Genomic DNA, 119,616 nt, shown 5'->3' on the forward strand with positions numbered 1-119,616 from the left:
TGCTTTCCACTAGTCTGCCCAGCAACTCTTGCTGAATCATCCTCTGCTGGTTACTTATCCCCAATCCAAAGGAAGTTGTTGTAGTTAATGAGTAAATTCAGTGTAGCCAAAAACCAGTGTAAAAACACAGCTCTGTAAAAACACTAGTGACACCTTGTCCTTCCAGTTTCCTTCACAACACCCTCCTCCCATAGTTCATTCACACTGAGTACTGACTTTTCTTGACTGTAAGCTGCCTTCAAGATACTGAAGGTTCCCAGTATTTATGCTGAGCAGGGCCTCAGGTGGAGAGAACTAAGGTCACCCTCAGGGAATTTCTTGCTGAATTAGGTTCCATTAAGCTTTGAAATCAAAATGCTTCTGGTAGGTAAATGGAGTACAGATGGGAAATCAAACCAGTGTGTGACTGGGCATGATTTAGAGCAACTGTTATTGATATGACAGATCCTAGCAGGCAACCTCATGAGAGCCTGGATTTTCATTGTAATGCAAGCAGGTGAAATGAATAATTGCATTTCTGACTTTTGAATTTCCTGCACCTTGCCAGTGGTTATTACAGCCATAATCTGGGCCATGTATATTCTGAGGGGGCTTTTGATTTAAGAACCTAGATTTTTTGAGAGGCATGCAATATTCAATGTATCTCTATGCATAAGATTTTATGTTGCAAAATTTCTACATTATATGAAATATAAGTTTTTTAACTTTGGAGGAATAACAATAGTTTATTTCTAACATACATTATCTTGGTCAAACATTGAAATTCTTGATTAATGTTTAACTATAAGAAGTATACTCATTCAAGTAAAGGATCAGTTTCAGGGTTCAGGCTGAAGTGTCTTGATGACTAGAATTCAGGTTCCAAGGAGAAGCCCACAAGGCTAAGGGTATTGGATATAGCGGAAAGTGGAAGCTATACCTGACTTCCAGAGAATGTGGACCGGATATAAGATCTTAATCTTCTCTTGTCTTACTACAGAAATCTGGATGGAGAAGCAGTATTTATCTCAAAGAGATGTGGACCTAGAGGCTTATTTCACTAGGAATCACACCGTTTTGCAAGGTACTCGATTCAAAAGAGCCATTTTCCAAGGGCAATACTGTAGAAATTTTGGCTGTTGTGAAGACAGAGATGATGGCTGTGTCACTGAGTTCTATGCGGCGAATGCGTTGTGCTACTGTGATAAATTCTGTGACAGAGAAAATTCTGATTGCTGTCCTGACTACAAGTCCTTTTGCCGTGAAGAGAAAGAATGGCCTCCTCACACACAGCCTTGGTATCCAGAAGGTAGGCTTTGGGAATGTGTTTCAACATTATCCTCATTTGTAACAACAAGATCTGACAAACGTTCTCTCTTTTTCTTCTTTCTTTTTTTCCTTCTTTCAGTGAAATGAAAATGATTATTGCAATTGAGAAAATACATTTCTTTGGATTGTTAAAGTGCTTTGGTTTGGATGTGGGGTTCCTGTGTAATACAAGCACCTTCAGGAAAGTTCTGATCTGACAGTCCTGCGTGCTGATCGGAATCCTGATCAGTGAGTTTTGAACACTCACTCAACTTATACAAGGATTACTTAAAACTCTTTCTACTCTTCTCTCTCTCTCTTCTTTGTATTGACAGCAGGTTTCTTAAGCCTTTTTGTGTGTAACCTCGTAGAGAGTCTCAAGAAAGTCACAAGATTTACTATCCATAGATTTTAGTTGTTATTTCAAAGGGCTAATGGATGCACTAGTATTAGAAACTGTGGTATTAGTAATGCTATTAAAACCAGGACAAAAAAAGATAAAGTCAGTCACCCGCTCTGCCTAAGTAATACCAAATATATTCTTCACGTATATTTTTGTTTTGCTTCATTTGTTTTTCCAGTCTGGGACTTTTACAATTATTAAAAAGAAAGGAAGGCTTCATATAGAGTGGTTGAAAAAGTCTAAGGTTAAGTGGATAAATACAATATAAAGAGGATGATGGTATTTATTGTATTTATCTAATTGGAGGAGAATGACTATGGATTTTGAGCATAGATGAGGCTTTTTCTGTCTCTCATTGTATTAAATCTCCTCAGCAGAACTTCAAGGTTAATCAGACTTCTCTGTCACACTACCATAAATGGGTGATGGTGACTAGAAATCCCAGTTAGAAGATATTTTAGGGTAAACTAGGGGCTTGGAATCCTTATTTCAAAATCCAGATGTCATTTAAAGAGTCAGAGCAAGACTCTGTGTCAAAAAAAAAAAAAAATCCAGATGCCATAGCCGTCATTCTCAATAATGTCATCTTGTTTGTAAAATTGAGGAAATGTCTCTTTATGTGTTTACATATATATTATTTTAAATTTTCCATATAATTGTTATTTATCCTCAGTCTTTACATTTTACCAATAAACAGCTTTCCCTTCTTCCCTCCCTTCACACCTCCATCCTTCTCTCCCTTTCTTTTTTCCTTCCTTTTTTTCCGTGTGTGTGTGTGTGTGTGTGTGTGTGTGTGTGTGTAAGAGTCTTGCTCTGTCACCCAGACTGGAGTACAGTGGCAGGATCATGGCTCACTGCAGCCTCTAACTCCTGAGCTCAAACAATCCTCCTCCCTCAGCCTCCTGAGTAGCTAGGACTACAGGTGTGTGCCTCCACACCCAGCTAATTTCTTTTATTTTATTTTGTGTAAATATGAGGTCTTGCTATGTTGCCTAGGCTCGTCTTAAAACTCCTGGCCTCAAGCTATCCTCCCACCTCGACCTCCCAAAGTGCTAGAATTACAGGAATGAACCACTGCTCCTAGACTTTCCTTCCTTTCTTCCTTCCTCTCTCTGTTTTCTTTCTTTCTGTTTCTTTCTTTCTTTCTCGTTCATTCATTTGTGCGTTCTTTCTTTCTTCTTTCTTTCTTTCGTTTCTCTCTTTCTCTCTCCCCTTCCTTCCTCCCTCCCTCCCTCTTTCTCTTTCTTTCTTTTCTTCTTTCTTTCTTTTGTTTCTCTCTTTCTCTCTCCCCTTCCTTCCTCCCTCCCTCCCTCTCTCTTCCTTTCTTTTCTTTCTTCTTTCTTTCTTTTCTTTCTCTCTCTCTGTCTCTCTCCCCTTCCTTCCTCCCTCCCTCCCTCTCTTTCTTTTTCTTTTCTGTCTTTCTTTTTCTCTCTTTCTCTCTTACTTTCTCTCCCTCTTTCTTTTTCTTTTTTTCTCTCTCTCTCCCTCTTTCTTTTCTCTCTCTCTCTCTCTCCCTCTTTCTGTTCTCTCTCTCTGTCTCTCCCTCTTTCTTTCTCTTTTTTCTCTCTCTCTCTTTCCCTCTTTCTTTCTTTTTTTCTCTCTCTTTCTCTCCCTCTTTCTTTTTTCTCTCTCTTTCTCTCCTTCTTTCTTTCTCTTTCTTTTTCTCTCTCTCTTTCCCTCCTTCTTTTTTTCTCTCTCTTTCTCTCCCTCTTTCTTTCTATTTTTCTCTCTTTCTCTCCCTTTCTTTCTCTTTCTTTTTTCTCTCTTTCTCTCCCTCTTTCTCTTTCTTTTTTCTCTCTCCCTCTTTCTCTCTCTCTTTCTTTCTCTTTCTTTTTTTCTCTCTCTCTTTCTCTTTCTTTCCTTTCTCTCCCTCTCCTTCTCCCTCTCTCTTTCTTTTCTATTCCTTTCCTTTCCTTTCATTTTTATGAGCCATTCCCATCTTTCTCCAATGGTAACCTCCTTTTAAAACATTTTTATGTAACCTTTAACAGCATGTAGTCTTGTTTTGTGTGCTTGAATTACTAATTTATATAGACCATATTATGCTACAGACCTCATTCTCTTTCTTGATTTTCTCAGACAGCAACATGTTTTAAGACTCTCTCCATGTCTCCATGGACTAGTATGACTAGTCTGTGGCTTCTGACTGATGCTTCATTCTCTGTGATGTCCCTTCATCTCATCTAACTCCCTGTTCCCTCCATGGTGGGTGGACACCTAAGTTGTCTACAGCTCTTTGCTATCATAAAGAAGTCCATGATGGACAGCCTCATGCATGCCTTCTTACCAACTTGCATGATACGACAAGGCTTGAATTGCTGGGTCCCAGGTATGCATTTAATCTAAGTCTTGCCAGATGGCTCTCAGAAGTAGCTGCATTAGTTTGTGGTCCCCTAGTACTATACGGGGACACATCTCTAACAATTAGTATTATCCAGAGATAATATATATAATCAGTAAAACATTGTCATTTTAATTTGAATTTCTCTAATTTCTAGTGGGTTTAAGCTTCTCTTCATATGCTCATTAATGCTTGGCTTTCTTCTTCCTGTGACTTACTTTTTCCTATCCACAGCCTTGTAATACAACTTAACATCTGGTACAGCAAGTCAGCTTATTTACCCCCCTTTTTTGAAGATGACTTAGGTCATGTAGACATTAATCTTCCATAAACAGTTTTTGAATAAGTTTTTTTAGTTCCTCAAAAAACTTCAGCTAGAATTTTGAATAGAATTGCATAAAATTTATAGACTTATTTGAAGATAGCTGAACTCTATAATGTGATGACATCTCATCAAAGAGTATAGGATATTTCTCCACTTACTCTGATTTTTAAAAATATCCTTAAATAGATTTAACACTTTAATCCATAGTGGCCTTATAATACTCTTTGTTTATTCCTGGATATTTATTTTGTATTGCATTTTTTTTTTTTTTTTTTTTTTTTTAATGACAGGGTCTTGCTCTGTCACCCAGGCTGAAGTACAGTGGCGCCATCATGGCTCACTGCAGCCTCGACCTTCCCCAGGCTCACCCACTTTAAACTTCCAAGTAGTTTAAAGTGATCCACCCACTTTAAACTTCCAAGTAGCTGGGACTACAGGCGCCTACCACCATGCCTGGCTATATTTTTGCATTTTTAGTAGAGATGGGGTTTTTCCTTGTTTCCCAGGCTGTTTCAAACTTCAGAGCTCAAGCACTGTATTGCATATTTTTAAAATATATTTTATAGTTGGTTGGCTGTTGTTATGAATAAATGCTATTTATTCATGAGAACTCATATTCTATTGGCAATTTTTCTCAATTCTGTTATTAGAAACAAAAATGTATTTATTTATCACAGTAAATATGTCTACACCAAAACTCCAAAGTAAACATCATACATAATGGAGAAATGTAGATATGTTCCCTTTAAGACTAGTAATAAAACATGGATTTTTACTGTTTTTGCTACATTTAACAGGGAGATATTTGTTATGCTTTAAGAGAAGAAATGAAGTAAAACAATCTGAAGAGAATAAAGTAAAACTCTTATTATTTGTAGATAATGTGATAATCTACATAGAAAAAATAAAGCCAACAGAAAATAGCACTAGTATGAATTAGAAATATTTAAAAACCAGGATTTTTTATTTAAAAATCCAGATGTTTAGCTACTCTTGAAAAATTGAAAAATCTGACAATTCTGGGTCCAGGGTCTTGCATGAGGTTTTCATTAGTTAGAGAGATGAGTGGTGGATGCCACCTTTTGGTAACGTGTATTTTCCATTTTCCTACATCCCTTACCCCTTGCTATTTTCTCTCTGACCCACTTCTCTCATTTCTGCCAGGGGTCAATATGTCTGTAGTTTCTGTAAGTGGAACTCCTCATTTTTGCTCCATATACAACTTGCACAGCTGTACATGGACCCTTGGGCCATTACTATTGCAGGTATTTTGGGATTGAAAGAAGGAAATTTCTTTGAAAATGGAAGGTGTATTTTCATCGAAAAATAGAAAATACATGTTTAAAAATAGAAAATACATGTTTAATAGAAAATACACGTTTAAAATTAGCATCTTAAACATGTATTTTTTGAACTTTTCTATTTTGTCATGTTGATATGATCCTTAAAATAATAGGTGAAATTAATATATATTAGTAACATGATGAGAATACATAAGGCATCATAAGGAGCCCTGTGCCCAGGATTAGTTAGGGATCATATTCCTGTTATTTAAATGTAGTTTCTAATAGTGACAAGATTGGGCAGGCAAGGGAAATTCACCCCTCATAGAACCTGCACATAGTTCGTATTTAATTAACAGACCTTTCTGTAACATACCCTGAGTAGCATGTTTTCTCTTGTCTTACTGAACATACTCTTCCTCCTCCTTACAAGCTAAGATTTATTGAATACTTACTATGGAGCCAACAACTGTTCTAAGCACTTTTCAGGTATCAACTCATTCATTATTTAATTCTATGTTGTTTAATAGAATATTACTTTATTTTAATTATACAGCAGCTTCTTGAGAGTAAACACGGTGATTTACTTATTGCATACTAATTATGGTGCCCTGAAGTGGGAGGCCTAGTAAATATTGGTTGAATTTGGATTAATTGATATTTAGAGGATTTTAATTTTATTTCATATTTTGTATTTGTTTAATTAAATAATAATTTACTCATATGACTTAAAAGAATAAAATATTTTCATAAGCATACTTTTTCATACATAGTTTTAAAACATATTTAGAAAGTATCAAAGTATTGTTTATAGTTTAAATGTGCAATTTCTATATTATTTTGGATGTTGGAATATTAACAGGAGTAATTGATAGTATTTAAAACTTTTTATATATCCATGATTGTGGTAAGCATTGAGGGTCATAAGAAAAGAGTATTATAAAGTCCCAGGCCTCGAGAAACTTAGGATCTACATGGGTAAGGAGACTTAGGTATGCAAAACAATTAAGAAGCATTGTGTGACTTGTATGCGACATGTAGACAGGAATATCACCCAGGAAAGTTGAGTATATTAAAATGGTTAAATGTTTATTTGATAAAAACTATGTACCACATAAGAACATGTCAGATTGGTGACAACCCTAACTAAAATACATATTTTTAACACATAAGATATTTTGCCTGGATTCACTTTGTCATTAGCCACAAGGCTCCATGCAGCCTTCTGCTTCACCATTGCTAGAAAATGGCCCGTGTAGTCATGAGCTACTTTGGCTCTTCGTGCTCCAAAAGTAATATTTGAGTCCCATTTAAAAAAAAATGGAAAAGAAAGTTAGAGTTTCCACATTTTGAGAAGACATTCTAAAGCACAGATGAGCACCTCTGTTTTACCTCTTTGGCCAGAATATAGTCACATGGACATACCAACCATCAAAGAGAGGTTTTGCTTAGCTGTGTGGTAATGTGCCTAGCTATGCATGGGGTTCTGTTACAAAAAAAAAAGAGTAGAGAATGATATTGGGAATAACCAGCAGTCTCTGCCAAAAATTAAGGATGCAGAATCACCTAAAAACACAGTGACTATTTGGATGTCTGCCTTTTGATTCGTTATTATATCAATTTAATATTTTTTCAAGTCTCAGTTTAAAAGTATGAGTTGTAATTTTTTAATGTGCTGAAGTGTACTTGAGATTTTCTTATTTGAGGCATACAGCTCATACAAAAAAGTAGTTGCTACTTCTTCAATATCCATTTTTGCTTGAGAGCTAGAATTTTGCTAAGACTTTAATTTAGGGTAATAGTTTATGTAGATTTTATGTTCCAGGTATAGTTTTTACTCCATTCACTATGAAAGGAAGGAATTAATCATTTTATTTTGTAGCAAAAAGTTCACATTAGACTATAAATGCTCCCATACAGATAATTTTTTCTTTTGTTTTATCTTGCTTTTGAAAGTAGCTACTTGAAAATAGTACTACACAATATTGAAAAAATGTGCAAAATTAGTTAAGATAAAAATACAATGTATATTATTTATACTATTGTTTGCATGCATAAAGCAACTTTCCTCTGAGATTCTATGATCACTCACTGATCTATTAAATATATTTTTCAGAGATTTAGTTACATGGGTATTGTTCAGTTCCTCTTATTGTGCCTGTTCTAAGAGCTCTTTAAATCAAGGATTTAAAACTATGTACATTATCTTCAGGATTAAAAAAGTAAATATATCCATTTTGTACAAACTGGAAGTAAAGCATTTTGGTAAATATCTTCTTCCTGTGTTTTCTTTGCCATATCTGATGGTAACTTCCAGTAAAGGATTTCAAATGTCAGGCTGGGTGTGGTGGCTCACACCTGTAATCCCAGTACTTGTCAGGTGGGAGGATCTCTTGAGGCCAAGAGTTTAAGACCAGCCTAGCAGTACAATAAGACCTCATCTCCACCAACAACAATAAAAAAAATAAAAATTAGCCAGTCATGGTGGCATGCACTGTAGTCCCATCTACATGGGAGGCTGAGGCAGGAGGATCCCTTAAGCCCAGGAGTTTAAGGCTGCTGTGAGCTATCATTCCACCAATGCACTCTAGCCTGGATGACAGAATAAGACCCTGTCAAAGTAAAAAAATAAGTAAAAAAATTCAAATGTCAGATATGGAGAACCAGTGACAGAGTGGAAAACAGAGCTCGAGTGGATTTTCTAGACATAACCTTTTGGTATAGCGGATTTTAAGGAGAAAGTCTAGTAGACCATCTGCTGTGAACAGACCTAAGTTAATTTGATTATGCACAATATGTTCACATTGGTAAAAAATGTATGTGAGTCACTGACATGTTTGAATTCGAAGAGGGTTATTTACTTCTTCACAGCCTCCTTAACTATATTACAATGAAGGTAAATCACAGTCCATACTTTGCCACGTATACTGACAGTTACAAAAACATGACACAAACCAATTCATACAACATCTATAAGCTTCATGAAATCTCCAGTTCCTGTCCTTTTATGTGTTCCCACATCTACGTTGCATGAAAGGTTTATTGGAGGCACATGTGATAATATACAGAGGTAGGACTCTGTTACCTATACAGTTGCTATCAGAGAATGACAATTCCTCCTTTCTACTTGGCTGGACACAGTACACAGGACAAATATCAGTCCTAGAGAGCCAAGTCTAAGAGTACAGGTACTTTTGAGTTTAAGAGATACATCTAATCTATGGGATACAAGGGTGGGATGTGACTTTGAAATATTTTAGGTAATCCTCATAAGTAAAAAAATTATAATTTAACCAATGGGAGCCAATTATTTATCACAATTATGCTGATTAACAAGTCATGAATTTTAACAATAAAATCCATTTCTGACATTTATTATACTAATACTCTAGAGTTGATCAAAATATGGATAATGGAAGCACTTGTAGTAGTTTCTCCAAAGTCTGGTCTTTCAGAATGAATGCCACTGAACAACCCTGGGGGGTGGATTCCTGATTAGAGCAAGCAACTGCCTTTACTATAGTGAAGTTTAGACCAGCACAGATATTTATAATACACTGTGGTGAACTATTTTAAAATAAATTATAGAGAACATATCATTATCTTTTTGCAATTCAAGAAGTGAAGTTTCGACCAGCATACTTATAATACACTGTGATGAACTATTTTAAAATAAATTATAGACAACATATCATTATCTTTTTGCAGTTCAAGAAGTGAAGTTTAGACCACCACAGACACTTATAATACACTATGATGAACTATTTTAAAATAAATTATAGACAATGTATTATTATCTTTTCTCAATTCAAGAAGATAAACTATTTCATTCTCCAAATATATTATTTGCCTAATATTGCTTTAAATGCTGTTAAAGTCGCAAAACTGCCTTAATTTCAACAGTCATTAGTTTTGGCTTTGTTTTGTTTTGTTTTATTGGTCAAGATGCCATGTGTAACCAACTAATTAACTCACTCTGAGGAGCTCCAGACATATTTTACTGAGAAAGTAAAGCTACCAGACAGGAATTCTTTCATATCTCCGCAATCATAGTTTTCAACCTACCTCCATCTGGGTTACTGCTTACCTTGAATTGATTTCCCCTCTTGAGTTCTGAATCCCATCTTCTCTTGTCTTTTCAATACCTCCATCTCTACCATTCTCTTTTGCTTTCTTGCTGTTTCTTTCTTCTCAAGCATCATTTTTTTCTTTTCTTTTCTCCTGGTGATATGGTTTGGCTGTGTCACCACCCAAATCTCATCTTGGATTGTAGCTCCCATAATTCTCACCTGTCATGGGAGGGACCCAGTGAGACGGAATTGAATCATGGGGGCAGGTTTTTCCCATGCTGTTCTTGTAGTAGTGAATAAGTCTCATGAAATCTGATGGTTTTATAAATGGGAGTTGCCCTGTACAAGCTCTCTCTTGCCTGCCACCACATAAAATGTCTCTTTGCTCTTCCTTCATCTTTTGCAATGACTGTGAGGCCTCCCCAGCCATGTGGAACTGTGAGTCCATTAAACTTCTTTCCTTTATAAATTACTCAGTCTTGGGTATGTCTTTATTAGCAGTGTGAGAACAGGCTAATACATGTGGATTAACCATTAATTTCCAAAATGTGTTTTTGCCTTTCCCAACTTTAAAAATGCTCTCCCTTAACCTCATGTCTTTAACCAGCTACCATCTCATTCCCTTCTTTCCTTTAATGGCAAAATATCTGAAAGAAAAATTTACTTTCTTATTCCAAGTCTCTCATCAACCCATTCCTACAGGATGTCAACTCCCTGCTACTTCACTGAAATCTCTCTTGGCAGGGTTATTGGCAATTCCTGCATTACCAAATGCATATTCAGATGTCTGTTTTCGTGTTCTTGGCCTCTCGACAGTACTGTATGCAGCTGACCACCTAGAGCATATGAAACACTCTATTAACCCTGTTTTTCATGACACCACCCTCTCCTCAATTCTCTGCTCCCTCACAGGCCACTCCTTCGCAGTTTCCTCTTCTGAATGTCTGTCAGATGCAGTGTTTTTAGCTTAGTCCTGGACCACTTTCTCTTACCTATATACACTCTCTCCGAAAGACTCTTATTTAGTCTTGGGTTTGAAAAAGTAGATATGGATGTTGGTGTCTCCCAAATTCATGCTCCAGCCTGGGCTTAACTCTTGTCTTTTATAAACTGCTGTCTACTTGATATCTCTGTTAGGATGTCTAGCCTAGGTTTTATATAAATCTAAAATATACACAGTAGCAGTCTTGATTTCTTGGCACAAGCCTGTTTCTTATTTTAGTGATAGCTGTACCATTTCTTTATTACTCAAGCCAAAGTCCTAATGAGGTATCTTTGATTCCTCTTTTCCCTCATTCACCAGATTCAATCACCAGATTCCCTTTGAGTTACCTCCAAATTATATCCACCTACTTCTCTCTATCCTCACTACTATTTATGCTAATCCTTCATGCTTCTGGGAACCTCCACCCCAGTCAGCTCAACAGGAGTGATAAGTGCAGAGATTAGGGTGGAGACATTTTGGATAAGGCCTTATAGGTTACAGTAAGAAGTTTGGTCTTATTCTAAATTTGATGGGAAACGACTTGAAGATTTTTAAGTAGGAAGCGACATGATGTATATTTTTGATGATCTCTGTAAATGCTGTGTGGGAAATGAGGGATCCGTTGGAGTTGGGAAGGATTGTAGCAAAGGAGTGAGTGGACTGCATCTGGATATTGTATAGACACTGATGCTTTACCTTGTCAACACCTTGACCGGGGTCCGAAGTAACTGATTATGGCTTTTGTTCAAGAGATTAATTCTCATGTGAGATTAAAGTGAACGCAATGTCTCATAGTTATCTCTTACATGAAATTAAGGAAGGATGACCAAGAAATGGAGTTTTTGTTAGCATTAAATTTAGTGTTGATGATTTGGGGTGGCTTGGTAATGGCGGTCCCCTGACTTCAAAATTATTAGCTGAGTATAAGTCAGAGAAGGGACGGTCTTTTTCCTTAAGGACCCTTGAGATGTCTGTTCCATTTATCCATGGAATTCATATGTTGAACACTCAAGATTCATGAGGTATGATTAAAAATCAGCTTTCTTTTTATCCCACACTCTCAGTTTTTAAGAATGATCAGGGAAGTGCTTCTCTTGGCTTTGAATGAAAACTTGGATTGTTGCATGGATTTTCTGTTGTTTCTAGGTGATAAAAAATTTTGGAATCTCTTTAAATTAGAAACGTACTGTGGATTCAGTTATGAAAGGAGTCTAATCTTATGTAGCAATTAAAACCACGAATTTGATGTTAAGTTCAATCTTCCTACATCTCGGGTTTGCTGCATTAGGAAAACTGTGGTCAAGAGAAGGCTGGTTTCCTTTTCTTACCCCATGATTGTGACGTACCAAAATTCCATATGAAAGGGATGCATAGACGCAAATACATAAATAATTAGATTCATTAAGTAGAATATTGGACGGTGAAACATCCAGGGGAGGGGCAGTTATGAAATATTTTTTATTAAAATATTTTTTGGAAAATCAAACAATGGCTAATTCCCTAAGGCTTTGTAACATTGTGGCTAGAAGTTAAACAAGGTCCCTTAGAATGCTTTCTAGACCTATAGTTTGCCCTATGATTTTAGGAATAAAAGGTTAAAATTCATTTTGTTTAATTAGAGGCCATTGGCATAAAATACCAATTACATGTTTCTATCAAAAACAGTCTCACTAGACAAAGTTGAGTCCCTTTTGCTAATTCAATGTTAATTTTGAATTTGAGCAGATTATATTTTCAAAAGGAATTTAAATTTTTAACCAGAGCACTATTTTTACAATATGTTACTAGTGGTTTTTATATGATAATGATTCACTATCCATCTCTTTTGAGTAGTTCATGTAATCTCATAAAGCAGTTAATAACTAGTTTCAGTTAATAGTTAAGAAACACTTGGATTTGGAAGGCAAATGGCTACAATCTTATTGATTTCATGAATTTTTTCCCTTATTCAGATCCTAAAGAAAAAAATAGAATTTGTCTTTGTAAGGTAAATTCAATGAAATGACCTGGTATTTCGAGTCCAAAGCTACTTGCTCCAGTCATATCAAATTAATTATAAGCACTTATGAGACTTGATTAATTGTTTTTTTAAATGAGAAATGCCATAAATCAATTCAAGTGCTATTATATTGTTTACTTACTTAAAAGCATTAATTATTTTTTAAGCATAGTGATTAATACCTTGGTAATCTTGTTTTCATGTTTTGCAAATCCTCCCTGTTGGAACATAATATGCAGTTTAAAGATAAAAGCATTGAAACAAGCACAGAAGAATTCGATATACAAACCTTGACACAAATGAGACATGGATTTCTATCAGCTTTTTTGGCACCAAACATGTCTGCATATTTGAAAAGCTAACTATGATTTTTGATTACATTTTATGTTAATGCACTTTATTACTTAGTTTAGGATTTTCATTTCTTTACATGTTACTTTGACAGGTTGCTTCAAAGATGGTCAACATTACGAAGAGGGATCAGTAATTAAAGAAAACTGCAACTCCTGGTAATAAATTTAAGTGGCACAGAACTGAGTTCTACTGTGTGTGTATGTTTTCTTCAAATAACAGAAATACTTGTGAACCAAAGTATACATTTATGTACATATAGGCAGAATCATATGTCGTAAGACATCATATACCTGTAACTTTGTATAAGCATATTTAATTTTAAGGGATTTTGAAAATTTAATCATGAATATCTTTTAATGTTTGAGGTTGATGTTCTTGACAATGGGTCTTCATCATACAACAGGTCTGCATTAAATGTACTTCTTAATTATAATATTCTGATACCCTACAGGCAAATTGTGTTTTTTGAGCACAGTAACTATATAAAAACACGCTGCTTTAAAAGGACTAGCCTGCAGAAAGTTTCCAAATACAAGTACATTGAATCTACTGTCCAATTTGGCTTATGTTTTCAAACTTCAACGGATGTGTGATCATATCATTTGTTAATTGCCTGGAGTAAAGCATATTGAGTGGTAGCTAACGTATGTTTTACAATTTATTTTTGCCAAGAATCAAATAACCATATGGCTAACATTAATCAAGAAATTATGTTTTATGCCTTAACAATGTATAACTCTTTTTACTAATTGAAATATACTTCATAAAGACCAAGCCACTTTTGTAATTGTCATATCTTTGCAGCACATGCTCAGGACAGCAATGGAAGTGTTCCCAGCACGTATGCCTTGTTCGTCCAGAATTAATTGAACAGGTCAATAAAGGAGACTATGGGTGAGAGAAATCTTGCTTTATATGTTTCTTGACATTGCCATTTACTATGCAGGTTTCAATGTATTGCTTGGTTTCTATAAATGGTCATTGTTTAAAAAGAAAGAGTGGGAGAGAAATAGGAAGGGAGATAGAAAGCATTTAAAACTGGAATGCAAAGGTAAACATTAAATAATTAAAATGATCAAATAATAAATCTAGACCGTAGCTGTAAATTATCTAGGAAAGAGCAAAGTCATGGTGTAGGTAAAGGAAGTGGAGGGAAAGCTACTTTGGATAAGTATTTATGCAAAATCAGGGAGTCAGCAAAATTCACGTATTCATACTAACCATTTCTCCCTCTGCTGCTGCCCTCACCAAGCCAATCACATGCTTAGCTATCATGGGTAGAATCTGACCTTACAAGGATGATATTCAAATAACAAACCAATCTAAATAATTTCACTGAAATGATGGGTATCTAACCAATGTCACTTACAGTTGAATCAAAAGACAGATTGAGCTACTTTACTTTGCTAGTACACAAAAGGTAGGGATGATTGACACTAAAACATTGGAAATAACTGATGCTCTCATACAGATTGAAAAATTAGGTGGCGTCTCCATTTACATAGAGGAAATTAAGATGTAGGCACTGGCCTGGCGAGGTGGCTTATGCCTGTAATCCCTGCACTTTGGGAGGCCAAGGTGGGTGGGTGGATCACTTGAGGCCAGGAGTTCAAGACCAGCTTGGACAACATAGTGAGACCCCATCTCTACTAAAAATACAGAAAAAATTAGCTGGGCATGGTGGTGCATGCCGGTAATCCCAGTTACTCGGGAGGCTGAAGCACAACAATCACTGAAGCCTGGGAGGCGGAGGTTGCAGTGAGCCGAGATTGCGCCACTGCACTCCAGCGTGGGCATCGGGGGGTGAAATCCTGTCAACAAAACAAAACAAAACAAAAAAACAAAAACAAAACAAACAAAACAAACAAACAAACAAAAACAAGAAACATAAAAAGATACAGGCGCCAACACTGGCTTTTATTATAGAACTAAAAGGAAGAGGAACAAGCCAGCTGGTATCTGCTTCAGGATTTCTCCACTGCCATTGATCAAATCTCGATATACCCTTGATAACATCTTCTACATTTCTGGAAAAGATTTCACATAAAAAGATCTATTGTCAAGCAATTAGAAAAGTGAAATAATCTGGAGATGTATTTTTATAAAATGGAAGTATAATCTCCTTCCACATATAACATGTTGTTTCCCAGCATAATGGGGACACTAAATTTCAATGTATTCAAAGTTTTTTCTTGGAACATACAAAACATAGAAAGTCACATTTGTTGATATTAATATCCTTAAACCATTCTCAGTTCCTCTGTGTGTGTGTGTGCGTGTGTGTGTTTGTGTTAAACCAATATTTTAGAAGATAACTTGATGACATTTTCAGTATTTCCAGGGAAAACCAATTATAATTTTCTGTGGCAAATCATATTTAAATTATTCAAAGAAGATGAGAGTATATGTCATCTGAGAAATTGAATCAGATTCCTAAAAGGGTTCAAATGCTAGGCCTAATTAACATACATTTCCAAGAAACCAAAATAGAGCAGCCTAGCTTTCCACTGTTAACAAGTACATGAGAAACCACAGTCTAAACCAATATGGTACACCTAAGAATACACACTTAGGAGCACAGAGGTTGTTGGGAATGCTATTAGGTTGGTGCAAAAGTCCACTGTTACTTTTGCACCAACCTAATATCTTCCTTGGAAGGAGGAAATTTCTTTCCATGATTTATTTATTTTGAGCATGCCCTAGGGCTGCTTAAGAGGCGTGGGCTTTGCATTTTAGTAGCAAATATTAAAACATCACATAACTTTAAAAGAGTAGAAAGTGAAGTATAATTGGAGCAAAAGGAAACATACAAAAACCAAAGGAAAAAAGTTAAGTAAAAGGAGCAAGCTATAAAGACAAGAAATAAAACTAAAATTATTTACCAGGGCAAAAAAGGGGAGAAGTCTTTAAATTTAAAAGAAAGTTCTAATTCTCAGCTATTCTCTCTTCACGATGCTCACATTGTTTTTATGTGTAAAAATATAACCATATTATATCATTCAATATTTATTAAGTGCTTTTTAAAATAGCCTACATCAAATATGCAATCTTTGCTTTAAAATATTTCTTTCCCACATCTTGACAGTATTTTAGATCCAAGTCTTTATTCATTCTAGGTAATGTACTTCAGTGCTTATTTATTCTCTGTATTATTTTTTAATGTAATCAGTTGATATTAATAAAACATATGTTCCACTGGTGGCATGGCTGAGGATACAAATAAATAATCTTGGCCTGGCGAAGTGGCTTATGCCTGTAATCCCAGCACTTTGGGAGGCCGAGGCAAGCAGATCACTTGAGGTCAGGAGTTTGAGACAAGCCTGGCCAACATGGTGAAACCCCATCTCTACCAAAAATACAAAAATTATCCAGGTGTGCTGGCACAGGCCTGTAGTCCCAGCTACTCGTTAGGTGGTTGCACTAGAATTGCTTGAACCCCGGCGGTGAAGGTTGCAGTGAGCTGAGATCACACCACTGCACTCCAGCCTGGGCCACAGAGTGAGATTCTGTCTTAAACAAAACAAAAAAAACAAATAATTTTTATGTTAAGGGAATTTACCATCTAGTTGAGGAGCCAACACTATCATACCTTTATAAAAGGATTTCTAATAATAGGGGAGAATAGAAGCTCTAAATTAGTGGCACAAGTAATAATCAGCAAGTTAGTGGAATAAAGGGAGATATATAAGTGTTTCAATTAACTGCTGCTGTATAACAAACCATTCCAGGATTCAGCATTTTAAAACCATAAGCTTTTCATCTTTTCACATCAGCAATTTGGAATAGGTTCAACTGAGGCTCTTTTGCTGCTCTCTTCTGGAATTACTCCTGTGTCAACAGAGCCTCAACTGAGGCTGAATTGTCTGTGATGGCCTTAAGCTATGTCTTGTGGTTGGTGCAGGTTGTTAATTGGGCCATGTTTCTCCAGCAGGCTAGCTTTGGCTGCTTCTCATAATTATTATTCTAATGGGGCATACGTGGAAGTTGCCCCAGTCCTCCCTTAAAGCTTATGCTTGAAAGTTTCACGGTATCAATTCTACCGCTTTCTATTGAGTAAAGCAAGTTACTAGGCCAGCCTACATTCAAAGGCTAGAGAAATAGATTCTTCCTTATGAACTTAAAATTTGGTCTACTGGATAAGTGGCTTTCATTTTTCACTGTTTTCTCAAAACCAGCTCACCCCAAACTGCAGTGATTAACTTCTACCTATTCTTAGTTACTGGCATCTTGCTCTATCTGCTCCACTTGAAAATTTGAAGTTAGTTTGGTTCTTCCTTCCTTTTACTCTCAGTCAGTAGGTATTGCTAACTCCCACACAAAAAGTTTCTCTTAGATATTTACTTCTTCCATTCTAGACTACATTCTAATGCATTTCTTTATCAAGCCTAGTTTGAAATTATCTGACTTCTCTCTGTTTCCAGAAATTCTCAATGGTACTCCATTGCTTGTGAAACATAAGTATTGTCCTTAGCGTAAATAACATGTTGGTTCAAAAGCTTTTTTACTACCTTATCTTTTATACTGTTTTCAGCCCCTGTGTCCCTATCCTCTCTCCTAGTTTAAGCATTTAACTTATCTGTCATTCCCTAAACATGCCACCCAACTTCAAACCTGCATGCTTTGCTCAAGAGTTACCTTTACTTTAAACAAATGTTCTCTTCTTTCATATCTGGTCACCAAAGTAATTCTCATCCTTCCAGATAGAGAACTAAATTTGCTTTATGTAAAAAATTTGCCAACTCCTTCCGTTATGTTTGAAGCTTTTGATCATATTTTGATATACTGCTAACAAATGGCACATGCCAAAGTCATTTCTATCTTTGCAGTGTTTCTTAAGGTATGAGCTTCTTAAATGTACAGAAGTTTATTCATATCTATGTTCTCTGTGTTTATCAGAGAATATGATAGATCAATTAAGAAAGTTCAATAAATGCTAAAGTGCATTAAAATGAAACTTATGAGTCTAGGTCAAGAAGGATGTTACAGGTTAATCATATCTTTCACACTTTTTGAGCATATCTCACAGTAGAACATACATTTTACTTTGTGATCTAGCACACACACACGTGCACAAGCATCAACACACACATACAGACACAGAGAGTTTATTACCTCAGTATTTGTAATAAACTCTACTATTTCCTACTATTTCTCCTATCTTCTATTTTATTTTCTTAAACTATCACCCTGCTCACCAAATTGAGTGCTCAATTAAATACCCTATGAATGTCTCTGACCTGATGTTTGAAAACTACTAACATAGGGCAACAAAAACATACTTACTGATGTCACAATTTTGCCCAATTTTGCCCTGTTAGCCTTTTGAATTATACTACAATATCTCTTATATTCAGAGGTTCCCTTACTGAGATTGCACTTTAAATTGTAGCCAAGTTTCTAAAGATTTTATGAACTAACAGATCTTATACAAATTAAAAGCATTAACTTGTGAGGTATATTATTAAAAATTAAGTTGTGTTTTCAATGATTCATAAGAGCCTATCACATTATAAACGATTTTGGTGATAAACATAGCAGGACAGGGTTTAAATTTGACATGAGTACTGAAAATATATTGACCTCAAGTGGTAGATAATTCAGCATAGGCAATGATTAAATTACTTGCATCTTTCTAATTTTTTATCCACTATCACCTAGTAAAAAATTTTGTTTGTCTTCAAATTTCAATATTAAATTTTGAAGAGAAAGTTTTTTTCTAATTAAGGGCACAAAATATGTCTCTACAAAAATATGCACTTTCACATCAACTGATTTTTTATTATTATTAATAACTAAGATGATTGAGCACTTAACACAAATCAACTCATTTAATATATAATAGAATATTTCAATATCTGATTAATTAGCACTGATGTCATTTTAAAAAATTATAACTATTTTGTCCTTCATTTTTCATGCATACTTTTTTACCTTGTCAATTTCTTTTCAAATCTAAATTTTAAAGAAAATGTATTAACCTATTTAATGTATAAGTACATTTCTGTATATTTAAGCTTCTTTCTAAGATGCACTTAATGGCATTTAAAGGAAACTGCATATGTTGGACTTATTAACACTTAATCCCTTCGTGGGATTATGTTCTTCATATGAATCATTAAAATACTTGAAATGGACCTTATTTAGGAAGAGTATCTCATACCCTTGATTATAAAATAATCAATAATGCGTCATTATATAAAGAATATCTAGCCTGTGATAATTCTCATATTGTGAGATTTGCTGCTATTGAATTTCAGAAATATAAAGGAACGTGTATTTATAAAAGTGATGTCACATAACCTGTATATATTTTTCTATATTTTTCTCTTTCATTTGTAAGGCAGATGGACAGCACAGAATTACAGCCAATTTTGGGGCATGACTTTAGAAGATGGTTTTAAATTTCGCCTTGGCACTTTGCCACCTAGTCCCATGCTCCTGAGCATGAATGAAATGACAGTAAGTGTTCCTTCTGATTCATGTATGTGCATGCATTTGTAAAAGTGTGTTCATGTGTGCATTAAAAGCAATTATAAATCACTAAAATAATTAGTTTTGAGCTTCAGTCATAATTTTGTCACATAAATAAAAAACCCTTTCCCTAAATGGTTGTTAAACCCCTCAAAAGTTTCAAATGGGTTTTGCAAGTTTACTGTTACCAATTAGACATAGTCTCCTTTAGGAATGATTGAATGGGCTGGCAAGATGGCCAAATAACAGCTCTGGTTGGCAGCTCCCAGCGAGACCAACGTAGAAGGTGGATGATTTCCGCATTACCAAATGAGGTACATGGTTCATCTCATTGGGACTGGTTAGACAGTGGGTGCAGCCCATGGAGGGTGAGCAGAAGCAGGGTAAGATGTCACCTCACCCAGGAAGAGCAAGGAGTCTGGAAACTCCCTCCCTTAGTCAAGGGAAGCCATGAGGGACTGTGCTGTGAGGGATGGTGCATTCTGGCCCAGATACTACGCTTTTCCCATGGTCTTTGCAATCCGCAAACCAGGAGATTCCCTCAGGTGCCTATACTACCAGGACCCTGGGTTTCAAGCACAAAACTGGGTGGCCATTTGGGCAGACACTGAGCTAGCTGCAGGAGTTTTTTTTTCATACCCCAGTAGTGTCTGGAATGCCAGTGAGACAGAACTATTCACTTTCCTGGAAAGGGGGCTGATGCCAGGGAGCCGAGTGGTCTGGCTCAGCATATACCACCCCCACAGAGCCCAGAAAACTAAGATCCACTGGCTTGACATTCTCGCTGCCAGCACAGCAGTCTGAAGTTGACCTGGGACACTCGAGTTGGGTGGGGGGAGGGGCGTCGGCCATTACTGAGGCTTGAGTAGGCGGTTTTCCCCTTATAAACCGCCACCCCTTATAAACAAAGCCACCTGGAAGTTCAGACTGGGTGGAGCTCACCACAGCACAGCAAAGCCGCTGTAGCCAGACTGCCTCTCTAGATTCCTCCTCTCTGGGCAGGGCATCTTTGAAAGAAAGGCAGCAGCTCCAGTCAGTGGCTTATAGATAAAATTCCCATCTCCCTGAGACAGAGCACCTAGGGGAAGGGGCAGCTGTGGGAGCAGCTTCAGCAGACTTAAATGTTCCTGCCTGCCAGATCTGAAGAGAGCAGTGGATATCCTAGCATGGTGCTTGAGCTCTGTTAAGGGACAGACTGCTTCCTCAAGTGGGTTCCTGACTCCCTCTGCCTCTTGACTGGGAGACACCTCCCAGCAGGGTTCAACAGACACCTCATACAGGAGAGCTCTGGCTGGCATCTGGTGGGTACTGCTTTGGGATGAAGCTTCCAGAGGAAGGAGCAGGCAGCAATCTTTGCTGTTCTGAAGCCCCTGCTGGTGATACCCAGGCAAAAAAGATCTGGAGTGGACCTCTAGCAAACTCCAGCAGACCTGCAGAAGAGGGGCGTGACTGGGCAGAAGGAAAACTAACAAACAGAAAGCAATAGCATCAACATCAAAAAAAGGACGCCCACGCAAAAACCCCATCTGAAGGTCACCAGCATCAAAGGCCAAAAGTAGATAAATCCACAAAGATGAGGAAAAACCAGCACAAAAAAAGCTGAAAATTCCAAAAACCAGAATGCCTGTTCTTCTCCAAAGGATCACAACTCCTTGCAAGCAAGTGAACAAAATTGGACGGAGAATGAGTTTGACGAATTGGCAGAAGTGGGCTTCAGAAGGTGGATAATAACAAACTCCTCCGAGCTAAGGGAGCATGTTCTAACTGAATGTAAGGAAGCTAAGAAGCTTGATAAAAGGTTACGGGAACTACTAACCAGAATAACCAGTTGAGAGAAGAACATAAATGACCTGATGGAGCTGAAAAAACACAACACAAGAACTTCATGAAGCATACACAAGTATCAATAGCCGATTCAATCGAGCAGAAGAAAGGATATCAGAGATTGAAGATCAACTTAATGAAATAAAGCATGAAGACAAGATTAGGGAAAAATGAATGAAAAGGAACAAACAAAGCCTCCAAGGAATATGGGACTATGTGAAAAGACCAAACCTACCTTTGGTCGGTGTACCTGAAAGTGACAGGGCGAATAGAACCAAGTTGGAAAACACACTTCAGGATATTATCCAGGAAAACTTCCCCAACCTACCAAGACAGGCCAACATTCGAATTCAGGAAATACAAAGAACACCACAAAGATACTCCTCGAGAAGAGCAAGCCCGAGACACATAATCACTAGATTCACCAAGGTTAAAATGAAGGAAAAAATGTTAAGAACAGCCAGATAGAAAGATCAGATTATCCACAAAGGGAAGCCCATCAGACTAACAGTGGATGTCTCTGCAGAAACCCTAAAAGCCAGAAGAGAGTGGGGGCCAATATTCAACATTCTTAAAGAAAAGAATTTTCAGCTCAGAATTTCATATCCAGACAAACTAACTTTCGTAAGTGAAGGAGAAATAAAATCCTTTACAGACAATCAAATGCTCGGGGATTTAGTCACCACCAGGCTTGCCTTACAAGAGCTCCTGAAGAAAGCACTAAATATAGAAAGGAAAAACTGGTACCAGACACTGCAAAAACATACCAAAATTTAAAGACATTGACACTATGAAGAAACTGCATCAACTAATGGGAAAAATAACCAACTAGCATAATAATGTGAGGATCAAATTCACACACAACAATATTAACTTTAAATGTAAATGGGCTAAATTCCCCCAATTAAAAGACACAGACTGGCAAATTGGATAAAGAGTCAAGACCCATCACTGTGCTGTATTCAGGAGACCCATCTCACATGCAAAGATACACATAGGCTCAAAATAAAGTGAGGGAGGAATATTTACCAAGTAAATGGAAAGAAAAAAAAGCAGGGGTTGCAATCCTGATCTCTGATAAAGCAGAATTTAAACAAAGAAAGATCAAAAAAGACCAAGAAGGGCATTACATAATGGTAAGGGGATCAAGGCAACAAGAAGAACTAACTAACATGAATATGTATTCACCCAATACAGGAGCACCCAGATTCATAAAGCAAGTTCTTAAAGACCTACAAAGAGACTTAGACTGTCAAATAATAGTAGTTGAAGATTTTAACACCCCACTGTCAATATTAGACAAACCAATAAGACAAAAAATTAACAAGGAGATTCAGGACTTGAATTCAGTTCTGGACCAGGCGGACTTAATAGACATCTACAGAACTCTCCACCCCAAATCAACAGAATATACAATCTTCTCAGCACCACATAGTATTTATTCTAAAATTGAACACATAATTGGAAGTAAAACACTCCTTTGGCATATGCAAAAGAATGGAAATCATAACAAACAGTCTATCAGATTAGAACTCAGGAATAAGAAACTCACTCCAAACTGCACAACTACATGGAAACTGAACAACCGATTCCTGAATGACTACTGGGTAAATAACAAAATTAAGTCAGAAATAAATAAGTTATTTGAAATGAATGAGAACAAAGACACAACATACCAGAATCTCTGGGACACAGCTAAAGCAGTGTTTAGAGGGAAATTTATAGCATGGAATGCCCACTGGATAAAATGAGAAAGATCTAAAACAGACACCCTAACATCACAGTTAAAAGAACTAGAGAAGCAAAAGCAAACAAATTCAAAAGCTAGCAGAAGACGAGAAATAACTAAGATCAGAGCAGAACTGAAGGAGACAGAGACATGAAAAACCCTTCAAAACATCAATGAATCCAGGAGCTGGTTTTTTGAAAAGATTAACAAAATAGATAGACCACTAGCCAGGTTAATAAAGAAGAAAAGAGAGAAGAACCAAATAGACACAATACAAAATGGTAAAGGGGCTAACACCACTGATACCACAGAAATACAAACTACCATCAGAGAATACTATAAACACCTCTATGCAAATAAACTAGAAAATCTAGAAGAAATGGATGAATTCCTGGACACATACACCCTCCCAGGACTAAACCAGGAAGAAGTTGAATCCCTGCGCAAAGACCAATAACAAGTTCTGAAATTGAGGCAGTAGTGAATAGCCTACCAACAAAAAAAGTCTAGGACCAGACGAATTCATAGCCAAATTATTCCAGAGGTACAAAGAGGAGCTGGTACCATTTCTTCTGAAACTATTCTAAACAATAGAAAAAGAGTGACTCCTCCCTAACTCATTTCATGAGGCCAGCATCATCTTGATATCAAAACCTGGCAGAGACACGACAAAAAATGAAAATTTCAGGGCAATATCCCTGATGAACATCGATGTGAAAATCCTCAATAAAATACTGGCAAACTGAATCCAGCAGCACATTAAAAAGCTGATGAAGTCAGCTTCATCCCTGGGATGCAAGGCTGCTTCAACATATCCAAATCTATAAATGTAATCCATCACATAAACAGAACCAATGACAAAAACCACATGATTATCTCAATAGATGCAGAAAAGACCTTTGATAAAACTCTACACACCTTCATGCTAAAAACACTCAATAAACTAGGTATTGATGAAACATATCTCAAAATAATAAGAACTGTTTATGACAAACCCACAGCCAATATCATACTGAATGGGCAAAAGCTGGAAGCATTCCCTTTGAAAACTGGCCCAAGACAAGGATGCCCTCTCTCACCACTTTTATTCAACATAGTATTGGAAGGTCTGGCCAGGACAATCAGGCAAGAGAACGAAATAAAGTGTATTCATACAGGAAGAAAGGAAGTCAAATTGTCTCTGCTTGCAGATGACATGATTGCGTATTTAGAAAACCGCATTGTTTCAGCCCCAAATCTCCTTAAGCTGATAAGCAACTTCAGCAAAGTCTTAGGATATAAAATCAATGTGAAAAAAATCACAAGCATTCCTATACACCAATAATAGACAAACAGAGAGCCAAATCATGAGTGAACTCTCATTCACAATTTGCTACAAAGAGAATAAGATACCTCGGAATACAGCCTACAAGGGATGTGAAGGATCTCTTCGAGGAGAACTACAAACCACTGCTCAAGAAAATAAGAGAAGACATCAACAAATGCAAAAACATTCCATGCTCATATGCTCATGGATAGGAAGAATCAATATTGTGAAAATGACCATACTGCCTAAAGTAATTTATAGATTCCATGCTATTCCTATCAAGCTACCATGGACTTTCTTCACAGAATTAGAAAATACTACTTTAAATTTATATGGAATGAAAAGAGAGCCCATATAGCCAAGACAATCCTAAGCAAAAAGAACAAAGATGGAGGCATCATGCTACCTGACTTCAAACTATACTACAAGGCTACTGTAACTAAAACAGCATGGTACTTGTACTAAAACAGATATATAGATCAATGGAACAGAACAGAGGCCTCAGAAATAGCACCACACATTTACAACCATCTGATCTTTGACAAACCTGACAAAAACAAGCAATAGGGAAAGGATTCCCTATTTAATAAATGGTGCTGGGAAAACTGGCTAGCCATATGCAGAAACTGAAACTGGACCCCTTAACTTACACCTTATACAAAAATTAACTCAAGATGAATTAAAGAGTTGAACATAAGACCTAAAACCATAAAAACCCTAGAAGAAAACCTAGGCAATACCATTCAGGACATAGGCACGGGCAAAGACTTCATGAATAAAACACCAAAAGCAATGGCAACAAAAGCCAAAATACACAAATGGGATCTAATTAAACTAAGGAGCTTCTGCACAGCAAAAGAAACTATCATCAGAGTGAACAGGCAACCTACAGAATGGGAGAAAATTTTTGCAGTCTATCCATCTGACAAAGGACTAATATCCAGAATCTACTAGGAACTTAAACAAATTTATAAGAAAAACAAACAACCCCATCAAAAAGCGGGCAAAGGATATGAACAGACACTTCTCAAAAGAAGACATTTATGCAGTCAACAAACATATGAGGAAAAGCTCATCATCACTGGTCATTAGAGAAATGCAAATCAAAGCCACAGTGAGATACCATCTCATGCCAGTTAGAATGGCAATCATTAAAAAGTCAGGAAACAACAGATGCTGGAGAGGATGTGGAGCAATAGGAATGTTTTTTACTGGTGATGGGAGTGTAAATTAGCTCAACCATTGTGGGAGGCAGTGGGGCAGTTCCTCAAAGATCTAGAACTAGAAATACCATTTGATCCAGCAATCTCATTACTGGGTATATACCTAAAGGGTTATAAATCATTCTACTATAAAGACACATGTACACATATGTTTATTGCAGCACCATTCACAATAGCAAAGACTTGGAACCAACCCAAATGCCCATCAATAATGGACTGGATAAAGAAAATGTGGTACATATATACCATGGAATACTATGCAGCCATAAAAAGATGAGTTCATGTCTTTTGCAGGGACATGGATGAAGCTGGAAACCATCATTCTCAGCAAACTAAGACAGTAACAGAAAACCAAACACTGCATGTTCTCACTCATAAGTGAGAGTTGAACAAAAAGAACATACGGGCACGGGGAGGGGAATATCATGCACTGGGGCCTGTCGGGGGATTGGGGGCTAGGAGAGGGATAGCATTAGGAGAAATATCTAATGTAGATGATGGGTTGATGGGTGCAGAAAACCACCATGGCACATGTATACCTATGTAACAAATCTGCACATTCTACACATGTATCCCAGAACTTGAAGTATAATAATAAAAATAAAATAAAATTGATAATCCAGAAAAAGAATAATTGAGTGTTTATTTACATTGCTAATGACTTCACACAAATACGAATTTCGGATTACTGGTTATTCAGTGTGCCAGTACTTCAGCAAGTCATTGTTCCAATTTTTCTTTTCTACCTAAACACAGTTATTTTGTCCTGTCTATAGGAATATTCATTATCATGTTAGAATAAAATAAATGTTAGTATCTTCAGACATATATGCCTTGATGATTAGTAAAAGTTGATCCTCAAAAATCCTCAAGATTTCTGTTAAAAGAATATCTTCAAATTTTCCCCGATGACCTGTCAAACTCCTTTGTAAAATTACCTCGTTTTCTAACATTCTTATGCTTTGAACTATCATATTGGTTTTTCCCTTTCATTTTTAAGAGGTGTTATCATCTGCTAATAGGTATCTTGCACAAAGAAGTTTCTATCTCTCGTTATTACAAACCTGTTACTCACAAATCTGCCGTGTTACCACCCAGTGTGTGGTGTTCTCCAGGCACATAGACTTTCCAGTTGAGATGGTGATTTTATTCAAGGTCTGTTATGAATGCCCAGGGCAGAGTGGTGCTTCCAGGCTGCTGGAGTGTAACCTCTCCACTCTCCAATGAAGACATTCAGTCTCAGCTGCCTAGAAGCTCTCAGCATCTTTAGCAAGCAAGATTGTTGTTTGCTGTTGGATGAGTTGTAAATGCACGGGTTTCTCTTCAAATGTTTAAGGTACTTTGCTTTTGAGTGATGTAATCACCTGAGTTATTGTTCCAATTCAAATTCCAGGAGCAGGGCCCTCTAAATTATAACTAGTATGAGAGAAGATAATAACAAATGTTTATGAAGTAGTTGTGTGTTAAAGCACTTACAGTTTCGTACGTGATCTCATTTAATTTTCCCAGCAGCATGATGTAGTGGATACTATCATTACTCACATTTTAAAGACAGGCAAATTGAGGTCGAGAAGTTAAGTCAAGCCAAGATTGAGAGAGGTTAAAAGCCACCATAGAATTATTTATATTCATAGACATGCCATCTAAAAAATCGTTTCCCCTTGGTAGAGTTCCTGAATTGGCCAACGCTAATTGGAACTCTACTAACTCTACTTACTCCAGTTAGTAGACTTCCAATATAGGGTTGGCCAATTCAGGTTCAAAGTAGTAAAAAGACTTTTAATCTCTTAACCAAAGCTAACTTTCTGAAGTGTTCAGCTTTGATATACTTTTGTGTCTCCCCTACAATCATAAGATTTAAATCTTTAGAGATGTGGCTCTGATTTATGGTTTTGAGTGACCTAACTGTATGATCAACAGAAAAAGAGTTTTTTTTCTGTTTTATTTTTCATTTTTGTTCCTACCCAGTGAGAAAAAATAGTAGGCAGCATTATTTAAGAAAAGAGGACAGACCTTTATAAGGTTTGCTCTTTCACTTGCTTTTATTGAGGGCCACGGTGGGCCACACACTCACTTATGTGTCTCTATATATTTCCTGAAAATTATTTCTAACATATCCTTTATAAACAAATTTCTGCAGCTTGGAATATTTTATGTTCCAGAGAAAATGATTTACATTTATTTCCCAAGTTTCCACTTACCATAGCAAAGAAAAGGAAATTTAATTCAAAATCATTTACTGGCTCGTGGGGATTTGTTTGCATAAAAGTCATTCTGGTGATATTTAAATTAAAACTCTTAATGATGAGTTGGGAAGAATTTAAATTACCTAGTGCTTTGAATTATTGTAATAAGTTACAACACCTGGAATTGCCAAGTAATTCCAGGAAAGCAATAAGAAAAATTCAGCTGAACCAGTAAGAGTTCTATTACACTTATGATGTAAGTCAAGGAAATGCATCTTATTTCTAGGGCATAATAGTTAGGACTAAATTTCTGAGTGTTAGAGAGGTTTTAATATGTGGCCAGGTAGAATAGAATCAGAAATAACAGCAAGTGTTTCTAGGAAGAACATGAAGTAAGTATGAACTGAGTTGAACTGGAAGCTTTGGAAAGCTATAGCTACCAGTTAGTTTTATAGCTAGTTCTTAGTCTGTTGACTACATAGAAAAACCCAATATGTGATATCAAACTGCCTCCAACTACAGTGACAATGAATTTCTTTTTGTGGGAATTCTTCTCGATTACTGGTGCACTCCCCTCACCACCCCACACACACTTTTCTCCAACTTTTAAAAAATCATTTTCAACGTATGATAGACTATACATACAGCCAGGGTGGGCAGTAGCCAACAGTGGTACGATTTCAAGCATGCTGAAAATTTCCATGCACCTCCTTCCATAAACATCTCCTTGGCCATATTGCTTGGGTAAGAGTTTAGATCCGGGAAATTATTTTCCCTGGATGGGAAAGATAAGCCATGAGTCATCCTGAATTCCTGGGAAAGCTCTTTCCTTCCCTGTCTGGTTTCCTGGCTTCATTCCTTAGCTTAAGTCATTATTCCCGTAACGTGTCTACTGGCTCCTTCACTTATTACCTCAGTCTTCTTCTGCACAAAATGACAATGGTGGTAGTATCTAGCTCATAGGGTTGCATAAGTCCCATGAAATACTGGATGAGAAATGCTTAGCACAGTACTTAGAATATAGTAAAGTTTAAATAAATGTTATTATGTAATATATAAAGGTGTTCCTTCTCCCTTGTACTGACTGTGGGAGAATAGCAGGGTTTTGAGGCAAGTTAATGTTGTAAGGACTAAGTTATTAAAACCTTCATTATTTGGAGCATTTATAAAGAAAGGTGTAGGCCTGGATTTATTGACTCTGATAGAGTTTATATATTTCTGGTGAACTGAGAGTTCTATGATGCTCTTATATCAAATCAAATCAACTTTGTACTTGATTGTTTTTCCAGACATAATGTTCAAGTGCTTGTGAATTTGGGAGATAGAACCAAGAAGCTTCACTGTGTTATATCTTATTATAAATATTAAAAATATTTTGAAAAAATACTATTTTCACATAGAAATGTGAAAATTAAGAGTTCATTTGTATGCTTGGCTCCATTAAAATTTGTTTCTTTAGCAATTTTGAAATTATTTTTATTTATTTCCCAAGGAGACTAATTAGGTTGCTAAAGCTATTACAGGTAAGTATTGTGTCTAAGGTGGAACTATTTGGAAACAATTAAAATATTAAGAAGGCTAGTATGGCACTTAAAACCTGTTGGTGTACTATATTATATAATATCAGATTGCTGTAAGTAAAATAATCTAAAATTGTTTGAGTCAATCTCATAGCTAACCAGAACAGCATCCTTTCTCGGTCACCCAATATATATTAATGTATTGGCATTAACTAACAAAGAAAAAAATGTTATACTTTCTAGTATGTTGGAAGTTGAAGTAAAATAATACTTTATTTATTTTATATAAAAAATCTTTTGAAGCCAATGATTTTTGAAGTGAGAAATGGAAAAATTTTTTAATCACCTGGATACTTTATTATTCTCTAGATAACACGTAATAATATGAGGATTTTTTTCCTTTCAGAAATATATTTCAATGACAGCCAAGTACTGAGGCATAAGAAATATCTTTGAAAATCTTAAAGTAATTTTCCAAGTTTAGTTTCTACTGTTCATGCGATTTGATTTTTTTTTTTTTTTTTTGAGACAGAGTCTTGCTCTGTTGCCCACACTGGAGTGCAGTGCTGCTATCTCTGCTTCCTGCAACCTCTTCCTCCTGAGTTCAACCAATTATCCCTGCCTCAGCCTCCTGAGTAGCTGGGATTACAGGCACCTGCCACCAAGCCTGGCTAATCTTTGTATTTTTAGTAGAGACAGGGTTTTGCCATGTTGGCCAGGCTGGTCTCAAACTCCTGCCCTCAGGTGATCCGCCTGCTTCGGCCTCCCAAAATGCTGGGATTACAGGTGTGAGCCACCGTGCCAGGCTGAGATTTGAAATTTTTGACTTGACTAGGAATAACCCTGTCTGAACAAACATCTCCTACTTGATTGCAATACCATATGTCACCCTTATAAACAGAAGCCTCTGTAGAAACCAAAACGTTGAGTAAAAAAGGGAAAAACACAGTTATATACTTTTTATAATATTGAGCAATAACAACCATTTTCTCCGTAAAATTCATGTTTAGCTCCCACACACATGAACGTAAGGCAAATGGCATCAGACTTCTGGAATACAGGAAGGGCTGATGGTGCCGTAGAAGAGGGGAAGAGAAGCAGGGCCAGATGTTACGGTGGAGACTGTGTTTGTATATGTTTCCTTCAGCTCATCTCAGAACTTTTTCATCCATGTAGGGAAAAGCAGACGACAGAGTAGGATGATAGTTGTTCTTGCTGTCACTGAATTAAGAATTTTAAAATTCAAAGAGTGTCAAACTTGTGTTTCTTTCTTCTTACTATTTCTGTCTCTCTCAGAATGGAATCTAACACCATTCAGTAAACTTTAGAAAATATACACCTGGCCTCACTCCTTATTCACCTGCACTTGTAGCAGAATGAATGTCTTATCTCTCAAATCAATTTTCAGATTTCAATGTGATATTTCTTCACTAGTCACAGTCTGATGTATAACACTGTGGTAAAATTGACTACGGCTTGAACAACACAGTGGAACCTGATTGATAACTGCAGGACAAATCTTCAAAAATAAATGTAAAAATTTATTATTTTCTTCTCTATGAATAAATATTTTAGGCTGTTAAAAAGTAGATTTCTAAAGTCATTTTGTGTGTTCATAGTAAAGGCACCTACTCTCTGGCCTCTCTATGTCTGGGTCTGTCTTGACCTAAAGCATGTCCCATAAAACACTAGTTTGGCCAGGAGGAGTGGCTCACACCTGTAATTTCAGCACTTTGGGAGGCCGAGGTAGGCGGATCACAAGGTCAGGAGATCAAGACCATCCTAGCTAACACGGTGAAACCCCGTCTCTACTAAAAATATGAAGAAAAATTATCTGGGTGTGGTGGCACGCACCTGTAGTCCCAGCTACTCGGGAGGCTGAGGCAGGAGAATCGTTTGAAACTGGGAGGCGGAGGTTGCAGTGAGCCTAGATCCCGCCACTGCACTCCCAGGCAACAGAGAAAGACTCTGTCTCAAAAAAAAAAAAAAAAGACTAGTTCATTGATCTGCTTCACAATAAAAATGATATGATGTAAAAGAAATAAAATAAAATATTTTGCACTGGACCAAATCCTGAACATTTAACACCATGAACATTATTACCATGTTTTAGAGCTCACATACATTAGCAGTTTGTAAAAAATCCTGCAGTGAAGACAAAAATCTAATTTTCAAAACCGGTGTTTCTCAGAAATATTTTATTAACTCCTTTTGTAATTATCTATTAAAATTCCTCAGAACTAGTATTCTAAGGAACTAATTTAAGGAAATATCACAGTTCATCCATTTTCAGATGTATATTTTTTTCACCTGTTAACACCTCTGAAATTGAGATGCTTTCTTACATTTGTTGATGCCTTGGGTTCAATGAAATATGACATTGCCCTAGCAACTTTAATGGCAATTATGTGTGCTGTTTCAGTTATGATTAGGCTCAGCTGAGAGTGACAAAAATTTAAAATGATGGTTGCTTAAATAAGATAGAAACTGATTTCTCACCAGTAAATCTGGAAGTGGGTAGCCCTGTGCTGGAATTGTACTCTGTGGTGTTGGATACCCACACTTCATTCTTCTTGTTGCTCCATTGCCCAGCACCTTTATTTCCAAGGTCATATAATGGTTCAACAGGACTCCTCTATGTCTGTCTGTAATGCCTACGTTTCTGCCAACAGAAAAATATGAAAGATCAAGACAAAGGAGTAAAAGTCAAGTGCCAGCTGTCTCTTAAGGAAAGATCTCAGAAGCTACCTTACATTCCATAGGGTACAACTTAGTGATAGCAGCCTGGGTAGGCGGGTTGAGGGGGGTGCGTGGAGGGGCTGGGAAGTGGGCAATTACATTACATATTGATCTTTTTAAGAAGTCATTAAAAGATTACTCTATCATAAAAAACTAGAGACTTATCAAAGGATACCTCTTTTAAAGGTAAAGCACAAAGACAAATATTGTTGAAGATGAGACATTCATTTAGCCATTAGTAACTAGAAAATCAGCCTTTTCATCCCCAGTATCAAATAGTTCCAAAATTTCTTGGTATTCGCGGCCACTGACCTTAGATTGTAAAGGTCATAACAGAATTTCATTCTCTGTTGCTTCGTTTGGTTCTCAGGTCACTATAAGCATCCAAGCTTAAATGGGTGGTGGGAAATACAACTAAAAATATAGGGCTGATGCACATAGAGGATATTGTGTAGATACAGACTCAATTGTAAGAATGTTTAGAATTTATTCTGAGGTTCCTGAGAAAATTGATCAATTTATCTCAAGCTATGCTATGATTACATTTCCACCACTCTTTTAGAGATTTTAATTTAATTAAATGCAAATGTTATACAATTCTCCAGTGTTTGTTGTTGTATTTAATTCCCATATTTGCCCACAATATCTTTAATTTCTAATTTTTAAATAAAAATACTGAAGCAGGGAGACTGTTCACATTGAACATCAAATTTGGCTAATACTGATTTGGAAATATGGTTAGATCCTGATTAAAATATTTTTCAACATTACAATGAAAAGAATTAAGCATATCTATATGAAATCCTGTAAGCCTTTGTTAAAAATGAATTTCTATCTACTTAAGCCAGTGTCATTTTGGAATTTCTGTCACTATCAGCTGATCTTCTTGATTCTTTTGCTTTATTAAGAAAAAAAAAATTAAAAACAAATGTATCATTCATTAGAGCCAAACTTCTATTACCAATTCCTAACAGCCATTATTCTGTGATGCTTGCCTTTATTTATAAACTCTAAACAATTTACTTTACAGAGGAATACAGTAATTATGAAATAATGAAATATAAAATTTTCTGTGGTTTTATAATATCAGATTAGCTGATATCATGAGGCAGATAAAAAATATGTGCCTGCTGCTCCTCAAATCCTAGGAGCTCATTTTTAGTAAAAGCAGTAATAAATAAATGGTAAAAATCTTGAAAATCCAACAGATGATCTTCATAAATTGATCTGGCTTAGTGGATTGGTAAATAAGTTTTTAATAAAAATGTCATTTTGCTTGTTGTTTCACTATTGCCTTGTCTTATTGAGACAGATTCACCATTTATATTTTTTCATTTTTAAAGAATGAATAATAAAAGCGACAAATGCATGCTGGTATTATGATTTAACTTAAAGTGCCTATGGAGGAAAACATACTTTTACTTGATAGATACGTATTTCATTATTATTATTAAATATTTATTGAGTATCTCCCATATGCAAAGCACTCTGGTAGGCTTTCAAATGTGGAGGTCAATTTCTAAATAACCCAACCCTGCTGAATTGTGTTTAAAGTAATAGTTATATGTTTATTGTATCAGTAGAGTAGAAGGAACATATCCTAGCTTTGTCATTAAGTTGAAATTTTAAAGTGATAAAATAACAATTGACACTCCACTATTTTTCTGAAAACATGAGGCAACTTAGTATTATAAATGCTTAAAGGCACACTGACAAACCAATAATACAAAATTGAAGGGTATGAGTTTTAATATACGTATATTTCTGCCTCAGCTAGGAAGGCACCTTTCAAAAGTGAGTCTGTATCTCTCAAATTATCTACCCAGAGCAATAAATGTATTCTGCCTCAACCCTAAGATTCTGCAATGCAGTCCATCTAATGTCATCAAAACCCCCAAATCACTTAGCTTTCTATGATACCATCCTTGAAGTTATCATGCAAGCACTTCACAATGATCTGCTTGATGTTTTTGGCACTTTCTTCCATCATCAAAATAGCAGTAATGGACCTCAGGATATAATAACTTTCTTATCGGGTGGTAATAGTTTTCTAAGTCAAAACTGAACTCCCCTATTAAAATACAAATTTATAGATTATTTTGGATGAAAACCTTTTCAAGCAGACTTGTAAATTCTAAACATTCCTTGTTTTAATCTTGGAAGCTATTATGTACTTATCAGAAGTAATTTTTTTTTGCAAGATACCAACCAGATCAGTAATATGACTAGTTCAAGGCACAATCATAAAACTTTTAAACTGGTAAAAATTTTTAACACTTTATGTCTGCTGCAAATTAGCCATATATTTCTGATAAAGCAGGGAAACAATAGAAACGAAGCAGTTAAGAATTTAGAAGCCTGAGTGTAGTCCTAGGAGCATTTCTCATTTAGCTGAGGGACTCAACATGTCTTTTAACTGTTAAAAGTTAGTTTTCTCATTCATAAAAAAGAGCTAATAATATTTGTCCCTGAGTATATCACATAGGAATATTGAGAAGACAAAATAAAATAATGAGTATTAAGACATTAAAACACTTTCAAAACTTTAAAGAACGCTCAGAAATGATTGGGGTGCATGTGTGTGTGTGTGTGAGAACGTATATACACAACTGATGAAAAACTAATAAACAAATCGTTATTTGGTTTAAGCCTGATTATTTTTGGAAGTGAAAGTCATCTCTTTAGAAAAGTTTGGGAAATAACAGGTTATTGTGTTCTAGATTTTCTTTGAATGAAATGAACAGAACAAGTTTACAATTTAATTGGCTTCTTGGAAAGATGGCAGCCAAAACAGACTTTGTCACAGCTTTAACCTGGGCTCTTAAGACATAATTTTGCACAGTTGCTCTTACACACTTCCTGAAGTCTTTTTTTTTTTTTTTTTTTTTGTGATGTAGTCTTGCACTGTCGCCCAGGCTGGAGTGCAGTAGCGTGATCTTGGCTCACTGCAACCTCTTGCAATTTCCGCCTCCCAGGTTCAAGTGATTCTCCCACCTGAGCCTCCTGAGTAGCTGGGATTACAGGTGCCCGCCACCACGCCCGGCTAACTTTTTGTATTTTTAGTAAAGACGGGTTTTCACCACGTTGGCCAAGCTGGTCTGGAACTCCTGACCTTGTGATCCACCCGCCTCGGCCTCCCAAAGTGCTGGGATTACAGGCGTGAGCCACCGTGCCCAGCCCTGAAGTCCTTTTTAGTCTTCAAGTATTTTATAAATATCAACCAGTTCATCGCAGTTGTATTTCCTAATAGCTGGTGTAAAATTGATGTGTTCCTTGGGGCTCTATACACATATAATACATAATTGTCATAAATGCATCCTTTCAAAATTAATTTCATCTCAGAATCACATACACTCTTTAAAATAGGAGAGACAGAGAAGTAAATGTTCTTTATGAGGACAAATTTGAATAACACCACGTGGTCTTCCTATGGATGCGCAAAACTCTGATTCAAGGTGATAGAAACATTGGCTGATATTACTGCACTGTGCAGTAACCCAGTAAAACCATTCTATGTATTTTTCTCATGACTTTGTATTAGGTTATGAGTCCCCATATTGAATTGTCATTTTTAACCATAGAGTGAAATATAAATCCCACATAGCTATAGTTCATCTGGAAACTTGGATGTATAAAATAATTTTTAAAAAATTATAACTTTATAAAAGGGCATGACATTTTCCTATTGAGACATATTTGAGAAAATCTCATACATGTACCTCTTCTTCTTCTTTAGGCTTCTTTACCTGCAACAACTGATCTTCCAGAGTTTTTTGTTGCTTCTTATAAATGGCCTGGATGGACTCATGGCCCATTGGATCAAAAAAATTGTGCTGCATCCTGGGCATTTTCCACTGCAAGTAATAAAGTCATTTTAATTCCTTCCTTATAAACTACTCCTTTTGGCTCTAGAGACTGAGAGAATAATTGAACAATTTTAACAATTAGAATATTTAAATATTAGCATATGATCAAATAAAATCTCATTATGACTGAAGAAAGTAACCTGAAGATTATATAAAAAAATCCATTTTTAGTCTAAAAGTTGTTTTTTATTTTTAGGGTGCAATTTTAAATAGAGAGTGAATCAAAAGAGTGACAAAATAAATTCACTAAAATGTGTTTGTCTATTCAGAGTTAAGGCCAGATAATAAAAAAGGATTAAGGTTCTTCTTCATTCATATATTATTTACAATTCTAATATACACATAGACACGCCCACATAATCCTCATATCTTTACTCTTTATATGATTTGCAAAAATAGTTGTTAATCTAATTTGATGTGAAGTAAGACTTTAAACCTAAATAATAATGGATCAAATGGATTTTATTTCATTTTAAATAAATATGAGCAAATATATAGTTTCTCACTCAAAAGTAATGTAACTGATCTTTTAATAAGAATAGCTTCCAAATTAAGTCCACTGTTACTCAAAAAGTATACGCAATGACTCTTTTATAGTTACTTTCATGTAAATTCACAAATCCAATAAATTAGTTACAGGCTAACCCTCAAATTAGGTCTCCAAAATTATCCTCAAAGGAGTGTTGAATATATTTCAGCAATTAAATGAAACCTAACATGATGTTGATTGGCTCTCATTCAATTATCTTCATAAAACCATGCTCTAGGGTTTGCAGGTAATTTCAACAGTGTTCAAAGACAGTTTAAAGCCATTGAAGGATTGTGAACAAGTACATAGGCTGTTCAAGAAGCCAGCTCTGAAAGGCAGCATATCCTGGGACAGAGAAATGCTGACATCTTTGTCTAAATATCATTCCTCCATGGTATCCATCAGACAACTCCAGAAATGCCTTTGTTAGAATCATAATGGTAGCCAAGCTCACCCCAAGTGGCTACATTTGTTAATTCACTGCTGCCCACACCCCCTCTCTGGCTATCTTATGCTGTCCTTGATGTGTCAGGGACCCACATGGAGACCTTTCTGAGCTAAAATTTGTTTGTCTATTGATGGATAAGACCAGATAATATAAAGAAGATTAAGGTTGTTTCAGATGGGTGGAGAGAGGTTTAATATAATAAACCGTTTGCCATTTTATATTCATGTGGTTAACGTGTTACACCTAGATCTATAAGAATTTTGCCTAAAATTTATATTATGCCAGTATTTCTGAAGATATCTGAAGAAAAACATTCATGGTGAAATACTGAAAGCAACTTGCTAGGGTGGAGGATATATTTTGGTGTTCCCAGGTCTCAACCCCACAGATAGCCTCTGCACTGCGCCAAGTCAGGATTGTTCCCCTACCTAATTCACGGAACACCAGAGAGAGGTTTCCTTTTGTGATTCCAAAGGACATAGTTTTGTATCCTGTGAATTCGGTATGAAAAATTAGGGCAATTCTTTTTTGTGTTAAATAAAGAAAAAAATAAACTAAATTATCATAAAGATCTAAAAAATTGTGTCGAGAAGTATTAGTTACAAAAAAAAATTATCTCTCAGAGAAACTAAAAGCTATAAAATTGAATAAATAAGACTCTTAAAAATATGCACATATATTTTCAAAAGTTATGTAATCAAATGAAATTCAAGCTATTTTTCAGAAGCTGAAGAGATAAAGGTGTTTGGAGTAGTGGGAGTGATATGTTTCACATACATTTGAAGACAGAATAAAATAAGCAAGGGAAAGAATAGAGTGTGTCTCAGAGGTACTGTCCAGTGAGAGTTTTTAAGAAGAGAGTGGAAAACAATTGGTTGAACTGAGTCATTCTTAAATATTCTGACCTTTTCTAAATATTTCAAGTCAATTTTAGCTAAACCATCATTGAGATTCAGAAATGTCGGTATAAGAGCAACATATTGCATAACATTAGGATTTAAAACATTTATCCTTTAGTTGAAATCTACAGATTTGTGAGGCTGGAAGAGATTTTAAAGGTCACCTTATTGAAGCCTCTAGTATTATAAACGAGGCCCAAATAGGTAAAGTGGCTTATCTGAAGCCAAAAGATGAGAAATATCAGAAATAATCCTGGAGACCAGGCTTCCAACTTCTGGATTACTGTTTTCTCTACACTATAAAAGTATTTTCTGAATGAAAACACAGTTACACCATTTTTTAAAATTTCGATTTCATTCTAAACCCCTGTGCTGAATGTCAAAGCTTCAAAGAATTTCTCCTTTCTTTGATGAAATGGAGAATTATTTTCTTGAGACTATCAGAAGTCGTGTAATGCCATTTGCTCCTATGAAATATATCCTAGTGCAATAGTAGATGGGAATTTAGTAGGGAGTTGGAGGTTATAGATTTAACACATATTGAGCATCTAAAGAATGCCAGCAATTGCCCTAAAGCATTGTAATATGCTGTAGTTACATTAAAACTATGTGTATACAAAGATATATATGTAAATGAATTAAATGAATTACTTTAGAAAAATTTTTAATTAGCAACTTGAGGGGTTTCAGGACACTAACAATTTTGATGAGAAAAAAACTAAAACTTTCACTAAGAAAAGTGAATGAATAGAAGAAAGGTTATTATTTCGTTGCCTTTAATTAAAAGGGAGTAAGAAACTCACTTAGAACAAGACTGAACAAGACTGTACCAGATATTCAACAAGACTGTTCCAGATACTCAACAAAAAAGTCTGTACTAAAATGGTACCCACCCCAATTTTTTCACAATCTCATCACTCACATTAGTTTATTTTGGTACCGTGATCAAAATGATGACATCTGTAGGGTTTTGCTACTGGTTGATTAGTTTCCCTGGTCTATTATTCTAAGAGGGCAGAACTATGTCTCCCTTGTTTCTTGTTCATCATTGTAATTTCCAGTGCTACAATGCCTGTCAGTTATTAGGTGTTTAATAAATGTGTTGAGGAAAGGAATGAACTAATAACAATGACAATTCTAGGAAATCATATAACAAAAGAATAGAAGTTTTAATAATAAAAAGTTTGTGTGTGTGTGTGTATATATATAATAATATTAGTTAACAATATGATAGTCATAACTATATCAGTTGTATATAGCATTACATATAATCAGTTACATATATAGCTATTAGATTGTATATATAATTACATGTATAGCTATATGTAATGAACTATATTATATGTAACTAATAGTATTAGTTAACAGTAGTTACAACAGTAACAGTAGTAACAGTAATTGTAACTAAATAAATATATTCACTTTGTTTTATATATATATGTATAAACAAGCTGAATTCCATGTCTACTAAAACAAGATTAAGATAATAATTTTCATTTATATTATGAGCACAAAAGTGTGCTATGTAGCCTTTAGATACATAGTTGAGACTATAAGATAGATTCATATTAGTCTGGATTAGCTTAAGTATGGTCTCCTGGGTAGTTAAATTAGATTAAACCAGTTTAAAAACAAAGAATTCAGTTTTACTCCAATATATCAGATGACTGTGGATGAATTTCCAATGAATATTTCTATGGTTAGTTTTCTTGATTACCCTGGTTTAGTTAAATTCATTTAGAAAATATGTATTTTCCCATGACTATATGCAAGATACGGTTCTAGGTACAGGAAATAGAAATATAAGGAACATATGGCTCTTGCCCTCCAAGAGTTTCACTTGACAGATTCCTTAATGAGGAGTTCAGGAGTATACAGAACATCAAAGGAACAAGAAACTAGAAAAATCTTTGACGTCAATAGGACAATTGAGTAATATCAAAATAGGACAAAAATTATAACTGAAAGTATGACACAGTTCAACTGGCTGGAATACATAAATATATTAATGCTCTTTGGCTTTAATTATAAATTATACACAGTTTTAAAGACTACGTTAGGGTTCAAACAAAAAGGGTTATGTACCTTATTAGAAATACCGTGTATCATTTGAATATTAATTGATATTCTATTTGAAACAGGTGTGGCTGCTGACCGAATAGCAATTCAGTCTAAGGGTCGATACACGGCCAATCTATCCCCTCAGAATTTGATCTCTTGCTGTGCCAAGAACCGTCATGGATGCAATAGTGGAAGCATCGATAGGGCTTGGTGGTACCTGAGAAAACGTGGGTAAATAGCTGCTCAACATGTGTTTCTAGGATTTTTATGAATGGTGCATTGTGTTAGAACAAGGAAAATAATTAATCCCAAGATTTTTACAAAAAAGTACTTAAAAATATATATACTACATCTACATGAATATAAATATTATGCTACATTTAAATATATACTATATTTCTTATCTATTGAGATTAGAAGCTATTAGAAACACCTCCTGAAGAATGTATACATTTCTAGCTAAATTAATATGAATTTTACTTTTGAAAACTCAAGTAAATATTTTCTTTTTGTTGCTCTGAGCCAAGGGAGTCCCCAAAGACAGAATAAAGTAATCAGGGTTGCTGATCTCTCTGCTGTGCTTTTCAGTTACCCAGATTGATGAACAGATAATGTCAGGTAAAATTAAGCTAAACATAAGAATAATAATATAAAGAAATAATTTACAGTTGTTTCAACTCATCAGTATTGTTCATTAATTGTCTCCACTCCATTTGATGAAAAATGGGGGGCCGCATTTCCTTACTTTCATGTAGGCTGATACCCATATAACATCCTTGTGTCTTCTATAAGAGCTGATCTGCTAAAAAGCTGAGTTATTCAGCTAAACAAGCTGCAGCTGATAAAGAGTGTTGTATATATGTACTGCTCACTTGCTCTTCATCATCCACTCAGTGCTCTGGGTCTGCTATAGGACTAGTCAGATGCTATAGAAAACAATGGATGTCAGATTTTGATGGGTTGCAATAAATTGCTTTAAATTTTTTCATATGTTTTGCCTAAAATGTGGTACTTTGAATGGGCAACTTGGGCTGATACTTTCCTTGTATACTAGTGCTTGGTTGGCTTGCATTTTGTATTATGATAAAAAATAACAGCCCTTTAAGAACTTAAAAATTATTATTGAGACCTGACTAAATCTCATTGTATTGGATTGCTTGGGGTGCTGTAACAAAATTCTGTAGACTGAGTGTCTTCAACAGCAAACACTGATGTTGTGGAGGCTGCAAAATCCAGGACGAGGCTGATTTGGTTCTTGTTGAGGGCTCTCTTTCTGGCTTTCAGATGGACACCTTCTCACAGTGTCCTTACATGATGAAAGACAGCTCTGGTTTCTTCCTTTTCTTATAAGGGCACTAATCGTATCTATTATGGCCCTACCCTTATGACATCCTTTAAAGTTAATTATCTCCCAAAGGCCTACCTCCAAATATAATTACATTGGGTATAAGTGCTTCAACATATGAATTTTAAAGTGACACCATTCAGTCCACAGCACTCATCATTTAATACAAGTGTAATGCATTTAATGCAATATATTTTAGGTTGCTTGAGTGTTTTCAATGGTTTTGCTTTTGTCATGTTCTTTCCTCAGATTCTCCTACTGTGTTGGAAACTATTACATTTTCTTTTTTTTTATTTTTATTTTTATTTATTTATTTATTTTTTATTTTATTATTATTATTATTATTATACTTTAGGTTTTATGGTACATGTGCGCAATGTGCACGTTTACATGTGCGCAATGTGCACGTTAGTTACATATGTATACATGTGCCATGCTGGTGCGCTGCACCCACTAACTCGTCATCTAGCATTAGGTATATCTCCCAATGCTATCCCTCCCCCCTCCCCCCACCCCACAACAGTCCCCGAAGTGTGATGTTCCCCTTCCTGTGTCCATGTGTTCTCATTGTTCAATTCCCACCTATGAGTGAGAATATGCGGTGTTTGGGTTTTGTTCTTGCGATAGTTTACTGAGAATGATGATTTCCAATTTCATCCATGTCCCTACAAAGGACATGAACTCATCATTTTTTATGGCTGCATAGTATTCCACGATGTATATGTGCCACATTTTCTTAATCCAGTCTATCGTTGTTGGACATTTGGGTTGGTTCCAAGTCTTTGCTATTGTGAATAATGCTGCAATAAACATACGTGTGCATGTGTCTTTATAGCAGCATGATTTATAGTCCTTTGGGTATATACCCAGTAATGGGATGGCTGGGTCAAATGGAATTTCTAGTTCTAGATCCCCGAGGAATCGCCACACTGACTTCCACAAGGGTTGAACTAGTTTACAGTCCCACCAACAGTGTAAAAGTGTTCCTATTTCTCCACATCCTCTCCAGCACCTGTTGTTTCCTGACTTTTTAATGATTGCCATTCTAACTGGTGTGAGATGGTATCTCACTGTGGTTTTGATTTGCATTTCTCTGATGGCCAGTGATGGTGAGCATTTTTTCATGTGTTTTATGGCTGCATAAATGTCTTTTTTTGAGAAGTGTCTGTTCATGTCCTTCGCCCACTTTTTGATGGGGTTGTTTGTTTTTTTTTTTGTAAATTTGTTGGAGTTCATTGTGGATTCTGGATATTAGCCCTTTGTCAGATGAGTAGGTTGCGAAAATTTTCTCCCATTTTGTAGGTTGCCTGTTCACTCTGATGGTAGTTTCCTTTGCTGTGCAGAAGCTCTTTAGTTTAATTAGATCCCATTTGTCAATTTTGGCTTTTGTTGCCATTGCTTTTGGTGTTTTAGACATGAAGTCCTTGCCCATGCCTATGTCCTGAATGGTAATGCCTAGGTTTTCTTCCAGGGTTTTTATGGTTTTAGGTCTAACATTTAAGTCTTTAATCCATCTTGAATTGATTTTTGTATAACGTGTAAGGAAGGGAACCAGTTTCAGCTTTCTACATATGGCTAGCCAGTTTTCCCAGCACCATTTATTAAATAGGGAATCCTTTCCCCATTTCTTGTTTTTCTCAGGTTTGTCAAAGATCAGATAGTTGTAGATATGTGGCATTATTTCTGAGGGCTCTGTTCTGTTCCATTGATCTATATCTCTGTTTTGGTACCAGTACCATGCTGTTTTGGTTACTGTAGCCTTGTAGTATAGTTTGAAGTCAGGTAGTGTGATGCCTCCAGCTTTGTTCTTTTGGCTTAGGATTGACTTGGCGATGCGGGCTCTTTTTTGGTGCCATATGAACTTTAAAGTAGTTTTTTCCAATTCTGTGAAGAAAGTCATTGGTAGCTTGATGGGGATGGCATTGAATCTGTAAATTACCTTGGGAAGGATGGCCATTTTCATGATATTGATTCTTCCTACCCATGAGCATGGAATGTTCTTCCATTTGTTTGTATCCTCTTTTATTTCCTTGAGCAGTGGTTTGTAGTTCTCCTTGAAGAGGTCCTTCACATCCCTTGTAAGTTGGATTCCTAGGTATTTTATTCTCTTTGAAGCAATTGTGAATGGGAGTTCACTCATGATTTGGCTGTCTGTTTGTCTGTTACTGATGTATAAGAATGCTTGTGATTTTTGTACATTGATTTTGTATCCTGAGACTTTGCTGAAGTTGCTTATCAGCTTAAGGAGATTTTGGGCTGAGATGGTGGGGTTTTCTAGATATACAATCATGTCATCTGCAAACAGGGACAATTTGACTTCCTCTTTTCATAATTGAATACCGTTTATTTCCTTCTCCTGCCTAATTGCCCTGGCCAGAACTTCCAACACTATGTTGAATAGAAGTGGTGAGAGAGGGCATCCCTGTCTTGTGCCAGTTTTCAAAGGGAATGCTTCCAGTTTTTGCCCATTCAGTATGATATTGGCTGTGGGTTTGTCATAGATAGCCCTTATTATTTTGAGATACGTCCCATCAATACCTAATTTATTGAGAGTTTTTAGCATGAAGGGTTGTTGAATTTTGTCAAAGGCCTTTTCTGCATCTATTGAGATAATCATGTGGTTTTTGTCTTTGGTTCTGTTTATATGCTGGATTACAGTTATTGATTTGTGTATATTGAACCACACTTGCATCCCAGGGATGAAGCCCACTTGATCATGGTGGATAAGCTTTTTGATGTGCTGCTGGATTCTGTTTGCCAGTATTTTATTGAGGATTTTTGCATCAATGTTCATCAAGGATATTGGTCTAAAATTCTCTTTTTTAGCTGTGTCTCTGCCCGGCTTTGGTATCAGGATGATGCTGGCCTCATAAAATGAGTTAGGGAGGATTCCCTCTTTTTCTATTGATTGGAATAGTTTCAGAAGGAATGGTACCAGCTCCTCCTTGTACCTCTGGTAGAATTCGGCTGTGAACCCATCTGGTCCTGGACTTTTTTTGGTTGGTAAGCTATTGATTATTGCCACAATTTCAGCTCCTGTTATTGGTCTATTCAGAGATTCAACTTCTTCCTGGTTTAGTCTTGGGAGGGTGTATGTGTCGAGGAATTTATCCATTTCTTCTAGATTTTCTAGTTTATTTGCGTAGAGGTGTTTGTAATATTCTCTGATGGTAGTTTGTATTTCTGTGGGATTGGTGGTGATATCCCCTTTATCATCTTTTATTGCATCTATTTGATTCTTCTCTCTTTTTTTCTTTATTAATCTTGCTAGCAGTCTATCAATTTTGTTGATCCTTTCAAAAAACCAGCTCCTGGATTCATTAATTTTTTGAAGGGTTTTTTGTGTCTCTATTTCCTTCAGTTCTGCTCTGATTTTAGTTATTTCTTGCCTTCTGCTAGCTTTTGAATGTGTTTGCTCTTGCTTTTCTAGTTCTTTGAATTGTGATGTTAGGGTGTCAATTTCGGATCTTTCCTGCTTTCTCTTGTGGGCATTTAGTGCTATAAATTTCCCTCTACACGCTGCTTTGAATGCATCCCAGAGATTCTAATATGTTGTGCCTTGGTTCTCGTTGGTTTCAAAGAACATCTTTATTTCTGCCTTAATTTTGTTATGTACCCAGTAGTCATTCAGGAGCAGGTTGTTCAGTTTCCATGTAGTTGAGCGGTTTTGAGTGAGATTCTTAATCCTGAGTTCTAGCTTGATTGCACTGTGATCTGAGAGACAGTTTCTTATAATTTCTGTTGTTTTACATTTGTTGAGGAGAGCTTTACTTCCAAGTATGTGGTCAATTTTGGAATAGGTGTGGTGTGGTGCTGAAAAAAATGTATATTCTGTTGATTTGGGGTGGAGAGTTCCGTAGATGTCTATTAGGTCTGCTTGGTGCAGAGCTGAGTTCAATTCCTGGGTATCCTTGTTGACTTTCTGTCTCGTTGATCTGTCTAATGTTGACAGTGAGGTGTTAAAGTCTCCCATTATTAATGTGTGGGAGTCTAAGTCTCTTTGTAGGTCACTCAGGACTTGCTTTATGAATCTGGGTGCTCCTGTATTGGGTGCATATATATTTAGGATAGTTAGCTCTTCTTGTTGAATTAATCCCTTTACCATTATGTAATGGCCTTCTTTGTCTCTTTTGATCTTTGTTGGTTTAAAGTCTGTTTTATCAGAGACTAGGATTGCAACCCCTGACTTTTTTTGTTTTCCATTTGCTTGGTAGATCTTCCTCCATCCTTTTATTTTGAGCCTATGTGTGTCTCTGCACGTGAGATGGGTTTCCTGAATACAGCACACTGATGGGTCTTGACTCTTTATCCAATTTGCCAGTCTGTGTCTTTTAATTGGAGCATTTAGTCCATTTACATTTAAAGTTAATATTGTTATGTGTGAATTTGATCCTGTCATTATGATGTTAGCTGGTTATTTTCCTCGTTAGTTGATGCAGTCTCTTCCTAGTCTTGATGGTCTTTACATTTTGGCATGATTTTGCAGTGGCTGGTACCGGTTGTGCCTTTCCATGTTTAGTGCTTCCTTCAGGAGCTCTTTTAGGGCAGGCCTGGTGGTGACAAAATCTCTCAGCATTTGCTTGTCTGTAAAGTATTTTATTTCTTCTTCACTTATGAAGCTTAGTTTGGCTGGATATGAAATTCTGGGTTGAAAATTCTTTTCTTTAAGAATGTTGAATATTGGCCCCCACTCTCTTCTGGCTTGTAGGGTTTCTGCCGAGAGATCCGCTGTTAGTCTGGTGGGCTTCCCTTTGATGGTAACCCGACCTTTCTCTCTGGCTGCCCTTAACATTTTTTCCTTCATTTCAACTTTGGTGAATCTGACAATTATGTGTCTTGGAGTTGCTCTTCTCGAGGAGTATCTTTGTGGCATTCTCTGTATTTCCTGAATCTGGATGTTGGCCTGCCTTGCTAGATTGGGGAAGTTCTCCTGGATAATATCCTGCAGAGTGTTTTCCAACTTGTTTCCATTCTCCCCGTCACTTTCAGGTACACCAATCAGACGTAGATTTGGTCTTTTCACATAGTCCCACATTTCTTGGAGGCTTTGCTCGTTTCTTTTTATTCTTTTTTCTCTAAGCTTCCCTTTTTGCTTGTTTTCATTCATTTCATCTTCCAGGGCTGATACTCTTTCTTCCATTTGATCGCATCGGCTCCTGAGGCTTCTGCATTCTTCACGTAGTTCTCGAGCCTTGGTTTTCAGCTCCATCAGCTCCTTTAGGCACTTCTCTGTATTGGTTATTCTAGTTATACATTCTTCTAAATTTTTTTCAAAGTTTTCAACTTCTTTGCCTTTGGTTTGGATATCCTCCCATAGCTCGGAGTAATTTGTTCATCTGAAGCCTTCTTCTCTCAGCTCGTCAAAGTCATTCTCCGTCCAGCTTTGTTCCGTTGCTGTTGAGGAACTACGTTCCTTTGGAGGAGGAGAGGTACTCTGCTTTTTAGAATTTCCAGTTTTTCTGCTCTGTTTTTTCCCCATCTTTGTGGTTTTATCTACTTTTGGTCTTTGATGATGGTGATGTACAGATGGGTTTTTGGTGTGGATGTCCTTTCTGTTAGTTTTCCTTCTAACAGACAGGACCCTCAGCTGCAGGTCTGTTGGAGTACCTGGCCGGTCATGTGAGGTATCAGTCTGCCCCTGCTGGGGGGTGCCTCCCAGTTAGGCTGCACGGGGGTCAGGGGTCAGGGACCCACTTGAGGAGGCAGTCAGCCCGTTCTCAGATCTCCAGCTGTGTGCTGGGAAAACCACTGCTGTCCTCAAAGCTGTCAGACAGGGACATTTAAGTCTGCAGAGGTTACTGCTGTCTTTTTGTTTGTCTGTGCCCTGCCCCCAGAGGTGGAGCCTACAGAGGCAGGCAGGCCTCCTTGAGCTGTGGTGGGCTCCACCCAGTTCAAGCTTCCCGGCTGCTTTGTTTACCGAAGCGAGCCTGGACAATGGCGGTCGCCCCTCCCCCAGCCTCGCTGCCGATTTGCTGTTTGATCTCAGACTGCTGTGCTAGCAATCAGCGAGACTCCGTGGGCGTAGGACCCTCTGAGCCAGGTGCGGGCTATACTCTCCTGGGGCACCGTTTCCTAAGCCCGTCGGAAAAGCACAGTATTCGGGTGGGAGTGTCCCGATTTTCCAGGTGCCGTCTGTCATCCCTGGAAAGGGAACTCCCTGACCCCTTGCGCTTCCCGAGTGAGGCAATGCCTCGCCCCTGCTTCGGCTGGCGCACGGTGCACTCACCCACTGACCTGCGCCCACTGTCTGGCACTCCCTAGTGAGATGAACACGGTACCTCAGATGGAAGTGCAGAAATCACCCGTCTTCTGCGTCGCTCACGCTAGGAGCTGTAGACCGGAGCTGTTCCTATTCGGCCATCTTGGCTCCTCCCCCCTCGAAACTATCACATTTTCATGAACCAATCCTAGTGGATACTTCTATGGCCATTTCAGCATAGAGTATCTACAATACCATTACCATGATTTTATTTCCCTTACAATTTACCTTTTTATTCAATATTATTATGTTTGAATTGGTGCCAAATAATTTGTACTTTGCTATGTTTACTTTCAAAATCAGAAATCAAAATCATTTTCTCTATCTTTTAGATAATACACATGTCTGATAGTTTTCTACTTTATTAACATTTAATATTATATTAATATTATACTATTTCCCTCAAAGTATCATGAACTACAGATATATAATTGTTTGTATTATGTGAACATATCTATAACTTAATAAAAATATACAAACACAAAAACAAAACAAAATAAAAACTTTAAAGCTACAACTTACATAATTTTAATATCCCATCTGGAAATAGATTCATTGTCTTGTTTATATTAAATTTAGCTTTTCCAAATTATAATTATATAAACAGGTTGAAGGGTCCTTCCCTGATTAATATTACCACAGACTTAATATTGACAGCCATTTTTTATCTTCAGGAAATTCTGTACTACAGATAGAATTATTTATAAAAAATTGATCAAAGCAAGATTTTTTAAATTATAATGAAAAAATAGGAGGGTAGGGAAGAGTGTAATGTCATTGAGCTTCTGTGTTGGAGTCAGTCACTATTTTGAAAATTATGCATGTAAGTAACCAGAATAATTTATGAATGTTTAATTCAGTAAGATTAAATATACAAAGGATATTATGACATTCTCCTAAATATTACCTTTGCTTCTTTGCTTATTCCTCATAGACTGGTATCCCACGCATGCTATCCACTTTCCAAAGACCAAAATGCTACCAACAATGGGTGTGCCATGGCAAGCAGGTCTGATGGGCGCGGAAAACGGCATGCCACGAAGCCATGTCCCAACAACGTAGAAAAATCTAACAGGATCTATCAATGTTCTCCTCCATACAGAGTCTCTTCCAACGTAAGTATAAATGGCAAGAATCAAGAATAGTTGGCTTTCTCAAACGTATATAGCTCTACTGTAACTAAAACAATTTAAAAACTATTGAAAACTATTATATTCTAAAATAAATGTTATATTTTCATGTATAATTTTTAATATTTTTAAGGACTTTCAGTTTCGGTATGATGTCTTATCTTTGTAACATTAGCAGTGTAAAGGATTGACTTAAATTTAAAAATGTCCAAGGAAGTAGGGTTTTAAAATTATGTTTCATAATATGTGTATATACATATATTTGAACTTGACAATTAAAAGTTAAGTTAAACACTTTTTCACTGACTTTTTTGTGGTATTAGCTCATTTTATCAATCCTTTGCCTCACTCAACAAAATAATTTAAGAGGACCTGGGTCTAATAGAAAAAAGACTCCCTTGGATTCTAGTTTGTCTGTTAAAAGCCTAGGCAAATTTACCTCATCATATCAGTGTTCTCCAAGCCTTCTTGTTTTCAGAATTTGTGAACCTCCAGTGCCTTCTAATTATCTCCAGAATACAATTCGGTGTTCTAACCATAGCACATTTGCCTTTCATGAGTTGGTTTTGACGTACTACTTTTATACACTCATGTCCTGCCAGCATGCCACTCTACTCAGCCATAATGCTCCTAATACATAGAACTAGTCTCTGTTCCCCAGGTACACCATACTCTGTTATACTTTTCCACTTAGCTAGGTGATAATTCCTCTGATGCAAATGGTTATCAAACCTTTCCATCTAGAATGCCAAGCAAATGTCAAGGCCCAGGTAAAAACTTCATGTTCTCTGTGACGTTTTCCTTGATTTCCAAGCAGAATTAATTTCCCTTTTTTGTTTGCAAACATAACACTTTGTGCTTGTCTCTACAATGGATCTTATTACATAATAATAGTAGTGTCATTCAACCAAAATGTAAATACCTTGAGTATAGGTGCAGGGTCAATATTTGTTCCTGTCACAGTTTCTGGCAGGTACTTTGTGCTCAATATGCACAGAAAAATGGATGAATGAGTGCCCTGCCTCCCTACAGAGTGCTTCATTATACATTAGGAGACATCATAGAAATATTTGTGCTAAAGCTACTGAGACATCTAACTAAACAATCATTTGGGATAGCTCTTGTGAGAAAAAAATTAGAGGTACTATTAATCTCCACTAATTAAATATTGTTTTAACTTACCTTGTTTATTTTTTTCTTTATAACCATAAAAGGCTATTGTATTTTCTCTCCACTCCAAATTTACTATTTAGTGATAAATGTCATTAAAACAAATGGGTGCATCTTGTCTTTAACAATTTCATTAATGTAGCATAATATACGTGAGTTTTTCAAAGTACAATTGAGAGTAAATTGCAAACACTTAACATTGTACAACAATCAATAGGTTTAGTATGCTCTGATAACAATGATATTGCTTATTCATATTTTTCCATCCAGGAAACTGAGATAATGAAAGAAATCATGCAAAATGGACCAGTTCAAGGTCAGCTTGAATGAAATACGGTTTTTTCTTATTCATTCCTTTAATAAACAACATTACATTGAGCTCATGTAATAGGAGTTTAATAAAAGAAAGAAAATTTTTACTTTAAGAGTATCCAAAAGGCTTCAACAGTTCTAAAATGAGTGCAATTATGAGAAATATGCTTACCTATATCTTAATTAGCTGCCATTTTATTTTCAGAACATAGACTCATTTATAAATTGAACTCTTAAATATTAATGACACATTTGATGAATAACTCCGAAGTCTTTCCAAAGTGATCATGGACCAACAGAAAGCCCAACATGAAATGCCAACTGACTAATTTGTAATGAAGCTTACTTTATTTATTCAGTCATATTTAAGAATTATACAGACAGTTTTCTTATCTTCAGTTTAAATAGATTAGGTAGTGGATTGAAAAAATTGAGGATTAATATTTTCCTTCTATTAGCTCAAAATAAAGCGAGTAAACTAGTGTAATTTTGCATTTTACAAAAGGTTTTCAATTTTGATCAATTTTGTAAATGTTTTATTTAGAGTAACAGTAAATAATGAAATCATACAGTTACTTGTTATATATTGCCTTTGATTTATATCATCTCTTATGATAATTTATTCTGCTTACCTGTTGAATTTTATTTTGCATCAATGACCTGAATAAGGGTAAACTCACAGAATGTATTCCCTGTATAAACATTGGCTTGAAGTGCATGGAAGAACAAATCCAATGAGGTCTAAAATGAAAATTTAGGTTGTGAATACTGAAGGGCCCGGAATATATTATCAATGCAGTGGAATAACAAATAGGCCAAAATTAAATGTAAAACATTTGGTACACACTTAAGGAACTGTTGCCAATTTTAATTTTTCTGAATACTGATCTAATTAGTATCGGTTAAATATATATAGGCAGGAATCATGGATTTTATAATTGTGTTGGATGAACTTTTATTGATCATTATCACCACTTAGCATTTATTGAGAAACCACAGCCTACATAAACATGTCCTGAATTTAATTTTTAAAAATTATGGGACATTACCCAAAACCTGAAACAAATGAAGAGAAATTTTCTGTTCCCCCTTACAGCTGTGTCATTTGTTGGTTATTTGAAGAGTGAGGGAATTAATCTCTAATTTCAATGCATGCTTCATTAAGTGGTGCTTGTGTGACAAATTTAAAAGATCACAGGCATTTGGGCTCAAGGTTACACTAAAATATCCCAACTTTGGCATTTGCTATTTAAATAACTTTGGGCAATTTACTTAACCTTTCAGAATCTTCAAGTTGTTGTATTATGGTTTCAAGTGTTTTTTTTTTTCTTTTTCCCTCTCTCTCTCCCTCCTTTTTAATCAAACAATTTTGAATTGTAATTATTTAAAATTGAGAAAATTTAAATACCTTAGATTTATTTTATGGCCATATACTGAAATGCTCATAAATGTCACAGAATGAATCAAAAATAAAGACATAACATTTCAAAGCAATAAAACAAAAATGCAAGTTATTCAACATTCATTTAACAAAGATTTCTTGAGAAACTGCTTCCCACCAGCCTAAGCCAGGAGCAAAAGATGAGCAACAACCAAGCCTCTCATCCGTGTTATAATTCTGTATCATGAGTTTGGTGCAGTTTTCCAAAAGTAAAATTGCATGATTGTAACTTATATAGTTATATATTCGTGAATTTATCAAGTCTGTTTGGTATCAGAAACTGCAGAAAGAAGCCATCTTTCAGGTAATTATGGTGGCTTCTCATCCTTTTTCTTTAGTTGGCAGTGTTTTTCAGGAATAATGAATACATTTTATTTATGATGCTTAGAGGAAAGTTGAATCATAAGACCTAAAAGAGTCAATGGTTCTACAGAAAAGAAAAGCCACTAGCAATATCTTCACATTTTTATAAATGGATAGAATGCTGGTTGACTCTTCTTGCTATAAATGTTACAGGATTGCCTGCTTGTTATTGCCTGGCCCGGCGTACAGCATTTCCCCTGTCTCAGTACGAAAGAGTGTAAAAGCCAATAGAACCCTGAATGAATAACTTTGTGTACATTCTTCTAAAATCTGTAGGATTAAAAATAATTATAGGTGATGGATAGAGAACGAAAGCGGAGATCTGCATAGAGTACAGTTACATGAATTCTTAAAATCCTCTAGGAATGCATTTTAGAGTAGATAAAGAAGTTTTAACCTCTTTTGTGACTATTTACACAGCATCAGAAAAGGCATGGAACATTAAAAAATGAAACAAAAACTGGAACATTGAAAAGTTATATTTAACTTTGGAGTATAAGCTTTTTTAAAGGATCTGTCAAACACTAGTTACCTTACTTCCTATTTTATTTAAAATTTAAAATTTAAGTAGTTACCTTACTTCCTATTTTATTCAAAATTAAAATGCTTGTCGAATTATCAGTTATCAAGCTATACATATCTAATCCCAATTAAACATTTTCAAATTCATATCTTCTAGAAGAGAAGTTTAAAATCTTCACCCTGAATTGCCAAAGCCCTTCAACAAAGCAGCACACAATAGAGAGATGAAGTAATCTAGGTGAGGGAATGAAGGAGAGCTTTCTAAAGTATAAGCTCTACTTTTTAAAGTGTACAACATTGCTTATCTCTCCAGAGCTGGGAGGATGAAATCCTGTCAAAGTTTTATTTTGCCAGGAGTTTGCTTTTTTATTCCAACTCACAAAAGAAAGGTTTATGTTCACTTATGAGGATTAACGACAATTGCTTTAAGCCCAGTTTGCTAGGCTCTGCTAGCTTAATTGGGGTTTTAAGAGGCTTGTGGTAAAGCACAAGGTTAGTGGAGAAATAGCAATCACTGACCAAGTATACTGTACTTTTGTTGCAAGGGCTTAATTTTTGTTAGTAGCACCTCTGTTGATTAAGACTAGATGGTGTTTTAAAAGCATAATGTGTGCTTAATATTCTAAATAGCTAAAAGTTGTTTTTATAAGATAACAAAAAATATTGCAACTAATTAAATTAAGTAGGAAAGAAAATTAGGCTGAATTGCACAGCCCCTTCTTAGATTCAGCTCCTTGCAATTTACCCATTGGTTGTTCCGTGAAATTTTCTGGTGGTTTTTAAAGATGATATTTTAATACCGTGCCGTTTGTTCTGTTGGATTTTATTTTAGCCATAATGCAAGTCCTTGAGGATTTCTTCCATTATAAGACTGGGATATACAGACATGTTACCAGCACAAACAAAGAATCAGAAAAATATCGAAAGCTTCAGACACATGCAGTCAAACTCACTGGGTAAGGCAATTAAAAAAATTCATTTAATTCTTTGGAAAATGAAACTGAAAATAAGAATATGCAGTGTTTTAAATGCTAGAATCCCTTTGTAGGAGAGATTGTGATACAAATGAAAAATGATCTAAACCTTGCCACTGTTTAGTCATTATTTTAAAGTCCAGTAAAAGGCTAACTCAGCATTCTGGGAAAAATGATCATTTCCTATCTCTCACTTCTTGTGACTATGTCCTTAAGAATCTGTTCTAAGGGCAAGGAACATATATTATTGAAATAAATTCTACATATGGCATAATCAAGAGAAGAGAGCAAATCCAAGGCGTATTATGGTTTGGGGAGATGGTTTTGAATAGAATTGCAAATAGCAAAGATTAAGCAGGAAGCGAAGTAAGGTCACCTATAATTCAATGTAAGTTTACTTTATATTTATGTGAGAATTGTAGAAATTAGATTGATCAATTTTTTAAGTAAAATATATTAATCTATGCAAGGGCAAGAAAGAAGTTCAAAATTTGGTGGTGGCATTTCAAGAGTGAGTAATTTTACAAATAGGCTGTACTCTGAAAGACAGTGTGGTTATGAGACCACTTTCCCAGCGCCTTCTCAATTTTATTCTGACTAAAATATCTCATAATGTGTCACTCTAGTTCAAATGAAATGCTACAAGTTTTATTTTCCATTTAAAAATCTCACTCTTCTCATATTGCATATTATGGTAAATAACTTCATTCCCATTGAACATGTCTTTAATCACTTAATTTTATTGAGCCTACACAAAACAACCTCACCTACAATCAAATTGTTATCTTCTCCTTACTGATCTTTGAAACACCTTTAAGTCAGTTCTAAGCTATGTAGACAAGCTGTCCTGTGTGATGCTTCCTTAATCTTTGTCCCTCCTTTATTTTAAATACTCTAATATTTCAATTACAAAATTATCACATTTCTTTGAATCTAAGATAATACTAATTTTATGACTGTGCTGATTTCATGAATATGAAAATACATGTATCTTAGGATTGACGAATGTGATTTTCATGTTAATGTAGGCTGCTGAATCTATAAATTGGAAAAAAATGTAACGTGTGTGTGTGTGTGTGTGTGTGTATTTATAAATGTTTTCACCATTCCTAGATAATAACCTTTGTTGAAAGCTTGGAGTATTTTTAATGAATCTCCTAGATATGTAACTATTGAGAAACAAAGAAAGAAGGAAGGAAGGAAGGAAGGAAAGAAGGAAAGAGATTTCACAGGAAAACAAGATGGTGCAGTACTTCAAATTTTTTGAAAAGGAAAATTTTGCTAATGTTTTCTCTAGCAGTATATAAAAATGCCAGTTTCTCAACATTCTTTCAAACACTGGGTTTGAAAGAAACACTTTTCCATTTTAATAGGGTTATAAAACTGAATAGTTTTAATCACTCAGCATGACTTGTCTCTGGAAGCTTATGGTAGCTTCCTATTACCCCACTTTTTAAGGTTATATGGAACAAGTGCTTGCCTTAATTTTTAAAAAGTGTATCATTTTTAATAAAGTGAAGATATACTCTCTACTAAAATTAACAACTTAAAAAGAAGATTAGTAAAAAATACCAAATCAGGCCAGGTGTGGTGGCTCATGCTTGTAATCTCAGCACTTTGGGAGGCCAAGGCGAGTGGACTGCTTGAGGCCAGGCATTTAAGACAAGCCTGGCCAACATGGTGAAACTCCCTTTCTATAAAAAAAATACAAAAATTAGCTGGGCATGGTGGCAGACACCTGTAATCCCAGCTACTCAGGAGGCTGAGGCACGAGAATCGCTTACATCCTAGAAGTGGAGGTTGCAGTGAGCTTAAATTTGCACTCTGGGCAACAGAGTGAGACTCTGTCTCAAAAAAAAAAATTCCCAAATTATGTCATATTAATGCTCAAAGATCATTATTATCATATTTGGTAAAAAACATGTCAGGTAAGTCTTCTCTTGCTCTCTCTCTCTCTGTTAGTGAAAAGTTTGACAAACAAAAATAGAAAGACAATATAGGATAAGTCATTTAAAACTATTGATATTCAGGCTAACTTTACTTGAATTTAATACAATTTAATTAAAAGAGATATTTTTGATTCTTCAACAAAGGATAAGTTCTTGTCTAAATCTCTCTTCATTTATTATAGACTCCAGGCCCTCTTAGCTATTCAAGGACATGAAGAAGCAATTTCTCCTTTTTCTTCTCTGTAATCATTGCTATTTCTACCATCATACAAATAGTGTTGTTATCCCTCAGATTAAAAAAAAAACCTCAGCACTTTTTTGGACTCTGCTTCCTCTACACTGCATTTATGTTCACTCTTTACAGCAAACTCCTTGCAAGATTTGCCTGGAATCACTTTCAGTTCTCTTTCCAATCTTTCTTAAACTGCACGAATCATGTTCTCATTACTCCCATCCTCTTCACAAAAATATCTATTTCAAGGTTATCAAAGGCATCCACATTGCTAAATTCATTGGTCAGATCCCAGACCTGCCCATCCTCTTCATCTGATTTTTTTCTTATTGGCCACAACTTTGCAGTGTACTTTGCTGCATTTTTCCCCCTGTACTTTTACACTTCTTAACGTTGACATGCCCTAGTCTCAGGTCTTGGTTCTTCTCTTGCTTCTAGTCTCACTCTGCGTCTGGTGAGCTCATCATTCTCTGAGTTCATCCTGGCTTTAAGTGCTGTCTAAAAGCTGACATCAACTGAATTTATATCTCAGCTCAGACCTCTTTCCTGAACTCCAGACTCATACATTGTATGACCTATTTGACATCATCACCTGGATACCTTATTAGGGAGGTAAATGCTTCAAATTCAGCACTTCCAAAACCAAACTCCTGATCTTCTCCCTTTATTCTTGCTAAACAGCATCAATCTTTTCTATCTTAATTAATGACAGCTCTGTTCTTCCATATTCTCTGCTGGAAGCCTTGGAGTCATCCTTTATTCCTTTACTTCACAATTTACTTTCAATATGTCACAACATCTTTTGGCCCTTTCAACCTATATCCAGAACTCAACCACTGTTTACTATCTGAACAACCATCACCCTTGCCTAAGCCACCATTACCTGTTATTTTGTACCTGGATTACTAAAGTAGCTTCTAATAGACTTTACTGCATTGATCTTCACTCCTTGACAGTCTAGTCTCAACATAGAAAACAGGGTTTTCCTTTTAGAACTTTAGATCTTGTTATTCTTTGTTCGGAATCCTACAATATATTCCCAATTCCATCAGATTAAAAGCCGTATTTCTCACAATGGCTTATAAAGGGCCAACATATTCTGAGGACTCGCCTTCTCTCCGACTCCCACTCCCATCAACTTTCTGATTTCAACTCCTACCCATCTGTACCTTGATTTCCTGCTCTAGTGATTATTTAATGTTTCAGCAACATGTACCCTAGTGCCTTTTCCTCTACCTAAAATGCTCTTCTACTGCATATCCAGTTCCTTACTGTCTGTGTCTCCACCCAGTCTCTGGTGAGGTCTCACCTTATTAATATGTCCTCCCTGGCTGCCCTATATAATTTGTGACTTGCCCTCTGCTCCAGCAATCCTGATCCCCCTACCTGCTTTATTTTTAAAAATTTTATACAATTATCACTTTTTAACATAATGTATAATTTAATTAGCTTTTTTATGTTGATTGTGTATTGTCTGTCTTCTTTACTAGAATGACATTCCATGAGAGCTGGTGTCTGTATTATTTACTGATGTAGCCAAACCACCAAATACGGTACTGATCCGCTGATCAGTAATGCACTTAATGTTTTCTCTTTTCAACGAATGAATGAGTTTTTTCCTTATGTTCTGCACTAGTTTTCCTTTGCTGTTACTTATCTTTACATGGAGAAGTTATTCATCAAAAAAAAAAAAAATAGATTAGGGAGAAATTAGAGGAGAGAGCTGAGGCACTCTTTAGCTTTGATTCAAGTTTGTAAATGTTGAACCCGTGCTCATCAGATCAACCTTTTTTTCTGTTATCCTGGGAGTTCTGCCCTTAGTTCATAGCTCAGATAGTTTGATGGGACTTATAATAAATCCCTTACTACTACCCTTTGCCTTTCTTTTTTACTTCACCCTGCTGCATCATTTAGCCATCACCCCTGAAGGGCTGGCCTGGACTTTGGCAACCCAACTGACTTCTAGTATGAGATTTCTTTTTCAGCTGACCTCCAATGGGTAGTACAGGAAGGGATTGACATCTGATCATATTAGCTTGCAAATGGTCCTCGTTACAAAAATCTTAAGGGGTGTTTCTAGACTGCGTTATGTACTTCTAAGGGGAAATTTTTCCTATTCAGCTCCAGTGGTGCAGGGGAACGGTTGTGGTGAGTGCTGTCTCAGCACCCATTTTTACTTTGGTACAGAACAAAAGGTTTTTTCTTATTCAAAAAAGTTGTGTTTTGAAATTATGGCCATTTGTTTGAATTTATTAAAGATAGAAATCATTAAGGTCTTAAAATTCATTCCATTTTATTGTGCTTTTCCATTCTTAATTGTTCTGGGGCTTTTTAGGAAGGTAAATGGAATAAAATGTCTTAACAGTGTCACTGTAACTGGAAATTCAGCTCTACCTAAGTTCCATTTCCAGTAAGTTCAAAAGTCTAATTCCTTCTAAACTTTTTCCTATATATGTTTCATTATCAATTTTTGCCCAATCTAGGGGCTTCCTTGATCTAGAAAAAATTTTCTACCACACACTAGGTGATTGACCTATACTTTTCTATTATTCATAGAACTAAAATTTCATTCACTGTTTGGAGCCTCCCTTGATTTATTAGAACTGACCATTTATAATTTCTGCCACCTATTTAGTCATATTGGTCATGTTTTCTTTTCTCTAATTCTATATTCATTCATGCTCAGTTTGAACAAGACGTAAATGTGTTTATATTTAATCCTCTATTATTGTGTATTCACATTTGGTGTGTCAGTTGCAATAGTGAATTCACTTTTATAAACTCCTAGAAAATTGGGATCTTTACACATTTACTTTACTCATGTAACAATTAAGGCCAAGTCTGCTAGTAGGCAAATTAGTTTTGGAAAATACATACTTTTTTAATTATCAAATATCTTAAGTCACCTGAGCATTGGTAGGTGCCCTGGAGCAGTTAGATTTTAATTCATTTCTCCATTAGGATTTCCTGATTTGGTAATTACTACATTCAAGAAATGAATGCATTAATGAATTAGAGAGCAATCAAATAGCTCAAGTAAGTAAATATTCCTTATCAGATAACTTAATATACTCCTAAGAAGTACCTAACTTATGTATCACGACAAATTCTGTTTGTTGCACTTTTTGTAGAAGGTGAAACTATTAGATTTAACTTATTGAACAAATGAATTTGATCTTCTATCAAGTGCCCAGAACTGAGAAATACAAGGAGGATTGATTTATAGTCCTCCTTTTAAGGAGTTTAGTGGGTGAGGCAGATACATTCGTAATTGATTCTAGCATAAGGTGATAAAGGCTATATATTCTCATACATATAACTCACAGGACTGTGGTAGGTAGATACAAACCTGTAACAAGTATATTTGCTCCTAATAGCCTTATTTCCCCCCTCTCTCTTCCCTTTCAATAACTCTGTCATCCCCATTTTGAATACTATGGCTATAAATGCATTTAATTGAATAAATAACACCATTTATTTTGAAATATTCCCTTATTTTATATATCAATAAAAAGAGGAAAATATTTCTGATTAAACTAAGAAACTCCATCGATTATGGTATGAATCCCAATTTTAGAGATGTTAAAATGTCATAAAAGTGTGTTTTACAATCAACAAAATATGGTATTTCAGATTTTTATCCCAGCCAATATTCTCCATATTATGGTCCTATTCCACATCTCCGTGCCCATTAGAATTTGCCCTGCGTCCCTGTCCACTGAAGATCTAAGCTTTATTTAATCCCCAAGTCTCAAGTTGATTGTAATGCATTAATGCCATTTACTTTTGCTTATAAATCTTAGGAATTAGTGCAATAACTGAAATGAATAAATTCAACAACAAAATTTTTAGAAAATTACAGGAAAGAATTAGTATAAACATTGACTTTTTTTCATCTTGTCATCACTGTTTGTGGAGCAGACTCTTACTGAAGATATACAGTTCTACCTCATCTTATTGTGCTTTAGATTCTTGTGTTTCACAGATACTGTTTTTTTTTTTTTTTTTTTTTTTTTTTTACAAACTGAAAGTTTGTGGCAACCCTACCTGGAGAAAGTCTAAAGGTACCATCTTTTCCAACAGCATGTGCTTGCTTGAGTCTCTGTGTTACATTTTGGTAATTCTCACAATATTTCAAACTTTTTCATTATTACATGTGTTATGGTGACCTGTGATTGGTGATCTTTGGTGTTATTATAGTAATTATTTTGGGGTGCCGCAAACAGTACCCATATAAGATGGCAAACTTGATTGTTAAATATTGTGTATGTTCTAACTCTTCTATCAATGGGGCGTTCTCCCTTCTCTCTCCTTTCCTTAGGCCTATCTATTCCCTTAGACACAACAATATTAAAATTATGGTAATTAATACTCCTATAAAGGCCTCTAAGGGTTCAAGTGAAAGGAAGATGTATTAGTCCATTCTTACACTGCTATAAAGAACTACCTGAGACTGGGTAATTTATAAATAAAAGAGGTTTAATTGATTCATAGTTCCACAGGCTGTGCAGGAGGTATGACTGGAGAGGCTTCAGGAAACTTACAATCATGGCCAAAGGGCAAAGGAGAAGCCATATCTTCACATGGCGATAGGAGAGAGAGAGAGAGAAGAGGGAAGTGCTACACACTTTTTAAACAACCAGATCTCATGAGAACTCACTATTACAAGAACAGTAAGGGGGAGATCCACTCCCATGATCCAGTCACCTCCCACTAAGCCCCTCCTCAATACTGGGGATTGTAATTCAATATGAGATTTAGGTGGGGACACAGAGTCAAACCATATCAGAGTAGTCACACATTTCTCACTTTAAATCAAAAGCTAGAAATGATTAAGCTTAGTGAGGAAGGCATGTTGTTGCAGATTGGCCAAAAGTTAACCCTCTTGTACTAAAAAGTGGGTCAAATTGTGAGTACAAAAGAAAAAACCTTGAAGGAAGTTAAAAGTGCTAATCCAACAAATATACAAATATTAAGAAAGCAAAGCAGCCTTATTGCTGAAATAGAAAAAGTTTTAGTGGACTGGAAAAAAGAGCAAACAAGCCACAACATGTCCTTAAGCCAAAGCCTAATTCACAGCAAGGCCCTACCTATCTTTAATTCCATGAAGACTGACAAAGGTGAGTAAGCTGCTGAAGAAAGGCTTGAAGTTAGCAGAGATTGGTTCATAAGGCTTAAGAAAGGAGGTCATCTTCATAATATAAAAGTACAAAGTGAAGTAGCTTGTACTGATGGAGAAACTGCAGCAAGTTATCCAGAAGATCTAACTAAGATAATTGATAAAGGTGGCTACACTAAATAACAGATTTTCAATGTGGGTGAAACAGTCTTCTATTGGAAGAAGATGCCATCCAGGACTTTTATAGCTAAAGATGAGACATCAATGCCTGATATCAAAGCTTCAAAGGACAGGCTGACTCTCTTTTTAGGGTCTAAGGTAGCTGGTGACTTGAAGTTGAAGCCAATGCTTATTTACCGTTCCAAAAACCCTAGGGCCCTTAAGAGTTATGCTAAATTAACTCTGCATGCATTCTAGAAGTGGAACAATAAAACTTGGATGACAGCAAATCTGTTTATAACATGGTTCATTGAATATTGTAAGCCCACTGTTGAGATCTGCTACTCAAAAAAAAAAAAAAAAGATTCCTTTTAAAATATTGCTTGTCATTGAAAATGCACCTAATCACCTAAGAGCTCTGATGGAGATGTACAAGGAGATTAATGTTGTCTTCGTGTGTGCTAACACAATACCCATTCTGCAGCTCATGGAAGAAGAGGTAATTTCTACTTTCAAGTGTTATTACTCAAAAATGCATTTCTTAAGGCTATACCTGCCATAGATAATTATTTCTCTGATGGGTCTTGGCAAAGTCAATTGAAAACTTCTGGAAAGTGTTCTGCATTCTAGATGCCATTAAGAACACTTGTGATTCATAGAAGTTCAACATATCAACATTCACAGGAGTTTGGAAGAAGTTGATTCCAATCCTCAGGGTTTACTGTGGGTGGATTTCAAGACTTTAGTGGAGAAAGAAACTGCAGATGCGGTGGAAATAGAAAAACAACTAGAATTAGAAGTAAAGCCTGAAGTTTTGACTGAATTTCTGCAATTTTATTTTACAAAGGCAAGGTAGAAAGTGGTAAGAAGACATATGATAGATTTGGCCCAATTTTGAAGATCTGAGAAATGTCACTGAGGAAGTAAAGTCTGAGCTGGGATTTATGGGTTGTATAGAAATATGCAAAGGGAGCAACTTGTGTGAAGTCCCTATGCTTAGAAGACTACACAACACTGTGTGGACACAAGGAAGATTGTATTTGCTGAATCACAAACGGCAGGACTTGTAGACCACATCACAGATTTTTGTCGAGGATGTTAAGTATGTGGTTAAAGATATAAAGAGCAAAGGAAAGTAATTGAAGTTTTTTAAGTAGAAAAGTGGCATAATCTTTGTTTGCATTATTTAAAGATTGCTCTGAGTATAAAGAGTGTGATATAGAGGCAAATTTCAGTATTGCAAGTAAAAGACAAGAGTTTGGACTTGGTAAGATGGTGGAAGAGTTGGGAGATATGAGTGGATCAAGACATATTTAGGGAGAAAAGCTGTAAGACATGATGTGAGTTTGTAATGGGGCATGGTGAAGGAGAAGTCAAGAGTGATCCACCTTTAGAATTATGGCAGGGAACGGTGTCATACAATGAGATGGAGAAAAAGTCTACTGTGGGATCTCATAGCTTAGAGATGTTTTTGAGACATAAAAATGCCAATGGATATCAGAAAAAAACAGGCAGATTTACTGATCTCACAGGAGAGAGAAAAGTTGAGCTGGATAGGGCTACACAGAAAAAGAAGAAAGACAGACTGATTGAGACTAAGCCATGAGAACATTCAATATTTATTTACTGACTAGAAACGGATGAGTTTACAGAGACAGAGTGGGAGAAGCCAGTGAGGTTTAAAAAGAAAAAAGTAGGAGAGAGTTGCTAATGTAGGGTTTCTTAGAAAGCTGGAAGCCTGGAAAGGTTGTTATTCAAAGAGCATGCATAGAAATTGGTCTTAGAGAGGGGACCAAGTGGTAACTCTATTGTATCTGGAGAGAAAATGAGGTTAGTTGAAAATGTTTTGGTGTTTAGAGTAGTGGTAAGTTTAGAAAAATTTCTGTTGGAGTGCCTCTTTTATCTTTAGGAACTAGAAGGTTAGGTTATCTGTAGAAAAAAAGATGTGGTGGGAGGAGAGGAATGTATAGTTAGAAACGTGAGGAAAATTAGATAGTTTGCGGTGGTCATCTAGGTGTTTAGGAGGGGAAGATGACCAGGGGAACCCAAAGGGATCATTAGGTGTTGGTAATAGTACCTTTCTGCCCTCTTGTGTGTGCTTTCTGCAGTTGTGGTCAACTGCTCAGCTGTATGCAAAGAGAAATGGGAAAATGAGTTCATCCAAGACTGATGATTTTCCAAATGGGTGCAATAAAAAGTCAGAAAAGAAAAAAGGGTTTAGGATATGCATAACACATCAACTCAAAGATTGATATGTTACTAAAATGACAGAAAGACTGATAAATGACATAAGACTGATAAAAGGAGAGAATTGAGGAATTTGGAGGAGGTAGAAAAATGATTGAGTCAAAATAGACTCAAAATATTTAATAATTCAAATATATTAATAGAAGTTTATTTTTTGTTCACATAATAGTTTGTCATGATAATTCTGATCTCAATGATTTTAGGATTCTTTAGTTTCTTTTTTATTTGTTAGATTTTTAAAACTATTATGAGAAAATAAAAAAGTAATTATGTAATAATAAGGAAATAATATTTTACAGGTTAAGAATACAGTTTTATAAAGTGATTAAAAGCCATAATTTTCTATTTTAGGTGCCTCAATATGTTGCCGTACTTTGTAGTCATAAACCATTGATATCTCTATATCTATCTATCTATCTATCTGTCTATCTATCTATCTACCTATCTTCTGTCTATCTAGTCCTGGTTAAAGATATTTGTCCTTTAGGAGAGCATAAAAATAATGCCTCAGTATTGAATTTTAATGTATTTTTACCATATTTTCCATACGAATAAATTTTAAGAAATCCAAGATCATAAATTATTATTTAGGGCAATTACAAATTATTTGACATAGTTTTATTGGGGCCACCATTTTTTTTCTCCATTTATCTTTTCTTTTTCCTCTGCCTTTTTGAAAAACAACTGAATGCTAAGTCTGAATTTTCATGCTATGTTATGTTTAACCTCTGGCAAATTGATCAATTCAGAGCAGATGTTTTAATTAGAGGTTCTTAATGCATGGGGAAGTCTAAGACAGTTGAATGAACATTTCTACTATGCTTATTTAGCAAATGCAAATAAATGTGCGATAATTAGTATAGACTTTGCAATAACATTTAATTCGGGTGTTAGAATGTCTTTCGATTGCAAAAGTCTTCTCTCTTCCTTGCACTTTTCTTTTTTGGTGGGGTGCACTGGTTTGAATAACAGTAGCCACTACCACAAATAGACTCAAAATATTTAATAATTCAAATATATTAATAGAAGTTTATTTCTTGTTCCCATAATAGTTTAGGATGGGTGCTTTTAGTTGTTGGGTGACTCTCCTTTATGTGGTTTCAGGGCTCTGAAGCTCTTCCCATTTTCTTGATCTATCATCTGTGAGGGTCACATGTTGTGATCTCATCCAGCCTAGGGACAATGAAGAAGAGCATAAGGAAGTCTTCTTAAATGCACTTCTTAAAGCCTTAACTCGGAAACAATCCACAACTCCATATTCCTTTGGCTAGAACTCATTCAATGCCTCCACTCAAATGCAAAGGTGACTGGAAAATGAAAAGATTTGACAGGAACATTTTAATAGAGTTATATTTTGGAGTAGAATTCCAAATTTGCATAAATTTTAAAGGAAAAAACATTAGAGATTCAAATTTTGAGTTTGTAGGGAGCTACCTTGGTCTGTATCTCTCAGGGTCTCTGAGATTGTATGTTTTCTCTTTAGAGAGTCTTCACTGAGAAATTTAGAGAATCGCTGCTTTATAAGCTTGAACAGCCAGGTGCAATGGTGTGTGTCTGTAGTATCAGCTACTTAGGAAGCTGAGGCGAAAACTTGTTTGAGCCAAGGAGTTCAAGAACAGACTGGGCAACATAGAGACTTTGTCTCAAAAATATGAATAAAGTAATACATGCTTTTGATACCAACTATATCCATAATCACTGTAGTAGAACTATCACTAAACAACTGTAGTAGAACTGTCACAAAATACAACCCTCATACTTTTAAAATCCTTATGAGGTGGGAATTATTATTTCATTTTGCCAGAAATAAGAGATTGAGAATGTTGAGACAACTCTTCAGGTTATTTGACTTCAAAATTAATGGTCTATGAATACTGTATCTATATGCGTACATGTACGTGTATGTGTGTGTGTGTGTGTGTGTGTGTGAAAAGGAAAGATCCAGTGTCAAGATTACTCAAAGTCTGGTTGCCTCTTAGGTTTTCTCAAGCAATTGCTCTATTCCCTCTTTTACTAGAAAATTCTTTAGGATAAAAACAAATGCAGCTTTTTAAATATCTAAAATTATATTCTTTCTTGCTTTGAACTACATGTTTAATATATAGATTAAAACATTTGCTTAATTTTTCAACAAGAAATTCTTTAAAAACACATAATACATGTCAAGTACCATGGCAGGCATTAAGAATACAAATACCAATAGAATAGTGCCTCTGTCCTCAGCGTCCAGAGAGAGAGAAGAGGGAGGGAGGGAGAGAGAGAGAGAGAGAGAGAAGAAAGTGCCAATGTCCAATGTCTTAACTGTGTAGATGGAGATAGCATAGGGATATACATTGAGTAGTGAAGATGTGCATTATCTAGGAAGGCACATAATTCCAAATCTGGGGGCCAGGGAAGGTTGCCAGGAAAAAGTGACACCTACTGTGGAATGTAGTCAGGCAAGTAGAAAGTATTAAGGATATATGAAAACAGAAGGCTGCTCCAGGAAATATGAGCAGGAAATGCCTAATCTCACAGGGAGATAGAATATGACATATTAAAGGAATCTGAAGGAACTTATGGGTAAGTGTAGAGCAAGGAGGAATCCAATAAAAAATGATATTAAGAGGAAGCCAAGACAGGGGACCATTCTTCTATTTAATGATGACTACTTACTGATCTTGGAGCCAATCCTGGCTTTCTTCACTGTCTTTGAGTTTTCTTCACATTCTTCCATTGTTTCTATATTAACTTACATGCCTTTGCAGCAACATTGTTTGATTTACAGTGTAAATTCTAAGACGTGTTCATGTGACATCTCTTTTCCCCGTATCCTTTGTAATGATGTTCCTGATAAAGAGACCAATATGTCTTTTACATTTGCAAGCAGTTCAGTTCAGCATCCTAGTTCTGAGTCATTCTACTCTGAAATAAATCTGAGTTCATAAACTGTGACCAAAGAAAAGAAAGGGGATTTCAGTAAACTGCAAGGCAAGTAGTGGAAGCTGAATAACATTTAAAAAGTAAAAGGAATGTTTTCCTGATGCACTTTGGCAAAGATGAGCTCCGGGAAATACATACACAAATTTGCCTGACCTTGAAGTGCACATAGTCTAATAGTGGAGACAGCTACATGGACAGGTAATATTGTAAATTCATTGGTTTAGAAATGAATGGCATAAAAGTATATAGAAGCAAAGAGAAGAACCCTACCTGAGCATGTGCAGGTGATGTAGAGATGGTACAAGTGAAAACTGGAGTAGAAAATGGCCCAGAATTAAAGGCGCACGTGTTAATTATTAATTTGAGCATCCTCTACTGTGAACTCTTTATTGTTGTTCTTTGTTCATTTTTCTAGTAGAGTGCTAGTTTTTAAAACTTGTTGTGTATGAGCTCATTACGCATTGAAAGCTGTCTTAGTTCCTTCAGACTGCTGTAACAAAAATATCATACACTGGGTGACCTACACAACATTTATTTCTCACAGTGTTGGAGGTTGGAAAGTCTAAGATTGTTGTACCAGCAAACTTGGTGTTTGATGAAGGGCCTGCTTTCTTGTTCATAAATGACTGTCTTGCTGTGTCCTCACACAAAGGAGCTCTCTGTGGTGTCCTTTATAGGGGCTAATTCTATTCATGAGGATTCCACCCTCATCAAGTAATCACTCCCAAAGGCCCCACCTCCTAATACCATTGCATTGGGAGTTAAGATTTCAACAAAGGAATTTTGGGGGGACACAAACTTTGAGTCCATAGAGAAGAAATATCCCTTTAGAATATTGACTAAACCCCATTATTGTTGGGTTTTGTAATTTTAATTCTGATGGTTTTGACCTACATAATATTTTAACTTTTATTCTAGATTTTTAAGTTATATATTATACTAAACATTATGTTACATATATGTTATAATATACAACATATAATATATTATAGTGTATTATATATAACATATTATATAATTATATGTTATATATTAAAGTAATTATTAAGTAATAATCAAATAATAATTTAAATATTAAATAATAGTATTAAATCATTATATTAATTATTATTATACATTATTAAATTATTATGTAATTATGTCAAAAGTATGCCTGAAAGATATTTGGGCATATGATGTGTGGTGAAGATCTAATTTTTTTCTTCAAACTCTGAACTAAAAGCTTCAATATTGCATAATTAATAATGTACCTCTTCCTCACTATTTTAATGCATTTTATTGCTTATTAAATTCTTATATAAATTTATTAGGGTTTGATTCTGGGGTGTCTTGTTCAAAATACTCACTATTATAATTCAATGTATTCCACTTAATTTTACTACCAGGTATTGTACACATTGCTTCATTGCTCTCATTTTTCTCAATATTTATGTAGTTATTTTCTTGTTTATTTTTCCAAGTGAGATTAAAAAACAAAACAAAAACCTCAGAACAACTTAAATTGATTTTTTTAACTGATAAAGAAGATAATATAGATATTTTTACTTTTTAAAAACTATTAAGTACCCTGCGTTTTGTTTTCTTTAGATAAATGCTGTATTTCAGGGATTCTTAACATTGAAATTTTGAAGGCTTGTACATTTTTTATTACACGTTTGAAGGCTACATGTAGATATTTATGATATACAATATATGAAATATATTCAGATATATTTTTAAATAATGTTTACTGTTTTCTGATCACAAAAGTAATAAGGTAGATATTTGACATGTTTGAATTGATCATTCCTGGTTCTTTTTGTTGTTGTTGTTGTCTCTACAAATTTATTTTTATTTATTTTTTCTTTTCTCTTTTTTCTTTTTTTATCATTTTTTTTCTTTTTTTATTATTATTATACTTTAAGTTTTAGGGTACATTTGCACAATGTACAGGTTAGTTACATATGTATAGATGTGCCATGCTGGTGTGCTACACCCATTGACTCGTCATTTAGCATTAGGTATATCTCCTAATTCTATCCCTCCCCCTTCCCCCCACCCCACAACAGTCCCCAGAGTGTGATGTTCCCCTTCCTGTGTCCATGTGTTCTCATTGTTCAATTCCCACCTATGAGTGAGAATATGCGGTGTTTGGTTTTTTGTCCTTGTGATAGTTTACTGAGAATGATGATTTCCAATTTCATCCATGTCCCTACAAAGGACATGAACTCATCATTTTTTATGGCTGCATAATATTCCATGGTGTATATGTGCCACATTTTCTTGATCCAGTCTATCATTGTTGGACATTTAGATTAGTTCCAAGTCTTTGCTATTGTGAATAGTGCCGCAATAAACATACGTGTGCATGTGTCTTTATAGCAGCATGATTTATAGTCCTTTGGGTATATACCCAGTAATGGGATGGCTGGATCAAATGGTATTTCTAATTCTAGATCCTTAAGGAATCACCACACTGACTTCCACAATGGTTGAACTAGTTTACGGTCCCACCAATAGTGTAAAAGTATTCCTATTTTTCCACATCCTCTCCAGCACCTGTTGTTTCCTGACTTTTTAATGATTGCCATTCTAACTGGTGTGAGATGGTATCTCATTGTGGTTTTGATTTGCATTTCTCTGATGGCCAGTGATGGTGAGCATTTTTTCATGTGTTTTTTGGCTGCATAAATGTCTTCTTTTGAGAAGTGTCTGTTCATGTCCTTCGCCCACTTTTTGATGGGGTTTGTTTTTTTCTTATAAATTTGTTTGAGTTCATTGTAGATTCTGGATATTAGCCCTTTGTCGGATGAGTAGGTTGCAAAAATTTTCTCCCAATTTGTAGGTTGCCTGTTCACTCTGATGGTAGTTTCTTTTGCTGTGCAGAAGCTCTTTAGTTTAATTAGATCCCGTTTGTCAATTTCGGCTTTTGTTGCCATTGCTTTTGGTGTTTTAGACATGAAGTCCTTGCCCATGCCTATGTCCTGAATGGTAATGCCTAGGTTTTCTTCTAGGGTTTTATGGTTTTAGGTCTAACGTTTAAGTCTTTAATCCATCTTGTGTTAATTTTTGTATAAGGTGTAAGGAAGGGATCCAGTTTCAGCTTTCTACATATTGCTAGCCAGTTTTCCTAGCACCATTTATTAAATAGGGAATCCTTTCCCCATTTCTTGTTTTTCTCAGGTTTGTCAAAGATCAGATAGTTGTAGATATGCAGCATTATTTCTGAGGGCTCTGTTCTGTTCCATTGATCTATATCTCTGTTTTGGTACCAGTACCATGATGTTTTGGTTACTGTAGCCTTGTAGTATAGTTTGAAGTCAGGTAGCGTGATGCCTCCAGCTTCGTTCTTTTGGCTTAGGATTGACTTGTTGATGCAGGCTCCTTTTTGGCTCCATATGAACTTTAAAGTAGTTTTTCCCAATTCCATGAAGAAAGTCATCGTTAGCTTGATGGGTATGGTACTGAATCTATAAATTACCTTGGGCAGTATGGCCATTTTCACGATATTGCTTCTTCCTACCCATGAGCATGGAATGTTCTTCCATTTGTTTGTATCCTCTTTTATTTCATTGAACAGTAGTTTGTAGTTCTCCTTGAAGAGGTCCTTCACACCTCTTGTAAGTTGGATTCCTAGGTATTTTATTCTCTTTGAAGCGATTGTGAATGGGAGTTCACTCATGATTTGGCTCTCTGTTTGTCTGCTATTGGTGTATAGGAATGCTTGTGATTTTTGTACATTGATTTTAGAAAAAGATGGAATCCTCCCTAACTCATTTTATGAGGCCAGCATCATCCTGATACCAAAGCCAGGCAGAGACACAACCAAAAAAGAGAATTTTAGACCAATATCCTTGATGAACATTGATGCAAAAATCCTCAATAAAATACTGGCAAACCGAATCCAGCAGCACATCAAAAAGCTTATCCACCATGATTAAGTGGGCTTTATCCCTGGGATGCAAGGCTGGTTCAATATACACAAATCAATAAATGTAATCCAGCATATAAACAGAACCAAAGACAAAAACCACATGATTATCTCAATAGATGCAGAAAAGGCCTTGGACAAAATTCAATAACGCTTCATGCTAAAAACTCTCAATAAATTAGGTATTGATGGGACGTATCTCAAAATCATAAGAGCTATCTATGACAAACCCACAGCCAATATCATACTGAATGGGCAAAAACTGGAAGCATTCCCTTTGAAATCTGGCACAAGACAGGGATGCCCTCTCTCACCACTGGTATTCAACATAGTGTTGGAAGTTCTGGCCAGGGCAATTAGGCAAGAGAAGGAAACAAAGGGTATTCAATTAGGAAAAGTGGAAGTCAATTGTCCCTGTTTGCAGACTACATGATTGTATATCTAGAAAACCCCATTGTCTCAGCCCAAAATCTCCTTAAGCTGATAAGCAACTTCAGCAAAGTCTCAGGATACAAAATCAATGTACAAAAATACTGGTTCTTATGACTTGCAAAATAGCCCCAGAATTCAAGAGTTATTTCAATATGTAATGTTTGTAGGAAGATTCGAAACTTGAGCTGTAAGGCTGGTGTTTGAAAGTAAGTCACTTAATATGCTTGCTCCTCATGAGCTTACTCATCTCCATATGCAGTAACTCTCACACAATTTTGAGAAAATCACTTTTTGCTTGTAAAAAGATGACATTCAGTGATAGAGAAAATTAGTAAAATTTGGAAAATAAAAGAACTTTGGTCTATTGATATGGAAAGAAATACACTATTATACACATTAAAACAACTCAAAAGAAATCCAAAAGCTTGTTTCATGCTTACTAAATTGTTTGGAACCTTTAGAATGCAAGAACACACATATATGTGATAATCTCTATATGTATACTATAGAAATAAATTTTAAAACTTAAAAATATAATCCAGGAGTTTTGAGCTAAAACATTAGAATCTTGTTATTAAGGTACATTTTAAAATTATACATTTCATGTTTAGGAATATTTTTGGCTGTATTAGGACTAGGAGCATGGTGTTGAGTTAGTGTATGGGAAGCAGTTAGAACAGCATTAAATAATTGAAGCACTATACACAGAGTTAGCAACAACTGTTACTATTTTAAATATCATTATAAGTACTGCCATTATGATATTAATACAGCCAGCTCATCAATCCTTATGATTTAATTTTCTAGAAACACATAAATTTAATCTGAGTTGAAAATTAGATTAAGTAAATGATTATAGGGTAAATCATTGAAGAAATAAATTAATTCTACCCCATATAGCTTTAGGGCCAGATAGTTTAATCTGAATTTTTTCGTTGAAAAGGTACCTTATAATTACCTCCAGAAGTTTTTAAATTACTGAAGATTATCAGAAAACTGAAAAGAAATGGCCAAATAGGGAAGAGGAAAACAATGAGGATTTGATGTCACACAGGCCTAGGGGAAAGAGAGTTCTAAGAAGGCAGGAATGGCCTGTAGTGTGGAATGTTGCTGAGGTATCAAATAAAACAAGGACTAAAAAAATGTCCATTGAAGTCTGAAGAAAAGGAAATAAATAAATGACAGTTGGTTCTTCTTGCTGAATCTTTGAATTCGTGTCTGCTGTTATAATTGCATGCACAAATTTCATTACAATATTATTTTATGCCCACCTTAAGTCCTGACAAATATGATTTCTGTTATGTGATTTTACTTGGCATTAATATATTTCTATATTGTGCGTGTACTAAAGGTGGTGAAAAGAAAAGATTACATGAAGGCTAAGAAAATCCTTTGGCTGTTATGTTGAATGACTTCCAAAAATATTTGAACCTTACTACAAAGTGAAAAAAATGCAACCAATATAGATTATAAATTATGAAATATATAATATGAAATAGAAATTATTTCATTTATTTATATACTCTCAAGTTTATTCTTAATTCAAACTTTCAACAAATTTTATTGAGTGATGGTTGTATACCAGGCAACCTGCTAGTGCTGGAGATATGGAGATGAATAACATGGAGAGCCCTGGTGAATAAAATAAAGTAAATTATGACCCTCTGATTTGTTGCAGCCATCAATCAGTCACTCAAGGAAGCCACTGAGAGGTCCCACAGGACTGTTGCGATCTTTTGAGCTGAACTCACTGTCAGAAGAGTAGAGGTGCAGAGGGCCCTGGGGATGTTGAAATTGATAGATGGGCTTTATATTTTTTCTGTTTTCAGTGCTGATTGAATCATGCTGCCTTGTCTGTCAGTACTGAATCAACTTGACAGAACAGTTGGTGTTCCATTTGTTTTGTCTTGTTTGACACTGGTCCTTCACTGATTCATCATCTCAAACACTGATCAGGTCTGTTCCACTCTGTAAGTGCTATTGCTATGAACTGACCTATTACAAAACAAAGCAAGACAAGGGAAATAACAACAATAAGAAGGAAAAACTTTATTTTTATTCAGGCAAAGACATTGTAGGAGTGTTGTTTCAGGCAAAGACATTGTAGGAGTGTTGTTTTTAAAAGAATTCTTAGAAAGCTATCTTTACATTCCAAAAAAAGTCACAAAACCTGTGTGTGTGTGTGTGTGTGTGTGTGTGTGTGAGAGAGAGAGAGAGAGAGAGAAAACTTTTTGACTTGAGGTCAAGTGTAGGACTAGTCTTGATTGTGAAGGAATGCTTTATAGCATAAAGAACGAGGATACTGGGGTCAAGCTTAGATTCAAATTCTAGTTCTGTCCTCGCTGGGTGATCTCAGGCAGGTCGTATGATCTCTCTACATCACGGTTTTCTCATCTGTTCCACTGGGATAATAAGTTTCCCTCTGTCTTATTGTGAGGATTAAATGAGACAGTGTGTCTGCCCCTTTATGCTCACTTTATACTTTCTTTAGTTTTTAAAATTCAAATGTTCTTTAACTTTTTTATTACTCTGAATGTATTTTCAGAATTAAAAAAATAGAATTTACGATTCTAATTATGATATTAATGAGTACTTATCTATGATGTGATATAATTTTACATTTATTTTTAAAATTTATTATTTATTTATTTAATTTTGACCTACCTTACCTTGATTTCACAGGTAGATGAATAAAGGTAGTAAGGAAAAGAGAAATGTAATGACAGGAAGAAATAATTTCTTTGGTAAATGCGATAAAATTTTTTATGATCTTAGATAATGTGATTCACTTTGTTTAAGAAAGCCACATAAGTGGTGGGAATTTGGTCATTTACACTTAACCTCTATTGGATTGCATTAAATCACTGTGCTAGAAAACAAAACTTTTTTAGTTGGGAAATACCAAGGACAGATGTGGTGCATGCACAATTATTCAATTAGGGAAGGTGATTACAGGCAGTTCCTTAAATTTATAGAGATCTGGGAGCAATGGATTATACAAAGCTTGAGATTATGCTTTAGCAGGTTTATAAAATGGCTTTCAACCAGTGTGTGTTTTTTTTTTTTTTTTGAGACGGAGTTTTATTCTTGTTGCCCAGACTAGAGTACAATGGCATGATCTGGGCTCACTGCAACCTCTGCCTCCTGGGTTCAAGCAATTCTCCTGCCTCAGCCTCCTGAGTAGCTGGGATTACAGACACATGCCACCATGTCTGGCTAATTTTTGTATTTTTAATAGAGACAGGGTTTCACCATGTTGGCCAGGCTGATCTCGAACTCCTGACCTCAGGTGATCCACCTACCTTGCCCTCCCAAAGTGCTGGGATTACAGGCGTGAGCCACTGAGCCCAGCCTCAACTAGTTTTAATGTCTATAGACACTTCAGATTTTGGGATGCCTGTGAAATAAAACGTTATTAGCCTCTGGTACAGTGCTACCTTCCAAAGTTAGCTTAATACTTTTTGGCGATTTTATTTTATAATCGAATACCTCTGTCATAGGCGTTGCTCTCAAATTATCAAATATAATAGAATTCACACAGCAATTTAGAAAGTTTATGTTTGTGAATTTCCAGAGATTTGGGGGTGGAGGGAGAGGACATCAGGGCTAAGCGGTAAGGTGGCTTCTGACTTTTCTCTGTCAACTGAAATATGGATTGGTTGTCCCATGAAAAAGAGAGCACTTGCTGGGTTATTACTATATGTCTGTATATGCATGTGATATGAGATTACCATTGCAGAATCTAGGGTTAGGATTTTATCCGATGCTCCAAGAATATTATATAAATACATATATTTTATATATATATATATACACACACACACACACACACACACGTATACATGACAATTCTGATGAATGAATGAACCAAGAGTTTTGTTAAAAGGCATATGTTGGCATATGGCAATTTGCAATGTCTTCTCTGCACAGAAATATCTAGGATATTACTGATTACTTCAATAAGACCAAAGAGAAAGTCAGCCCAAGTCTGAGCTACAATAAAAAGGAAAGGGCTACAGAAAAAACAAATTTTGCACATGATTAATGAGTACTAGCTGTGGCATAAAGTGACAACTTTGATTTATTTTGATCCTTAAGATAAATGCATTAAATATTACTCTTCTCCATTCCCATCAATGTAACAATTGTGTTTATTACATTTCTTGATACAAATGAGACTTGAATGTGATAAATGCAACCCTGGTTAGAATATTGCTATAATGACCCAACTGTTTCCCCTACCTCCAACCCCATACATTTCCATTTATTAATGTATCTTGTTCACCATCACTAGTTTTATCTTCCTATGGCTGCCTACAACCTCTCTTTCTTCCAAAACTTTCACAATTTCTCTGTGAACGCATGAAGGCCAGCTCCTTACATTACTTGATGCTCTTCTCTCTCAGATATGCATTCATTTCCCCTGGCATCTTCTACAGATTATGGAAGGCTTATTATGCCTTTCCTCTTCACCACAGCTAGAAACGATTCTACTCTTTTCTGCCTTTTCCTAGTCCTAATTTTTATTGCTTGTGTTATTATCTGCTTCTAAGACACTAGTGATAATTTAGCCACTTAAACATATAATCTTGAAATGTTATTTAACCTTTTGGGCCTCAGTCCCTTTATCTATGAAATATATAAATTGAATTAGAGTCTGATTGGTTTTGTGGGCCGTGGGGTCTTGGCTACTCAATTCTGCCATTAGCTGACATGGACAATATGCAAATAAATGAGCATGGATATTCCATAAAATTTTATTAACAAAAACAGCCATCCCAGGCTAGATTTTGCCTGTAAACCATAGCTGGCCAACCCTTATAGTATGCTATAATTTCTGAGTCTCCTTCCAGTGCTAAGATTGTATGAGAGGGTAAAAAGCCATTTCTATTCCTAACATCAAAGGGATAAAATTTTCCCTTAAAGTTTCTCTTCATAAGATATTACCCTAGTCAATTGTCATTGATCATGATACATGATTTTGGTCTTTGCTCTCTCTTTGCTCAGCACATGTTACATTGTTGTAGATGTGTAGATGTTTTAATGCATATTCTGTCAGCATAGTAAATACAGAAGGACAGTTCTGTCAGTTCTACAGCAGGTCATTCTGACCAGAGTATGAACTGGGCACACACATTTATCAATTTTCTCCATACTTCTTTTCATAGGTCAAATTACATGTGATACTACGCTTGTAATCTTCTTGCTGACTGATACATCAGGATATAAGGAATATGGTAGGCATTGTATAAAGCTGTTTAGATAATTAACATTAGGTACACAGGCTCATGTGTGATATTAATATTTTCATGCAAAAAATGCTATTTCATGAGCCATCATCTGCTCCTCAATCTGTGATAAAATTTGTAGCTTCCTGGCAGAACATATCGATAAAAGTACCTGATCTTAGATATATTGAATGCTAGCTTGATTAATATTTTGCTCAAGTAGAAAATTAAGAGGTGGTAGGGAATGCCCACATTTCATTTTGCTTTCCTGTGGAGTCTATTTCTACCCATCTTTGATCTAGCATTAATTAGCACTTTCTCATATTCAATACCACTTCATTTACTAGGCATGAGCTTTTCTTAAAAATGAAGTTCCTAAGCATCTCGGGTAGAACATGTACGAGAAAATAAAAGCCTGCATATCTTTTCCTTATTCTTCCTGCAGTTATCTTTCAAATCTTTGTGTAATGGGAACTAAGATTCTATCTGCAGTCTTACCTCTAAAAGCAAAATCCTATATCCAGTGTAGTCGTATGATTGTTATTGACTTGAAGCCCATCTAGTGGTTTCTTTATCCTGATAGCCTATCTGAGTTTCATTTCCTTAATAAGAAGGGTTGGAGTTCCATATCAGGTTATATGATATATTTGCTCCTAGTTTTGCTCCAAAATTTCCTGTTCAAATAGGGTATCCTGTATAAAATGTCTTTACATGTCCACTGTTTTAAAACTGTTTTTTTAATCTGTCTGGATCTATATTCACTAACACAGAGTTTGTCTGCCCAGAAAACATGAGTTTGAATCCCTGTTATCAGTCTATTGGGTACATGCAGAGACCCCAGAAATAGCAAATCTTCCGAAATATTGCAGCATTTTTGTCTGAGTGATTCTGCTACAGTGTAATATACCTACCATCATAATAAAATAAAACTATTTTTCTTTTTCTTCTAACTCCAGGTTCTTAGATGGTTGTGAGACTGGCTTTAAGGAATCCAATCCCTAAGCAAATGTGTTCTTAACATGTGAGTTAGGAAATCATTATTCTCATCACAGAAGAATTCCTGTAGAGAAAGATTGTTTCAGAATTTCTTTTGGAAATTAGTTTTTCTTCATTCTTAGGCTTATTGTTTGTCAGAAACACAGAAAAGCCATTAATTTAGTGGTCTATGTGTAGAGCCATAACAGTAGAGAAAATCCAGAAGAAGGTGAAGCAATTCTGTAACCACTGTCTTAGGCAATGATAAACTAACTGGATAATCAGAAACACATCTCTGTATAATATGAAGTGCACCTCAAGTAGTGCACATTTGGTGTACCTATTCATTCAACTTTGAAATGCTGTTGCTAACCTTGACTCTTTCTCATCCCTTTCTTTCCATATAAATTGGCCAACAAATTCCATCACTTTTACCTTCTAAGTAGTTCTCAAACTTGTTCCCTCTCATTTATTCCCTCTGCCAAGGTACTTCAATTCACTGGCTCAACAAATATCTATTTAGGGTCAACTCTGTGAAAGTCATTGCCCTAGATGTTAAGGATACAACTGTTAAAAGAACAAACAACATTACTTTACGGGTCTTACATTCTTATTCAGAATTTCATTATTTCTTGCTTGAATTGCAACATAAATCTTTTGCTTCTAGCCAGCTCTCCCGGAGACTATACCCTATGCTAACACCAGAGCTGTCTTTCTAAAAGATAATCTGGATCATGTCACATTCCATATTCAAATGGCTCTTTATCACCAACTTTGTAAATGCCAAGTCTGGTAACCATCTTGGAGGACTGAGCCACACCTGCCTGACTTCATTCTCCACCACTCCCATCCCTTTTCTTCAGTCACACTGGACCAAGTGCTGCTCCTAGAATAGGCAGAGATGAGATTTTCATGGCTGTATGACTGCACCTGCTGATTTTGCCGTAAATTCTACACTCCCATGTCAAGAAGAAATTTCTACTCAACACTGAACAAAGTTATCTTTGCCTTTGGCAGAGAGTTAATGTTTTCATATGTTAACTTGTAGAAATGTTCAAAACATGCTCTTTTTAAAAGTGACACTTATAGAATTCTATTTATTTATATTCTTGTTTTTCATTCCTCAATATCACTCCCATTAGACTGACAGTTTTTTGAAAGCAAAAGATATGTCTTCCTTGGGCTAACCAGTAATTTGTTGAAAAAAAGTAGAAATTAACAGGTGTAGTATACAAGAGAGATTCTGTGCTTACCTTAAAAGGGATACTTATGGGAATATAAATTTTGCTTTAATAAAGTTATATTTTCAACCCTCTCTTATTTATGGCATCTAATCTGACTTCACTGGGTGTATGGGCCTCATTGACAAAATCTACCAAAACCAAAGAAAAGAAAAAAATATCATTTAAAATCATAGGCAAATTATTCTGTTCCAATAATTTTACTATCTAGGCGTAACTTAAAATAGGGCTTAGAGAAGTTTAGTGTTTAGCACAGTTATCTAAAAAGAACAATATCCCTTTTAAAAGGAACATGCATGGAAATATTAATAACCTTAGAAGTACAAGATCTTAAATCACTCTTTCATGGGTTTTAATACGTTACTCTGCAGGAACTTTATGGTCTTTCCATAAAGACTTTTCGTATATATAAAAAAGTAGTGTTTCTGGAACTCATGAAAAGTGGGCATATAAAATAAATCCTGAAGGAAGAGCTTAAATAATCATGTGCATTGAGTGAGAGATGGAAACCCAGTCTCAATGTAGGGAGACTGAAGGGCTCAGGCAGCACTCATGCATCCTTAGGGAACGTGGTAGATGGGCTAAGAGCTGCCCAGATTTTTTTCAAAACCAGCATATTCCCAGGTATCACTAAATTTTGAGGGAAAAAGGTATTAATGGGTCTTAACAAATAATTGAAACAATTTAATTTAATGAAGTAGAAACAATTCAAAAGAACTGTATTATGTGGATTTCCTTGAGGAAAAAACAAAACAAAACAAAACAAAAAACAAATAGCCAGTATTAAGATCTCTCAAGCTTGTGAACCCACTGTACTCACAAAGGTATAGAAATAACCTCAGTAGGCTGGGCATAGTGGCTCACACTTATAATCCCAGCACTTTAGGAGGCCGAGGTGGGAGGATCACTTGAGGTCAGGAGTTCAAGACCAGCCTGGCCAACATGGTGAAACTCAGTCTCTACTAAAAATCCCAAAATCAGCTGGGCGCAGTGGCACGTGCTTGTAATCCCAGCTACTCGGGAAGCTGAGGCAGGAGAATCGCTGGAACCTGGGAGGCGGAGGTTGCTATGAGCCGATAGATACTGTGCCACTGCACTCCAGCCTGGACAACAGGGTGAGACTCGGTCTCAGAAATAAATAAATAAATAAAGAAGAAATAACCTCAGTAAAGTAAGGTTCTGGTCTGTCTAAACAAATGTTTGTAAATAATCTTCAAATGAAGAGGTATATGTAAAGGGAGATAGAGTACACATAGTTATATTTAGAGAAAATATGAATATAATGAAGATCCTCATATCCTCAGAGACAGTCACTGACTTATAAGAGAACATTTGTGAAAATATATGCATATTTCTAGAATTTTCCACCTGTAGGTATAATAGCAAGTAAAGGAATGGTACCACAATTTAGGAACATACATATATTAGGAAAAAATGCCCCCAAGAAGACAGGAATTCTTTCCTGTAAGTGAATAAAATGATTAGCCTTCTTGTTTTGCACTAGTTAACCTTTATTTTAGTTTAAAGAAAGGTTTTAACCACAGGAATTTGCTAATCAGGGAAACAACCCACAGATCTATTTTTTTTACAACATCCCATTGCAACTGTATGAAATATTTGATTACTGTCTTAGAAGCTGTCTAGAGAAGATAGAGCAGAGAAGAGATAGCTGAAGGTTGCAGCGCAAATGTTAAATCCTGTGATGAATGGACTTTGCTTGTCATTTGACACAGAGGCTGTAACATAGGTGAACTAACTGCACAATAGCTTCTGTGGTGTTATTTTTCCGTGTGTGATATTTTCTTTTCATTTGAATTTTTCATAAAGGTTAACACCATTTGTTAATTTTTTTATACCAGCACCTTAGTCTCTGAAACTATTAGACTCAGTTGCCATACTTTCGTTTTCCTCTGTCACCTCTAGTCAATGACTTGGATAATTGGTTTGGCTGCCCATTTTGAGAAAGCATGTAACAATCTGAATGCTGCTATTCTCTCTGGGTTTAGAATGACTGGTGTTCTAAATGAGCATCTTAAAATTATATATAATAAACATGTTTCTTGAAAAGAAACTTACAGCAACTCTAAAGAGCTGAAAGATTTGCAAGAATTATTCTTGTCTTTTACATCATTGAAATTATTGTTTGGAAAATTGTAACAAAATATATAGAAACATAATGAAAAATGATGGCAGTTGAACAAAAGTAAAAGTAATACTTCGTATTTCTTAAAAGTTTCCAAGCTAAGGGAGTTTATTTCACTTTTAATTTATTCAGTAATACTAAAATAATAAAAGGTATACACCACATTCTGAAGTGCCTCTTCTCCTTTGTATGACTTTTCTATTTCTTCTTCTTCCCATGCACTATCCTCAATGCACCAAGCTCAAGAAGTCTGAAAGATCTTACAAAGTGGGAAGGAAACCTAGTCTCTATCAGGAACAGGAGAAAGCAAAATTATTCTTAATGTTTTCTTACACCCCAAATCACTTTTTCTTCCTTCACTCTCATGCCAAAGGATCCAAACACATTATATTTTGTGTGTGTGTGTGTCCCAAGAGCCCTACCATAAACTTGTCATCTTTAGGCAATACCTCCGTGCTGTGGTGCCATCATTCTATTCTATGCTCTATTAAAAACAGCTTTCTGCAAACTCACCATGTTGGAAATTTGCATCTCTTCTAGGAATGTTTGTTCTGTAATGACAGACCATAATTTAGCTTAAAGGAGCCCTGCTGTTGGAAGTTTGAATATTAGGTTTAGGTTAATGTGGTAATACATGGGCAGAATTAATTGTATTCTCATAATTCACCAAATTACATGAAAGTAAGTACACACTACAAGTGGGGCCTCTATGTCTGTAAAAGAAAAGCAATATAATGTATTAAGAAGAATGTGAGACTTGGAGTCTTGGCTCAACACTTCCCAGTGTATGATATTGGACAAGTCTCCATTATCTCAGTAAATAAAACAGGTTAATAATACCTACCTCGCTGGATTTAATCATGAGGAAAAATGAAATCATGTAGGTTTAGGTTTTTTTATGAGCTGTTATGTGCTACATTCAGAATGGACCAGTAGTGGAAATATAAGGTTCTGTATCCATACATACATGTATTTACAAAAATTCTACGTTAGGCACAAAACCACTTTATAAAATAATATCTATCTATAAATATTTTTACTTAAACTACAAAATTATCTGTGTTTTCATTATGGTTTATAACAGTAGTCCTGGAAATGTTTAGTTTATGCCATTTAAGGTAGAGTGGTAGATTTGTTTGGTAGAGTTTCAAGGGGCTAGACATAAAGAGGATAAGTATTTTAATCAATTTATGACTTTTAATTTCTTCTGTAATACGGTTGTACCTCCTTTTTTTAATTTAATTTTAATTTTTCTTTTTTTTAATATTATATTTTAAGTACTGGGGTACATATGCAGAACGTGCAGGTTTGTTATATAGGTATACACGTGCCATGGTGGTTTGCTGCACTCATCAACCAGTCATCTACATTAGGTATTTCTCCTAATGCTATCCCTCCCTAGTCCCCAACCCCCAAACAGGCCCCAGTGTGTGATGGTCCCTCCTTGTGCCCATGTGTTCTCATTGTTCAACTCTCACTTGTGAGTGAGAACATGCAGTGTTTGGTTTTCTGTTCTTGTGTTAGTTTGCTGAGAATGGTGGTTTCTAGCTTCATCTATGTCCCTGTAAAGGACATGAACTCACTGTTTTTTGTGGCTGCATAGTATTCCATGGTATATATGTGCCACATTTTCTTTCCAGTCTATCATTGATGGGCATTTGGGTTAATTCGAAGTCTTTGAGGATAAGTATTTTTTAAGTCCTTTTAAAAACTTTGTATCCCAATTGCCTTAGTCTTTCTCTCCTGTGGTCAATGAGTTTGATTTCAAGCCATTTATGTATAAATGAGTCTGTTCTGTGTACATAAATAATGTTATGGTAAAGAAGAAAACTATACGAGCACATTTCTGTAGGGCAATGGTAATATTCCCATTGTGAAACAGGATGAGACAGAGAGAAAGAACAAAAGATGTAGGAATGACAATAATCTGCATTCTCTCAAGAAGCAAACCAAACATTTTAACCATACTAATCTTTATTATTGTTATTAATTGTAGATGGGGCACACTGAGAGGAGCACAAGGGCAGAAAGAAAAATTTTGGGTATGTAACTCTTTCCAGTTGAATTCCTGCTGTGAAGTGAGTATGTTCGAATCTTCTGTTCCTCTGCTACCTGCTTTGAATTATTTAGTCACATCCTCAGTTGTGTAATATTGTTGATAACATCAGTGTTTTCACCAGCACAAAACTCATTATAAACATTTATATTGAATTTATAGTTTTCCTCAACTCCCAGTATTTCAAATTGTAAAAGAAAAATCAATGTTTATTTTTCCCCAAGTTGAGAATCAAGAGGGTAACTTTTTGTTCTATTATCTTCTATATTAAACTTAAAGTATTGATTAAACTTCCTTCATATATATTTATATGGCAATGAACTTGATGCTTTTGTTATGTTAGTATCATATATATACATATATACGTATATATATCCTATAGGTTATATATACATATATATATCCTATAGGTTATATATACATATATATATCCTATAGGTTATATATACATATATATATCCTATAGGTTATATATACATATATATATCCTATAGGTTATATATACATATATATATCCTATAGGTTATATATACATATATATATCCTATAGGTTATATATACATATATATATCCTATAGGTTATATATACATATATATATCCTATAGGTTATATATACATATATATATCCTATAGGTTATATATACATATATATATCCTATAGGTTATATATACATATATATATCCTATAGGTTATATATACATATATATATCCTATAGGTTATATATACATATATATATCCTATAGGTTATATATACATATATATATCCTATAGGTTATATATACATATATATATCCTATAGGTTATATATACATATATATATCCTATAGGTTAAGGCTTTTATTTCTTTTTGCCAAATATAACATACACATGTGTCTTTACTCAGAAAGAACCAATATCTAGTCTCAAAATAACAGAAAGTTTCAGGTAAGAAACAATTTGAAGAACATTGGAACATATTACCTCAAATATTTGGTTTATTACAACAAGCTGGTCAATTGTCTGAAGTCCTAATATTATATACTTTTTTATACAGATAGAATAAAGTCTATGTGGTAATACTTACCATGGAATTTAAATTTAAATGTACACAGTAGAGGGCATATTTTGGCTTACAAAACACTAGGTGCTAGAACTTGTACTCATCAGAATGACTCTCGGCATATTTGTTCATAAGGCACTCACAGAATTCAATCACCCAATTATGTGTTCGTACCTTATATTTGTGTTGTTGATACATGGAGGTATGATGCTTTTAAGTAGAAGGATTCTTATTTATATTTAAACTGTGCTTTTAAAAATATAATTTTTCTCATTAAAATAAAATAATTAGTAGCCAACAATCAACATTAATGTCCAATAGTTAAAATAAATAAGTTATAAACTAGGATATGTTATTTGAATACCTACTATTAAGTTTCCGCACAGGATTTTTATTAAATAAATTTGAACAGTTATTTAATCCCATAACAATGTAATATTTAGAGACAAAATCAAGTTCTTTGATTAATGTATTTAACTCACAATAGTTCTTAGCATATAGCACTTGATGGCCATTTGCTGAGTGAATATGAACGAATGTGCAGAGGAAAATGTTTTGTGATCCTTTCATCCTCAACCTGATCATTCCAACCCTAGATCCCTACCTCTAGGTAGTGTACATGTGTACACACACACACACACACACGCTGAGTATGATTATGTACTCACTCATATTTAACACATACATGCACACTATCCCTTTTAACTACATTGTTGTACTTACTGTCAATTCTGAACTTACCACTTATCAAACATCTTCAAAGAAAATTTTATTTCATGGGGCTGGGGTAAGATTTCTTTCTGCTATGATTTGTTTGATAAATTGTTGAATGTAAGCAGTAGAAATACAAGAATCAGACTAAAATTTATAATATTTTGCACATTAATTGAGGTTTTTTTTTCATACTGAACTGTGTTCTCCTCATGAGTCAGGATCATATTTAACTTATTTACCAATGTATCTCAAGGGTAAACTATTTTGATTGGTACATAGTGAGAATATAAACAATACTCATTGAATGAGCAAATGAATAATTTTAGTCTATGCATTCAGGAAAAACTAATCAAGTAATTAAAATAATTTTATTTTTTATAAAACATACTAGTGGTTTAATTAAAATATGAAATCTTTAAGTACTGTTGTACTGTTTCGTGAAGAATTGTGAAAGGTCTGAGATATTATCCCACAGATATAGATGATATAGATATTGGTATAGATATAGACGTAACTAGAGATATAACACCTGGGTCAGAAGTAAGGAGTTCTTAACAGATACTCATAACTAGATCGACAACCAGAGTAACATAGCAGCATGCATCTCCCACACCTTAGTCTTACAGTGGTGTGATAAGAAACAATAAAATTTGTCTACACAGGTAGCAGTTTATGTCTCATAAATGATGGACAAAGAACAATAGATTTTCTCCATTTGTTTACAGGAGAGAGACAAGCAGATTTCCTCCTTTCCCAAAAGGAAGGAAAAATCTTTCATTCCATTATGATGAGTTGAAGAGGATCCTATCTTCTCACCATAAACATTAGGAATATAAACATATCTTTCCAAGGTCCAGCTAGACAGCAAATAAAGTCTCCAGATGATGGGCTGCATCTCTTTTGAGATGTAAATACCAAAGGATATAATGTCCCCATACTTCTGACACATTAAAGCTTAATTTAGGACCTTGTCTTTGTTCTCTTTGAGCCTCTAGAGGAGACAAGAGAAGTTTTGTTCTCCCTTCAGATCAGATCATTAAACTAGATGAATGGCTACATATCTAATTCTCAAGGTATGTGAAGAGTAGAATATTTTTGGGAGAAGTGAAAGAAAACATTCCCTATCTTTATATTATATACAATGTTTTGTGGGTCAGGAAAGCAAAAACTTTATTCAAGAGCACTGAGAAATCTAGGAAAGTTTTATTTCTTCACAATTATATATGGATGTTTCAAAGTATTTACAAATAGTCCTATGACATAAACCTATTTTTATAATAAAAATATTGAAAGTCTTTCACTACTCAGTAAAATGTAATACATAGCGGCAAGCCATAAATTCTACCAAATAAGTAGAAAATATCAGAATTTTTCCAAAATTGTGTTTTAAAAAAAATGAGAATGCTAAATCTGGAGAAAAATTTTTGGCCTAGGAGCATTTGGTAGGTTTGGGCATAAAGTGAGGACTGGGTTTGTTATAGGCATGCTATGATTTGTTTGAGTTAAATTATGAGACAAGTGAAGCAGAAAGATCTGACTAGCAACCAAGAGAAAAATACTATCAATAGAAGCAATAGATGATACTTTAGATGTAGGCTTTAAAATAACCATTATTTTAAAAAATTAAGAAAAATCTAGATGAAAAGATTGAGAATTTCAATCTATAATTAGTTCAACCATTGTGGAAGAGTATGGCAATTCCTCAAGAATCTAGAACCAGAAATACCATTTGACCCAGCAATCTCATTACCGGGTATATACCCAAAGGATTATAAATCATTCCATTATAAAGACACATACACACACATGTTTATTGCAGCACTGTTCACAATAGCAAAAACTTGGAACCAACCCATATCCCCATCAATGATAGATTGGATAAAGAAAATGTGGCACATATACACCATAGAATACTATGCATCAATAAAAAAGGATGAATTTATGTACTTTGCAGGCACATGGATGAAGCTGGAAACCATCATTCTCAGCAAACTAACACAGTAACAGAAAACCAAACACTACATGTTCTCACTCATAAGTGAGAGTTGAACAGTGAGAACACATGGACACAGGGAGAGGAACATCACACACTGGTGCCTGTTCAGGGGTGGGGGGCTAGGGGAGGGATAGCATTAGGAGAAATACCTAATGTAGATGATGAGTTGATGGGTGCAGAAAACCACCGTGGCACGTGTATACCTATGTAACAAACCTGCACGTTCTGCACATGTATCCCAGAACTTAAATTATAATAAAAAATGAGTTCCTGAATTCATGAATGCAAACATTGCAAGAAAATCACACTCAAACTTTTCATGATCAAACAGCTGAAGATAAAAAATAAACAGAAATCTAAAAATAGTCACTATTTAAAATGACACATTATTCTCAAAAAAAGAAGCACTGACTGACATTTCAACAACAACAATAAATAGGAAAGTAGAAGACCACAAAATGACATTGCTAAAATGCTGGATAAAATAATAATATTGATAATGATGATGAAGATAAAGTGTCAACATGGAATTTTACACATGGTGACATTTTTCTCCAAAATAAATACAAAATTAAAGCATGTTTGGACAAAAGCTGAAATAACACAGTTCCAAAAAAACATACACCAAAAGTTACAGGAAAAAAGTAGGCAAATATTTAAATATATCTCAGTATCTCATAGAAATAGCAACTAAAAATAAGTAAAGGTATGAAAGATTGAAAAAAACTATTAGCCAGCTTTATGTCATTGAAATTCATAGGATATTACACATAAATATTGATGAATATACATTCTCTTTAAGTGCACATGAAATATTTGCCAATATTGACCACATGCTGGTCCATAGGGCATGTTCAATAAATTTAAAAAATTGAAATTGTACAGAAGATACCATGATGAAACTTTTGTTATTTAGCTAAAGCAGTACTGAATGTAATAGAAAATGCATGCATTGAAAAAGAAGAAAGGTTAAAATTGATGCATGTATTTTTTAAAAGGTTGAAAAGAATAATTCAATAAGCTGAAAAATTTAAACCGAAGACAAATGAAATAATAAACAGAAGAGCAAAAAAAAGTAAAAGAAAACAGATGTATTATAATAGATGAAAATCAAAAAAGCAAAGAGTTGATGCTTTGCAAAAAAAGATTAAATGTCTAGGAAGACTGAAAAAGAAACAAGGAGAGACAAATTGCCATAGAAATGAAAAAAGAGAACATTGCTGCAGATTCAATAGATATTAAGTAGGTAATAAGAGGATATTATTAAAAAGTTATGCTAGCATAATTGAAAATACAGATGAAATGGATAAATTCATCGGAAAACAAAACTTATCAAAAACCTACACAGGATGAAAATAGCCTAAACAGTTATGGAACAATTTGAAAAAAAAAAAGAGTCTATTTAAATTACTTTCACAGAGGAACTCAGGCTCAAAAGACTTCACTGGTGAATTTTTCCAAACATTTAAGGAATAAATGAAACGAATTTTACAACAAATCCTTTCAGGGAATAGGAAATAAGGAACAGTTACTTCCAAACTCATTTTATGAAGCAGTAACACCAATACCAAAACTTGATAAGACAATACACAAAAGAAAAATTATAGGCTAATATCTCTCATGAGCATAAAATTCCAAACAAAATATTACAGTTAAGAAATATATAAAGGGATAACACTCCGTAAGTGAAACTTATGTTAGGAATGCAAGGTTGGTTTCAAGTACTAAAATCAATCAATATAGTTCATCCAATTATGAGAGTCAAGGAGAAAAAAACATGAATTTTTTTTTTTTTTTTTTTTTTTTTTTTTTAGACAGAGTCTCACTCTGTTGCCCAGGCTGGAGTGCAGTGGCATGATCTTGGCTAACGGCATCCTCTACCTCCCAGGTTCAAGCAGTTCTCCCTACCTCAGCCTCCCGAGTAGCTGGGAATACAGACACCCGCCACCACACCTGGCTAATATTGTGTTTTTGGTAGAGACGGGTTTCACCATGTCGCCCAGGCTGGTCTCAAACTCCTGACTTCAGGTGATCTGCCTACCTCGGCCTCCCAAAGTGCCGGAATTACAGGCGTGAGCCACCGAACCCAGCTTGAATATCTTAATTGGTGCAGAAAATGCATTAATAAAATTCAGCACTTACTGTTCTATTGTTGTGTAACAAACTATCACAGATTTAGCAGATTGAAACAACATACATTTATTATCGCAGTGTTTCTGTGGGTCAGAAATCCAGTGTACCCAGCTGGATCTTCTGCTCATGATCTCACAAGGATTCCCTCAAAGTGTTGTCTGAGTGGTGTTCCTTTCTGGAGCTTACAGCCCTCTTCTAAGCTCACGTGGTTGTTGGTAGACGTGTTTTTTTGGTTGTGGGTCCAAGTGCCCATTTTCTTGCTGACTGAGGATATTCTCAGATCTTAGAGGATGCCTGAAGTTCCTTCCATGTGGCTCCCTCACACAGTTTTACCGATCCTCTCTCAACAGAGTACCTTACATCTTCAAGACCATTAGGAAAAACAAAATTTCTGACTTCTAAATCCTCTTTTAAGGGGCTTCGTGAGCCATATTTGGTCCACGAGCCATGGTTTGCCAATGCATAGGTCACAGAAACTTTATATACATATGAAAAAAAAAAACCCTAGGTCCCTTCCTCACTAAATACAGACAAAAACAATTTGAGATGGAGCAGAGACCTAAATGTAATTGCAAAATAATAAAGTTTCTTGAAGAAAACATAGGCAAATATGTTTGTGATATCTATTAGAAAATGCTTTCTTAAATCGGGCACAAAATAAACTTTTTAAGGATAAATTATCAGACTACATTAAAATAAGAACCACTATTTAAAATACAGTATTATAAGAAAAAGTAAGCCACAGAATGAGAAAAATGTGTCTATCTATCTATCTGGAAAGGTATCTGACAAGTTCTCACATATACAATACATAGACATTCTAACAATTATATAGGAAAGACCAAAATAACTCAATAAAATAGAACTCTTAAACAGAAACTTTAGGAAAAGGGGAAATCCAAATGGCCTGAACAGCCATTGAAAAGCTGGTCAATGTTACTAATTATCAAGGAAATGCAAATTAAGACCACAATGAAACATCACTTCATATACACTAGATTAGCTAAAATTAAAAGGATGGATAATATCCAGCATAGATGAGGATTTGGAGTAAATAGAATCTTACACTACTGATGCATGTGTACATGGAGCAGCTACTTATGTTCATCATGTTTATCACCAGGAGAATGGATAAACTGTGGTATAGTCACACAATGAAAATAAACAGTAATAAGATGAATTAATTGCTTACATATGCCAAACATAGATGAATCCCAGAAACATTATTTTGAGCTAAAAAAAAAGTCAACCTCAATATATTTTGCATTATTCCATTGTTGTAAAGATCAATTATAGGAAAACCTTATGGGGAGGGGAGGGTGGATGGACAGGAAGGCAACATGGTAGACCTTCTGGGGTGATATAAGTGGTTAATAGCTTAATCTAAGTGGAGATTACATGAACATGCACTTCATAAACACATGTATAAATTTACTAAGTTGTATACTTAAGATTAATACATTTTACATATGTGACTGTATCATATATCTCAATACAAAAGATGAAAAGTTAAATCTTTAGAAATTTTCTCCCCTTCATTGCCATCATTTCCTTTATAATTAAATACAAACAAATGTAGGCATTTGGAAGAAACAAACAAAATAAATGCTGAAATACAAGAAATGAGAGTAGGAAGAATAAGATTAATAAACAAAATACATGTCCTGAGGTGTATTTTATTAGCACTAATTTATACAGTGTCTCACTCTTTATAATTATGTGGCCTTTCTTGTAAACCTATGATTAGTTCTCATTAGCACATAAATTCACATTTGCTTATACAATCTTTATATACCTTTTGCATATTTACCAAGAATGTAATTATGAAATTTTGGATAGTAATAATCTTCAGCCATCCAAATGAGAATAGGCGCAGTGTTATATATCATATTTGCAAGAATTTACAAATATTACTACTCCTAGCCATTTGTTAGGTTGTGACTAATTTTATTTGATATATAGATATAGATATATGAACGGACTAAAAAAATATGAAAATTGGCATTTAGTGTATTTCACTGGTGCTAGAACTCTCACGCACATTGACGGTGTTTCCTTCTCAGCTATTCAAATTCCATTTCATCTTTGAAATGATAAATTGAATTTACAATTTTAAACGTAGTTTTGAGAGTGCTTCTTTAAAGTGTCAGGGTTGATTAAGGAGGCAAAGAGCCAAATCTTAAAAAGAAATGCTGATAAAAATAGCAGCACACCAGCATGGCACATGTATACATATGTAACTAACATGCACATTGTGCACATGTACCCTAAAACTTAAAGTGTAATAATAAAAAAAAATTGGCTATTTCTTAAAGTTGATGTCATGACAATTTATTTTATTTTATTTTATTTTATTTTTTATTATTATCCTTTAAGTTTTAGGGTACATGTGCACAATGTGCAGGTTAGTTACATACATATACATGTGCCATGCTGGTGTGCTGCACCCATTATCTCTTCATTTAGCATTAGGTATATCTCCTAATGCTATCCCTCTCCCCTCCCCCCACCCCACAACAGTCCCCAGAGTGTGATGTTCCTCTTCCGGTGTCCATGTGTTCTCATTGTTCAATTCTCACCTATGAGTGAGAACATGCAGTGTTTGGATTTTGTCCTTGTGATAGTTTACTGAGAATGATGATTTCCAATTTCATCCATGTCCCTACAAAGGACATGAACTCATCATTTTTTATGGCTGCATAGTATTCCATGGTGTATATGTGCCACATTTTCTTAATCCAGTCTATCGTTGTTGGACATTTGGGTTGGCTCCAAGTCTTTGCTATTGTGAATAGTGCCACAATAAACATACGTGTGCATGTGTCTTTACAGCAGCATGATTTATAGTCCTTTGGGTATATACCCAGTAATGGGATGGCTGGGTCAAATGGTATTTCTAGTTCTAGATCCCTGAGGAATCGCCACACTGACTTCCACAATGGTTGAACTAGTTTACAGTCCCACCAACAGTGTAAAAGTGTTCCTATTTCTCCACATCCTCTCCAGCACCTGTTGTTTCCTGACTTTTTAATGATTGCCATTCTAACTGGTGTGAGATGGTATCTCATTGTGGTTTTGATTTGCATTTCTCTGATGGCCATTGATGGTGAGCATTTTTTCATGTGTCTTTTGGCTGCATAAATGTCTTCTTTTGAGAAGTGTCTGTTCATATCCTTCGCCCACTTTTTGATGGGATTGTTTGTTTTTTTCTTGTAAATTTGTTTGAGTTCATTGTAGATTCTGGATATTAGCCCTTTGTCAGATGAGTAGGTTGCGAAAATTTTCTCCCATTTTGTAGGTTGCCTGTTCACTCTGATGGTAGTTTCTTTTGCTGTGCAGAAGCTCTTTAGTTTAATTAGATCCCATTTGTCAATTTCGGCTTTTGTTGCCATTGCTTTTGGTGTTTTAGACTTGAAGTCCTTGCCCATGCCTATGTCCTGAATGGTAATGCCTAGGTTTTCTTCTAGGGTTTTTATGGTTTTAGGTCTAACATTTAAGTCTTTAATCCATCTTGAATTAATTTTTGTATAAGGTGTAAGGAAGGGATCCAGTTTCAGCTTTCTCCATATGGCTAGCCAGTTTTCCCAGCACCATTTATTAAATAGGGAATCCTTTCCACATTGCTTGTTTTTCTCAGGTTTGTCAAAGATCAGATAGTTGTAGATACGTGGCATTATTTCTGAGGGCTCTGTTCTTTTCCATTGATCTATATCTCTGTTTTGGTACCAGTACCATGCTGTTTTGGTTACTGTAGCCTTGTAGTATAGTTTGAAGTCAGGTAGTGTGATGCCTCCAGCTTTGTTCTTTTGGCTTAGGATTGACTTGGCGATGTCGGCTATTTTTGGTTCTATATGAACTTTAAAGTAGTTTTTTCCAATTCTGTGAAGAAAGTTATTGGCAGCTTGACAGGGATGGCATTGAATCTATAAATTACCTTGGGCAGTATGGCCATTTTCACGATATTGATTCTTCCTACCCATGAGCATGGAATGTTCTTCCATTTCTTTGTATCCTCTTTTATTTCATTGAGCAGTGGTTTGTAGTTGTTGAAGAGGTCCTTCACGTCCCTTGTAAGTTGGATTCCTAGGTATTTTATTCTCTTTGAAGCAATTGTGAATGGGAGTTCACTCATGATTTGGCTCTCTGTTTGTCTGTTATTGGTGTATAAGAATGCTCGGGATTTTTGCACATTGATTTTGTATCCTGAGACTTTGCTGAAGTTGCTTATCAGCTTAAGGAGATTTTGGGCTGAGACAATAGGGTTTTCTAGATATACAATCATGTCATCTGCAAACAGGGACAATTTGACTTCCTCTTTTCATAATTGAATACCCTTTATTTCCTTCTGCTGCCTAATTGCCCTGGCCAGAACTTCCAACACTATGTTGAATAGGAGTGGTGAGAGAGGGCATCTCTATCTTGTGCCAGTTTTCAAAGGGAATGCTTCCAGTTTTTGCCCATTCAGTATGATATTGGCTGTGGGTTTGTCATAGATAGCTCTTATGATTTTGAGATACGTCCCATCACTACCTAATTTACTGAGAGTTTTTAGCGTGAAGCATTGTTGAATTTTGTCCAAGGCCTTTTCTGCATCTATTGAGATAATCATGTGGTTTTTGTCTTTGGTACTTTTTATATGCTGGATTACATTCATTGATTTGCACATAAGGAAGCACTAAACATGGAAAGGAACAGCTGGTACCAGCCACTGCAAAATCATGCCAAAATGTAAAGACCATCGGGACTAGGAAGAAACTGCATCAACTAACGGGCAAAATAACTAGCTAACATCATAATGACAGGGTCAAAATCACACATCACAATAGTAACATTAAATGTAAATGGACTAAATGCTCCAATGAAAAGACACAGCTTGGCAAATTGGATAAAGAGTCAAGACCCATCAGTGTGCTGTATTCAGGAAACCCATCTCACATGCAGAGACACACATAGGCTCAAAATAAAAGGTTGGAGGAAGACCTACCAAGCAAATGGAAAACAAAAAAAGGCAGGGGTTGCAATCCTCGTCTCTGATAAAACAGACTTTAAACCAACAAAGATCAAAAGAGACAAAGAAGGCCATTACATAATGGTAAAGGGATCAATTCAACAAGAAGAGCTAACTATCCTAAATATATATGCACCCAAAACAGGAGCACCAGATTCATAAAGCAAGTCCTGAGTGGCCTACAAAGAGACTTAGACTCCCGCACAATAATAATGGGAGACATTAACACCCCACTGTCAACATTAGACAGATCAACGAGACAGAAAGTTAACAAGGATACCCAGCAATTGAACTCAGCTCTGCACCAAGCAGACCTAATAGACATCTACAGAACTCTCCACCCAAAATCAACAGAATATACATTTTTTTCAGCACCACACCACACCTATTCCAAAATTGACCACATACTTAGAAGTAAAACTCTCCTCAGCAAGTGTAAAAGAACAGAAATTATAACAAACTGTCTCTCAGATCACAGTGCAATCAAACTAGAACTCAGGATTAAGAACCTCACTCAAAACCGCTCAACTACATGGAAACTGAAGAACCTGCTTCTGAATGACTACTGGGTACATAACAAAATGAAGGCAGAAATAAAGATGTTCTTTGAAACCAACAAGAACAAAGACACAACATACCAGAATCTCTGGGACACATTCAAAGCAGTGTGTAGAGGGAAATTTATAGCACTAAATGCCCACAAGAGAAAGCAGGAAAGATCCAAAATTGACACCCTAACATCACAATTAAAAGAACTAGAAAAGCAAGAGCAAACACATTCAAAAGCTAGCAGAAGGCAAGAAATAACTAAAATCAGAGTGGAACTGAAGGAAATAGAGACACAAAAAACCCTTCAAAAAATAAATGAATCCAGGAGCTCGTTTTTTGAAATGATCAACAAAATTGATAGACCGCTAGCAAAACTAATAAAGAAAAAAAGAGAGAAGAATCAAATAGACACAATAAAAAATGATAAAGGGGACATCACCACCGATCCCACAGAAATACAAACTACCATCAGAGAATACTACAAACACCTCTACGCAAATAAACTAGAAAATCTAGAAGAAATGGATAAATTCCTCTACACATACACCCTCCCAAGACTAAACCAGGAAGAAGTTGAATCTCTGAATAGACCAATAACAGGCTCTGAAATTTTGGCAATAATCAATAGCTTACCAACCAAAAAGAGTCCAGGAACAGACAGATTCACAGCCGAATTCTACCAGAGGTACAAGGAGGGACTGGTACCATTCCTTCTGAAACTATTCCAATCAATAGAAAAAGAGGAAATCCTCACTAACTCATTTTATGAGGCCAGCATCATCCTGATACCAAAGTCGGGCAGAGACACAACGAAAAAAGAGAATTTTTGACCAATATCCTTGATGAACATTGATGCAAAAATCCTCAATAAAATACTGGCAGACCGAATCCAGCAGCACATCAAAAAGCTTATCCACCATGATCAAGTGGGCTTCATCCCTGGGATGCAAGGATGTCATGACAATTTGTGATGCTGAGTCAATCTGCCCTTCTCTTACTTTGTAGAAACAGTGAGAGCTCAATTGGACACCTTATGTCTTGAGAATATTTTCTTAGTCCCAGGGTAGGGTAAATGGGAGGCAAGTGTGAGAGCTGTTGAGGTGAAGCCGCTAATTTACTGGGCTTTTCTGCTGCATTTAGTTGTGGAACTAACTCCCTTCTGTGTGTCCTTCGGCCTTCATGATATTCTCCATGTACTCCATTGATACTTTTGCTCCATCACACACTTATTCATTCAAGCTTTTAACCCAGGAGTCATTTTGGACTTACTCCAACCATCCAACCATTTTCACATTTTAGAAAGAGGAATTAAAAAAAAAAAACAACAACTAATTCCTGTACTTTCTGAAGATTTCTCAAATACTTTATTTTCTCTTATCCAACTGAATTATTGCAGGAGTCTACTAGCTAGTCACTGCCTCTTGTCTCTACCCTCTTAAATCTATCCACTTGATATCATATAGGATAATGTAATCACAGTATGAATTTGCCCACCTTTCTTTCCTGCTGGAATCAACTCAATGGCATGTCATATTTTTCCCATTATTTTCTCATTACGGATGTTCTTTCCTCCCCTTCCAGCCTCATAACCTACCATTCTGCTTCTGTCTTGTGATCTAACTATAAGAATTTTATTGCTTCATTTCACTACTTCATGCTATTTCATGCTTTGGTGTTTATGCTTTTACTGTTTTCCTTTACGTCAATCTCCCTTCCTCCTTTTACATTGGTGAATTGATTCTCAGGCTTTAATATGCATCTCATGTGACACTTCTTCAGCAATGTCTTCCCTGAACCATCCAAGTAAATGAGATGCCCTTTCTCTGACCTCAAAAATACTCTGTACCTATTTTCACCTTAGCACTTGCCTTATGTTGGTCATTCTTCATTAGATTATAAACTTCCTGAACATAAGATAATCTATTATTTATCTTTGGTCTTCCAGCACCTAGCACAGGCTGTTGTTCACATAGTAGACACTGTATAACTGCAGCTTGCATGCGATCTTCTGATGTGGCATTTCAAACGCTCATGCCTATGTTACCTTAGTACTCTGGGAAACTCAGAAGAGTCATATCAATTCTGGCTATTGCCAACATGCCTGCATATTAGTGTAACTGATACGTAATACAACCATTTTTTAAAAATAGGTAAGTTCTTGATAATTATAGTCTATGATAAATCAAAGGCATTTAGAGTTACAAATGAGTTCTCCATGGCTTTTTTTTTCAAATACCAAAGTATGTTTCTCAACTTTTTTGTTTGTTTGTTTTTCTGCAGGTTGCTGCCAATTCCTGGGGAAAGTCATGGGGAGAGAATGGCTATTTCAGGATTCTTCGAGGAGTAAATGAGTCCGACATTGAAAAGTTGATTATCGCAGCTTGGGGCCAACTGACAAGTTCCGATGAACCATAACATATCATTAAATTTCCATAAGGCCATGCCTTTAAGTAACCCCCTAAATTGAAGTTTAGCAATATGATATTCTTGGTGACAGTGGAATCTTTGTCTCTTCACCGTGTTAACATAATCTATCTATTTTCTTATTTTCCCCTCTGGTCTATGTTTCTGCTTCCTTCATATTACTGAGCATTAAAAACACCAATAAAGGACAGCAGAGTGTCTAAATGCCTTTAAAGTTCCCAGGTTGCCTTATTTTTCTGCCATGATGGTGTCCCTTTTGCCTTTAATTGTTCACAAACAGTATGATGGCATCTGTTCTCACAGTTCTTAGGACTCATTTGTAGAAATAGTGTGGTTTCTCTCTTTGATCAGTGAGGACCTTAGACAACAAAAAGCAAATTAGAAATTCAGCAATTTGCCATCTTTATAGATTTCTTTTCATCCAAGTAACAGTTTCTTAGTTCAAACCTTGCTTATGTTTTGCTTAAGCAGTGGAAATAGATTATAAGTTGTTTATCTCAATAACTTAACATTTTGTTTCCTCTCATTTGCCTAAACCTACCTTGTAATCTGTTCACAAAATGAAAAGCAACTATCCACAGGAAACAACTACTCTCTATTGTACTCTGCAATGGCCTGAGAGGTGGAGATGTTAAGTAATGGAAAAGCTTGGAGGCTAACAATAGAAGTACAGTTCTGACATACACACAGCCCTATTTTTGGAAGCTAGTATATTTTATGTAAAGTCTATTAAAATCAGCTGCAAAACAGTATTTGGAAAGATAACAAAAGATTTACCACCCCAAAACAGCAACTTGATGCCACGATTCAGAAAGAATATATATACACTTTTATCACAAATATACTTTTATCACAGTTCACTGCTTGAAATTCTAAAAAGTAAGCTAAATTGGCACTCATTTGCATGTAATTTTTAGTTCTCTATAGTCAGAAAAATGAAAATAGCATCATAGCAATGGTTGAGAAAGGAGATAATCTCTTAATAACTCACTGGCATCTTAAATGGAAAACTAATAAATGCAGAAGCAAAGCTGATCAGTAAGTGAACACAATTGATTATAATTACAATGGTGGGCTCTCCACGGCCTGAATTTCTTGTCACTATCATCTTAATTTTGATCATTGGGATTTTTTTTCTGTTATTGTGTCCAAAGATGCCCTGATTAGAGAAGCTAGACATGATGAAAATGTGAGGGAACAGAGCACAGAAAGGTGAAGTGTTGTTGCAATTGTTGACTTCTTCATTAATCACTGTAGCTTTATCAGAAGCATCATTTATTTACTTGGTTCTCCCCTAGAAAATATGCATGAGGGTGAGTCACCTTGTTGGGGTTGGCTGACATTTCCCCAAAGAGTAGAGAAATAATTTGTTTTTTCTCTGTTTGGGGTCCTCTAGAAGCAGCCCATAAGACAAAGTTTTGAACACGAACAATTTGTTTCGGCCATGAAGGAAACATTGAGAAGGCAGTAAGGAGTGATGTGGGCTAGTGATGGCGAACAGCAAAGGGTGCATTGGCCTAGTTCTCATCCCACTGAGGACTCTTGCTACAGTCTTCAGATCCATAACACCTGAGGAAAGAAGTTTTCTTTGGTTGAGGACTGCTCCTGGGGTTCATGGATTTCTTGTTCTTTCTAGTATGGCAAAAGAGAGGGAAAAACGGATTCCAGTGTCAGAAAAAACTCACAAGCAAAGAAAGGCAGGTTCTGGTAGTTTGATGTCCACTGAAATGGTACAGGTGAGGTAATGTGGGCAGGGCACCAACAGTGTCTGCAGTGGATATTAAAATGCTTTTAAAACACTTTTAATGCTGAAGACTGCTGAAGTAATAAATTCTAATGCACTAAAATGCCAGATGACTAAAATGCCTATAAAAAACACAGCATTACGTGGATGCACTTTTACCTTTGTTATGCAAATAGTGATAGATATTGGAATTAATTTTTCACATTGTGGTTTGTGAGCTTAGGTTCTGCTGTTTCAAAAAGTCCTAAATTTCTAATGACACCAAATCATGAGGAAACTAAATCCAAAGTGAAAGAAAAAAGAAAAAGAAAATACCACATTAGTGAGACCCATAGGAAAGCACACAGTGTGTTCATCTAGCAATTACAGACCTAAAGAAGATATAGAAACTAGTTGGGACAGAAGTGTATCAATGGGATAGGGAAAATATTATTATTGAGGTTTGTTGAATCAGTGTCTTCCCTTTAATAGTGTTATCATTTTTACAACTTTAAAGAGCTTGTTTAGTTTTACTTATTATTCAAGGGCTCCGAGTCAACTTTCAGAAACTAATGATTAGTATATTCCTTGCCCCACCCTAGGGATCGAGTAACTATTTGCAGAATTAATTGGCTGATGCCTAGTTGGTTTCCTCCCACAAACTGAAGTAGGAAAATCTTTGAAAATAATGGTGTATGGCCTCCTCTATTTCATGACATTTGTATGATCTCATTTTATTCTAAATAACAAATAAGCTTTCCCAGTTTTTTAAAATGAAATTCAAAAATTCTCTTAAAAATACATAAAATGGAATGAAGTTTATTAGTCGGGGTTCAATCATTAAAAAGGAAACCTCTGTGTTTTGAACAGAAGGAATGTAGTGAAAGAAATTGCTTACATAGGCAGTGGGGAATCTGGGGGGCAATGGGGGATTCTGTTGCTCAGAATCTGTTGCTCAGAGCTGAGCAACAGTAGAAAGCTGCCATCACCTCTAAACTGAGGGACAAAGCAAAGACAAAGGTGGGAAACTGGAATCTAGGGGCTGATGTTATCCCACCAGTAAATGTAAGCATGACTGATGGAAGCTGGAGCCATGAAAAGACATGGTGCTGCCAAATTTGCCAGCTGAGGCAGAGAGGAAGGTGGAGAAATGTTGTGGCCTCCCCCTTTCTCATGCCCTCCAAATGTTCATCAATACTTCTTATTGGCTGACTCAGCTGAAAGACAACTGGTATCAGAGGTTATAAAATTGAGTTGTCAGGGTTAACCCCAACCCTTTACCAGATACACGGGATAATAGGATAAGGGTGAGGGATAAAGTAAAGGGTAAATGTAGAAAATGAATTTTTGACTCATCTCATACAGATATTGGAAATTAAGATTACAAAAAAGAATATTCTATCAAGAGTTGCTTTATAAATAATAGTTTATGAACTTGGCCCGTTAGCTAATGCATATGTCTTAAGTACTATAATGCTTGCTATTGCGCATCTCTTTTTTGGTTAATCTCTCTTGTCTTATAGATAATATATCAATCTATGCAAGAAAGATATTTTCCCACTTTCTTCACAGTAGTTCATGGAGATCTTTCTGAAGTTTACTATCATTGTGAAGTGGCTACATTGTCTGGGGTAAATACCTGGGGTTTGTTGTCTCGCACCAAGAAAACTTAGGACACAGACACATATGAGAAGTTTAAAAGCAGAGGTTTAACAGGCAGAAAAAAGAGAAAGGAGAAGTGAGAGGGAGTGGCTTCCGAAAGGGAAAAGGTCAGCGAGTGGTAGAGTTTTTCGTCAGGTGAGTGGCAGAGTTTTTCGTCAGATTTTACATGTGGAGAAGGCTGGCCACCCCATCCTAATTTTTTTTTTTTTTTTTTTTTTTGCGACGGAGTCTTGCTCTGTCTCCCAGGCTGGAGTGCAATGGTGCAATCTTGCCTCACTGCAACCTCCGCCTCCTGGGTTCAAGCGATTCTCCTACCTCAGCATCCTGAGTAGCTGGGATTACAGGTGCTTACACGTGGCTGGTAAAAAGGAAAGATAAAGCCACCATTTTGAATACGATTGGCACAACATCTATGTCTGCAGTTCGATTTTACAGGTTGCTCTTTGTTAGAAAGGAAAATGATTTGGGACTGCTTTTCATTTAAAGGAAAACCTTACTGAGGACTTCTGTATCCTCACTATCCGCCTAAGTAATTTCTTCTTAACTCCTACACCAATTGCCTATCAAAACAATTATGATAATCTCATCTCAGGACATTTATTCTTCTTTGGGTGGAAGTTGATTTAATTTCAAAGGAAAAAAAGGGAGGGAAAAGAGAGTATTATCTCACAAACTACCATTTTATGAAATGTGTCAAGAGAGAAGAGCATTAATACATCAGATGTCATTGTATTGGAAAGCAGACTTCTGAAGAACACACAGACATTTCTTTCCCAGAGATGTCAATGAGAAAGGAAAAAATATCAGCCCAGCACTGTCCGGAATGGAAGACTGAATGAAGGGAAAATGCTTCTCCATTTCTAGCCATGAATACTATTGTGCATTATTTTGATATTTTATCTGATAGAAATGTTTAAAAAGTAATTGATAGGTAAATCCAATAGAGTGAGATTTCTCCACAAAGACGACACCAGTAAGAGCCCCATTAGTTAGAAAAAAATGGCAAAAACTATCGCCTCTCTATACCGTCTCCTCTCTATAACCTCCACCCTCTGGCAAGCAGTTTAGCTCTATGCTTCCCAAGTTACTCTGTGAAAGACTTGTTGATATGATTAGGCTTTGTGTCCCCACCCAAATCGCATCTTGAATTTTAATCCCCATAACCCCCATGTGTCAAGGGTGAGACCAAGTGGAGGTAGCTGAATTATGGGGGTGGTTTCCCGTATGCTGTTTTGTAGTGAGTTCTCATGAGATCTGATAGTTTTATAGGGGGCTCTCCCCACTTTGCTTGGCACCTCTCCTCTTGCCATCTTGTGAGAAAGGTGCCTTGCTTTCCCTTCACCTTCTGCTATGATTGCAAGTTTCCTGAGGCCTCCCAAGCCATATGGAACTGTGAGTCAATTAAACCTCTTTCCTTTATAAATTACCCAGGCCCTGGCAGTTCTCTAGAGTAGTATGAAAACAGACTAATAAACTTGTCTTCTGAGATCATAAGGGGAAAAGTGTTTAGTTTTGTTGAATTTAAGCTATATATGTTGTATTGTATTCTCTACTTGAAAGATGCACAGTTCACAGGTAGGCTGTTGAGAAATCCAGCAAGTCTAGCACAGCTGGATTTCAGTCCTCACTCACATCAACCATGCATCCTTTGTGATGGTCACCATGTTCAATTATACACAATGGCTCCAGATATGACCGCAGACTCTTTTCTCCTAAAAATTCCCATTACATCACTACATCACACACTATCCAGTCAATATTATTATATGCCTGCAGGGTATTAGTTACTGTGCTAGGTATTTGAAATATAACAGGAGACCCCCAAGGCAGACAATCTCTGCCCTCTCTTAACTCACAAACTACTCTTTTGTAAAACGCATTTTGGGAGATACTGGCCTAGATACAGTTTTAAATAGTTATGTAACTTTTTAGAGAGAAGCTGGAGTACTCTGAGTTTTGATATAGCAGTGTGCATTTATCCTTATTTGTAAATCACCTTTGGTGCCACTATCAGAATGTAACCTTAGGCTGCCTATAACTTAGATCTGAGCCAGCCTGAAATTTCCTGTGACAGTGCACTGGTTTATAAAGTCAAATGCTGTGCCATGTTAATGCCATGAAAGTATGTGAGAGAACATTTTCCATTTTGTCCCAGGACTCATTTATGTAAATAAGTTACCTCAAGGTTTCAGTCTTTGTTCAACACAGGCTATTGCGAGTAATGATCCCTGACTTGCCAGCTTTTGGTGAGCCATAGCAGATAGGTAAGCCAGCTACAGTTCCATGAATAAGCATTTCCATTGGGTCCAATGTCCCTGTCCATTAAATAAGAGGGCAGGAGAAAATTTTGGAGGTGATGGGTAAGTTTATGGTGACGATTTTAGGAGTATATACTTATCTCTAAACTTACCAAGTTGCATACATTATATATGTACAGCTTTTTGTATGTCAATCATACCTCAACAAAATTTAAAAGGTTTAAAAGGAAAATTCACTTTATCTGTAAAAGCTTGTCTTATTATATTAGTGACTGATTGAGAGAGCCTCATACTGGCCAATATTAAGTATTTCATAGTGTCTTCTGTAACAATCTTCTAAAATGATTTTATTCTATTGTATATAATAGAATATTTTTAACAAATGCATGCCTAATGAAGCATAATAGTAAAAGGAACACTTGGTAAATAAAAGATAAAGCACTATAGATATAATTTTACCTACCTGGGTACTCTTCACCTATTCCATTGCTTTGCTTCAGTTCCAGAGAGAAACACTATCCATAATTTTTGTTTATCATTTTAAGTAGATTTATTATATATTTATAATACCTAAACAATCTATTGTTTAATTTTACTTGGTTTAGTTCTTCAAAATTGCAGTTGTTCTGCATGTAATATTCTTTAACTGTCCGAGATTTACCCTTGTCGTTGCATATAACTATGGTTTATTTGTTATGGTATTCCATGTCAGGGAACATTTAGCTTGTTGCTAGATTTATTTGCTATTATGAACAATGTTGTTATGAACATTCATGTATGTCTCTTGGCAAATGAATACATTTCTTGAGTGTGGTGGTTCTACAAGTATGGTTCTGGGATCAGAAGCATTGATGCCAACCACCCATGAGCTGTTAGAAATGCAAATTCATGGTTCTCAACCTGAACTAATAAATAAAAATATCTGAGAAGGGGTACAGAAAACTTTAATAAGCCCTCTGAGTGATTTTGATGCTTGATAACATTTAACAATCATTACTGCATAGCATATATACGTATATATTAATATGTATGGAATATATATGCATATAACAAAATTATTGTGTTATACCATATCTAGATGTTGAATCTTGTAAAATAATGACAAATTGCTTACCAATTTATATGGGTACTAGTAATATATTAATTCCCATTAATTCTCATTCTCACTAACAATGAATATTTTCCAATCTCTCAATGTTTTCCATTCTCTTAGGTGTAAAATGATATTTTATTATGCTTTTAGTGGGGAGAGACAGAATGAGACAGAGAAAGAGACAGAGACAAGAAATCAAGCACTATGTTGGAAGATCTTACTGTACAGTTTTGTAATCTGTTTTTTTTACTTAAAAATCCCTATCTTATATCAATAATCTTTTATCTTATATTTACTTCATATTTAAATCTCCCTAATTGTCCCCAATATATTCTTTATTCTTGAATTTTTAACTATTCTCTTTTTGTTGATATATAATATTTGTACATACTTACAGAGTACACGTGATATTTTCTTACATGCATAGAACATGTAATGATCAAGTCAGGGTATTTAGAGTATCAACTTCCTTGAACATTTATCATTTCTATGTACGGAAAACATTTCAAGCCCTCTCTTCTAGTTGCTTTATCCAAACCCAGATCAAAACCAGAATGATACATTTCACTGATAGTTATATCACTTTAGGGCACCTTTTTAAAATGACATTAATTGTTAAGAGACAAGACCAGTCTCTTAACTGGTCTTGGGATCATGGCTAGGGACTTTTTTTCTTCTTCTTTTTAAAAATAATTAATGGGGGCTGGGCGCGGTGGCTCATGCCTGTAATCCCAGCACTTTGGGAGGCCAAGGCGGGCGGATCATGAGGCCAGGAGATCAAGACCATCCTGGCTAACACAGTGAAACCCCGTCTCTACTAAAAATACAAAAAAAATTAGCTGGCGTGGTGGCAGGCACCTGTAGTCCCAGCTACTTGGGAGGCTGAGGCAGGAGAATCGCTTGAACCCAGGAGGTGGAGGTTGCAGTGAGCCCAGATCGCATCACTGCACGCCAGCCTGGGTGACAAAGAGAGACTCCGTCTCAAAAAAAAAAAAAAAAATTAATGGGTGTTCAATTTTAGCAAGTAAGTTTTTCTTGAGTCAAATAGATAGTTACGCATGTATCTTAAAGATTTTCTTTTTTCTTTATCCTTTCCTTGCCAGATTTTGATAGTAAGATTATTTGAAGGGGCCAGGTGAATTTTATCTCTTTTGTTTAATTATTTTGGAGAGATTATGTAAGGTCATAATAATTTGTTTATTGATAGCATACTCAATAAGCCCATTAAACCACCAAGACATGGTGTTTCCTGAAAGTAAAAATCTTAAGTTCCTTATTGAATATCTTTATATAAGTCTCTCCAGGCTATCTTTACTTCTTTAGTGAGAAGGCATATATATACACATATGTATATACACACATATATACACAGATATTTACACACATGTAACTATGTATATTATATATATAAATTTGCATTTTATGTAAGTTTTCATATTATTAGAATACATTAAGATCATATATTGTACATAATTATACCATAGTATTATTAATATTGTTTTAATCTTGCTGGATCTAAATTCGTTTCTCACTTTTACTTCTAATGTTATTTATTCTTTAATTTGGGAATTCTCTTCCTTTTTCTTACTTTCTGAACAAGCTCATCAGAGATTTGTCCATTCATTTTTCTTTTCAATGAAATAAGTTTTAGTTTTATTGATACTCTCTACTGTATCTTTGCTTTCAGTTTAATTAATGACTTATTTTTATCATCTTTCAAATTCCTTAGAATCTATTCTGATAATTTTTTCAAGCTTCATATGTTGGACTCTTGGCTCATTAATCTTTAGCTTTTCTTATTTTCTAGTCTAGACATTTATGTAGGTTGCTCTCTAAATGATGCCCCTCAGTACAATCATTGCTTCCTTTAGCTCTTTATAATTGTCATTACTCAATTTTTAAAAAAAGAGAGCACATTTTCTGAATAGCTAAGCCCGGAGAAAAGTTGTGTCAGTTCTAGTTATATTTGATTTCTTATGTACTCTCTCAGGTCATCTCTGCTCAGTAAGTTTTCAAATACAATGTAGAAATAATTTAATAGTATAATAGGCAAACTACATGATTTGATTACTTAACTACACTGATGTATTTTGTGTTGCAAGAAACATATTTTATCTATTTAGGTCTCTGATATCTATTTGAAACCGGAAAATTCACAATAGGCTACTTCGGGGGCTAGTTTACTCATACAAGCGACGTTTTAAATCAGGGGCCACTCGCTGTGTCCAGACTGCTAAGTGGTAGTTCATTAATTTTAGGTAAAAACATTCTTTTTTTCAAGAATGGCAAGATATAGATTTTTTTTCTTAGCAAACTAGGTTCCCACAGAGACAAAGGAAATAGAGTAGCAAAATGTTACCCAAGATGTAAATGACTTTGTCATTTAAAATTCTGTTTCAAATTCTGTAGCATGTTATATTTCTCTTTAAGGTTTTTTAGTATTTTGATGTGTTAATTAACAAGTATGTTACTAGTGAAGAGATATTTGCCTAAAATGTAAGGTTTATTCATATCATTGTAATAATGTGGGTAATTGCCATTTACAATCTTTTCAGCATTTAACCAACTCAGTCTAATTTATGGTTTTGGTTTATGATTTAATATGGCATGAGGTATCTTTCTTAGGATATAAATATTAGTTTAGATTTGAAATAGTTCCACAGATAGACAAGACCCCGTTTTTATTATTTGATAGAATATTTATATATTGACATACATACAAACAATGCTTAAAAAGATTACATGCTTAAAATGATTAATGCTATGATGACATAGTTGAGTAATAAGAACATTTTTCCTACTTTAACACAGTGGTGAAAGACACTTGTGAAACAAAGTAAAACTGGGTTACAATCTTCTTTATGAATATTAAATTACCAGGTACAGTAGCTTTGAAACCTTATGAAAGTTGCTCAACCTCTATGGCTTTATTTGTTCATACACAGCTAAATTATTATATTAATCACACTAACATTTACTGAACTTTTGCTGTATACTGACCGGTATGTTACCAGCTGTTCATACAGCCTCTCACTTAATTTACGAGGCATTCATGCAGCGGAATAAAATATAATTTAAATAGTAAAGGAGTAAATAGCTCCTTTACTAACCTAGGACTTTTCTCCTCATCCTAACATGATGGTAAATGCAGTGAAGGCAGAAGGAAGAGAACAGGATGTTTCAAATAAGTCTTAGAAGCAGTTCTCTCACTCCCTACAATCACATCCTGCAGGTGGCTTAAGAGCAAGCAGCTCATCCTCAAAGTCATCCTGTATGAGGCCAGCGTCCACATTTTCTGAACCAAACATCAGGATGTCTGGTTGGATATGTACAAATGTACCTAGGGAGATAGGAAGTTATTCTAGTTGACATTATGACTGCTCTGGAAGACCTAGGACCCATGAATACTGTGTCCATAGAGGTCTCTAAACAGACAGAAATCTACTTTTCTCTGGTTTTTAAGTAATTCACTAAGGAATGCCGGTGGCAGGGAGGTGGGGTGAGGAATGAGGGTTCCCAATTGCCAGACAAAATCTGGAAGTAACTATTTATGATCTTATTTTAGGAGATAGCAATGAGAGTGTCTGTCTTCCAAGATTCTCAGGCTCACTGCAGTGAGCAGGAGGGACTGAGCTTTAATTTGCTGCCAATGGTTTTAATAATCCAGTATCTTTTATGGTAGGAACACACATATGCATGTGCACACATGTGTGCCCATGCTCACACACAGTCTTTTTTAGAACTTTGGAGGTAGAAGTCTTTTTCATGTGTACATCTGGAATTTTATTTAAGTTGGAATTTATCAAGGGCCTGCTCTGTGTTAGACTCTCTGCTAGGTACTGGGGATATTTTGGACCAAAAGTCAGATTTCAGCCCTACTCTTACGTAGCTTTTGGTCTGGCATGAGAAAATAGATATTAAATAAATAATTATAATAAATTTTGAGGGATATTATGATGGAAGAAGTTCACAGGACTATACAAAGCTGTAGCAGGAGGAATTGGTATGGTTCAGAGGGTTGGTGAAGGCCCTTTCAGGAAAAATGCTTAGATTGATACCTGAAAGGAAAGTAGGCCAGAGAAAGCAAGGCATAGAGAGCAGGTAATAATGTTTTCGGGAGGTCTGGCTGGAGGAGTTATCTGAAAGAAGTCAAGTAGAGATTCATTGATAAGTGAATGAGAGAGTGGCAGGGATGGGGCTAGAAATGTGGGCAACAGGCCGATTGTAGAGGGTTGTATCAACTGTGTTAAGGAGTTTTGCCTTTGTCCTAAAAGAAATGAGAGACTACTAAGTGGAGCATAATGGGGTGAAGTAGGGTGTCATGGGGTAGGAGGAGGAAAGGACTAAGATAAGTTTAGAGAAGTGGCAGAGGACAGGTCCATGCTGATCATAAAGGCCATGGTGAGGAACTTGGCTTTTATTCTCAGGCAATGGGAAGCCATTGAATAACTATTATCTTAGTGACTGCTGTGTGGAAAATAGGTTGGAGGGGACTAAAGAGAAGGCGAAAACCAGTATGCAAGCTATTTCATTAGACTAATAAGAGGTAATGGACTCAGATCAGGGCAGTAACTAAGGAAGGAGCGATAAAGAAACTAGGAAGAGTGGGGACATAATTAAGAAAGATTTTAGGTTTTTTCCTTGATGAAATAGGCTGATGATGCTGTCATTTATGGAGATGGAGAAAAATGAGGAAAAGCAGGTAATAAGGATGAAACTAAGAGATCCCATTTGGACATGCTAAGCTGATATGATTTCAAGTTTTCCACAGTCCTAAAGTGACATAAGACATTGAAAGGCTGCTATTTACCAAACACAGACAAATAAATGGTAAGAGTGGCCTCTAAGCTTGAATGAATTCGACAAAGTAGACTAGACCAGAGATTGACAATTGCAATGGATTAAGGATGGTTCTGCCCTAAACCAGACAGGAGAAGTAGCATCATATTTGCAGATGCCAGTATGGGTGGGTATAGATAACAAGTTCCCTCTGCCCTGCTAGGGTCTAGTGAATGCTAAATAAGTCCAAGGAATTAGCTGCCTCCCAGAATGCAATCACGGGAGAAATAAAACTTCAGTTAACTCATTTTGAAATAGAAATGACTATGTTTAACCAATAATTATCTAATACCCTTTTTTGCTTATAATACTGAATGGGCAATTAAAATAGAAATTAAGTCATATTATAAAACTACTAAAACAAATACGTGTGTGTGTATATTAGCCTTGTTTTTTTTCTTTTTTTTAAATTATACTTTAAGTTCTAGGGTACATGTGCACAACGTGCAGGTTTGTTACATGTGTATACATGTGCCTTGTTGGTGTGCTGCACCCGTTAACTCGTCATTTACATTAGGTATATCTCCTAATGCTATCCCTCCCCCCTTCCGCCACCCCATGACAGGCCCCAGTGTGTGCTGTTCCCCATCCTGTGTCCAAGTGTTCTCATTGTTCAATTCCCACCTATGAGTGAGAACATGTGGTGTTTGGTTTTCTGTCCTTGCAATAGTTTGCACAGAATGATGATTTCCAGCTACATCCACGTCCCTACAAAGGACGTGAACTCATCCTTTTATATGGCTGCATAGTATTCCATGGTGTATATGTGCATTGTTGATTGAAATCTTCTAGAGAGAGGATACTTGCATCCTCAATAATGCTTAATGGAGTGACTGTTCTCAACAGATATTTAATATATGCTTGCCGATTAATAACCAATATTTTTAAGCGCAGACAAGATAAATGAGCTGCTGCAAGGTTTTGGTGAGCTTCCAGTGTTTGGCCAAGTTTAATATCAGTAATGTCTGTAGAATGAAATAATTATAATTAATAAAAAACTAAGAAAACAAAAAATGGGTTTTAATACACCAGGAATTTAAGCCTAATATGATGCAAATAAATACACAGACAATTCTTACTAAAATTTAGATGATACATTCCTTGGCTACATATATAAATATTATAAATATTTCATGTTGATGAAACTCTATGTATCCTTTTGAAGTTTGTGCAAGAATAAAATATCTAATGACAGAAATAGTCAAAACTGACCACTTATGCTATTTTTGGTCTAAAAAGTGCTAAATCAACTATAAAAGGTTGATTTTTAAAAAAGAAAAGAAAAAAAATCAAACTTCTGAAACGCCATGCTTCTTCGTTCATATAAACACTAAGTAAAATAGCAGAACAGCATGAGCTCTGCCTTTTGACATCGTAATGCTCTGTATGAAACCGAATTTAGACTTGGGAAAAATTATATCATCATCAGAACTAGCTTTGTACTTAAAGCATTAATGAGAAATGAAGGACTTTTCAGTGAAGTGTAAAGAAAAGATCCTTAGAAATGGGAGAGAAATAAAAGATGAAAAGACTTTGATTTTGGCTCTGTGGGGGAATTGAGAGCTTGTGCAAAGAGGGCATTACTTATTGTGTTAGTCACCTAGCAGGATCATCAGAATTCTTCTCCTGCACCTTCTCAGCATTACGCTATGTCTTCCTACTTTGTTTTCTGGAAACGAATTTAAACCTCTGAATAGATACTGTGTTTTCTGGAAACGAATTTAAACCTCTGAATAGATTCTGTGGTTGGAGTCACTCAATAGTTAGTAAAATAAATAGTACAAACACAAAAATGACAGTTTCTCCCCAGTATGGGTATATCCCAAGCAAGAGTGCTGGAAGTATGTTTATAAGTAAGTGAGATATTATGCTGCCCCTATATTATTATAATTTGAACTCTGTTAATGAGATATTTCAAAACCCAATTGAGAGAGATGTGCATAGAAAAAGCTGTGCTGCAATTGAATACCATCTTTAATGGTAATTCAATATAATTATGTGTATCTATTTCTTAAGAAAACAGTCACCAGTGAACTGATACTCTGTACAATCTAATGTATTCTAGAGTGTGACACATGAAAATGATGAACCTATTTGAAAAATGACAAATGACTTTGGTACAAAATATTGTGTATATATATATATAATATTGTTTTATATAAATATAAAATACTGTTATAACAATATCTATTGTTTTACATATAACAGTATTTTATATTTATATTAAATAATATTTTAGATAGACAGATATATATATAGATAGATAGATAGATAGATATGCCTGAAGATCTTCCTGAAGAATCAAACAGTCCAAATGCCATGCATTTTTCTGGGACCTTTCTTAAATAAAATTTGGATCATTAAATGATACTGTTATTAAATTAAATTTTCTTTTATTTTTTGAAAACTGAGTAAAAGTAATTTTTTTGCTCTCAAAAAACAGAAAGCTATCTCAAATCAGGGTAAGCTTGCTAGGACAGTTATTGATTCATATAACTGGGAAAAATAGAGGTGGAGCCAGGCCTATGCCTGGGTCAATTAGCTGCAGAGCCTAAGTGGTGACATTATCATACCCTCTCTAACTCATCTCTTTATTGCTGCTTTGTCTGCAACTCTTTGAGCTTTGGCATCATTACAGACAACAAATAATAATGATGATGATGAAAATAGTAATAAGCAGGCTTTATACATATTTCAGGGGAATTAGTCACTCGTGGCTTCAGGCTTTCAGCCTTCTAACAGTGATCACAGAGGAGTGATTCTCAAAGTGTGGTCATTGGACTAGCGGCAACAGCAACCTAGAAACTTATTAGAAATGTAAATCCCAGGATCACATCAGACCTACTCTGAAACTCTGGATGTGGGGCACCTCACCCAAGTCTGTGTCTTAACATACCTTCCAGGTGATTCTGAAGGATTCTAAAATTTGAGAAACATTGCCCTAGAGAAAAGAATGAGTGTCTCTTCTTTCAGCATGCAGCAATCTCAGAGTGGGATTCTTATTGGTGTGGCTTCGATAATGTTCAAACTTTTGAGTGAATGACTACATGCAGAAAAGTAGAAAATGGTAACAGTGTTGGCCCAAAGCATATGTTCACAACTCTGGACAGGAGAATGACACGCTGTGTTTAGAAACCCCTTCTGAATGACATGAGTAAAGCAAGAGTAGAAACTATTCTCAAAGTCAGGCAGTGTTGTTACGTAATAAAGGGGGAAAGTGTGCAGGATTGACCAAAACACAGTAGACCTTCTCCAACTCAAAAATGACCACAGTTTAATATTTATCCTGTAACATTTCTTGAAGGAAACACAGAACAGGTACAGATGCTACAGATTATGTATTACTAACATTCTTGGGAAACAAGAGTCATGTATTATTAATGTTACCCTTTACCACTGTGGAAAATTACAACATATAAAGGTTAAATGACTTGTTCAAGGTTATTCATCTAATTATAAAGGCAAAACTAGACTAAACTGTACAAATGGGCAAGCTGGGAAATGTACTCTGTTGCTCAATATTTTGCTAGTATATAGTTTTGTAATTTTAGCGAAACAAAATTTTGCTAGTGGTTTTGCTAGTGTGATCCTGTGGTTGATAATATCTGGATGATAACATTCTCTCCTTCCCCTGGTTATTTAACTTTATGTAACTCAAACAAAATATGTAGAAAACAGAATAGATTACAGGTTAGATTAATTAGCCAAGGCAAAAGAGTATGTCTTTATTGATTAAGACTATCTCCTAAAACTTGAAGCTATTGAAGCTACCTGGCAATAACATCCTTTGAAGAAGTTGTACCATAAAAACCCCAAAAGCTAGAAAGCCTACATTAAAAGAAAACAAATAATGTTTATAATCGTACCTTAAGTCTAACAAAAGTTCAACTCTGAAAGCACAGTAAGCAGCAGGCTTCATTAATCATGTCACTGTCAAACAGATGTACTTCAACTAATTCCAATGACACTTTAACTCTTTGAAGAACATAATTTCAGAAATCTACTTTGATTACCTTTCCAAACAATTATAACTAAGATACATTAACACTTTTAACTTTACAATTAAAAAATAAGCTTACCTGAGAACTTCTTTTCAGGAAAGTGCCTAAAAATCAATAAGATATGGGACATCTCCATGCAAAAAAAAACTTAGAAGATGGTTAGGATTTATTTTTTTCTCCTAACTTGCTCTATAGATTTTTTACAAATCAGAGTGATATTTTTGCAAAGGTGTAGTAATCATCTATCATTCAGAGATGTCCAAAATCTACAGAAAATTCACTTCACGTTTTGAGAAGTCTCTATATATGAACATACCTTATTAAATGCTGCATTCATTCAATAAGGTAGAATTAATAAAACTGTATTCCCCAACTTCCCTTCCCAGACAAATGCTTTAGATTTCTTCAATGAGATGCAACTACCTTGAACTTTGATTTGTAATTTAGCTATATGAAGAAACAGGCTCAACATGGAAAATGTACTTTGCTGGCTTGGGTAGAATCAGAGACTCCTGTTTGCATGGTTGACAGCAGTGACAAATTCCTAATAAAACCAGCTCAGCATTGTGTTTCTGGGGCTGGTAGTGGGTAATGTGACAGCTTCTTCGATTAGGAATCTGAACTGTGGCAGAGCCAAAGTTGTTCTGGTGCCATTAGGGTCAGGAGAATCCTCCTCAGCGCAGTTCTGTAGTAAGAAGTGCTCCTGGCAATGGAATTTGAAGCTCAATGATTCTGTGAGCATCCAATATGGCTTAATCAATTCTTTTCTACTTAAACTAGCTAAGGGTCCAGAAACTAAGGACCCTGAACAATACAAAAAAGTAAGGCATTCTAAAAGATAGTTGCAGATGTAACTGTATGGGAATTAATTTTTACCTTCTCCAATATTCTGTAAGTTCATATGTTGAAATTAATTGGATTGAACATCAGCAAGGATACCAAGGTGACCCATGTTTTTCAATGTATCCTACTAGAAGAAATTTACTCTACTCTACCAAGAAGAAATATATTGTGTATTTTTCTTTCCTCTTCTATTGGACTGGTGTAATATTTCTTAATGCTTATTTTATCACAGGTATGGATAAAAGGGGACTATGTTGGAAGGAAAAAAACAAAGTATTATAGTGATATATGTTTAACATTGCTTTTAAGAGTTAAAAAGAAATGAGATATCACAAAGTGTTTGTTTAGGAATTATAAAGTTCTATATCGCATTCCCTACTACATGCTTTTGGTGAGGTCAGTTTATTCTTTGGGAGTTAGTGTGCTTTTCTATAAAATGAGGAAAATAACTCATTTTTCTATCATATTGGAACATTGTGATAAAAAGTGGCTTTCAAAATATTTGATGTTGAAAAGAAATATGACATATCCTTGCGTTTGAGCAATGTGTCCTCCATAAAACAAAAATCTCTTTCTCAAAAACAAGTAAATGGATGATTCAAAAAAAAAAAAAAACTGCAGGCCAATACCCCATATTGTGTTTTGAAATGTAAATAATTTTTATAAAGGGGAAGAATATAACCTATTTCCAATGGAAAAAGTAAAAATTATTTTGAAATGTACTTGAATTTAAGAACTGATTAGAGCAAAATCATTTAGTCTATGAGAAAAAAAGCTGGAGAGTTTTTTGAATGCTTTTATTTGATTTCAATTTTGAAGTCTTGAGCTAATATAAAAATGCGAATCAACAGTCTTCCATTTACTTATTTATTCTTCTTCCATAAGGACTAAAATCTTCAGACTTATATACATGGCTCTAGGTAATTTATGTTTAGGGATACAATTCATATACAAGAAATGATAATTTCTCAGGATTAATTGAGAGTATACGTAAATCTGAATTGGTGTGGTGGCTCATGCCTGTAAAACCAGCACTTTGAGAAGCTGAGGTGAGCAGATGACTTGAGGTCAGGAGTTTGAGACCAGCCTGGACAACATGGTGAAACACCATCTCTACTAAAAATACAAAAATTAACCAGGCATGGTGGCATGCACCTGTGGTCCAAGCTACTCAGGAGGCTAAGAAGGAGAATCACTTGAACCTGCGAGGTGGAGGGAGGTTGCAGTGGGCCAAGATCATGCTGCACTCAAGCCTGGGCAACAGAGAAAGTGAGAGTCCGTCTGAAAAAAAAAAAAAGGTGTACGTAGATTCTGATGGCCAGTTATGGATAAATACAAAAAATTTAGTTACACTTAACAGAAAACTGAAATAACCTGAGTTACACTTTAGTCTAAGTCTTGGGAATACGAGGGTGATCAGGAAAAGTAGGAATAGAGAAAAAATATTAAACATTCATTTTCTATATTCCTTAAAAATGTAAGAAGAAAGAGAAAACTCTGTTATAACAGCCAAATATTGAAAGTTAAGTTTTATTAATACTACATTTAAAACTTATTTCTAAGATATCATAAAAAATGAAAAACTGCAATAAAAAGCAGAATAAAGCAGAGAAAAAAATGACTGGTGGTTAGGATGAAAAAAGAAGAAAGGAAGAAAAGGAAGGAATAAGAGCGAAGAAAAGGGAGCCGAGTGGGAGTGGAATGGAAAAGAAAGATGGTGATGGGGAATGGCTCAAATTTTCTACTGCTCAGCTGTAAACCCTTCCATTGATTTTTATCCAGCCTATTCAGTAAACATTGATTGAGTGAGAACTCTAAATATGGGGTATATAAAGACTCCATGAAAGTGAAGGTGGGAAAATAATTACCCAAATAAGTGTTCAGAACAAAATTATTTGGCTCCACAAAGGAAAAATGATTATCATTTAGGGTGGAATGAGGTTCATCAAGGACAGTCTCACTATGGAGAAGACATGCAAACTAGGCATTGATAAAAAAGTTTGTGTTCTACAGATTGAGAAATGGAATGGAGGAGGACTCGCAAATGAAGAATGTGGCAGAAAGAAAAATAAAAAGAACAATCCATAAACTATTTGATTCTTCTCACCTCTACCTAATCCACCTGATTTCTATGTCTATGCTGCATTCTACTACATTTTGCCAAATCAAATAGATGTACCTAAGGATACTACAGATTAAATATTTGAAATTGAGGCTTTTTCAAAAAACTCTGAGTTGATCCTCAAAATGCATTAATTTTCATCACTCCTTAGCCCCTAAGGACCTCATTTCGATATTTAAATGCATTATTGTTAGACAGACCATGTAGGGATGGGTGGCTAGGAACTCTTTCAACAACCAATGCAGATTTAATTTTAGCAAATATTCATGGCACAGGTGAAATTAACATGGGTTGTTCTTATAAAAATATTTCTATCTAGTGATATACTATGGTATCATTATGTATTTATTCATAAATATGTTACATATTATCAAATGCAACTTTATTGGTTACTAAGATTACCCATGTTAATGTTCAAGCCATACACAGTGTCACCTATTCCCACTTGCCATTTCCTGTTTGTTCACACTAAAGTGAATATTTAATGGAAGAGCATGTGAACAGATATGTAAACTCATATTACTTCTCATTTTTTAAATGTTATTTCTTATCTGTCCTTGTGTTTTGACTAATAACCAATATCTTCTATTTTAGGGGATAGGCAAATTTCTTCCCACATTCTCTATCGTCCGTCTCTCAAATCCTGTTCTGGATCTCTCTGCTCTACTTTCCTCTTCAAACAGGTATTTATTGGATGTACGGATGCCTGTTGGACGAGAAAAAAATTTTTTCAACCTTGTTTCTGTAGGGGAAATAATGTAGATGTCTCTCCCTTCAGATATACCGTGAACAAGGAACAGTTGCTGGCTGCCTGCAGAGGTTTTCATTTACCATCCAATGTAGTTTCTTTCCTGTCTTTCATGTATTCTACACTTCAACAATGATACAGAGATTTCCTGGGGACTTGATACACTTAAACTGTATTTATTTAGGCATATATTATATTAGGCATATATTAGGCTTTTTGTGTGTTCCTGATATGAAAAAGATTTTATTTATTGACAATTACAAATTTTTTCAGTTTCTGTGTTTAAAGATCGCCTTTCCAACTTTCAGAAATCAGAAACAGTTCAATAAATGTTATTAACATACATACAAAATATCCTTCATTTTATGAAACTAGGTGGACACCATGCATTAGAAAACGCAACTAAATGGACATTGATTACCCATAAACGTAAGGAGAGAGAATGGCATGGGTTCCTGTTTGCCCTTTGATGAAGTTCTATTTCTCACAGGGCTCAGGCTTTATATGGAGCTAAAAGGCCCACACAGTTGTTGATAAGGCCTTCAGCACAAAAGAACAAAGTGGACACAGTTAGCTCCCTGTAGACCAAAGAAATCTCATTCAGGACCACAAATACTAATCACTATGGCTTTGGCATTCACTAACTCTGAAACAGAAAAGATGGCTGAGTCCCAGTTAAAATTTGCACAGCTGTGTTGAAAGTCAGTGATAGGTTTTGGACAGTACCTTATCAAAGCACAGTCCACTTACTGAATTAAATAATTTTTCATTTAACAGTCTTGAAAAAGTTTCAATATTTTTCTGATATAATTTTAAGACAGGTGATTTATTGAAATGATTTGTATATTTTCCCAAGGTAGGCTAAAAAAGTTATACTGAACTGTACAATCAGCTCCCTTTTACAATTTAGAATAAAATCTGTATAAATGTGCCATGGATTGGATTACATTAGGATTAATAAGACTATTTTTTTTTTTGCTAATAACATGATGGACTTTTTTTTCTTTTGATGTCATTGAAATACAGATATTTCAGATGGCTTAGTTTGTACCTCTTGAACACAGCTGAGAAGAACAGGGATGAGAGTCAGCTACAAACTTTCGTTTGACTTCAAAGATTATCAGGAGGCTTAACAAGTTCTCAAGTTGAAGCTGAAGAAAATCTTAGATTAGTGCCCAGCACATTTCTTATCTTCAAGTAACTTAGTTATTATTATTTAGTTTTAATAACAATTGCCATGGCAAGTATTATAAGAAGGTTATTATTATATGTTTTGGTAATGTAGCCAGCACTATGTAAAGTAAGGTAAGGGACTTGATAGGTACTCTACCTCTCTATTAACTCTCACAACTCCTCTCCCTTAATGATAACTATTTTACCGATGAGAAACATGGGGCTAATTTATTTAACACATTTGACGTGGGTTGTATGTGACAGGCCAGGATTTGCACCTGGGTTTGCTTTATTTTAAATCCCATGTGCCTAATCACTTTGATATACTATATCACAAAGTAGGGAACTCTAGATCTGTTGTATTATGAGGATTTGGTATGATTATACGTCTTTGTTATTTCTCCTAATATTTCTCTATACGTATTTACCGTTTAAGTATATTAACTTAGGAGGTGTTTACACTGAAGAGCTCATCCAAACCACATTACTGGCCTATGATTCACTTGGACCTTGACCATCTCACAAACTAGCACTGACACAGACCACACGTATCAAACATATATGTACAGAACATGCAATACTACAAAATCTTCTCTCATTATTTATCCATTCACCCATTCCTTCATTTTCCTCTCAAGAAGTATTACGTGCAAAGTATCTTTCTATACAGAGAGGAACTTATGTGTTGCAAAGTCCCTGACTGTCTTCAAGGAGCTAGGACTGTATTGACAGAGACGGTCCACCAAGCAACAGTCATGCAAGCACAATAGAGGAACACTTCATTGAAAATCTAAACTTACCCTACCGCTTTCTGCCTTCTGAGACGTGTAGCAGGATTTATGTCAGTGAAAAACCACATGTACCTGTTGTTCTTTTTTTTTCTTATCCACAAGCTGATGGAAGAAAGGGATACAGAAATGTATCTGCCAGTTATTCTTTGCTGATAAAGGAAAAAGTTGGTCCTTTGCTAGAGAAGCCATTAATGAGTCTTTGTCTCTACAAAAGTGAACCCTGCACACATTAGTTGATGAAGAACTAAATTCCTCAGCCCTATAACATGGAAAGGAATTGAGTTTTCTAGCAGAGTGCAAGGATGTTAAGGCATGGAAAAACAGAGATATGAGGAGAAGATTGATAAGAAGAGGGGGTTATGCAACACGTAGCTAAGGAACTCCTTTATTGCCCTAAAGCATCAGCCAATGTGCCTATAAAATGCTCTGCGTGCAGTTGGTATCCCTTTTTGAGAAGGGTAGACAAAATAACAGGATCACAAAAAAGTGAGTAAATTCCTCACTGAAGTCAGCACTGAAAGGAAGGAAAGAGGATGGGATGCATATGAAGCTAAAAGTTCACCTAAAACAGAGACTGGGCAGAAGTAGCCATGAGAGGTTAAGCCCTAGGTAAACACACAGGAGTTTCTGTGATGGGGTTATTAGAGCACACACTGAATGTGGAATGACAAACATATCAACTTTCTTTATATTGTAAAGGACAAGCTGACCTCAAATGACATATACAAGTTACAGATGGTAAGTGCCAGAGGAGAAATATAAATAAGGTACTGTATCAGGGGAGCACAGAAGTAACTAATGTTCTTTAGACTATAACTGAGACAGTTGTAAATGTAGGTGTGGTCTACATCAGGCAGCAGAAGGAAATTCTAGAAGTCCTGGTGGACTCCTAGTCCCAGGAGTCAGCTTCACCAGGATAAGCTGTCACTAGGTGACAAGGTGACAAGCTCTTTATAGTCTTGCAAGATAGTTATGATCATTTGTACTTCACAGGAAGGTGGCTAAACATTTAAGCAACTTTTTAGAGTTTGGGACAAGGTAACTTTCATAACCTAGATTAAATCTGCATTTATAAAACTCCTTTTTTTAAAAGGACATTTTACTGATTTCCGGCAGTTGTGATGTACAAATTTCTAATTTTTATGTCAAGCAAACATGCAAACAAGGGCTCTTACCTGGGTGCATAGAGATAATTAATGGAGTCCAGGAACTTAGATAAGGGGAAAAAGTTGCGTCTTCATTTTCACTAACATCTACCTCAAATTTAGCCACTTCATTAGTTTTGAAAATAACAACAAACTTGTTGTTTAAAATTAAGCAATGCTTGTGACTTTGTCACCCAAAGAAGTGTGGATATCCTGATAGCTCATTAAAGTTATGGCAGTACTTAAAAATATCATTTATGCTCATCGCTACTTTGAAAATATGGCATTAGTACATCTCTCACTAGATATGCCATTTAATATGTTAATGAAGAAATACATATATAATTATACCTTTATTTCAATAATAGAATTTCAATATAACTAGCTTCCTCATCATACTCAGAATTATATTATGTGCATTTAAGAACCTCATCCTGAGAAGAGGTCCATGGTCTTCAGGTCTTCACTAGAATATCAAAGGCGTCCATTGCACAAAAAGTTGAACTCATGGGCAAAGGCATTTATTTTATTCAATTTTCTAATTTTTTTTGAGATGGGGTGAATAACTTATTAGGAGAGTGAAGGCTGTATAACAATTCTCATTGACCATTTTCTCCTAGTAGGGAAAAAGAGAAAGAGTAGGAAGGGGGGAATGTCAAGTCTTGAGGTAGGGGCCTAGATTCATAAAGCTGATTAAAAAAAAAAAAAAAAAAAAAGGAGGGACCTGGAGCCAGGACAGGTCTGCATGGGACCAGTGCTGCATCCCAGGGCTGAGTAGAGAGAGGCACGCTCCAGCATCAGGAGGTATTAAGAGAACTGTGGAGAGATTTCAGACCTAAATGAGCCCATGTTCAACATTAGGCCTAGAAATTGTGCCTGATACTTTTTAAAATTTCTTTTAATGTCAAAGTGTATACAAATATTTATTTCTCTATACAAGTAGGCTGCAACAGTTGATTCTCAATAATCAAGATAAATATTTGATTTATGTTGTTTGAAGACCCAATGTATTGTGATTCATCTTAATTTGTTACTGATAAAATTGCTGCTTTCATTGAAATACTTCTTTGATCACATTTATAAGAAAATTGAAAGCTTTCACAGTTTGAAATACTTTATATGTCTGTTAGGAATGTGACTCTAGTAGAAAGACAGTGATCTGACACATTGGATTGCATATTAATAAAGCATCAATATTTTATTTTAGTAAAACTTTGTAATTAAAATTATAATTGCATTTTTCAAACACATTTAATTTCCCTGCTAGCAAAATTTGGGTTAAGATGTTTAAATTAGTAAAACTTACCACAAAGTCATTATTTTTTAAGATGAATCATACATTTTAATAAATCATTACATGTGAACACACCCAGAA

General features: G+C 35.5%; 1 protein-coding gene and 1 long non-coding RNA gene across 3 annotated transcripts; one reads left to right on the plus strand and one right to left on the minus strand.

Moving 5' to 3' along the window:
• Positions 1 to 822: 822 nt before the first annotated feature.
• On the plus strand, positions 823 to 96,051 carry TINAG (tubulointerstitial nephritis antigen; the record flags this gene model as incomplete). Its single annotated transcript, NM_001133332.1, is given in 11 exon segments — positions 823 to 1,288; positions 13,139 to 13,202; positions 13,852 to 13,941; positions 19,392 to 19,506; positions 35,782 to 35,905; positions 39,929 to 40,079; positions 48,387 to 48,567; positions 50,023 to 50,068; positions 53,223 to 53,346; positions 81,918 to 81,963; positions 95,700 to 96,051. Coding segments are annotated over 11 exon segments (1,431 nt in total). The 3' UTR covers positions 95,835 to 96,051.
• Positions 64,087 to 71,377, minus strand: LOC129059962 (uncharacterized). 2 transcript variants are annotated; one of them, XR_008526219.2, is made up of 3 exons: positions 71,293 to 71,377; positions 65,726 to 65,899; positions 64,087 to 64,377 (listed from the first exon to the last, which is right to left on the minus strand). It is a non-coding gene; the product is annotated as an uncharacterized LOC129059962 (long non-coding RNA). The 2 variants fall into 2 exon arrangements; XR_008526220.2 differs by having other exon boundaries at positions 64,112 to 64,243.
• Positions 96,052 to 119,616: the final 23,565 nt, after the last annotated feature.

Source organism: Pongo abelii, chromosome 5 (genome assembly GCF_028885655.2).
Source record: "Pongo abelii isolate AG06213 chromosome 5, NHGRI_mPonAbe1-v2.0_pri, whole genome shotgun sequence".
NCBI classification, from domain to species: Eukaryota; Metazoa; Chordata; class Mammalia; order Primates; family Hominidae; genus Pongo; species Pongo abelii.